We start from the raw sequence: 144,179 nt of genomic DNA on the forward strand, positions 1-144,179 counted from the left end.
CCCTTTGAGACTCACTACTTACTATGTGCTTTCTGTCTCTGGAATGGCAGTGATAATCGAAGGCTTCATTCATGGTGTTCATGGTTTTTACTATGACAACAATTTTAACTTCTCTAAGTTAAATGATGCCACAATTCTACCCAATTCAAATGCAGCTTTTCTTTTTTCTTTTCTTTTCTTTTTTTTTTCAAGACAGAGTTTCTCAGTGTAGCTTTGGAGCCTAGAACTAGCTCTTGTAGACCAGGCTAGTCTCAAACTCACAGAGATCCTCCTGTCTCTACCTCCCAATTGTGGGATTAAAGGCAAGGGCCACTACTACCCAGGAAAAGCAGCTCTTCGTACTGTGACCATCTTTTATAATGATTATATGTAGCTAAATTTTTCTGTGGAATAAAAGTTTACTCAATAGCACCCACTTAAGTAGATGTTTAAACTCCAGAGATGCTGTTTGGTGTTTGGTTTATCTATTATAATAAAAACTATGGTGCACAATTTACCTTTCTCCCATTGGCATGACCTCTTGCTGTGAAAAGTGGAATGAATAGCCCAAAAGTTATGAAAACTTCAAAGGAGCATGACTGCCAAACCACTTTCAAATAACTTTCTAATTGTGGTGATATCTTGCTTGTACAAATAAAGCCTGTCTGAAGGTCAGAGACTGGAACTTGTCACCAGCTACAGCTTTGTTCATCAATCAGTAAGATAAACATATATTCACAGCATACAGAAGGATATCCCCCATCATCTAATTCTTTTTTTATATGTTTATTGGCCTTTGTTTCTTGAGACAGAGTCCCACTATGAAGGGCTGACTGGTCTGGAGCACTCTGTGAAGACCGGACTGGCTTCAAAGGCATAGAGATCTACCTGTCTCTGCCTCTAAAATGCTGGGAGGCTTGCACCACCACGACCAGACTAATTAACTCTTAACAGCAGTCAGGCCTGTTGAAAGTTACTCTAATTTAGCAAGTCTTTATGTCTGGATTGGGTTTTCTCACATTTCTGACATGTTTTTTACAGGTGGAAGGGTTGATCCCAATAGACTGAAGACACTCCTCCTGAATTTGGGGCTCAAACTCAAAAACAAGGAATTGAGAAATGTGATGCAGAAGCAGGCTGCCGATGGTGAGAGTGAAGACTGTGCTGCCTTTGGGCATTGTGGGACAGAGTGTTGGGATTAAGTGTAAGAATTTCTAAGGTTAAACAGGCATGCTGATGCACACCCATAACCTCAGCACTTGGGAGACAAAGGCGGGAGGATCACTGGAAGAGTTCAAGGCATCCCTGTGCAGTAAGATTGATCTGAGAATTTTAGATATTGTTATGGAAAAGAATTTAGTCTTAAAGTAAGAAGAAATACTGTCTTTTGTCATTTCTTAGTAATCTGAAGTCATAATGCTATCTCCCCAGTGCTGAGAGTACACTGCCAGGCCAAGGACTTGTGGGGGGGGGGAGAGAAAATGGGAGTGGGGGTAAGAGAGAATTAATTGCAAAGATAACCAGAAATAATCAAGAAAACAAAATCCACAATAGGAAATAGTGGGGACTGGGGACACCTTTAATATTTCCTAAGGTATCCAATGACATGAGATAAATACATAAGCAAGAAATGTTAGAGGACAACATATCTGGAATAGATGGGATATAAGAAGCATCTAGTTCAACATCTACATTAGATGTGAGGCGCGCACACACACACCATGGGGTGGGGCAGGGAGGGCACACCTTTTGAATGGTATCATTACCATTCTTAGAAGGCATCTAAAAACCCAAGGACTGAAGACATGATACATAAGTACTGTGAAAACATGACATTTATCACAGCCAAACCCTGTGCTCAAGAGAATGGCTGCAGTCCAAGGTCCTTCTTACTAATGAGGAATCCAGCATTCAAAGCAGGAAATATAAATTTAAGAACTACACAGATTAGTAAAATTTGTAGACCCTTATCAGGTACTAATTTATAATTTTTCTAAGTTGCATGTCAACATCTTAATTGTTTATGTTCTGTATTACAGCTACTCGAAGTGTCCCTCTGAAAAAAATATTAGCGGATGTGAACTCGGTTATAGGCAAGTTAAAGTTATGTAAAGTTTAAAACCCCAAATGTTAATGCTGCCCTTACATCTTTTCCTTACTCATAAACTCACAAGCACAGGTGGTACATAAACAAAACTCTGGAGTCTTGTCAGTGTTCTACTTCCTCATCTAGATGTCCCAGGGGTGCTGTTGACACACAAGCATGAGGACTTGAGTTCAATCCCCAGTACCTACATAAATAGCAAGTTGTGGTGGCACACCTTTTTAATCCCATCACTGGGGAGGTGAAGACAGACACTCTCAAAAAACAAGGTGTATGGCCCCTCAGCTGAGACTGACCTCTGGCTCCCATGTCCACACACACCTGCACATACCTTTGCACCCATGAACACACCCACACAGGTATATACAACTACAACAGACAAAAATGTTAAAGGGAAGTAAAAGAGTTTCTCTCCCCAGAGCAGAAGAAACGTTCTCTGATTCTCTTTGGTTGTTTGTCTGCTTTGGAGCCTTTCTGTGCCTTTGTTTTCTAACATGTTGTGACACAAAAGCATAGACAATTTCCTTCCATGATTTTGCTATTTAGGTATCTGTTAATATTGACAACCATGCTTACTATTTCTGTTTTTTGAAGGAGAAAAAATTGGTGTCAATGATGTGAAAAGTTTTGTAGAAGCCACTGGAATAACACTGACACCTACGGAATACTTAGAACTGATGAAAAGTCTACCGATTGATGGTGAGTTTTTTTTTAAACACTACTGGAATTTTAGGGAAAATCATGTTGGGTGTCCAGACACTTTAGAAAAGTAAACAAACTATCTCCTGGGACAACTGACTGCATCCTGTTGTTCTTGTTGTCTGCAAGAGCTGTCAACAATTTTTCATATGACCTTGTTCTTGTCCCAGAAAGTGTAATTTTGTTCTTGCATGGAGAGTCAGCAGTTCTGTTTTCTTGATTCCCATGACTGGGGATGAAAGCCATTATGATGTTCCACTCTCCCTTCCAGTGACAGTTAGCTTTGGAGATGGAGGGAATGGGGCTGGCAGGAACAGGGAAGTGGGAGAGAGAAGGCAGAGAAGAGAAGCAAAGGAAAGATGTGCTTACATTCCTGTATTGTGTGGCAACAAACTCTTAGTTATTTTCATCCAGTTACACATATGCTCTGAAAATCTTCTCACTTCCTTGCTTTTGAACTCTTGGGTTGCAAAATATCAAACTATCTATAAGGCAAATCACTGAAAAGCACCCAGCTGAGATGGGAGCTTTGCCCTGTCCTTCTGAATGGCTGGTACCACTTTTTGTGATGTGTGTGTGCCCCTGTTTTGCAGATGAAGGAAATATATATGAAAGCAGATTGATAGACTGTCTGAAATCTTTCGAAGGTAAGGGGCATGTGAGAAGAGAAAGATGATCAAGAGTCCCTCCTCACACTTGTATCTGGTTGTCCTCTTGTGGAGACAACTTTCTCCCATGCTAATACCCCTTACTCTCCTATCTTCGCATCCACATTTTCCAAATAATTTTTTGTTTTTCTGCTAAGATTAGCTTCTGACAAAAATCAAATTGAAATATGATTGCACATAGAAAATATGAAGTAAAGAACCGGCTATTATTTGGGGGAAATTTCACTAACTCAGTGAACTAAAGTGAGCTCTTAAACCTTACCTTTTACTTGGTGGGAGAATGAGTTCATACTTGTTAGGATTTTCATCTATACCAAACAAGAACATTTTCAGTTCTCTTTCCATTTTTGGCCACTTCTGTATACTGAACAACTGGGTTTTTCACACTCTTGCTGATAGTCATGATATGGGGAGCAATCTAAGTTTTCTTATTCAGGGACACTATTAAGTTTCTTTTGTGTTTCCTTAGGTGGGACATTTGATGTCAATAACTTAGAAAGTGTTTTGGAAAACTTGCAAATCAAGCTCTCAGATGAGAAACTTAAAGATTTGTCAGAAACCCTTCCAGTTGATGGTAAGCACGTGGTTGGTATCAGATCTTCCAGGAACTCGTGCCCCAGGTGCTCATGCCCAAGGTCTCTGGGAGTATCATCTGCTTGGATGCTAATATGATTTTTTTAATCTTTTTGGTTTGGTTGGCTGGTTGGCTGGTTGGCTGATTGGCTGGTTGGTTTTTCAAGACAGAGTTTTTTTGTGTAGTCCTGGCTGTCCTGGAACTCACTTTGTAGACCATGCTGGCCTCGAACTCACAGAGATCCACCTGCCTCCTGAGTGCTGGGACTAAAGGTGTGTACCACCACTGACTGTCTAATTTTTTTGTTTGTTTATCTTACAGAAGAATCTAGTCTATATAAGAACACATTTTGGTTTAGTACATTTTCATTAATTTTTATGTATATGATGTATTGCTAGAATGAGTTATAAATAATACATCTTTACTTGAGGAATACTTAAGGAAGACAGTTTATTACAGTGAGATGGTTGTTAATTTCATATTAACTACATCATTTCAGTATCATTAGTTCTGAAGCTTCACTGTAATGTGGAAATTTGAAATGGATTTATTTTCATGTATCTGTCTTAGGATTCATTGGACTTATGGATATGATAATTGAAATCTTTTACCAGGTGTAGAAAACCATCTGATATTTTTCTTATAACCCTATCCTTATCCTGTAGAGTTTTTTAATTTCTTCCATAATCAATCTTCTTTGACCTTGATTTCTCTTCACTTTTGTTCATATGTTTTCGTCTTATGATTCACAGTAGTCTTAAATACATACATTCTGTAAGTGATAAGAATTCTCAAAGCACCAGCTGCCATATAGACTGAAAGAAGTGTTTATAATAGAAATAGCGCCCTAAGGAAGAATGGGATTACATGCTAGCAGCATGTCCTCTATTGTAAGAAACACCAATAATGAGCATAGTTTTCAGTTTTCTTCTTGTCCTAAAATATCCGACATCTTTGGGCTGGGGTGAGAGTTTAGCAGTAAAGAGCACTGGCTGCGCTTACAGAGCACCTGGGTTTGATTCCCAGCACCTACAACTATCTGTAACTCCAGTTCCAGGGGATCTGATGACCTCTTCTGGGCTTTGCAGGCCTTACATACACATAGTGCAACAGACATACATATAGACAAAACACCTAGACACATAATTTTTAATGAAAAATTAAATGTATTATGTGTTCAAATCTAACAGGTTATACTGAATTGGGGACCTGCTAGTGGATAGTATAAACTAAAGAGAACATTCTTGAAGAGGGAGATGCATATGATACGTAAAGTTTAAGATCTTTTTCTCTTCTTCTTTTAGGAGTGAGTTAGTGTGTGTGTGTGTGTGTGTATGTGTGTGTGTGTGTGTGTGTGCGTGTGCGTGTGCGTGTACACACCATGATGAGTGTGGAGGTCAGAGGACAACTTTCTGGAGTCAGTTCTCTCCTTCTACTATGTGTGTCCCAGAAATTGAACTCAGGTCATCAAACTTGGCAGAAAGTGCCTTTGTCTACTGAATCGTCTTGCCAGCCCAAGGTTAAGATCTTGAAAAAGAAAAATAGAGAGTAGATAATGAGATTAAGAGTTAACATATTTCAAGAGCAATTTTTCTTATTTCATGTTTGTGTATGCTATAATTCAAAATAAATCATAACAAAAAGTCCTACTTAATGTCCCATTTATCTCTGTTAATCAGTGCACATTATTCATGTATATGTGAATTGTGACCTTTTTACAGCCTCTGGGAAGACTAGTCTGCAGAGACTGCTAAAAGAAGTAAGAAAATTGACAGGTAAGCAAGGCATTTTGTGAAAGATACAAGACCACTACACAAAAGCTTCCTACTTACATAAGTTTTCAAAATTGAGTTTTCTTAGCTGGCATATAGTGCATGCTTATCATTTTAGCTTTCAGAAGGTAAGGCAGAAGATTTGCTGCAAGTTCAAGGAGACTTAGTGAGAACCAAGCCAGCCAGGGCTATATATAAGATGGCTCACCACAGTAATCCCAGCATTCAAGAGGACTACAGAAGTTCAAGGCCAACTTGCCCTACAGTAGGGAACTCCAAACCAGCAGAGCTACAAAGAGGGACCCTTACACAATACAGGATGTATTCTTGTCACTGACTTCAAATCTTTTAACTGGCATAAATATTGCATCCTTTTATCTATCTATAAGCAAAATTTTGTGATATGTGTTTTTATTGAGTTCTACTTTTATTCTGAAACCTCCTTTCTTATGCTTTATCTCACTAGGATAGCACAGTTAATACACATCATCATTCATTCAAAATACCTAAGTTAGAGTAACCACTCTAACTTAGGAAGTGTTAGGATGCAGCTGTGACAGTGTGCCGATGATGTGACCTGTGAGGCCATACATCTCATAATCCAGGCAAAACACAGGGCAGTGCAAAGTTGAGCCGATGTTGGTACACATGTGATTGGGTACAACCGACCAGGGGCTGCCCGTGTATCTCTTTGTTGTAATAGGATTAACACCTCTGGGGCCATGTAGACCATTACAAACACAGTCTCTTCACATTTGAACCCTTTTCTGTACCAACTTAGTTTTATCGTCTAAAGTCAGCAAGCAATTCTCACGTTTAGTGTTTTCATTTTTTCCAAAGGAGGGAAAATTGATGCCAAAGTCATACAAAGAGTGCTGGGGAACATGGGCATAGAGCTCTCAAACAGAGAGATGAATGAGCTGCTGAAAAGGCTGCCTATCACTGGTAGGTACTCTGTTGATGATGCAAAGCATCTCTGTGCTTGTATAAACTTCAGTGTGAGAACATCATAAAAACTGACGCCTCTCCTGCCCTACGACACCTAGAACACAGATATCAAGCTGTAGTTGGAATGGTATTTGTCTAGCATTTAAGTTTGTTTTGAGAGCATCCCCCCCCCACCCTCCACCAATATCTTTAAACTGAGTTGGCATTAAAAGTGTTGTTCCTGGCTGTGGAGATAACTTGGTAGGTCAAAGCACTTGCTGTGTAGGACTGAGATTGAACTCACATCCCTGGAATGCAGTGTCTACAATCTGTGCCCTTCCACAGTGAGATGGGAGGCAGAAACAGGAGAGTCCCCAAAAGTTCCCAGACCAGCTAGCCTGGAATACACAGTGTAAGAGCAAACAAGATAGACCCTGTCTCAAACAATCCAAGGTTAAACTCTGGCGTACATACACACTGTGACAACTGCCCATGCATACACACACACACATACACACACACACACACACACACCACATACACATGTAAGTAAATAAATAAATGTTCTTAAAATAATACTGTTACCTTAAGATAAAGTTTAAGTAGAATGAGGAGAAAAGAGGACGAACTAACAGTAGCAGTGAGAAGAAAATGGAGAGAAAGCTCAGGGAGAGGAATGATGTCTGTCAGCTGCACATCCCCAGGGCTGTGGCAGGATCAGTGGCAGGACACTTGCTTAGGTGTACAAAGCCCTGGGTTCAGTCCTTAGCACAACTCAAGGAAGAAAGAGAAGGGGGTAAGAGGGGGATGGAGTGGACCTTGGGAACTTAGATCAGTGGGAAGCCTCTGGGTTCAGTCCCCAGCTCCAAAAAAGCAGAGAGGCAAAGTCACAAAAGAAGAAGGGGTTGGGGAGAAAAGAAAAAGAGAAAAGAATTTCTTTCTTTGCACTCCTTTGTAAAGAAGTGTGTGTAGATATGGAAACTGTAGAAGTATAAATTTAAAAGTTAAATTTTTATAATCTGTACTTAAGGTTATAGCCTTCTATATCTTTTTTACTATACACATCATTTTCTCTGATTGTAAATGTTTCATATTTTCCAGATGATGGGAAAATACTTAAAAACATATTACTTGATCACATGAAGTGGTTTTCTGGTAAGTGATAATCTCAATAAGACCATTAGGACTATATTATCTGTGCTTTGCCTTAACTTAAAAAAAACGAAAACTCATGTCATCATTACATAATATCCAGGTGATTTATTTTATTCTTTCTAAGTTTATAGATCTTTTAGATCAACTACAACTAATGTAGTTTATCATTTTCAGGCAATGATAATGTTTCAAAGTCAAGGATGCTAGTTGTTATCCAGTATAATTCATCAGTTCATCTAAAAGATACAATTTATAGTATTGCATCAGTGCCTATAATCAATATATAAGTAAAAATGTATATAACTCCTCTACTGTATAATTAACTTCTAAATACGCCCTTCCTGCAAACTATAGAGAGCATCCCCTAAAGCAGGATTGGTGGAATACGTAGCCTTTCCAGCTTCCCCGGTGTCTCTGCATCCCTCAGAGTTGTCTGATCTTACTGTGCTGTGGGGTGCTTCTATCTATGGTAACCTAGCCTCCCATTCCTTCATTTGTCACCTCCTTCTTTCCTAAGGGGGAAAGTGTCATGTCCCCAAACTGAATGCCATCCTGGAAGAACTGGGCTATGAGCTGGAGGATGAGGAAATTGACGACCTAAGGAACCGTCTGCCAATTGAAGGTGAGCGTGTCATTGTGTCTTCCGAAAAACTCTCAGCTCTTCTAATAACCTCCCAAATGTACTCATGGAAAAAGCTGTTATCCCGGACTGCAATGCTTCAGCCAGAGATGACCTGTCTGTTAAACAGGGAGTCTCACTTGCAAGGCTAAACCCTGACGCCACTGAGAACTTGTAAAGATCTAAGAATCAAGAGAAATGGAACCAGGGGAACTCAGCAGGAGCTAAGAATCAGTGCCTAAGAGAGCCTAAACACCAAAGAGAACTGTGGAAGGCCATAGAGAGGTTCCTAGAATCAAATATTTGGAAACCCAGGACTGGGAAGAGTAAAGCCAAGGCTTCATCAAAAAGATCACATGACCACAGAGCTAGTTAATAGTGTCATCAGGGTGGTGCAGCTAGATGTGTCACCTGTGCCACAGGCTTCAGGATTCAGAGTCAGAAAGTCAGTCAGGCTCACTTTGAATCACATGCCCACATGACCAGGATAGGGTAGGACACACCCTCCCCGAGAGGGGAAAGCATAACACTCAAGTGACACAGGAATATGTGTCACTTAGCTGATTGGGGTAGAGAGTATTTCTTAATTGCATTATCCTCAGTTCTCAGCTTGGGGTGATAATATAGACTTAACTTCTTAAAGTACATTATTTGGGCCAGGCAGTGATGGTGTACACCTTTAATCCCAGCACTCAGGAGACAGAGGCAAGCAGATCTCTGAGTTGGAGACCAGCCTGGTCTACATAGTGAGTACCAGGATAGCCAAGGCTACGGAAAGAAACCCTGTCTTGAAAAATATATATGTCTGTATAAATAATTAGACCAATTTCTGTAATCCTATAAGGAAAATAGAGAGGCTATAACTTTCTGTCTTGAAGCAGTATCGAAACTTCCATCGATATTACAATGTACTGTGTATTGCTTGGAGTTAAAATTATGAATAATGTATGTATTTAGAGCCAATCTTCTAGGAGTCACTCCACCTGGAAATTTTATTACATCTGACTTTCTTTGTTTTATGCTGTTATAACAGAATATATAAGACAAGTTAAATTATAATGAGGAGAAATTAATTTCTCATAGTCGTAGAGGCTAGGAAGTCCAATATCAAGGAATTAACATGGCAGGGCCTTCCTGCTTCATCACCCTTAGCAGAAAGCAGAAAGGTAAAAGGCATGTGTTTGTGTGAGAGAGAAACAGAGACAGAGCATGCAAGAGTAAGCAACCAGGTGGGACTCAAGTGGGGGTGGGTATGACTCACATTCATAACAAAACAATTCCCAGTGGTAAACCTGCCTGTGCAGTAATATCAGTTCCTCAGGACCCTGCCCACATGATCCCATCCCCTCTTAAAGATCTCACCTCTCAGCACTGTTACCATAGAGATTATCTCCAACACATAGTTTGGGGGCCACATTCAAACCATCAGGGGCTCCTGAGTAGCCTGCCTTTGTCTTTCCACTGAAAATCTTTACTCTAAGTGAGATCTGACTTGCCCACTGACTATTTGTACAATTACATGAAGAACATTTAATTTAACAAGAACTCAGAATTGCATACTAATTCAATAGCTAATGTAGGAAACTAGCAAATTCCCTTTCTCTGTTTTCATGCTGCTGCACCCCTGGCCATATAAGCTAACAATATCTATGATGTAACCACAGTTAATACTTATCAAATATTAACTAGCTACTATGTATATGGCACCAGATCTATGTTATCGATTGTCCTGAAGCAGCCCTGTGAGGTAGGTTATTATCTAAATTTCTTTGATGTGGAACCTGCGGGTATATCACAGAGGTTGATTAATAGGACCTGAATTCAGGTTTACATAACTTAAAAGGATTTAACTTCTCTACCAAATAATATTGCTTTTTAGAAAAACACAGAGCTGTGGGTTATGATTGAATTATGCTTTCAAAGGATGATGTGACCGAAAAATAAGATTTTCAACAAATCAGCACATAATTTAAACAAGACAAATGTTGGAGGCTTTGGAGTTGAAAGCATGAACAGAGTATTCAATAATGATTGCATGTATAGCAAGTAGGAAGCTAAGGCAGGTTCAGGGGCATCCTAGAATGCCTATTTAGAGACTTCCAGGTCAGTCTGGGCTACACAAGAATGTCACAATACTGCTTTTTAAATATGAAATACTAAGGTGATCAAACTGATAGCTCTTGAATTCTAAAGTGGAACAGGTCAAGTGGGAAGATTAAATAATTCCTTTTAAATTTCCTAGTACCATTGTGTACTAGGTTGACACATTCTGAAATTTATCCTTTGGTGCTATATACATATATATATATATATACATATATATATCATATTTAGACCTTCAGTTTTCAATCCCATGCTCATTGGGGACGAAAATTAATGCATTTACAGAACAATGTAAATGTTCATATTTTAGTTCACACTGTAAGGTCTTAAGTATTCTGGGTCTTATTTGTGCTTTGTCTTACAGATGAGAAAGTTAAACTGAGTAAGATGATGGAAAATGTAGAGTCACTCACTGGTAAGTAAAGGGCCATGGAGAAAAAAAACAGTGCTAAATGGCAATATTCTATAGAATTTTATACTTTTAAATATCCATGTCTCATCATAGGTGCTTTGTTAGCATATTAACTTGTTGGTCCTGCTGGTATATTAATATGTTTTATAGATCTTTGTGATATGGCTCAAAAGGCAAAAACATTGGTACCAAGCTCGATGACTTGAGTTTGATTCCTGAGACCCACATATTAGAGAGAACTGACTCCTACAAATTGTCCTCTGACCTCCACAAGGGTGCCCCGAATAAACACACTAAATAAGTAAATGATAAGTGTAATGACAAATAAAAACATTTATTCAGTAGTCCAAGTGAGTTATATGCTTCTTGACAAATCTGTTAAATTTTTTATTGTTGTAGTATTCTAGATTTTCCTGAATTTTTTCAAGGATTCAAATTAGATGCACTGTCAAAAGCCAAAATAAACCTAGGTAACAATGATCATTGGTGAAATAATGCATTATAAGTAATCTTTTTAGTGATAAATTGTTGCAGAGCTTCTTGTCCCACCAGGTCCCACCACTTCAGCCCCAAATAAACACACAGAGATGCTGTATTATTTATTAAACTATTGGCCAGTGACGAGGGCTTCTTACTGGCTAACTCTGTCTTAATTATTAACCCATAACTACTAATCTATGTATTTCTACATGGCCTTATCTTACTGGAGAATGCCTGGTGTGTCCTAACCTTCCAGTCTCTCCATGGCGTCTCCTTTGGCGGGCTCTCCCTGACTACCTTTCCCAGAATTCTCCTTGTTTCTTAGACCCACCTATCTCCCTGCCTCTACTGGCTGTTGGCCAAACAGTGTTTTATTCATTAACCAATAAGAGAAACATATATACAGAAGAACATTCTCCATCAATAAATCACCTTGTCATAATATCATGTAGAATAAAAAATAGGGAATGTGTAGCTGAAGAGCTATTGGCAGTTTTTAACCAATTGTTGAGAGGGAGAGTCTACTTACTTCAATGGTGTGGCCCAAAGTAGGCAGCTCAGTAGATGTTGCCTGTGTACACGTGCATAGGGCAACAGGAATCCAACTTGGGGTTATAGAAAGAGAGAGAGAGAGAGAGAGAGAGAGAGAGAGAGAGAGAGAGAGAGAGAGAGAGAGAGGAAGGGGAAAAATACATGAAGATGAGCAGGGGGATATGAGTTGGAGGGTTGGAGGTGTAGGTAGGTATGTTCTGGATACATTATATTCATATGTGTAATTACCAAAGAATAAAAAATTTTAATTGGCATTATAAAAGTATGTATATAGACATTTATACCATAGACATACTGTTCTCTGACTTCCATTTCATAATATTGGTTTATACTGTTGTTCTTAGTGAAATGATGTGCATGAGATAGTTACTTACAACCACACTGATTAAGCCAATAAAAAGTATTAAAACTTTTTTTGGGGGGGTAGGGGCCAGGTTTGGCCTGACCAAGAGTGGACTTGAGCCTTTGAAAAGTCTCTTGGTCCTCAAGCTCAGGGATAGAGTTTCTAAAGGCAAAAACCACAAAGACCATAATTTACATCAAAGTTATAAAAGGGTTAGAGGAACCTTGAAATATTCAATTCCTGGCAGAGAATAGTAATTTAGATATTACATGTGGATTATTTTTTACTTATTTTTTCAAGTTATTTTAGTTTTTTCTTTTAATTATTTTGGTTAATACATCTGGACAATGGTCAAGGCCATGAAAATCTCAAATGTGTTGCCAAGTCAGACATGACTGTTGGGGAAGAGAATAAAGGGCTGAGAACTGTCTAAACCATCACAAAATGGAGTCAGGACAAGATGGCATCGCCTTAGGCATTTCATTAGATCTTACAAAATTATTTTTCTGTCTAGAATTAAGCAGCTGATATCTCTTTCTGATATCCTTTCAGACTCTCAACTCAGACTTTTAATTATTTGATCCTTGAGGTGAATGTAGATGACTCTCACAGTTAAAACTCACTTGTTGCTGTCATTTCCATTTTTTCCCCAAGGAAATAAAGTGAATGTTGATGGAATACATGGTATTTTCAAAACCATAGGGATAGCACTCACACCTAAGGAACGCTGGGGACTGCTGGAGACTCTGCCTGTCACCTGTGAGCATTTCTGATTCCACCTCAGCTCCGAGGGGACTTAGTTTGGGGGGGGTATGTCATGGGGCCTGAGGGGAGGTCATTGAGCATGCATTCCACATTTGTTTGCATTCAACATATTGAAGACTTCTTAAATGGTAAGATTATAGTCAAAAGTCTTTGCATTCATGAATGACATAAGTGTTCTATGGAGACTGGATTTGAGAACTTCTAAAGATAGAAATTAGATTATGAATGAAGGTCTGATTACAAATTTTTGAGTTGAGATATTACTTCTGGAATGTCTGAAAGCACAAAGAAAAGTAAAGACAATACAGAAGGGAAGACAAAAAGGAATGCATCAGCATCACTACTAGCCTAGCGAAGTACATCTAGAAGATCCAGTGCTTCACTTTAGCGATAAAGCCAAATTGAAGAAAGCTGTATGGATATCAGACTGAATAAGCCAGATCGTATAAGGTGATGGTCTTCATGGTGATGGTCATGATATGGATGTCAGTATTTCTTTGTCTGTGATACTGATTATGTCTTCCTTTCCAGTGGATAATAAGGTGTATCGCAACCGATTGTTGGATGGTGTAAAAACTTTTCACAGTGAGTAACAAATAAAAGGTCAAGTGAGACAGGCCCTCAAGTTTGTGTTTCTCTCTGAAAAGTCTGCTTATTACTTAATGGTAACAGTAGTTTTTCTGTTGTGAGTTGTTCTGAGGTGCTATTCTGTCCCACACAAATAATACAGTGGGTAATTTTCTTATCCCCACTTCCCACATGAGTTACACATGGAAACAGTTATTTGAGGCCATATTCTGGCCCATTATGCTATATTCAACCATTTATTGATCTTTTTATCCCCCCTATGACTTTTAGTTTAAATTTATAGAGATAGTTTACTATTATGTCAAGTTTTAAACTTGGAAGCCACAATTATGGTTGTTTCTGACATCTCCTCTATGAATAAATGAAGAACAACTAACAAACGTTAGTCACTTCCTTTGCTTCAGATGTCTACTAAAAACTTTAGCAGCACCATACCTTGTGACACACCTAGGGGAGCTCCTTTCTTCTCCTCCCATCTATCCCCTACCACCTTTTTATTCTTTCTCAAACATGCACAGCCTTGCTTCCTTCCCTCCTTTGCAAATCCATATAACTAAGTAGAAATTTAAAGCATAATTTTACGTTTTCTTCTTATTTCATCTCTTTCTTCCTTTCTCAAGGAGGGAAAGGTTTTACAGATAAACTAGAAAGCATTATGGAAAACTTGAATTACAGTGTTGGAAAAAAAGACATGAAAAGTCTACAGAACTTCCTGAAAACTGATGGTATTTCATTTACTACTTCTGATTTCCTTTATGAAAAATCATTGAGCCCTTCCTGTAGACTCTCTAGGGGAGATTTTTGCTCAGTTATACTTAGGAAGGAAGAAATACTCAAGGAGTTATAATCCTCAAGGGTAAAAATAGGGCTTTTTCCAGGTGTGGCAGCACACACCTTTAGTCCCAGCCCTTAGACTGAGGGTGGGGGCAGAGGCAGGCAGATCTCTGTGAGTTTGAACCCAGCCTAATCTGCATAGTGAATTCTAGGCCAGCTAGAGCTACATAATAAGTCCCTGTCTCAAAAAAATGGATGATGAAGAGATAGATAGATAGATAGGTAGATGGACAGATAGATAGATAGATGTAGATAGTTAGATAATATACTCTATTAATCTATTATCTACCAATATTGACAGAGGACTGATAAAGGTATGGCTAAACTTATATTGGATACCACAAGGAATTTTTAGAAGTATGGGATAGCTGGTAGGAAAGGTCAGAAACTGACAAGTCAAGTGAGGAGGGAAAGGAAATCTGGGGTTGTTTGACATGGAACACACAGTAAAAGACAGCATGTTTTCATCCAGGAAATGAAAGGAGAATGTCAGACAGGGTAGAAGTAGAATGCCAGGGATTTCAGCCTGGAAAAAAAAGCTATGTATCTATCACCAAAAGAAGTAAAAGTAACTTTTAAGTAGAAGAAGATCTAATTTAGCATGCTAACTCACCTTCTTTAAAAATTCTATTACATGATTGGATACATTCAGAGAGTAGCAAATGTCCCCTGTGAATCTAATGACAACTTAGAAAATTTCACAGGAAAACAAGTGTGGTCTGTGTCTGACTTGTGCTTTGTGTTTCAGGTACTGGGAAGTTCTCACTGAACTCCTTGGTGAATGCAGCCAATTTGTTTTCTGGTGAGAAGTATTCATAGCAAGATTTAAAGTCAAGATCCTCTGGGGTGTGTGTGTGTGTGTGTGTGTGTCTATATGTGTGTGTCTGTGTGTGTGTCTGTGTGTGTCTGTGTGTCTGTGTGTGTGTATGTGTGTGTGTGTGCATGTGATCTCCATTTCCCTTCTCACTGTACGAGTGTACACCGCTGCATCTGGCTTTATTACTTGGATTCTAGTAGCTGAACTCAGATCATTAGATGTCTTGTACAGTAGAGGCTTTTGTTCTTCTCCCTGGCCCCATGTTTTAATTTCATTGAGTAGGATTTCCATTCTTTAATTTTTATCTCTGCTTCTTCTTGACCCTATGGATTTTTAGGTTTGGTGTCTTGATCATATCCCATGAGTTCATATAAGCCATAGTCATTATTTTTTCTTTATTGCTATCTAGTTGTAATATTTCTTCAGCCTTGTTTTCAGCCCCAGATATTCCTTCTTCTGCTTGATCTATTTTATTGGAAATTTTTCTACTTTTTTTTAGTTCATTAAGGATTTTTTTGATTTCTAGTATTTTAATGTCCTTGCTGAGTTTTCTCATCCATGTTGCTAACTTTCTCATCTATATTGCTGATTTTTTCCAGGTCCTGAATTTCTCATATGCTTGTCTGTATACTATTTGAGGCTACTTATCACTTTCAGGACAGGAACCTGAAGAGCACCCAGTTGGATACCCCCTTTCACAAGATACACCCTACCAGTGCTGCTGGGAATGGGAGAAGCCCATGCAGCTGCTGAATCTCCACCAAGTATCCCTTGGGCTATTGACAGTGTAAAAGTTAATTAAATGAAAGCAATTTGTGTGGCAGGGCAGGGCACAGACACTGAGTGACTTTAGGTACCTGGCTTTGCTTATCTCCAATCCAGCTCCCACACACAACCTCAGGTAGTCTACATATGGTCTTGCAGTCCTTCCAGACCCTGGGGCCTGCGTGGATCTGTTTCCAAGTTGCATACAGTTTCCTGGGGTCAGGCTGATTCTCAGAATGGTTGCTAGTTTAGCCAGGGAGGTGAGGAAGACCTTTAGGGTCTTCAACTCTGATTGCCTTAAGAAACCCTTTCCCCCTCCCCCCAGTTTCCAGCATCTTCCTTCTGCATGGATGGTAGATCTATCTTTTCTTTTTTTTATTCTTTGAAGAATAACTGACTGGGTACCCATGGAGCTCACAATGACTTTTATTTTCCATTTTGCTTAAAGGCCTACTGTGAAGGGTTGCTGCATTACCAAACTGTGTTGTTTAAGATAATTATTCGTAGCTTATTTTTTTCAATCTTAATTTTAACATGTCCCAACTTTGCCTGGTCTCTGTCTGTTTACCGCTGTGTTCCTGTGCCTTGCCATGCCACCCTTCCTTTTCTGCCACCCCTCACTGAAGACTTCCCCCTCTTCACTCGTCCTTCCCCCCTTCCACTGTTGAAGGATACATGCTGACATGCTTTCCTTTATCTCCTTCTTGTGATGCCCCCAGAGATAAGCCTCACTGCGTTTTCAGATTTCTGCTACTATATCTCTTACAACTGCATCCTTATCATTTCCTTGATGAAGTCCTTCTATATGAAAATGCTCATTTATTATGTCTCTCATCTTTTTAAAGGTCAGAAAATGAATGTCAAGGAAATACAACCATATCTGGAAAGCTTAGGCATTGAATTAACAGACAGTGAAAGCCAGATGATACAGAGCACAGTTCCATTAGATGGTAAGTAGTTCAGACCCCACCATTAGCATTCCTAGGCTTGAACTGTATGTATAGGGTTATATGTGCATAGTCACTTAACAGCTTGTTGAAAATTAAAAGTAAGAGCCAATTTTGACAAAAGTGTACTTTTATAACTATTGGGGTGCTAAATTGGGAGATAATACTGTTTGGAGATACTGGTAATTATGATAAATAATATTAAATATTGGACTTGAGTATCTGTAACATGCCTAAAGCTAAAGTTAGAAAAGATGATGTGCAAAAGATTTGTGGAATGAAAAGGAAGGGAACCTTGAAGAACAATAAAGCAACCGTGTTTCAATATGTTTAAGTTCCACTTGCGGTATATCAGATACCACAAAAGAACAGTTAGGCCCTGCGGTGGTGGCACACACCTTTAGTCCCAGCACTCAGGAGGCAGAGGCAGGCAGTTCTCTGTGAGTTCAAGGCCAGCCTGGTCTACAGAGTGAGTTCCAGGACAGCCTCCAAAGCCACAGAGAAACCTTGTCTTGAAAAACCAAAAAACAAAAACAAAAAACAAAACAAGACAGTTAGCCTTGTGAGTCCCAGTAAACTAATAACATTTATAAACAGGACTTTCTGGATTTCAACTTCCTCTAATTAATGTGACCTTTATCTTACAGATGAAGACCTGGTGTATAAAAATGTGTTGATGGACACTCTGCGGACCTCCAGAAGTGAGTGCAAAGTGTTCTGACGGGGAAACTACGGACCCTTCTTTCTCTGGTTACATTACTAATTGCATTACCATATTGTGTGATGTAAGCACTAGAACTGTCTATCAACAGTTGCCATAATCACCCATATGTCTGTAGCAATTTTAAATCTTTTTATACTGGTAAGAAATTGTTGGCTGAGTTTTCAACTTCTATAATAGTAAGTCTTGCCTACTCTTCTCTTCTGGGTAAACTCCTCCTAAAGACAGTTGTCACAGTGTTCTCTAGAGCACAGATAGGGAAGACCTTTCCTCTCACAAATTCCCAACTGATTTATTTTACCACCTCAAGGACTTCATGGTGCTGTGACTTTTTATCTCCTGGTTGTATGGACTGATGGGTGTGGGTAATAATTTTTTTCCTTTTGGCATAAAAGCAAATTTCTTTTATTCTTTCCTTCTTAAGGTGGAAAAGTCAACATGGATAAAATTGATGATGCTATTGAACACCTAGGATTTCCTCTTGAGGAAGAGGAAATAGAGGAATTGTCTAAAAATCTACCAGTTAATAGTAAGTATTTCAAACACACCATGCTCTATAAAAAGAACTTCAGCTCTTTTGTATAGCATTCCTAGGAGGTGGGCTGCATCAAAATGAAGTTGAATTATCTCCTCCCCTGCTACTAGCTGTCAGAAACTCCCTGAAGCAGATGAGTCAGAGTTTCACACTTTCTATGAGAAGTACATGGCCACAGAAGCAGCTGCTGGTACTCCGGGTGAAATGTGGAAGGATTGCATGGTCTGAATCAGTGGTGGGGATGGCAGACAAGGTTGCCCCCAGGCAAATATCTTGACCCATGGCAGAGTGTACCTGCTATTTAGTAAGGGGCACTCCTGTCATAGACCAAGGAGAACTGAGAGAGGAAATCAAGTCTTTTCATGGATATTTTGTGGAAGCCAGTTTGAGTGTTCTCAACTTAGTTATCATTAGAGGGGGGGGATGGGGAGAAGAGGATATTCCTGAACTAACAAATACTACTGTGCCTTTGCAGTTGGGGCCCAAAAGAGCTAGCATAATCTAAAAGCTTTCAAATCTTTCTAAAGAAGATGATGTCCACCAATAATGCAGTCAGAAAGTCCTTAAACAAAGAAGGTAGCAAGTCTAGGACCAAAGTATCCAAGATTCAGCATCCTGTTACTCCATGTGTCCTGCAACACAAATGCCAACATAGTGCTCTGAAGAAATGAAGAAATGTGGAGTCCTCTTTCCCCTTGGGTCTGTTGGCCACCAAGCCAAGAGGGGAAAGAGGCAGATGGGGATGACAGAAAACTTTGGTAGCATATGAGCACAAATGGAGACACCCCTCCAGGAGACAGATTTTGATGAATCAGCTCAACTTTAGTCCAGAGTATAGGAATATATATAATTAGAAAGTCTGGGGACAAACCCTAATTTGCATTAAGTGACACACTCCTTTCACAAGGCTTAGTATGTGGCAGAGCTCCTAGCACAAATTGTGCCAAAGGTCAAGCTAAAGATGAATCGAGCATCTGTTTTTAGAGATGCTTTTAGATAAGGTCAGTCCTCCAGGCACAGGGACATTCTCCAGATAAGGGCAGGTGGGAGAGCAGGAAGTTTTGCTGGAGGGAGAAAGCTCCATACTGTTGCTAGGCCCTGGGAGGCTGCAACCTCTTACCAGCCCGCCAGCAATGTCTCCCAACAAAGAAACAACACAATAAAAAAAGAAAAATGAGGTTCCTCCTAAGCCCTTGGTGAGCCAGTGAGTTATTGGGATACTTGCAGAACTTGGGTGAGGGATGACTGGGAGCATCACCACAAAGCCCTGCCTCACCATGGATGACAGCTTGTGGAAGCTGCGTCACGGAGTTTCACTTCAGGCATTCCTCTACTTCTTTTGTATTCTCCAGCATCTCCCACAGTCACTTGCAGTGGAGCATGGGAAGGAGACCAAAGGGAGTTGTCTTAGTCAATGTTCTCTTGCTGTGAAGAGACACCTTGACCACAGCAACTCTTTAAAAGAAAGCATTCAATTGGGGACTGGCTTTCTGTTTCAGAGGGCTAGCCCATAACCATCATAGAGGGAGCATGGTGGCAGGTAGGCAGGGTCCTGGAGCTGAGAACTTTACATCCTGATACACAGGCAGGAGGGAAGGAGACAGGGCCTAGCATGGGGCTTTTGAAACCTCAAATCCCCGCCCCCCCAGTAACATACTTCCTCCAATATGACCATGCCTCCTAATCCTTCTAATTCTATCAAACAGTTTTACTTCCTGGTGAGTAAGCATTCAAGTATATGAGCTGACTGGGGCCATTCTTAGTCAAACCACCACAGGAATCATAGCAGGAATCCCAAGTGAGGCTCTGTGGTCTTCTTCTGCCAAGGAGTGTTAGTAGCTCTATTACCACAGACCTAGTTGTCATGGTATTATTTTGGTCAGTTACTTGCCATGGCTACTTCGCCAGCACATCGAAGAGAAATAAGCCAGACTACAACAATACTATATACCTAACAATTATATTTAGTAAATCCATAGATATCAAACTTTAGATCCAAAGAAATCACCCTCTCAGAATTGTGTTCAAGTGGATCTGGGGTAGAGCTCATGAGTTTTTATTAAAAATAAGTAACCCTGTTACAGTTCTTTTTTTTTTTTAGTTAAAAATGAAAGACATATTTATTGGGGCTTAGTAGTCTTTTCATAATCTTTAGCAAAAAAGACTTAAGTTGAAACATTGATGCTAAGCATGATAAGCATCTTTTGCATAGTGAGATAATGTTGAGGACTGATAGCAGTTTGATGAACATCCCCAAAGTGCTTGTCAACCAACCTTATCTAATGCAACCGAATCATGCTTCAAATCGTAAGATTTCTGCTTGCCAAAAGAATGATTGCCTAATTTTCTAGACCAGTGTCTAATCCTCTTGTTCAAGACTTTGTGTAACATAGGAGTCGAGGAAGATGATGCAAACTTACATTGGAATATTGCAAGCTGGCTAAATGTCACAACATAAATATTAGCGGGTTTTGCCTACGTTCCTCAGAGGGTGGTAGAAGCCTCGTCTCAAAGCTGTAGTCAAAGATGGAGCACTTAGCAAAGGGCTCTAAAGAGCAGCTAGGGGATACTAATTTTTTTTAATTTGGAGGAAATACATACATTTCTGTGTTTTGTGGAGTATTCTCTGATGGGTCTGAAATTGTTTGTAAGCCTGTGGCTGCTGTGTGCACTACGCGTGATCTGCAGAGACCAGAAGAAGGGTCAGAATCCTTGGAACTAGAGTTATAAATGGTTCTGGGCATTAGCTCCTGCCACTATGGAAACAGACATTTTGTTGCCTGTTGCATCCTCAGCACTGTAAAGGGGCCTGGATACAGTAGACACCCAACAAATACACAATGCATTAAAAACTAAAAAATAGCCGGGCGGTGGTGGCGCACGCCTTCAGTCCCAGCACTCGGGAGGCAGAGGCAAGCGGATCTCTGTGAGTTTGAGGCCGGGCTGGACCGATAGCCTCCAAAACAATACAGAGAAACCCTGTCTCGTAAAAACCAAAAAAAAAAAAAAAAAACTAAAAAATAAAATAGTTTTCCCCTATTGTCCTCACTAATGACTGAAGTCAGGAAGAATGACAGAGTATAATGAACATGTTTACATTCTTCTTTTCCTCAACTTTATGCTTATAAAGACAACAAAAATAAAAATGTCTAATTAGAAAACAATTGTAGGCCATTGTTAAATCACTGAACACTCACAGGTTTTTTGTTTTTGATTTTTTTGGTTTTTTGAGACAGGGTTTCTCTGTGACTTTGGAACTAGCCCTTGTAGACCAGGCTGATATCAAACTCAGAGATCCGCCCACCTCTGCCTCCCGAGTACTGGGACTAAAGGCATGTGCCGCCACCACCCAGCTGTACTTTCACAATTAAGAATTTTATTTAAACCCTGTATGAGTCTGTTCCAGCTGCCATAACAATGTAGCACCGATTGGGGCTGTGTTCCTAGCCTGCACATGGTTGGTTTTCCAGAGTGTTCTCACTTAACCAAGGGAGCTGGAAGAGGGCTGGCTCTCACTCCTTCCAAACCATAGCTTCCTCTGATCATGCTTCACCCTATGATTTTATTCAAACTTCCAAAGACCACATTTCCAAATACAGCCACATGAGGGATTAGGGCTCCAGTGTACACATTTTGAGGGAATGTGACTCGACCCACAGCAAGGTTTATCTAACCTTGTCTTGTATTGCAGATGAGAGGAAAGTCCAAATGGATTTGCTTCTGAAAGAAGTAGATACGATTTTAGGTGAGTGAGAAGAAACGATGGGGAAAGGGGTGAAAATGATCTCTTGCCTGGTGTGGTATCACCTGCCTATAATTCCAGGGCTCCAGAAGGAGGTTTCATATGACTTTGAGACCAACCTGGGCTGTATAGTAAAATACTGTGGTCCAGTGAGAGGGTTTATCAAGTAAAGGCGCTACCACACGAGCCTGACTGTGAACCCACAGGGGAAGGAGAGAGTTCCTCCACAGAGTTGTCCTCTGACCTCCACTGGGTTATTATGTATAACTAGTAAATAAAAGTAATTTTGAAACAGATCTCTTAGTATATAAAATAAGTTTTGTTGTTGTTACTGTTTCTTTGAGCAGACTGCATTTGTTTTTTTGAGCCCTGGCTGTCCTGGAACTTCATTTTTTTGTAGACCAGATTGACTTCGAACTCACAGAGACTAGCCTGCCTCTCCTCCTGAGTCCTGGGATTAAAGTATACATAGCCACCACACCCGGCTATATATAAAACAAGTTTTTAAAAGTATTTTTTGTTATCCATGGCAAAGTAATCATGTCATTCTAAGTATTTGTGCTGGTAATCACAGTGTCTGCTTTATAAACTGACATCTTTGTCAGAATCATTTATTTATACCAACTTTGTTTTGCTTTATTTTGAGACCGAGCTTGACTCTATAGCTATGGCTGGCTTGAAACTCACTATGTAGACCAAGCTGGCAGTTCTCAAGATCATAGAGATCTACCTGCTTCTGTCTCCCTAGTGCTAGAATTAAAGGCCACCATGCCTGGCCTGTATCTTATTTTAAAGCCAACAGAAGAATTTCCCCAACAGCAAGCCCATATTCTTTGAAGTTTCTCAGTAACATAGTTTTTCTTTATTTTATTTTATGTGTATATTTTATTTTGTTTAAGTAAAACAAAATATTGGGGGGGAGCTTTTTGTGCTTTTTATGTCATAAGATAGAGTCCTACTGGAACCTAAGCAACATCAGTCATTACATAGCCCAGGCCAACCTCAAATCACTATACAGCCCAAAGTCATTACATAGCCCAGGTTGACCTCAAATCACTATACAGCCCAGGCTGGCCTCAGACTTACAGCCTGCTTCCTACATCAGCCTCCTACATGATGGGGTAAGAGGTATAAGCCACTACCCGTGACTAGCAATATGCTCTCTTTTTCTACTGTTTTAATAGTAAAATAACATGACAGATTTACACCTATGACATCTATGAACAAGGTCATAGTTCAGGCACAAATGAGGATAAAGTAAATGTTAGGTATAGGTAGAATGATTACCACCAGCTCATTTAGTGGTCTATTACAGAAACACTAACTTCCTGTGTGCTTGTTTCTTATTCCCCAAATTGAAGAGCTCCCTTAACAGCAGGAAGTTACATTTCTGTCAACCCTCCTGAAACAACCCTTCAGTGTTTCTATTGTTGGTGCTTAAAATATTTTTTGAGGTATAGTCATTTTATTTTATGTATGTAAGTGTTCTGCCTGCATGTGTGTCTGTGCACCATGTGTGTGTCCCATGGAGGCCAGAAGAGAGCATTGGATCCCTTGGAACTGAAGAGATAGATGATTGTGAACTGCCATTTAGGTGCTAGGAATTGAACATGGGTCCTCTGAAAAAGCAGCCAGTGCTCTTAGCTGCTGAGCCAGCTCTCTGGCCCTTGTTATTTTTTAAACTTTATATTTTATAACACTACTTAAACATTGTGATTTTGTTATTATTTAAAATTGTGATTTAATTATTTTACTATTGTTTTTATTTACATAGGGGAAGAAATTGACTATAATGACATGGACAATGTTCTTAAAAACATTGGGCTAAGACTCCACCTAAAGGAAAACAATGTATTAATGAAAGGCTTGCCAGTTGATGGTGAGTACTAACTCAGCCAGTATGTAACTTACCAGTGAGCTATTTACTAACCCAGTGAAAACTGATTAGGTACTAGTATCACAAAAATGAATATAGCAAAGTCTATAATGTATGATCTAGGGATAACAGTGAGGATTAAACAAAATAATGAACATGAAAAAATGTTTTAATCATAAATATTACATAAATTTTAAAATGTACTGTATTTTGATAAGTAAGAATTCAATTGCGACTATTAAATTATTTGTCTTCTTGTCAGCATATAGTCTTTATACAAACTATAAGGTTTCATCATATGTTCAAACATATACTCATTGTACTCTGATCCTCATTCCTCCTTCATCCTTTGCTATCCCCCACAACCAATAGGAGACCCTTTATTTTCATGTCTTTTTTTAATCTAGATTCTGCATATGAGAGCAGAAAGCATTGACCAGTGATAAAGAAGAGCCTAGGATAGCCAAGGCCCTAGGCTTGATCCCTGCAAAACACACACACACACACACACACACACACACACACACACACACGAGATTCTGCAAAAAAGAAAAAACATGGTGTTTGTCCTTACAGATATGGCTCACTTACCACTTAACATCATGACACAAAAGCAGTTCTGTCCATTTTCTTCCTCCACACCTCTGCTGATGAGCATCTAGGCTTATTCCAGTACCAGATAATAGGACCAGTGCCACAATAAACTTGGGTGTTTAGGCATCCCTACTGTGTGCTGAGGGTAGGAGGGAGGCAGGGAGGTTCATCTAGCCACTAATTTTCAAGTGGATAGATTTACTATCATTTTGTTATTGTTGTTGTTTTCGGTTTTTCTAGACAGGGTTTCTCTGTGGCTTTTGAGGCTGTCCTGAAACTAGCTCTTGTAGGCCAGGCTGGTCTTGAACTCACAGAGATCCACCTGCCTTTGCCTCCCGAGTGCTGGGACTAAAGGCATGCGCCATACCACCCAGCTTAGATTTACTATCTTAAGAACTTTCTCCTATTCCAATTCTTAGCTTGTGATTTAAAAAAAATACAAGGGAAATCCCTAGAGTAGTTTCCTGAGACTGGACTTTGAGCTGTGTCATAGGAGCCCTGGATTCTAACTCTGCAGTTGTGTGCCTTGCTTTGCAGCTGCCGGGAAGGTGTACAAGCACAAGCTGATGGACAGTGTCATGTCCCTCAAAGGTAAGTGAGAAACTGGGTAAGACTGACTTCCCATGTTTTGCTTTCCGTGTTCTGGCTGATGGCAAATCTGTTGCTTGGCCTGTTTTGTTTCCTGAGTTGTTAAGTCGTTTGCTGCTTTAAGCACAACCTGTGAAGACATATGTTTGACTCTCACAACATGTCAAGTCTGTTTGCTTAGAGTCCTAAGTCTGAGTGGGTTTTTGCTAGAACTCAGCAGACTTACATTAACTCCTTATGAATGTCACTGCAGGGGCCATGGGAGGAACACAGAGCAGGTTCTGGTCCCAAGTCCTGTGACAGCTCTTTCTTCAAACAACTGTATGTTTGACTCTCACAACATTTCAAGTCTGTTTGCTTAGAGTCCTAAGTCTGAGTGGGTTTTTGCTAGAACTCAGCAGACTTACATTAACTCCTTATGAATGTCACTGCAGGGGCCATGGGAGGAACACAGAGCAGGTTCTGGTCCCAAGTCCTGTGACAGCTCTTTCTTCAAACAACTGTATCCTCTGATTGCTCACACTTTATTTAATGCACGGGCATGACTAGCACTTCTAATTGCTTTTCTCCTTCCCATGCTGTTTCTTAAGGACTGCAGCTTGATTTCAAAAAGATAAAGACTTTCATGGAAAGTATGGGTTATGAACTTGAGGAGAATGAATACGAAGACCTGATAAATTACCTGCCTGTTAATGGTAAGTTGCCCCTAACTTTGGATTTATATATGAGGATTTCAGAAAGAAAATCTGGGTTTGTGCCAAAATATTTAAAAGAAGAAACAAACAGCCAAAAGATAGAAAGTCTTGTCCTCAAGGCTGAAGAGTTGGCTGACTTATAAGGATATTCTTAATTCCTCTGCGGGCACCCGCAGAGTTGTTCATAGCACCCACACTGACTGCTTACCACCTGTAACTTCTGGCCTCCAGGAAAACACACACACACACACACACACACACACACACACACAATTTAAAATAATAAATCTTGTTTTAAGTCTAGGTGCTGCTCTTGCAGAGGACCTGCGTTCAATTCCTAGCACCCACAACAGGCAGCTCACTACTGCCTGTAACTCCATTTCCAGGGGATCTGATGCCCTCTTCTGGATTTTTCAGGCACCAGGCATGCATGTGTTACACATACACACATGCAGGCAAAACACTCATACACATAAAAATAGATTAAAAAAATAAGTCTAATTCTCAAGAATTAATCAGTTCATTGAGTGCTAATATATGTAACTATTTGGAATATATCAACCTAACCCTCCATAGACTAGTAAAGAGGCCTAGAGGTCAAGGCATCATCATAGTGTTATCTAGCTGTAATATAATCCTGAAAATGCTTTCGCTGGGATTATGAAAAAACAAAAAGATAAATTTGCCAGGAAAAAATCCAGAGAAAGCTGCCTGATGTGCAAAAATTCTCTACTAATAACGGCATAACAGGTTGGGCAGTGATGGCACATGCCTTTAGTCCCAGCACTCAGGAGGCAGAAGCAGGCAGATCTCTGTGGGTTCAAGGCTAACCTGGTCTATGAAGCTACACAGGGAAACCCTGTCTTGAAAAACAAAAGGACAAGCAACAAAAAAGGCATTACATCTGATAAAAACAGTGCTTGCCAAAGGGTAAGGGCAACAAAATTGTGGAGCATCCAGGAAGACAGCAAGTATACCTTCAAGGCTAGAATTTCTGCTTCAAGTTCCAAAGTGTCCAGGGTAGTGAGGATGGACAGGGAAGTCACCAGAAGAGCCAGGTGGTTAAGTTTAGTCTTCTTCCTCTTGAGTCAGATTCTGTAGTTTTTGCCTTTCTGGAAATGCGTCCTTTTCACCTGAATTCTCTGAGTGTCAGTATGAAGTTACTTATATTCCCGTATATTCCTTTTAATTTCTGTAGCTGGCAGCAATGGTCTCTCTGGTTTGGGTCTTTTTTTTTTTAGTCTAGTCACAAAGGACATATTTTTCCTTGTTTTCCAGCTGTCTGGAAACACGAGTGAAATATTGCAACTATTTTTAGTTCTAGAAGTAGCAATTCTTTCCCTGAGGCATACTTTTCAGACTGGTGATCCCACAGGAGACACATTAGAGACCCATCTCCAACTTGTTAGTAGCTACCTGTGGACTAAATGCAACAAGTAAGATACCTTCCTCAGAAGGAATGGGAAGGAGAGAAGGGAGACACAGCCCTAGCTCACCACACTGTCTACTCTAGACATCCCCACTTAAGCAACTGGATATGTCAGATCCATCTTGAAATCTCAGGACTTGGGAAGTGGAGGTAGGAGGACCACCATAAGTTTGATGCCAACATGAAGTAAAAAGAGTTCCAGACCAGCCAGATCTACATAGAAAAAAACACTATCTTGAGATTATTAATTACTTAATTAAAGTAAATCAAATAACAGTGCCCTATTTAAGCTAGGACACTGGCACAACCCGAGCTCTCAGGCAGGAGGAGCAGAAGGTCAAGTTCATTCTCACCTTACAGCAAATTTTGGTCAGTGATAAGTGACACCCTGTCTCAATAAATAAGCATTTTAACTGTTATTAAAGTTAGCTAAGCACGGGGACCAGGTGGGAGGCTAAGCATCCCAGATTCCTGGTATTCTTCTCCACCAGAATGAGGACGAGGAATAGAAGAACTACCAGATTATTGGACTTGCTAGCACCCACCAAAGGGGAATTCTGGTCCCCTAGCCACCAGACCAGCAAGGGGCTCTTTCTGCACCCACTAGAAGAAGAGATAGGAAAAAGACAATACAAAAACACACTCAGCAACAGAAAAACAAAAATGACACTGCCAGATTCGAGAGACTCCACACCAGCAAGACTCCAACATTCCAACGCAAATGAAGCAGAAGAGAATAACCGTAAAATCACTTTCATGAAAATGATAGAGGCCCTAAAAGAGGATATATGAAAATCCCTCAAAGAAATGCAAGAAATGGAAGAAAAAACAAACCAAAAAATGCAAGAAATGGAAGAAGAAACAAACCAAAATAGGCAGGAAAAGGAAGAAAAAACAAACCAAAAAATGCAAGAAATGGAAGAAAGAACAAACCAAAAAATTCATAAAATGCAACAAATGGAAGAAAAGATAAACCAAAAATTGAAAGAAACAATGTAAACAGTGCAAGGGTTGAAAACTGAAATAGAAACAATAAAAAACACAATCTGAAGAAACTCTGGAAATAGAAAAGCTGGGCAAACAGTCAGGTACTACCGATACAAGCAATACCAACAGAATACAAGAGATGGAAGAGAGAATCTCAGGTGTTGAAGATACACTAGGAGAAATGGATTCATCAACCAAAGAAAATCTTAAGTCCAACAAATCCTTAACACAACACATCCAGGAAATATGGGATACTGTGAAAAGACCAAACCTAAGAATAATAGGTATAGAAGAAGGAGAAGAAAACCACCTCAAAGGGGCAGAAAACATACTCAACAAAATCATAGAAGAAAACTTTCCCAACCTTAAGAAAGGCATGCCAATAAAGGTACAAGAAGCTTACAGAACACCAAATAGAGTGGATCACAAAAAAAGTCCCCTTGCCACATAATAATCAAGACCCCAAATACACAAAATAAAGAAAGACTATTAAGAGCAGCTAAGGAAAAAGGCCAAGTAACATATAAAGGCAGACCTATCAGAATTACACCTGACTTCTCCATGGAAACTCTGAAAGCCAGAAGGTCCTGGATAGATATTCTACCAACACTAAGAGACCATGGATGCCAGCCCAGACTACTATATCCGGCAAAGCTCTCAATCACTATAGATGGAGAAAACAAGATATTCCATGACAAAACTAGATTCAAGCAATACCTATCCACTAACCCAGCCCTACAGAAAGTTTTGGAAGGAAAACTCCAACCCAAGGAAGTTAACTACAACCAGAAAAACATAGTCATTAGAGAATCCCTCTCTACCAACAGCCAAAATAACAAAGGAGTGAAATTCCACACATAATTCCACCAATAACAACCAGTCCAAATCAAAGAAGAATGAGCAATCAATGGTCATTAATATCCCTCAACATTAATAGCCTTAACTCACCCATAAAAAGACACAGGCTAGCAGAATGGATTGGAAGACAGAACCCATCCTTCTGCTGCATACAAGAAACACACCTCACCCTCAAACAGACATTACCTGAGAGTTAAAGGTTGGGAAAAAATTTTTCCAATCAAATGGACCCAAGAAACAAGCAGGGGTAGCAATCCTAGTATCCAACAAATTAGACTTTAAAATAAAATCAATAAAAAGAGATGAAAGAGGTCATCACAGGCAAAATCCACCAAGATGAAGTGTCTATCCTGAACATCTATGCCCCAAATACAAAGGCATCCACATTCATAAAAGAAACATTACTAAAAGTCAAATCACATATAAATCCCCACACACTTATAGTGGGAGATTTCAACACACCACTCTCACCACTAGACAGGAATACCAGACAGAAACTCAACAAAGAAGCAAAGAGACTAATAGAAGTAATGATCCAACTGGGATTAACAGACATCTATAGAACATTTCATCCACATAAAAAAAAAGAATATACCTTCTTCTCACCACCACATGGAACCTTCTCAAAAATCAACCACATACTTGGCAACATATCAAACCTCAGCAGCTTCAAAAAAATTAGAATAACTCCATGCATCTTATCAACCCACCATGCTTTTATTTTTCTTTTTTAAATGCTTTATTTATTTCTTTTTCTTTTTCTTTTTTTATTATTTATTTTTAAGTTTAAATTTAGATTAGAAACAAGGTTGCTTCACAAGTCAGTTCCAGGTCCTTCTCCCTTTCCCTCCCCTCCTCCCGTGCCCACCCCCAACTCCACCCCATTATCCCCTCATTTCCCCAGGGAGGGTGAGGCCCTCCATGGGGGTGTCCATAGTCTGTCATTTCATCTAGGGCAGGGCCTAGACCCTCCCCCCAAGAGTTCAAGGTGAGAGTGCATCTCACATTGTTGGATGGGAGTCCAAAGTCCGTGTGTATATTCGGGATGAGTACTGATCTACTACCTAAGGCTCAATAGATTACCTAGGCCTCCTCACTGACACCCCCATTCAGGGGGTCTTGATCAGTCCCATGCTGGATTCCCAGGCATCAGCCTGGGATTAAAGAGTTAACCTTTGTCAGGTCAGCTGTTTCTGGGGGGTTAAACCAGCCCAGTCTTAATCCTTTTGGTCATCAGTCCTCCCTCTCTGTTACTGGCTTTCTTGAGTTCAGCTCAGTGCTTAGCCATGGGAGTGTGCCTTTTCTGTCATCAGCCACTGAATGAAGGTTCTGTTTCCCAGACTCTCTGGCTATGGGATTGTAGGCTGGCACTCCCAGATCTATGTCTAAAATCCATATATGAGAGAGTACATGCTATGTTTCTGTTTTTGTGACTGTGTTACCTCACTCAGGATGGTTTCTTCTAGTGTCATCCATTTGCCTGCAAATCTCAGGATTCCATTGTTTTTTTCTGCTGAATAGTACTCCATTGTGTAAATGTACCACATTTTCTCTATCCACTCTTCGGTTGAGGGGCATCTAGGTTGCTTCCAAGTTCTGGCTATTACAAATAATGCTGCTATGATCATAGTGGAACAGACATCCTTGTTGTATGAATGGGCATCTTTTGGATATATGCCTAAGAGTGGAGTTGCTGGGTCTTGTGGTAGGTTTATTCCCATTTTTCCGAGGAATCTCCATACTGATTTCCAAAGTGGCTGAACCAGTTGGCACTCCCACCAGCAATGGAGGAGTGTTCCTCTCTCTCCACATCCTCTCCAGCATAAATTGTCTTCGGTGTTTTTTATTTTAGCCATTCTGACAGGAGTGAGATGGTATCTCAGAGTTGTTTTGATTTGCATTTCCCGGATGGCTAAGGATGTTGAGCACTTTCTCAAATGCCTCTCAGCCATTTTAGACTCCTCTATTGAAAATTCTCTATTTAGTTCTGCAGCCCACTTTTTAATTGGCTCCTTTGATGTTTTGGAGACTTGCTTCTTGAGTTCTTTGCAAATTTTGGAGATCAACCATCTGTCACATGTGGGGTTAGTGAATATTTTTCCCATTCTGTGGGCTGCCTTTTTGTCTTGCTGACTGTGTCCTTTGCCTTACAGAAGCTTCTCAGTTTCAGTAGGTCCCATTTATTAATTGTTGATCTCACTGTCTGTGCTACTGGTGTTATGTTCAGGAAGCTGTCTCCTGTGCCATTTCGTTCAAGAGTACCACCCACTTTCTCTTCTAAGAGGTTCAGTATGGCTGGATTTATGTTGAGGTCTTTGATCCATTTGGACTTAAGTTTTGTGCATGGCGATAAACATGGATCGATCCGCATTCTTCTACATGCCAGTCTCCAGTTATGCCAGCACCATTTTTTGAAGATGCTTTCTTTATTCCATTGTATATTTTTAGCTTCTTTGTCAAAGATCAGATGTTCATACGTGTGTGGGTTAATATCAGGGTTTTCAACTCGATTCCATTGGTCTACCTGTCTATTTTTGTGCCAATACCAAGCTGTTTTCAGGACTATAGCTCTATAATAGAGCTTGAGGTCAGGGATGGTGATGCCTCCGGACATTGCCTTGTTGAACAGGGTTGTTTTGGCTATCCTGGGTCTTTTGTTTTTCCATACAAAATTGATTATTGTTCTTTCAAGGTCTGTGAAGAATTGTGCTGGGATTTTAATGGGGATTGCATTGAATCTGTACGTGCCCCCAAGTCATTTCTCTCCCATCTGACAGTTCCCAAATAACCACTCAGAGGCTTAAAATAATTACAAACTGTTTTGTCTGTTAGCTCAGGCTTATTGTTAACTAGCTCTTAAAATTTAAATTAACCCATTTCTACTAATCTGTATCGCCACATGGCTTAGCTTACTGGTAATGCTGTGGCGTCTTACTCCTCTGGTGGCTACATGGCGTCTGCCACCTTCTTTCTCTCCATGTCTCTGTTTGGATTTCCTGCTTAGCTATATTCTGCCCTGCCATAGACCAAATCAGCTTTATTCATCAACAAATAACTCACAGCATACAAAAGCAATGTGAAGTCAGTGTCGTTTGCATCATCAGACTTCTTTCTTTCCTCATTTTCAATCCTAAATCAAATATTAAAAATTGGCTATACCACTGTGTTTTACTTCAGTATATAACCTTTTCTCTTTTTCTATGTGTATTATCATTCATGTACATAAACTGTGTCTTGTTTTACAGCTGATGGAACGGTTAATGTTAATGAGGTCATGGAAAAAGGGAGTCTTTTTACAGGTGGGTCACCAACCATTCCTGAGCATCTGTTAAGGATCCTAAATACAGATCTGTACAAACAACCATCCAGGTGCCTCAAGTAGTTGAATCTTCTGCATTTGAGGGAAAATATGCATAAACAAATGCAATAAAATCATAGGTGTTATTTTAAAAGCCTCATAAATAGAAAAGGATCTGCTGGGCAGTGGTGGTGCATACCTTAAATCCCTGCATGTAGATCTCTGAGTTCAAGGCCATCCTGGTCTATGGAGTGAGTTGCAGGATAGTCAGGGCAATGCAGAGAAACCTTGTCTCTGTATAGTCCTGCCTCGAAAAATCAGAAAGGAAAGAAGGAAGGAAGGAAGGAAAGAAGGAAGGAAGGAAGGAAGGAAGGAAGGAAGGAAGGAAGGAAGGAGGGAGGGAGGGAGGGAGGGAGGGAGGGAGGGAGGGAGAGAGAGAGAGAGGATGGATGGACTTAAGGATTTCTCAAGAGAAAGAGCACAGGAATTGATCCTTAAAAAGCACATCAGTGTTGTCTAGACACAGTAGGGTGGGCATTTTTGACAGAGGAAGAAGGACAAAGGGTAAGATAAGTAATTTGTTATGGGACATTTGATCACACTGTGTGAAAGGTGCCTTCTGAATGGCTTAATAAAGACCTGAATGACCAATAACTAAGCAGGAGTGGTTAGGCAGGACTCCCACAGAGAGAAAGGAACTCAGGGTTAGAATCTAGGTACAGAGGAGATGCCAGCCAGGTAGAGCAAGTCAGACATACAGAATGGAGGAGAGCTTAAAATGCCACGTGGCAGAACATAGATTAATAGAAACAGATTAATTTTAGTTATAAAAGCTAGTTGGGAACAAGCCCAAGCTAAAGGCTAAGCTTTCATAATGAATAATAAATCTCCATGTCATTATTTAGGGGCTAGTGGCCAAAAAGAAAGTCCAACTACAGAAATTGAATCAATTAGCATAAACCATAAGACTTGGGCATATTGGAAGGTTGGTGTCTTGTTAAAAGCAGTTAGCAGACAAGGAAGTGGTTCCACTGTGGCTGTAATTCCCAGAGCTGCTGACAGGCAAGCTTTAGGAAGCCCAGTGGTCCAACTTCACAGGAAAGGTCTTGAAAGTTCTAGGGAAAAACAGCCTATACCTCTTTCCTCCAGGCATTTGTGCAGATGAGCCTCCGAGCCCCTAGTCAGTCCTCTCCAAACAGAAGCTTTGTATGTGGACTCCGGGGGACTAAAATAGGAGTTTGCTTATGCTGCCCAGCATTAGGTTTTTCTTACTAGACCATATCATAGAGCTAGAGAAGAACCAACATGAGAGAAATTTCCACATAGCCATGGAGAAGATTGGAAGGGGGAAGGATATGTGGCTATTTACCCATGTTTGTGAAATAGTTTGTGATCCTGCATGTTTCCCTCCAGCACTTTACATTTTAAGAGCCTGGTGGTAGTGGTGGTGGTGGTGGTGGGGTGGTGGTGGGGCACACCTTTATCCCCAGCACTCGGGAGGCAGAGGCAGGTGGATCTCTGTGAGTTTGAGGCCAGCCTGGTCTACAGAGTGAGTTCTGGGATAGCCAGGACTACACAAAGGGGGGAAATCCCTCTAAACTAGTATTTCTGGACAGGAATAGAGGTGAGCTTACATTACAGAGGAAACCCGGACGTACAGTGGGTGTCAAGAGGAGAGAAAGAAGATCCACCAAATCTATAAGGTCCAACAGAGAGCCAGCTGAGTTAAGGTTTTCAAAAAAACCCTGGAGAAAAAAAAAGCATCATGTAGTGATATGGTGTGTGATTAAGAAGACTGCAGCGAGCTTGGAAGATAGCTCTGTAGGGAAGAGCACTTGCTATGCAAACATGAGGATCTGAGTTTGAATCTCAGAATCCACATAAAAAGCCAATATGGCCACACTGGTCCTTATGACCCCAGTGCTATGAGTGTAGAACAGGAGGATTGCTGGGGGTTTCTGGATGCCAGCATAGCTCCAGGTTCAGGGAAAGACCTTGTCTCAAGGAAATAAGGCAGACTAATAGAGCAGGGAACCAACATTGGCCTCTGTGCATACCTGCATAAGCATGTGCATATGCACACGATCCATACACTGCACACAGGAACACAGTCTATACACTGCACACACACACACATAATCCATATACTGCACACAGCCACACATGCACACTATACACAAAAAACCTGAAAAATCAGGTTCTAGTTTTTTCAAAAAAGTTATATTATAATAAAAATGTTTCCCTTGTTGGCATGTGCCCTCACTCTATTTATGGGTAAATGTTTGCATCTAATTATCCAACCTCACTTTGATCATTATTGTTTTGGCCAAAACCTCTACAGTCCTGTCTTAGTAATTTCTTATATTCTTGCCCACTTGGTTTCATTAATGTTTACTTAACAAAGACTAAGCAATTTTTCCTGTAAAGTAGAATCATCATTCTTCAGATTTTCAACTGTTAGTACTTTTGACTTTTTAAAGGTGAGAAGATTGACCTAGTGGAACTGGATGATTACCTGGAAAATATAGGGATAAAACTCTCAGAAGACAAGATGATGAAACTGCTGGACAAACTGCCAACTGATGGTGAGCATTAGAATATACCACAGCAGCCTTGGAGACGTAGCAAGCATATGAATTTGTGTGATGAACAACAATGTTCCATGCCATCCATCACCAACACGTCACCAAGCATTTGTTTACATCCCTGAGTTTTATTATTAGAGTAAAAATACTAGTTGTTAGAATAAGGCATTTTAAAAGTTTCTGCCTCGTAAGTTACATTTATTCCACTTCTGAATAACAGCATTATTCCCTGAGACTTGACATTTCTATCTTGCAGCTGGTGGAAAACTGTACAAGAAAAGGTTGATAAAAGAGCTGGAGAATATTCAAGGTGAGACACATTGAGGTCCTTGAACCACGCTGTTGTTTTCAGACACTCTTCCTACTTTACAACTTTCAGATTATTCATCTTGCCACCCCTACTGTTGAATTCGTTAGACAGGTGGTGGGCATCGAAATGGTTTCCCTGTAAAAGACCTAGAAACAGCAGTTCCTCTACAAAGACAGATGTTAGAAACATCAGGAAATAACAGCGCTTAGATCACTGGGCATGTTTCCAACAATATCAATCTGAATTTCTAGTGATAATATTTAGAGAAAAAAATATTTTAAAAAGTTTCCCATTGTATTATAATAAACATAAAATATAAACAGTGGATAAAGAAAAATTGCTGCCTATATACAACAGAATACTGATTGGTCATTAAAAATAAATGATATCTCATTATTCACAACAACATGAATGGAAGTGGAGACCGTTGTATTAAGTGAAATGAGCCACATATATCCCACGCACAAAACAGACACCATGCGATCTCACTTATATATGTAATCTAAAAACATTGATCCCATAGGAGTTTAGAATGGTGGTTCAGAGATGGGGAGAGCAGAAGGGGACCAAGAAGCCCTGATGGCTACGGGACAGTAAGGTGGTTACAGACAGTGACACCACTTCAGAAAGTCAGAAAGAAGAAAAGAATTCGGAAGGTTTTAGCCATGAAGAAATGACAAACGTTTGGAAAAATAGACATATTCAATCTGATTTGAACAGTACATACATATGTATGTGTTGGAATAGTATATCCATACAGATATTTTTGTTTGTTCGTTTTCATGTATCAGTAAAAATATTACTTTGGGCCAACAGAATGGTTCATCGGGTAAAGGTGCTTGCCACCAAGACTGAGGCTGTGAGTTTGATTCCTGGAACCCATGTGGAACCCAGAGGAAGGAGAGAACTGACTCCTGGGAGTCATCCTCTGACCTCCACCTACACACTAATTAAAATTAAAATAAATTAACTGTTAAACAAATTTCCTAGAGAATTGTGATGTAATAAATCCATGGACTTTATTTTTCTCCATTAATTTTAAGTTTCAAATCCTATCATATAGGTAGTGATCAATATTGATTTGAATCTTTAATAGAAACTCCAAACTCCTCACTTCCTTCTCTTAAAATTCCTTCTAAAGGCTAGGATCAAGGTATCACTCAAAGAGAGTGTTCATCTAGCATGTGCACACCCTGAGTTCAGTCATCAGTACATGCAACACACTCACTCCCACAGCTATAATAGAATCTCAAGAACAAGAGTTAAGAGTTCACAGTTAAGGTATCAAAAACATTGTTACTGGAGTAGTTTAAATGCCCTTTGACCCTTCTTGTCTGAACAACACTGGCACTTAGGCATGACCTCGAATGACCTATTGACTCCTCATTATATTTCTCAAATCCTTCTTTTCTAAGGGATAAAGATATCTCCAAATAAGGTGGAAGAATTAATTAAAAGTGCAGAAATTAATCTCAATGATAAAGACATCCAGACACTGATGGACCATCTGCCAGTTGACCGTGAGTTTACCTCCTAATATAAAGCTTCTAACATGAGCCTAGTGGTGGATCTGGGATGAGGAGAGGATGTACACAAAAAGAAGGGAGAGGTCTACAAGAGCTGGTTCCAGGACAGCCTCCAAAGCCACAAAGAAACCCTGTCTCCAAAAAAAAAAAAGAAGGGAGATAAAATGTAAAGTCTTAACACTGGGTCAAACTGAGCCCAGTGACCACTGAGAAGGAGACACCAAGAGCACCAACACAAATGACAAGTGTCTAGTCTCCACTTAACACTGTAGGAAATGCCAAGCTCAAACAAAAATACAAAGAATATTAATATTTTAGTTCATGGCGCTAATCAAATAGTAAATATCACTGAATAACACCACATAGTTCCAGCATATGGGAGAAACTGTGGTAATATATTGTTTATGATCTAATAAAGTCACTGAAGATCAGAATACAAAGCCAGCCCACACTAGTTAGCCATAGAAGCTGGGCAATGGTGGCACACGTCTTTAATTCCAGGACTCAGGAAATAGAGGCTAATGGATCTCCATGAGTCCAAGACGACCCTGGGCTACACAAGAGTGACTCAGTCTAAAAGAGAAACAGAGCTCACATCTTTAATCTCAGCACTAGAGAAGTATAAAAGGAAGAAGGAAAGGGTCTCATATGAGATTCAGTTTCCAGACAGGGAGAGCATTGCAGTCTGAGGCTTGGTGGAGAGCAGTGAAGTCTGCATTGCACTCTGAGGATTGGTGGAGACAGGATCGCCCATTTCGGTATGAGGTAGAGGTAAAAGCTAGTGACTGACTGCTTTGCTTCTCTGATCTTCAGCTTGAACCCCAATATTTGTCTCTGGGTTTTTATTATCCCCTAGTTACAGAATTGTTCTAAATGCTGTATAATTAGTGTATTGAGTCTTCCAAATAATTCTGTAAATTAGGTTCTACTTTTACCTTTATTTTACATACAAAGAGACCAAGATGCAGAGAATACAAGTTGCCTGTCGAAATTCAGGGAGCTTAGAACACCAGGTAGTCTGGTCCCAGAATTATTTTTTTCTTTTTGGATTTTTGAGACAAGATCTCTTTATGTAACCCAGGCTTGCCTCAAACTTGTGATCCTCCTGCCTTGGCTTCCCATGTGCAAAGATTATAAGTGTAAGCCATCACACCTGGCTTCTAGAAATTAACCACTATGCTATGTTGCCATGAGTTCTTAGAATTTTAAAAGTTAAGGTGCTATAGTAATATAGTAGCCATGAGAACAAAACTAATCAGAAAAGGGTGTGGTGACAAACCTGCAATCCCAGAGCTAGGGAGGTTGAGGCAGGAGGACAGCAAATTCAGAACCAGTCTGAGCCACATAGTGGGTCTTTACCTCAGAAGAAGGAAAAGGGCCAACAAGATGTCTCAGCTGGTAAAAGCACTTGCCACTCAAGGATGATGAGCTAAATTGAGCCTCCAGAGCCCACGTAAAGGTGGGAAGAGGTAACTGACTCCACAGAGTTGTCATCTCACCTCCAAACACATGCTGTGTCACACGTACAGCCCACACATCCACACATCAGACACTCGAGAATTATAAATAACTTTTAAAAGAAGAAAATAGAATTAATTAGCTGTGGCATATATCCAGTGACCTGAGAAATTTTCAGGAAATCTGGGAGGAAGCTGGACTCCTAAAGAAGTAGCAAAAACAATAAGAGTCATTCAAGTCCATTGATATATGTTTCTCTAAGCCAATGGAAAATGTCATTCCTTCATTCAATTGGCTATAGTGTTTCTAATGGATTAGGCAACCAGCCTTTTACCTTAATAAAAGCAGTTTTCCCAGAAACTACTTTTGTTTTTTAAACCCCTTTTAATCTACCACTGCAACAAATGTCTTGCAGACCCTGGCCATTGCCCTGTTTTCTTAGTAATTAAGGGGCACACCATCACAGTGATTTTATTTTATTTATTTATTTTTGGTTTTATGAGATAGGGTTTCTCTGTATTGTTTTGGAGGCTATCGGTCCAGCCCAGCCTCGAACTCACAGAGATCCACCTGCCTCTGCCTCCTGAGTGCTGGGATTAAAGGTGTGCGCCACCACCGCCCAGCCCATCACAGTGATTTTAAAGTGTGATGATATTCATATAATTTTACATCTGTGCAACCATCTAAGAAAGGATAGATAATTCTGGGCCCAGTAGGCCTCATGGGGACACACAGTTAAGGGCATAATGGCATCTGTGCTTTACAGACATGCCTCTATCAAAAAAGGTTCTTACCTATCCCATTTGAATGACAACAATAATAACATTAATAAGATGCTAACAAAAGATTGTCATAGCTGAAAAAGTATTTTTAAAAAGCAAGAATAAATTTTGTATCTACGGTGCATATATAATGGTTTTAAAGTATATATGTGAGCTGCAATGTGTTTGCATTTTGATGTAATTGTTATGTATATCAGTCTCATACAAACCACTACACTAATGATTATCTGATAATAGTAAGAATATAGACTGATCATTTGTACTTCAACCTCAGAGTTACATACGGTGTTGAAGTATTACAAATAACACAACACTGCAGACAAATTGTGTCCCCTTGAGCAAGTCACAGTGGAAGAGACTGTCCATGGCAGCTTACGTCTTGGCTTTCTCAGTAGCTTCTCCTCCCACCCGGTGCTTTCAAACTTGTAATTTTACAAACTGTTTTAAATATATACAGTGGCTTTCCACTTTAATATGAGAAATACTGAGTAAAGAAAGTAACTATATGGTGTATGAGAATAGTCTTTGCAAAGCAAAGGTCTGTCGTTATAAGTGAACAATATTACACTCATCACTATGACAGTTACCATGTTGAAGTTCTCAGAGCAGCCAGGAGTTGACCGATACTCTCATTTATCATAACATATTTGAGGCTAAATTGAAGGAGAGTGCTTTGTCTTGCATTGTGCTATATGAACACTTGTAGTGGACATAGAAGTAGCTATATTAATTAATTAAATTGATGAGTATTGTACAGGAAAGATGTAAACTTCATAAAATGTTTTTCAGGTGAGTGAATGCAGGTTTCTGTTTTATAATTCACAATTTAATGATTTCATATCATTTTCCTATAAATCTATTTTGTGCTTTTTTTTGTTTTACAGGTAATGGGAAGGCTGATTTCCGTGTGTTGATGAATGAAATTAAGAAGATTACAGGTGAGGAGCTGTTAAAATTAATATTATATTGTATAGTCTTTACATTTTATGTTCAAATGTTTAATATAACATAAAAATCAAAGAAATTTCATATTTAAACTATACCATAGATTAAACAAATGTAACAGCTATCTCCAGGGTATTCCATGTAATGGTACAGAAAACTCACGCATCTCAGCAGCCCACAGTGTCCTCTCCAAAATAGAGACGTTCACAGAGCAAGTTTTAACAAGTGCAGAAGAACTGGACATCATGTCTTATGACTCATTAGGTCACAGTAGGATAAAACTAGGAACTAATAGCAAGATGAAAATGCACAAATACTTGCAACTAACAGCATATTTGAGAATGACCAGTGGGTCCCTGAAGAAACCAGGGATGCTGATGCCTCCAGACATTGCTTTGTTGAGCAGGGTTGTTTTGGCTATCCTGTGTTTTTTGTTTTTCCATATAAAGTTGAGAATTGTTCTTTCAAGGTCTGTGAAGATTGGTGCTAGGATTTTGATGGGGATTGCATTGAGTCTGTAGATTGCTTTTGGCAGGATTGCCATTTTTACTACATTGATCCTACCTATCCAAGAGCATGGGAGATCTTTCCATTTCCTGGTGTCTTCTTTAATTTCTTTCTTTAAAGACTCAAAGTTCTTGTGATACAGGCCTTTCACTTATTTGGTTAGCGTTACCCCCAGGCATTGTATGTTGTTTGTGGCAATTGTAAAGAGTGATGTTTCAAAAAAAAGAGTGATGTTTCTCTGATTTCTTTCTCAGCCCTTTTATTGTTTGTGTATAGTAGGGCTACTGATTTTCTTGAGTTGATCTTGTATCCTGCCACTTTGCTGCAGGTGTTAATCAGCTGTAAGAGTTCCCTGGTAGAGTTTTTTAGGTAACTTATGTAAACTATCATATCATCCGCAAATAGTGAAAGTTTGACCTCTTTCCAATTTGTATTCCCTTGATCTCCTTTTGTTGTCTTATTGCTCTAGCTAGAACTTCGAGTACAATATTGAAGAGGTATGGGGAGAGGCAACAGCCTTGCCTTGTTCCTGATTTTTAGAGGAATTGCCTTGAGTTTCTCTCCATTCAGTTTGATCCTGGCTGTTGGTCTGCTATATATAGCTTTTATGATGGTTAGGTATGTTCCTGTTATCCAAGATCTCTCCAAGACCTTTATCATGAAGGGGTGTTGGATTTTATCACAGGCTTTTTCAGCATCTAGTGAGATGATCATGTGATTTTTGTTTCTCGGTTTGTTTATATGGTGGATTACACTGATGGATTTTCATATGTTGAACCATCCAAGAAAGGAAATTTTTAACTGCTAGAATCAGATGAAAATGAAAGCACAGCTTACCAGAACCTTTAGAATACAGCCAAGGCAGTTCTCAGAGGAATTTTTATAGCAATGAAAGTTTATATTGAAAAAAACAGAGCTTTCAACTTAACAACCCAGCGATTCACCTCAAGGTCTTAGAAAAGCTAAAACAAGTACAAACCAAGAGCAGTGGATATCAACAAAGGTTGTGGTAGAAATTAATGAAGGCTAAAAGTATAACACAGAATCTTTTGAACAAAAAGTTAGGTCTTTGAAAAGGCAAACTCTTCGCCAAACTGATCAAAAGAAAGGAAAAATCCAAACTAGTAAAATTAGAGGGAAAATGTGTGCTAGAACATATTCCAGGAAAATCCAGAGCATCATTAAGGGATGCTTTGAAAAACTTAGGTTCCAAAAAAATTAGAAAATCTGTATTTTTAATGATACATACTTAGAGGTGACATACCAAAATCAAATTAAAAAATGCAAACAATTGAAACAGATATGTAACAAGAAACAAGACTGAGAGGGTTGTAGAAGTGCCTCAATCAAGTTCCTGCAGCATGTGCATGACTGGATGTCTCAGTCTATGTCTGTGACCCAGGAGAAAGCACAGACAAATCCCTGGAGCTCATTGGGTAGTCAGCTAAAACAATCGGTGCATCCCAGGTTCAGTAAGAGACTGCCTCAAAAACAAAGGTCAAAAACAATAGAGGACAGCTGATCCAGGGAGACCAGGGGACCGGCTGTTCCGGTGGATCCAGGTAAAACAGACCCTGCATCTGGGCCTGTGTTCCAGTGTCTGGGGATCACCTGGGAACTGCACAGAGCTTCCAATCCCGGTGGGAGCCAAGCACCACAGATTCCAGGTTTCCTCTCCCACCAACGAGACCAGGAAACCAGAGGAGCCAGGGAGACCAGGGGACCAGCTGTTCCGGCAGGTCCAGGGACCAGAACAAAGACAAGGAATAGAAGAACTACCAGGCTATTGGACTTGCTAGCACCCACCAAAAGGGAATTCTGGTCCCCTAACCACCAGACCAGCAAGGGGCTCTTTCTGCACCCACTAGAAGAAGAGATGGGAAAGAGACAATACAAAAACACACTCAGCAACAGAAAAACAAATATGACACTGCCAGATTCTAGAGACTCCACAACAGCAAGACTCCAACATTCCAATTCAAATGAAGCAGAAGAGAATGACCTTAAAACCACTTTCATGAAAATGATAGAGGCCCTAAAAGAGGATATAGGAAAATCCCTCAAAGAAATGTATGAAAAAAACAAACCAAAAAATGCAAGAAATAGAAGAAAAAAACAAACCAAAAAATGCAAGAAATGGAAGAAAAAGCAAACCAAACAAGGCAGGAAATGGAAGAAAAAGCAAACCAAACAATGCAAGAAATGGAAGAAAAAACAAACCAGAAAATGCAAGAAATGGAAGAAAAAAACAAACCAAACAAGGCAGAAAATAGAAGAAAAAACAAAGCAAGAAATGGAAGAAAAAACAAAGCAAAAAATGCAAGAAATGGAAGAAAAAACAAACCAAAAAATGAAAGAAATGGAAGAAGAAACAAAACAAAAAAGGCAGGAAATGGAAGAAAAAACAAACCAAAAATGCAAGAAATGGAAGAAAAAACAAACCAAAAAAATGCAAGAAATGGAAGAAGAAACAAACCAAAAAATTCAAGAAATGGAAGAAAAAGCAAAGCAAAAATGCAAGAAATGGAAGAAAGAACAAACCAAAAAATTCATAAAATGCAACAAATGGATGAAAAGATAAACCGAAAATTGCAATAAACAATGCAAACAATGCAAGGGTTGAAAACTGAAATAGAAACAATAAAAAACACAATCTGAAGAAAGGCTGGAAATAGAAAAGCTGGGCAAACGGTCAGGTACTACCGATACAAGCATTACCAACAGAATACAAGAGATGGAAGAGAGAATCTCAGGTGTTGAAGATACACTAGGAGAAATGGATTCATCAACCAAAGAAAATCTTAAATCCAACAAATCCTTAACGCAAAACATCAAGGAAATATGAAAAGACCAAACCTAAGAATAATAGGTATAGAAGAAGGAGAAGAAAACCACCTCAAAGGGGCAGAAAACATACTCAACAAAATCATAGAAGAAAACTTTCCCAACCTTAAGAAAGACATGCCAATGAAGGCACAAGAAGCTTACAGAACACCAAATAGAGTGGATCACAAAAAAAAGTCCCCTCGCCACATAATAATCAAGACCCCAAATATACAGAATAAAGAAAGAATATTAAGAGCAGCTAAGGAAAAAGGCCAAGTAACATATAAAGGCAGACCTATCAGAATTACACCTGACTTCTCCATGGAAACTCTGAAAGCCAGAAGGTCCTGGATAGATATTCTACCAACACTAAGAGACCATGGATGCCAGCCCAGACTACTATACCCGGCAAAGCTCTCAATCACTATAGATGGAGAAAACAAGATATTCCATGACAAAACTAGATTCAAGCAATACCTATCCACTAACCCAGCCCTACAGAAAGTTTTGGAAGGAAAACTCCAACCCAAGGAAGTTAACTACAACCAGAAAAACATAGTCATTAGAGAATCCCCTCTCTATCAACAGCCAAAAGAACAAAGGGGTGAAATTCCACACATAATTCCACCAACAACAACCATTGCAAATCGAAGAAGAATGAGCAATCAATGGTCATTAATATCCCTCAACATTAATAGCCTTAACTCACCCATAAAAAGACACAGGCTAGCAGAATGGATTGGAAGACAGAACCCATCCTTCTGCTGCATACAAGAAACACACCTCACCCTCAAACAGACATTACCTGAGAGTTAAAGGTTGGGAAAAAATTTTTCAATCAAATGGAACCAAGAAACAAGCAGGGGTAGCAATCCTAATATCTAACAAATTAGACTTTAAAATAAAATCAATCAAAAGAGATGAAGGAGGTCATTACATACTCATCACAGGCCAAATCCAACAAGATAAAGTGTCTATCCTGAAAATCTATGCTCCAAATACAAAGGCATCCACATTCATAAAAGAAACATTACTAAAAGTCAAATCACATATAAAGCCCCACACACTTATAGTGGGAGATTTCAACACACCACTCTCACCACTAGACAGGAATACCAGACAGAAACTCAACAAAGAAGCAAAGGGACTAATAGAAGTAATGACCCAACTGGGATTAACAGACATCTGTAGAACATTTCATCCACATAAAAAAGAATATACCTTCTTCTCACCACCACATGGAACCTTCTCAAAAATCGACCACATACTTGGCAACATATCCAACCTCAGCAGCATCAAAAAAATTGGAATAACTCCATGCATCTTATCAGACCACCATGCTTTAAAATTAGAATTCAACAACAACACAAATTGCAGAAAACCTACAAACTCGTGGAAATTGAATAATGCACAACTGCACCATTCCTGGGTCAAAGAAGAAATAAAAAAAGAAATTAAAGACTTCCTAGAATTCAATGATAATGAAGACACAACATACCCAAACCTATGGGACACGTTGAAAGCACTGCTACGGGGGGAAGTTCATAGCACTAAGTGCCCACATGAAGAAACTGGAGAATAGTTATACAAGAGAATTAACAGCACAGCTGAAAGCTCTAGAACACGAAGAAGCAAACTCCCCCCAGGAGGAGTAAACGCCAGGAAATAATCAAATTGAGGGCTGAAATCAATGAAGTGGAAACTAGGAAAACAATACAAAGAATCAATGCAACGAAGAGTTGGTTCTTTGGGAAAATCAACAAGATAGACAAACCTTTGTCCAAACTTACCAAACAGCAGAGAGTGAACATGCAAATTAACAAAATCAGAAATGCAAAGGGGGACATAACAACGGACTGTGAGGAAATTCAGAGAATCATCAGGTCATACTTTGAAAACCTGTACTCCACAAAATTTGAAAATTTAAAGGAAATGGACAACTTCCTGGATAGCTATCACTTGCCAAAATTAGATCAAGAACAGATAAGCAATTTAAATAGACCTATAACCCCTATAGAAATAGAAGCAGTCATCAAAAGTCTCCCAACCAAAAAAAGCCCAGGTCCAGATGGCCTCAGTAGAGAATTCTACCAGAAATTCAAAGAACAGCTTATACCAATCCTTCTCATAGTATTCCACGCAATAGAAGCAGAAGGGTCTTTGCCAAACTCTTTCTATGAGGCTTCAATAACCTTGATCCCCAAGACACACAAAAACACAACTAAGAAAGAGAACTTCAGACCAATATCCCTCATGAACATTGATGCAAAAATACTCAATAAAATACTGGCAAATCAGATCCAAGAACACACCAAAACAATCATTCACCATGATCAAGTAGGTTTCATTCCAGGGATGCAGGGATGGTTCAACATACGCAAATGCATCAACGTATAAATAAGCTGAAAAACAAAAATCACATGATCATCTCACTAGATGCTGACAAAGCCTTTGACAAAATCCAACACCCCTTCATGATAAAGGTCTTGGAGAGATCTGGGATAACAGGAACATACTTAAGCTTAATAAAAGCTATATACAGTAAACCAACAGCTAACATCAAACTAAATGGACAGAAACTCAACGCAATTCCTCTAAAATCAGGAACAAAACAAGGCTGTCCACTCTCTCCATACCTTTTCAACATTGCACTTTAAGTTCTAGCCATTGCCATATGACAACAAAAGGGGATCAAAGGAATACAAATTGGGAAGGAAGAGGTCAAACTTCCACTGTTTGCAGATGATATGATAGTTTACATAAGTGACCCAAAACAACTCTACCAGGGAACTCTTACAGCTGATTAACACCTTCAGAAAAGTGGCAGGCTACAAGATCAACTCAAGAAAATCAGTAGCCCTACTATATACAGATGATAAAAGGGCTGAGAAATAAATCAGAGAAGCATCACCCTTTAAAATTGCCACAAACAATAATAAATACCTTGGGGTAACGCTAACCAAACAAGCGAAAGACCTGTATCGCAAGAACTTTGAATCTTTAAAGAAAGAAATTAAAGAAGCCCTCAGAAAATGGAAAGATCCCCCATGCTCTTGCATAGGTAGGATCAATGTAGTAAAAATGGCAATCCTGCCAAAAGCAATCTACATATTCAATGCAATCCCCATTAAAATCCCAGCACAATTCTTCACAGACCTTGAAAGAACAATAATCAATTTTGTATGGAAAAACAAAAGACCCAGGATAGCCAAAACAACACTGTTCAACAAGGCAACATCCGGAGGCATCACCATCCCTGACCTCAAGCTCTATTATAGTGCTATAGTCCTGAAAACAGCTTGGTATTGGCACAAAAATAGACAGGTAGACCAATGGAATCGAATTGAAAACCCTGATATTAACCCACACACATATGAACATCTGATCTTTGACAAAGAAGCTAAAAATATGCAATGGAATAAAGAAAGCATCTTCAACAAATGTGCTGGCATAACTGGAGACTGGCATGTAGAAGAATGTGAATCGATCCATTTTTATCGCCATGCACAAAACTTAAATCCAAATGGATCAAAGACCTCAACATAAATCCAGCCACACTGAACCTCTTAGAAGAGAAAGTGGGTAGTACCCTTGAACGAATTGGCACAGGAGACAGCTTCCTGAACATAACACCAGTAGCACAGACAGTGAGATCAACAATTAATAAATGGGACCTCCTAAAACTGAGAAGCTTCTGTAAGGCAAAGGACACAGTCAGCAAGACAAAAAGGCAGCCCACAGAATGGGAAAAAATATTCACTAACCCCACATGTGACAGATGGTTGATCTCCAAAATTTACAAAGAACTCAAGAAGCAAGTCTCCAAAACACCAAAGAATCCAATTAAAAAGTGGGCTGCAGAACTAAATAGAGAATTTTCAATAGAGGAGTCTAAAATGGCTGAGAGGTACTTGAGAAAGTGCTCAACATCCTTAGCCATCCGGGAAATGCAAATCAAAACAACTCTGAGATACCATCTCACTCCTGTCAGAATGGCTAAAATCAAAAACACCAATGACAAGTTATGCTGAAGAGGATGTGGTGAAAGGGGAACACTCCTCCATTGCTGGTGGGAGTGCCAACTGGTTCAGCCACTTTGGAAATCAGTATGGAGATTCCTCAGAAAAATGGGAATAAACCTACCACAAGACCCAGCAACTCCACTCTTAGGCATATATCCAAAAGATGCCCATTCATACAACAAGGATGTCTGTTCCACTATGATCATAGCAGCATTATTTGTAATAGCCAGAACTTGGAAGCAACCTAGATGCCCCTCAACCAAAGAGTAGATAGAGAAAATGTGGTACATTTACACAATGGAGTACTATTCAGCAGAAAAAAACAATGGAATCCTGAGATTTGCAGGCAAATCGATGACACTAGAAGAAACCTTCCTGAGTGAGGTAACACAGTCACAAAAAGAGAAACATGGCATGTACTCTCTCATATATGGATTTTAGACATAGATTTGGGGAGTGCCAGCCTACAATCCCATGGCCAGAGAGTCTGGGAAACAGAAACTTCATTCAGTGGCTGATGGAAGAAGAGGCAGACTCCCATGGCTAATTACTGAACTGAACTCAAGAAAGCCAGTAACAGAGAGGGAGGACTGATGACCAAAAGGATTAAGACTGGGCTGGTTTAACCCCAGAAACAGCTGACCTGACAAGGGTTAACTCTTTAATCCCAGGCTAATGCCTGGGAATCCAACATGGGACTGATCAAGACCCCCTGAATGGGGTGTCAGTGAGGAGGCCTAGGTAATCTATTGAGCTTTGGGCAGTAGATCAGTATTCATCCCGAGTATACACAGGGACTTTGGACTCCCATCCAACAATGTGAGATGCACTCTCACCCTGAACTCTTGGGGGGGGAGGCCCTGGATGAAATGACAGTCTAAGGACACCCCCAAGGAGGGCCTCACCCTCCCTGGGGAATTGAGGGGATAATGGGGGAGTTGGAGGGAGGGCACAGGAGGAGGGGAGGGAGAGGGAGAGGGACTTGGAACTGACTTGTGAACCAACCATGTTTCTAATCTAAATTTAAACTTAAAAATAAAAAAAATTTTTATAAAAAAACAATAGAGGAAGACACCTGCTGTCAAACCTCTGACCTACACACACACACACACACCACAAATACATACTAAGCATTTTTAAAATGAAAATGAGATTGAAGGAGCAATAAAAATTCTCCTCACAGCCAGGTGGTGGTGATGCACACCTTTAATCCCAGTATTTGGATGCCAGAAACAGGCAGATCTCTGTGAGTTTAAGGCCAGTCTAGTCTGTAGAGCTAGTTCCAGGACAACCAGGGCTACACAGAGAAACCCTGTCTCAGGAAAAAAAAACAACAAACAAACAAAAATAACTCCCCACAAAGTAAGCTCTAAACTATATATCATGTTTGCTAAATTTTATTTAATACTTAAGGAAGAGTTAACACCAATACCCCTCAAAATGTTCTACCAAGGACACAGAGAAGACACTCACTATACACTCATTCTACAAAGCCAGTGTTACTCTGATTCCAAAACAGAATAAGGACACAACAAGAAACTATAGGCTTCAAGATATTTCCCCTTTTACTTGCTTAAAGTTCTTGTGTTTTTTTTCTAGTTATTGTATGCTTGGCTGGGCTGGGCTGGGCTGGGCTGGGCTGGGCTGGGCTGGGCTGAGTTGGTTGGTTGGTTGGTTGGTTGGTTGGCTGGTTGGTTGGTTGGTTGGTTTGAGACAAGATCTTTATATATAGCCCAGGCTGATCAGACTTCTCATCCTCCTGCCCCAGCCTCCCCAGTGCTGGGATTTCTGGCATGAGCTACTACCCCCAGCTGACAGAAAAACTCTTCCTCCCTATCTTTTTGTTTTGATTTTCCAAGATAGGGTTTCTCTGTGTAGTCCTGACTGTCCCGGAACTCACTTTGTAGGCCAGGCTGTCCTCGAGCTCACAGAGATCTGCACATGCCCCTACTGCCTGCTTCTTCCTCCCCTTCTTGACACTGAAGAGCTAACATGTCCTCCTTGGGTCACTTGCTCTTTCCCTTAAGTCAACAAGGACGAGTCTCACATGCGTGTTACATGTACACATTTTATTTGTATAATGTTATGGAAATACTTAATTCTATAGTCTCACCTAAAACTGTTTTCTTTCTTCCTAAAGGAGAAAAGATTCATATAGAAGACATAAAAGGTATTCTGGACAACATGGGGATAGAAATGACAAATAAGGAAAACAAAAAACTGCTCAAAACTCTACCCATTTCTGGTAAGTTTTATATGTTGTTTTCACTGATAACTACAACTACTCATTCAACAAACATTGACTACTGTCTGCACATACATGACTCTGTCCCAAACCACAGAAGAAATGGGGACTGTTTCCATTGCCCCAGGTTCCTGCTGTCAAAAAGAAAAAGTCGGATTGTTTTTAAGGTTTTATATTAATTGTTTTGAAGGTTTTATATTAATTCTAATAATTGAAATATTCCATGTTAGTTTAAAAGATTTTATTTTTTGTAAAAAAAAAAAAAGACTCAATTCTGTACTAGGCAGGATCACACATGCCTGTAATCCCTGAACTTTTTTATTTGTTTTACATTCATTTGTACCTGTGTACATGTATGCGCAAGCACATACTATGCACATGCACACATACATCATACATGTGTATACAAGAGTTTTACCTGTGTGGGGGGGATATATATATCAAATGCATGTAGTGCCCACAGAGGCCAGAAGAGGGAATCAGATCCCCGCAGGACTAGAGTTTCAGACAGTTGTGAGCTGCCACATGGGTGCTGGGAATTGAACCCAGGTCCTCAAAAACAGCAGCCAGTGCTCCTAACCACTGAGCTGTCTGTCCAGTCCCCACATGTGCACATGTTAAAGTCAGAGGACAGCAAGTGGAATGGGTTTTCACTTCCACAGTCTTTGTCCTTGGGACTGAACTCAGGTCTTCAATTGGTGACAAGTTCATTTACCTGCTGAGTCAGCCTTCTAGCCCAACCCCAACTCCTCAGAGGTAAAGGTAGGATAATCCCTGCAAGTTCAAAGCCATCCTTGTTGTAATTTAAGAAAAGTCTAATGAAAGAGAAAGACATGCAACAGGGTTCAAGCAGAAGGTTTTTATTAGGGTAAGGAATCATAAAAAAAGGGGAAAGGGGAGGGAGACCATATTCTGGGGATAGGAACAGCAGAAGAGAGAGAAAGGGGGGATAGACAGAGAGAGGCAGAGAAAGAGAGAGAGGGATGGGAGGTAGGCAGGGCCCTTTTAAAAGGGAACATAGTGAATATGCACAGGTGATACCTTAGTGCCTGCAGCTGAGGGCGTATCCTGTCAGAACCCCAAGAACAGGCCAGTGCAGATGCCTGAATACTAACAATCCTGGTCTACATTGAGTTCCTGGCAAAAAAATTCTCTTATTTTTTCCAGCAACTTTTTATTACTTGTTTTGGTTGGTATATATAATATGATGCATTTTATTATGACATTTTCATACATATATAATTCTGTCTCACTCATATTTGTATTCTCACTACCCTCCTTCATCTTCCTCCCCCTTTTCCTCACTGACCCCCTTCTTTCTCCCAAGTAACTCCCCTTCTGCTTCATGCCATATGTAAATATATTTGTGTGTGTACATGTATTTTAAAATAGATTCTACACATGACAGAAAACATAACCTTTAAAAATTCTCTCATTATATAGCCAGAATTGACAATCTGAATTCCTCTGGCTCTGCCTCCCAGGTGTTGAGAAGATTACAGGCAGGAACCTGTGCCAAGTTTCCAGCCAGCACTTCTAAAACTCCAGTGCTCATTTTGATTTAGGTTTAGGAAAAGGTTCCCTAAGGCAGGGGTCCTATCTGAAGATTGGTTGTTGTTGTTCCTTTGGGAAAAATAAGACTTACAAATCTGGAAGAAAATGAAAGGATAGAATGGTAGAAAAACTGAAGAAAAAGGATGAAGCCAAATTTAAAAAGAAAAAACAAAAGTTTTGTCCTTCAATACACCTGGGTACCACTAATTATTTTTGTACTCAACCTGGTGGATTAGGTTCCCTGTGCTGGGGGTCTAATCAGGGTCTTTGGCATCCTAAGCAAACATACCACCTCTGACTGCAGTCTTGATGGGCTTTTCCTGAGTAGTGCTCATCTCACTGAACATGATTTGTGATGTTTCTAAATTTTTCCTTTCTGTATGTATGAACATAGACTTGTATCATCCTTCAAAAATATCATTGTGTTTTATTCTACAGTTGACAAAACACTGTTTAGGAAAGAATTACTATCTGGTGTGAAGTCCTTCAAAGGTGAGTGAGAAAAAGAACAAAAAACAATAAAATTTGAGACTTTTTTACAATATAAAATAACGAACTATAAGTTTCATTCAGTAATCATTTGCTATATACTAGGTATTCAAGAATCATCTGGAATATAAAATAATGTATAGGAAAATGGACTTATACATTTTTTACTACCCTTACCTCCTGTTTTCCCTGAGTACATCTCTGTTTTTAATTAAACTCTTACTTGATGTTTTATTCATTTTACATTTAATACTCAAATATCATTTTCAGAATTTTGGATTCTTGTTAATTTGATTCAATGAAAATGAATGTTTTCATTCATTATTTAAAATAAAATGTTATTTTTTCTTATCATGACTAGTTTTATGTCAACTTGACACAAACTGCAGTCATTGAGAGGAGGGAACCTCAGTTAAGAAAATACCTTCATAAGATCACTGTAGACAAGACTGTAGGGTATTTTCTCAATTAGTGATTAGTGGGGAGAGCCCAGCCCACTGTGGGTGGTGCCATCCCTGAGCTGGTGGTACTGAGTTCTATAAGAAAGCAGGTTGAGCAAGCCGTGGGGAGCAAGCCAATAGGCAGCACCTTCCATGGCCTCTGCATCAGCTCCTGCCCTGCTTGAGTTCCTGTCCTGACTTCCTTCAATGGTGAACAGTAAGCCAAATAAACCCTTTCCTCCCCAAATTGCTTTTGGTCATTGAAGATGAGGATGTAATTATTTCACTAGACCCAAGATAAATGATGAATGGGTGTTTATTGGGGAACAATTACACAGAAAAATACAAAGAACCATAGGAGCGTTTCTCTGCCCTTTCTACCGGATAGACTGACCCACCAGAAAGAAGGCACAAAGGAAAGCCATACCTCAAGCTTCCCCGAGGTCACACCCTGAGGTGTGGCCACTGGCACAAGTTCACTGCAAGACAGCTATAGGTCATGGTGTTTCATGACAGCAATAGAAACCCTAACTAAGAAGTATATCATTATTGTTTCTAAACTTTGAATTTCTTATAAGAGTCATGTGTTCATTGATCTACTGGAATATGAACATTAATTGCTAACAATTAAAATTACCCCTTTATATATTAACTATAAGCACATTGTCATATACATAGAAAATATTTACCTGGTTGGTTATTTGCTTTTTATTTTTATATGCTGTATTGAAATAAAACACATGCTATCCAGTTCATTCACTCAAAGTATACAACTCAAGGGTTTTTAGTACACTAATAGAGTTGTACAATATCACAACAATCAATTTTGCAACACTTCATCACCCCAAAATGCAACTCTGCCCATTAGCAGTGACTACACATATCCCTAGTTCTCCAGGTCTACGTAACTATGATCAACTTTGATATATGGGTATTTTTCATTTTTGTGAACTCAGCCACTTCTCTGGTTTCTCTTTGTTTTCCTGTGGCTTGTTTTTTTAACATTTAATTTAATACAATATATATATTACAGATGTATTGTAATATATGTACCTTATATAATACATATATTACATATATAATATATATTGCATATTATATAACATGCACATTGACACTTCATAAATAACTCATATTTCAGATTGAGTAAATGAAAACCATGCTAGTAGGTTTTAACAATTCTCATTGACTATAGTTTTCCTTTTATGTAAAAGTATACATTGTCAAAGTGCACTTTTCTCCCTTGCATACTTCTCTCAGAAGCTTAATTCTGGAAGCACATTCCTGACTGCCATGTGACTAGCCTGACTTGCTATAATTAGCACCTTTGTGCTTTCCCTTCTGGGTAGGAGTTGACAGTCTAAATTTTTCATTTTGTAACAACTTTACCGTTTCTTGTTTTTATTAAGGAGGGAAGGTTAACGTCCACCACGTGAAAAATGTTCTTCAAAAGACAGGCTTCAAACTGGAAGCAAAAGAACTGAAGGACCTGCAGGCTCACCTGCCAGTGACTGGTGAGCTTTGGGACATCTTTGTCCCAGACACAATATCTGTCCGGCCTGAGAGCCCCAAGGAAAGAAACAACATGTGGAGAAAAACTGAGAGCAGAGAGAATGCCAGACTTTTCCTACAGAACCATGCTGGTGACAAATGCCAAGGATTGGTTAATGTAGAAATATGCAGAGGGTAGAGACTTAAGAGGGACGTAGACTAAAGAGGAAGAGTACTATTAGACAATTGAAAGTGTGTGGACCACAGTGGCACAGAACTCAGCAAACAAAAGCAGGTAGATCTCTGTGTGCTTCATGCCAACCTGGTCTACATAATGAGGTCTGAGCTCATTATGGACTACATAATGAGACCCTATTTTTTTTAAAAATTGAAATGCTATTTCCTGAGTATTAATGCTATTAAGTCTTTAATAAATGTATCTAAAAACTATGAAACTGATTAGCAAAGATGTCAGTGCCTCACTAGGGGCTCTTAATTGTTTTGACTCAGAACTTCTTTATGCTGTTTTATAAATTATTAGTTATCAATAGTTATTGTGTTAGAAACTAAAACACTTTAATAAATCATACATATTATATCACCACAAAAAGAAACTAAAACACATTTTAATAATGTTTATGTAGCAATTCTTTAAGCTCTATTATCTTATTGTCATTGCATAGCCTGGTGAGGAAATTACTATGAAGCCTCAGGCTGACTTCAAACTCCTGATTCTCCTGCCTCGGTCCTAAGTGCTGGGATTACAAATATGTAGACTAATTTTCTTTTCCACCCAGTCCCGCAGCATTTTGTCCCAAATAAACACACAGAGACTATATTAATTATAAACTGTTTGGCCGATGACTCAGGCTTCTTATTGACTAACTCTGTCTTAATTTTTTTTTTTTTTGGTTTTCCGAGACAGGGTTTCTCTGTATTGTTTTGGAGGCTGTCCTGGAACTCACTCTGTAGACCAGGCTGGCCTCGAACTCACAGAGATCTGCCTGCCTCTGCCTCCCGAGTGCTGGGATTAAAGGTGTGCTCCACCACCACCCGGCTGTCCTGTCTTAATTATTAACCCATTTCTACTAAACTATGTATTACCACAAGGCTGTGGCTTACCCATAATTCCCTAGCATGTTACTCCTTTAGCAGCTACATGGCATCTCCCTGGTGGCTCATTCTCTGCCTCTCCCCAGAATTCACCTTGTCTGGTAGCCCCACCTATACTTCCTGTCTGTCTACTGGCCAATCAGTGTTTTATTAAACCAGTAAGAGAACATGTACTCAGAAGGACATCCCCCATCACAAGTGTGTGCCACAAAGCCTGACCATTACATTCTTTGAAAATAACTATAAATTTATTACTTAATAAAATATATTTTATGAAACTATTTCCCAAAACAAAGAAAAAAGATGAGAATAATTGTCTTAAATTATTATTAATCATTTTAATGTATAGCTAGACTCCCATATATGCTTTCACATGCAATCTGCTGGAATATCTTGGTTATTTTATTTTATTCTGGTTTGAACTAGAGCCTCAGATATGATAGGCATGTATTCAACCACTGAGTTACAGCCCCCGCCCTTGCTGGACTAATTTAGTTTGGGTAAAAATATATATAAATTGCTGGTGGGAATGCCAACTGGTTCAGCCACTTTGGAAGTCAGTATGGAGATTCCTCAGAAAAATGGGAATAAACCTACCACAAGACCCAGCAACTCCACTCTTAGGCATATATCCAAAAGATGCCCATTCATACAACAAGGATGTCTGTTCCACTATGTTCATAGCAGCATTATTTGTAATAGCCAGAACTTGGAAGCAACCTAGATGCCCCTCAACCAAAGAGTAGATAGAGAAAATGTGGTACATTTACACAATGGAGTACTATTCAGCAGAAAAAAACAATGGAATCCTGAGATTTGCAGGCAAATCGATGACACTAGAAGAAACCTTCCTGAGTGAGGTAACACAGTCACAAAAAGAGAAACATGGCATGTACTCTCTCATATATGGATTTTAGACATAGATCTGGGGAGTGCCAGCCTACAATCCCATTGCCAGAGAGTCTGGGAAACAGAAACTTCATTCAGTGGCTGATGGAAGAAGAGGCAGACTCCCATGGCTAAGCACTGAGCTGAACTCAAGAAAGCCAGTAACAGAGAGGGAGGACTGATGACCAAAGGGATTAAGACTGGGCTGGTTTAACCCCCAGAAACAGCTGACCTGACAAGGGTTAACTCTTTAATCCCAGGCTAATGCCTGGGAATCCAGCATGGGACTGATCAAGACCCCCTGAATGGGGGTGTCAGTGAGGAGGCCTAGGTAATCTATTGAGCCTTGGGCAGTAGATCAGTATTTATCCTGAGTATACACAGGGACTTTGGACTCCCATCCAACAATGTGAGATGCACTCTCACCCTGAACTCTTGGGGGAGAGTCTAGGCCCTGCCCTGGATGAAATGACAGACTATGGACTCCCAAGGAGGGCCTCACCCTCCCTTGGGAAATGAGGGGATATTGGGGGGGTGTTGGGGTAGGGCACGGGAGGAGGGGAGGGAAACGGACAGGGACCTGGAACTGACTTGTGAAGCAACCTTGTTTCTAATCTAAATTTAAATTTAAAAATAAATTTAAAAATCACAAAATATGAAAAAAATGTATATATAGCCTTATAGATGGAGTTTTCCTGTCCTTCAGCCATTTTCAAATAAATATACAAAGGCTTTTATTAATTGTAAAAGCTCAGCCAATAGCTCAGACTTGCTTCCAGCTAACTCTTACATTTAAAACAACCCATATTTCTTATTTATGGTTTGCCATGCAGCTTGGTACCTTTTCTCAATATGGCATGCCCATCTTGCTTCTCCCTGTCTCTGCGGGGAACTCCTCTGACTCTGCCCTTCCTCGCCAGCATTCTCAGTTTGGCTCTCCTGCCTAACTTTATCCTGTCCAGATATTGACCAGTCAGTTTGTTGATTAAATCAATCATAGGTCATATATTCACACAGTGTACAGAAGGATTATTCCACAGCATAACCTGACTCCATACATATGCAAATAATTGGCAAGAGAAGCATTCAATAGCCTTTTCAATGAGATTCTTCCTTGCTATTATCCCAAAACTCAACAAGTAGCCTCTTAAAACTTAGCTACCATATGGGGTCAGAAAAATCTATCATTGAACCTTCTGTATACTTGGTTACACTAAATCGTATTAGTCTGCCTTAGCCTTTCATCTTTATCCATGCATGATTTCATAACATGCTTTGGTCATTTATACAATATTGACTAATTATACCAATCCCATAAGTATTGTTTACTCAATAGTCTTTAAATCAGATTTACATCTAACGAGATGGCTCAGTCCATCTCCTTTCCACACAAGCATGAGGACCCAAGTTCAATCCCCAGAACCCACATAAAAAGCTGGACATCACACACACTTGTAAGCACTGAGGAAGTGGAGACAGACTTGATCCCTGGTGTTTGCTGATCAACAATCCTGACATAATTGGTCCCAGGTCCCAGTGGAAATATGGTAGATGACTCCTGAGGAATGACAGCTAAGGTTGAACTCTAACCTACACACACACACACACACACACACACACACACACACACACACACACACTAAATGAGTAAATAAATGCCTTTGCTGCTTTGTCAGGGACATTCTGAAGTGACAACTCTCTGTGAGCACACACAGCGAAGGACAGAAGGGTGGCTACTACCTCCAGATGCCATTAGCTCAAAGACGGCAGTAGTTTTCCCCATTCTAGTGCAAATGGAGACACTGTGGGACAGGTACAGGGTGTGGGTGCTCAGGGGGCCAGTGGACCACACTCTGAGAAGTGCGATTCTGACCTGACTATGGCCACAAAGCGTGAGAGGGAGAGGCCTCCTGACACCAGCAAACTCCACACCCAGAATGCTGTGAGGAGGAAAAGAGCATAGTCACTGAGCAGACACACACCTACTGCTTGAATCTTTTCTCTATTACATGTGTTCTTGTTGATTTAAAAATAAAAATTCTGAACCGGCGGTGGAGGCGCACGCCTTTAATCCCAGCACTCACGGGGCAGAGGCAGGCAGATCTCTGTGAGTTCAGGACAGCTAGGGCTGTTACACAGAGAAACCCTGCTTCAAAACACCAAAAACAAAAATAAAATTATGAACAAAGGTATGAAAACTGCTGTAATTCTACATGCCATATTTCAAGAACTATATGATTTTTTTAATCTGCCTTCATCTTTGAATCTAAATTTTGGATTTTCTTGCAGAACATGAAAAGGTTGACTTGGATGTATTGATGGATGCAGCAAAATCTTTCACAGGTGGGAATTCCTCTAAGACGGAGCCCTGATCTGGGTAGGGAATTACCTTTCTTTAGTGGCAGTCTGTCCCTCCAGTGTTCACTAAGGTCACTCTGCTTCTCATCTATTCATAGTTTTGACTCATTGATAGCAATTTCCAGTATTAGAAATTTAGGAGAACTACAGACCTCTCAGAGAGAAATACTAACTTCATTATTTGTCGCTGTAACAATAAACGGCATACTTGTTGAGGGTATAGGTAACTGTTTATTGTAGAAATTACCTACAAGAGAAAACGGGCAACCCAGATGGGTCAAGTAGCCTTCGCTACCGAACCGGAAGCCAAAAAGAGAGCGAATGTGGTTCTGCTGCAGTCTTTTATAAGAACCTCCTTACATGCATCTAGCCAGGCCCACTTTTGGCATAGTTCACCGCCCTGTCTCTAGTCATGCCCAAAGTGGGTGTGGTTAGTGGCACGGTTCCGCCCTCTTGTATGCGCCTCTAGAGCACTATGTGGCTAATGGTGCAGTCCTAAGTTTCCTCCTACAAATATTTGTATCAGTACAGTGTTCATTTCACTGGTGTCAGAAGAAACAAAGTATAGATTACCATAGTGAATTTGAATGCAAAAATTTTATATCAGGAATATGAACAGTCAGTCTCATAATTCAAGCCATTAAGTAGAAATGAGAGATTTTGACTTGCAAGTACAATATATAAGTCCTATACCATCTGTCGTAATGTTCTCATGCTTGTATAACAAAATACCACAGACTGAGTAATTTATAAACAGTAGATGTTTATTTTTATCACTGTGGAGTCTGGGAAACCCAACGCCAACACACTTGCATACTCAGTATCTGCTGAGCTTCGGACCACTTCCTGCTTTAGGGTGGTACCTTTGGCACTGTGTCTTCCTCGCACTGTGGAGGATGGAAAGGGAAAACAAAGGGCCTCCTGCTTTGTGGGGCCTCCTCATAGGTTCAGAATCCCGTGCAGGAAAAGCCCCATGACCTCACTTCCTCCTGAAGCTCCTGCCTCTTGTTACCATTATACCGAAGATGAAGTTTCAATGAGAATTCTGGAGAGAACTCAAATTGTAATGCTGCCACAGTCACTAGCTGTCACACAGTGCTGCTCCGTGCTGTGCTGACCCCCAGCACAGTAGACAAGTGTTGTGCTCTTACCGACTTTAAAAAAATGCTTTCAAATACTGACTTTCAAATAACCCCAAATTAGTGGTGTTGGCTCACATCTTAGTGCTTGCTTTGCCTTGCAGATAGAGACAGTGCTGTACTTTGTTACATTTCTCTTAAACTAAAATCGTTATCTCTTAACCTGAAATGACTTCCATTTACTTAAAGGAGAAAGGGTTGACACCAAAGACTTAAAAAACGTTCTTGGAAGCATGGGAATTGCACTCACTGAAAGAGAGGAGTCGAGGCTGTTAAAATCTCTGCCCATCGCTAGTGAGTATTTAGCATGCTGCCGGTGTTCAGAGGAATGAATGGGGTCTGTGGGCTTCTGGGTGAGAACCGTGGTGAATAAGAAGCCCTTGTCTTGTTTTGTGTTTCAATTTGAAAATGAGAAACTTCTGTCTTATATTCAGCCAGTGAGCCCTGGCTAAATTCTCTAGCCCCGTGTCCAACCTCCTGCAGTGTACCTCACTTCTGTCTGTCCCCTGGGAAACCTCCCACCTCCCCACAATCTAGCTAAAACGTGAGTTCCTGTGATCAGGGTCCCTCCAGCAACACGAGTTTGTTCGGACTGTACCCGCTCTGTCAGTGACAGGACCCACAAGCCCCTCTGGAATTCCACCCCAGACCGCCTGCATGGCTCAGAGCTGGAGACGGGAGACCTAGAGGCTTTACTGACTTTCACCTATGCATCCCCAGGGACCCCAACAGAGCCGTTCTTCCCTGCCCCCATTGTTCCTATCCCAATTGTCCCCCAAGCAAGGGCAAGCTTGCACACTGGCAAGGGTACTAGTGCCCCCTGGAGGAGCAGCAGTTTCCTGAGTGGCCAAAGCTTAGTACCCATCTGAATTCTTGTTACATGCTCCCAAGACTGCATGTTTCCCTGTGTCTGCCACCTCCTCCGTCTGAATTCTTGCTGCATGCTCCCAAGGCTGCCCATTCCCTGTGTCTGCCCTTCCCCCACCTGCCTCCTCATGGTTCTCTCCAGGAACCAATGTTGATAACTGCCTCCGCTTCCCCTCCCCTACATCCTCCCTTCTTGTCTTCCCTGCCTCCCTCCCTCCCTTTGATGCTGCCTGTGATCTCTTCTGCCTGCCACCCTGCAGCTTTCTTAGCACTTTGGTTCTACGAAAGTAGCAAGGAGAGGCAGATGGCCTGTACTGGAGACTACATCAGACACGTGCCGGACACGGAGGCTCCAAAGGCTGGAGCTCTCTGGGGCCAGATAGAACCCATGAGAATATGTTGTACTCATGGATGTTATCTGTCCCAATCTTACTTCACCTTCACTTACGGAGTTAATTTAACAAGTAATTCAAAATATTTCTTTTTATCACTGCTCAAATTGACAACTTTTTATGAGGAAGAGAGCGACTCATTACACAGCTCAGACTGGCCTTGAACTCACTGGCCTCAAATCATGATCTTCCTGTCTCAGCTTCCCAAATGCTGAAAAGAGGCATGTGCTATCATGCCTGGCTGGTAACTCCTTTTAATATTACCCTTTTATATGGTCTGCCATTTGGGCTAAACATATAGGTATGCCTCATGAACAGAGAGAGGGGGAAAGACAGAGGCTATAGTGCAATAGCAAAGGAAAACAATAAGAAAGGAGAAGAGAAAATAAAATGTGTAACACTCCTTATCAGTTGCCATGTGTCCCAACTAAGTCTTAGACTTAGCACGCTGAGAGCAGTCCTTCTGCTGTTACCTGAGGGTGAAACACATTCCTAGATGAGTCATATAAAAATGTGTTGTAATTCTTGGCTAGAGATGTAACTCAGTGGTTAGCTGCTTGCCTCGTTGTACAAGGGTAGAGAAAGGGGAGGGGATACAGTGTCACCCTTTTCCCTGTGTTTCACCATGTCTTACAGAGGATGGGACTGTCTTTAAGAAACGATTGCTGGACAGTGTGGTGTCCATCAAAGGTAAGCATCCTGAGAACAGGCTTGCAATTCCTGCACATTGCATTTGCTTTGTTTGAAGGTCTCATTGATTGGGATCTTGCTAACCCACATGGCTAACAGCCTAACATTCCTCTCTTGTCTTACTGCGGCTGAGCAAGACATTGTCAGTACTGTGTCACTGTAGCAGACTTGGGGTTGTTTTCATTTATGAGGTTATCTTTATGACAGCTTATCTTCCTCTGAAAGTTGTGCCTCAGTGAGGAGCCTTTTCTCTTCCCAACTCCAACAGTGCCCGATCTGGGTTGTAAAATACCCAACATCTCACTGTCTCCCTGGGATTGGATTGGATCCATGGTCCTTAATATCCATAGCCTTTTTTTCAGAACTTATTTTTTAAATTATGTGTCTTATATGTGGGTATATGCACATGTGTGCAGGAGCCCATGGAGTCCAGAAGAGAGTCTCCTCCCCTGGAGCTGGAGTTACAAGTAACTGTGAGCTGTGTGATGTGTGTGCTGGGAACCGGACTGCAGTCTTCTGGGAGAGCAGAACACACTAGTAGCCCCCGAGTCTCTCCCGCTCCACTCTCCATGTCCTTAAAGCTGCTGTCTCCCACCTTGGGAATTCCTTGCATTTACTTCCATCTCCTTATTTCCTAAGGGAAGAAAGTTCACAGCTCTAAACTACCAATCGTTTTGAAGGCTGCAGAATTTGAATTTGAGAAGGAAGATTATGATGACCTGATAAATCACCTGCCTATCGATGGTGAGTACTTCAGATACCACTGTCCTAAAAAGGAAGCCAGGGCTTGGTATAAGGCCTTCTAAGAGTTTTTTTTAAGTCAGTCTCTTAGGAAAGCTTATGGAATATTTCACTGTGTTCCGAGTAGTCTATGCAGTCAGTTAAAAATGCGACCCGCCCTCATTTCTTCCCTTGTCTCTTCCTTCTCATGTTTACCTGTTTCTGTTTGTTTTGGCTTGGCTTGTAGCCTATATGCTTGTCGGCTATGCATAGCCATCCTCCTGAGTGCTGGGATTACTGGCATAAGCATATGTATTTTTTTAATGAAACAGTTCATTAATGGTTTGATAAGATCAATTTAGCTGGACAGGAATGTCAAAGAGGCAAAAACCAGTGTAATCCATTAGGAAGAAAATAAGACATGAGCTGCAGCCTAGGGCCTTCATGAGAGTATTCTGGAATTCAGACCCAGAAGGAAGGAGGCTAGAGGGAAGGAGTGACAGTACACCTCAGAATGGTGTGCTAGACGGAAGGAGTGACAGTACACTCAGAATGGTGTTTGGTGATGGGCAACGTCTCCAAACCTCCTCCAGCTTCTCCTTTTTGTTTCTTCTTGAGCTAAAATAGTTCATAATAGAAATTGTGAAAGATGGCTTAATCCCAGCTCTTTACAGCAAGTTTGGTTTCTTTGTTGTTGTTGTTGTTGTTGTTGTGACTTTTCCAAATCTAACTGGAGCTCTGTGCCTGGATGTCTTTTCTTACAGAAAATGAAATGGTTGATTTAGATGTGCTCATGAATGAAGCAAAAACTTTTACTGGTGAGTAGTTTTGGTTAAAAGGTATTCGTTATTAACTAAGGCCTTAGTATTTTATAGAAGAAAATGTTGTATTCAAACACTAGTTTCCTTTTGGGGCTACCACTGACATGCTAAATTAACTCTCCTACAAAATGAAGAGTTGAATATGTGTTCCACACTCTTATATTTGATTTGGGTTTTGCTTATATAGGACCTGTGGGTGTGTGGTATGTGTGTATGGTGTGTTATTTGTGTGTTTATATATGTGTATGTATGTGTGTGTGGTATGTGTATGTGTGTGTGTTTATATGTGTGTATGAGTGTACGGCGTGTGTATGGTGTTTGTGTGTGTGTGTTGGACTTGGGGAGTCATTATTGGGGATTAGACCTGCTGTCTAAATAGCCAAAGCATAAATTCGGTCTCAAAGTGGGGTTTGATCTGTATCTGGAATGTGAACTTTCCCTTCTCTTGAATTGAAGTATAAATTCTCCTTCTATAACATGTGACACATTCACATGTACCTTGAATTTATGTAGCTTAACGATTTTCCTTGAAATTTTACCCCTATAATAGTATTATGCCCCATAAGTAATTTAAATAATTTTTCTATCATCTAAAACCATCCATGCTTGGGGCATAGCTCAGCCCCGAGAGTGCTTGCAGGAGGACCGGTTAATCCAAGTGCTAGCGATAGAGTCAGGCAACCCCTGGGGTTCACTTGAAGTCAGAAATCATCATTACCTACTCAGAGGACCCCACTTCCCAGTGAGAGACTCTACCTCAAAAATAAAAGACGGGAGCCTCCTGAGACTCAAAGGCTGACTTCTGGCCTCCACACGCACATGTACAGCACAGGAGTGCTTGCACAGCCACCCCATACGTAAATAAAAGCACTTACCCATTGCTAAAATTCTTACCTGGTAAAAATCTGCATCTTTCTAAAGGGAAGAGAGTCGAAGTTGATGATCTGAAAAATGTGCTGAGGAAATTGGGTCTGGTGCTCTCCGACAAAGAGTACAAGGATCTGCAGAAAGCCCTGTCAGTTTACGGTGTGTACCAAGGTCACTCCTTCAGACTTGGATTGGGGGCAGAGGGGTGAATGCTTCTGGAATTATACATTGGTATCCCAGAAAACACAGTTCTCATGGTAGGAGAAATCTTGTTGCCTATTCTTGAAGACTGACAGTGTCTCTCCCAAACCTCTACCATCAAACTTAAATGTCCCTGCTGCCCTGGGCATATTGCCAACTCTAAATGATGACCAAGAAGAGCAAGGGAGAGATGACTCGGAAATTCTGAGTGCTTGTTGCTCTTGCAGAGGACCAGGGCTTGGTTCTGAGCACCCACAAATCAACTCAAACCCATCTATAACTCCAGTTCCAGTGGATCTGATGCCCTCTCTGGAGTCCGCACACATGTAATGCACAAAACACCCACACACAGCTTTCAAAAGAAAAGGGGGGAAGGGGGAATTCAGATTTTCTAATTCAGTTATTGTATATACTTATAACTCACTTCTTCATATTTGGTTCCAATCTTACATTATGGTAAAAGTAAACTTCTAAACAAATCAGAAGGGTTGTTTGAGAGGTTTTCCTAAAATCATGGATATTGCCTTGTGTTCCTGCTGTCTCTGTCAGTCTTCCCAACAATTAGCTTACGTCCTGAATGCTATCTTACCTTACAGCTGGTAAGAAGATATATAAGAAGCGACTGCTAAAGTTCGTGAAGGGTCTCAAAGGTGAGTGAGACACATGGTGGGAAAGCAAGTAAAAATCCTTGGCCAGATGCCTATAGCCCTCCTCCTTGGGAAGCTGAAGCAGGAAAGGTTATGAGTTCAAATCCTGTGCACATTATGTAGCAAGGAGGGAAACATTCATGTTTACTGTTAGCTCTTAAAATGTTCCAGCTTCGCTCCCTGCCAACTTACTGGTCCATCGATAGGACTTGTAACTTGCTTCTCATGTTTGAACGCATAAACTTAGAGAGACATAGAAAATCTTAGCAGTTTTCTGGTTAGAGTTGTGTTGACTGGCTATTTCAGTCATAAGACATTAGACTGGCCTTCTCCTCTGTTGATTACTCATGGAGACTGGAGACGCCTGGATTGGTTTAAAGGGAATATCCTATTTCTAGTTTATATACCACTGTCCTTTAAATTTGGTATGTGTATGTGTGGTTGTTTTTGGGGATAGGACCTTATTCTGTAGCCCAGAGTCGCCTGAAATTCATTTTGTAGTCCAGGCTGGCCTCCAATTTTCAGCAATCCTCTTATCTCGGACAATTAAGTAATGGGGTACAACTATGATCCACTACACCAGGTGCTCTTTTTTTTAATTAGGAGACTATATTTTAAAGTGCTACCAGAGACTGAGACAGGAAGATTTCATGTTTGAAGGCATCCTGTACAATGTAGTCATATAATTTTTAAGGACGTGATGGGGGTGTGACTCAGTGGTAGAGTGCTTACCTAGCATATGCAAGTCCTGGATTCAATTATGAAAAAAAACTACCAGAAAGTTCTCCAACTTGAAAAGTAACCATGTCTCAAGAAAAATCACTACTTGAGAAGTAAAGGCCAAGTAGGACAGAGCTGGAGAGACAGTTCAGTGGTTAAGAGCTGCTCCTGCAGAGGCCCCGGGTTCCATTCCAGCACCCACACGGTGGTCACAACCATCCGTAACTCCAGTTCCAGGGGATCCAATGCCCATCTGACCTCTGTGGGCACCAGGCATGCACATAGTGTGCATAAATACATGTCAGCAAAATACTCATATACCTAAAATAAAGTAAATCTAATTGACATGGCAATGTGATTGAGGGAAAATCCAGTGGGGTCCTAACCTGAGGTGAAAAGCTACAATTAATGACTGCTGAGAGAAAGAGTCTTCCCTAGCAATGAATATCCTAACTGGTTATCCAGTACCAGGTGGTCTGTCCTGTGCGTGTCTGTCTGTCTGTCTGTCGTCTGTCTGTCTGTCTGTCTGTGTCTGTATGTCTGTCTGTTTGTGTGTGTCTGTGTCTGTGTGTAGTACTGCACATATATATTTAGTATGTGCAATACTAAATTAACTCAGTAGATTGTATTTATACATTTATTTTTATATGTGTAACAATAATTAAAGAATAGGCAAGCCGGGTGTTGGCGGCGCATGCCTTTAATCCCAGCACTCGGGAGTCAGAGGCAGGTGGATCTCTGTGAGTTCGAGGCCAGCCTGGTCTACAGAGCAAATTCCAGGATAGCCTCCAAAACCAAAAAAAAGTAGAAAAGAAAAGAATTGGTAACCATGAATTTGAGAGGGGTTGTAAAGAGCAGTATAGAGAAATTTATATAACTATATTTTAATTTTTTAAATATTCTTAAAGTTTGTAAAATGTCAGGCAGGACAAGGCCTGTTTGATTCCCAGCACACACACACACACATACACACACACACACACACACACACACACACACAAAGAAAAGGCAAAAGTCTCCTTGTCTTCCACAGATGTAATCCTTCCATTAAAGACAAACACTCTTAACAAGTGAGTGCTATTTCCCCCAGGTTTTGTCTACGTTAGCAGATATATCTATATCTTGGGCATGCATACATTAGCAGTTTCCTTGGGCTCTAGTGGTTAACCTCCCAGCAGGAGTTTCTGATGTGTGAGCACAGTCAGTTTTCCTTACCCTTAAGCACCAACACCCACATTCTGATCCCATGCCCTTCTTTCCTAAGGGCCACGGGCCAAAATTAAAAAAGTGGAATCTCTCCTGGAAAACCTGGGAATTAAGATGAAAGATGAAGAACTTGAAGAACTAATAGCCCAACTGTCATCTGATGGTGAGTGTTGCAGACCCGCCCTGTTCATCAGAGAAATGCAGCCCTCTGTGAACACTGCTTCTGCGTCTCCTCTGCATCTGTCACTCATCTTGACCATTTCAGTGTCTTCATGAATATCAGGAGTTTTAAGCTTGCTGTGCCATGGACCTGTTTCTATACCAGCTATAACAGTACCCTTCTGAGCAAAATTTTTGAAGCACAGGATTACAAAGAAACAAGTGATACTAAAATTTAGTTTATCAAAACATTCAAATTACAAATGGTTACTACTTTTTAAAGAACTTAAGTTCTTCTAGCAGGTCAAATTGTTGTCACTTTAAAATATAGATGGGCATAGGCAACGTTTCAACATATTTGCAACAATAACACAGGCATGAACCTTGAGTGATTTATACTAGTGACAAAATTACAGGTTCTGCTGTCTATGGTTTGCTGTCTAAAGAATCTGGAAGAGAAAATACTAAGTTTCAGTTAGTAGTTAGTGAAAATAAGTATATATTTTTCCTGCTCAAGCTCAAGAAATCCCTGAATTCTATCAGTACATGAACACCCGGTTAAGAATCCCTGATAGTCATCCTGATCCCCTGTTCCCTGATGTATTTGTAAGCAGAGCTCTAACAAAGCAATAATGGAAACTATGTGAAGCAAGTTAAACAAGGAAATAAGTCAGTGTCTGGGGAGATGGTTCAGCAGTTAATGTATACTGTTCTTGCAGAGGGCCGGAGTTTGATTCCCAGCACCCATGTAGGGCAGCTCACAGCTGTCTGTAAATTGGGCTCCAGAACACCAAACACCTCTGATGTCCCTGGGCATCTGCTAATGTGCACATTCCCACACAGAGACACAACACACACAATCAAAAAATGCATACACATAGACCCACATGCAATGAAATGGAAATCTACCTTGTTTCTCTGAAATGATGTAGATGAAAGCAGAGCTCTGAGCTGGAGAATGATGCTGTTAATTAGGAAAAATATACATAAACTAAAATATATTACTGTGCCATTGTTCTGTAAACATTGAATATGATGTCCTGATGCCACTGAAACATGTCCTGTGGCAGAACAGAGCATGAAATGCCAGCTCCAGCTTCTCTCCAACCATGAAGACTTTGATCCCTCTTCCTCTGACTTCGCATCTTCCTTCTTTAGATTCCATGCTTATTACCACATAACATTACAAACTCTCAGAACTCCTACCAAACACACTTGGCAAAAACCTAGCCATCTCTTTACCCTGCACTTACTCTTGAATAACTCAAGAGGGCTGGGGAATCATAAAACCATGCTAATAGAATTCACTTCAGATAAACAGTCACAGATTTCCAAGACAGTCCCTGACACTTCAAGGAAGTCTCTGCTACATTTCCCAAGGACTGCTGTCTTACTCTCTGGACAGTTGCACACTTTCTCTACTCAAACTTCCAGTACCTTCTCACCTTAACTCTTTGATGACCTCACCTCAGACTTCACAAAGAAAATAGATGCAATTAGACAAAAAGGTCTTTGTTTCCCTACCTTCCTTTTTATGATCTCTCTTACCCAGGGTCATACATATGTCTTACATTTTTATCTTGCTATAAAGGAAAAAGAATCACTTCTATGGGCTGGAGAGATGACTCAGTGGTTAAGAGCACTGGCTGTTCTTCCAAAAGTTCAATACCCAGCATCCACATGGTTGCTCACAACCATCTGTAGTGAGATCTGGTGCTCTCTTCTGACCTGCAGGCATACAGACAGACAGAACACTGTATACAGTGATTTTAAAAATCACTTCCACAAAGAACCAGTTTTCCACTTGTGCATTGGGTCCTATTTCTTCTTGCCATCTCAGAGACCTGGTTCCTCAGTGCTCCCCTTTTATCGCCTGTATCATGAATGGCTTCTTTGCTATGCTTTCTCTGCATGCTGCCATTGATAACAATAGGCTAGTCCATCACACTTGTAGTCTCCTGCTACAAGTTCCTCTTGGCAACAGAGGACCTCAGAAATCTACTGCTCAAAGGTAGGCAAAGTGATGCACTCTGATTTCCAGCATTTGAGAGGTAAATTCAAGAAGATCTGAAGTCCAAGACAGTCTTTATCTGCATACTGAGTCTCACCTTCTACTACTTAACACTCTCAAACTAGGCTTTCACCCCTAGCATCTCACTTGCCCCGCTTTCAACAAGATCATCAATGACCTGCCTTTGCCAAGGTGCATGGTCAAGTCTGTTCTTACCTCACTTGGCATCTTCACAGCACTTGACACAGGTAGCCACCACTTCTTTCTGGAAACTTTTTTCTCCAGATTTGAGAGGTTCTATTCTCACATGGCATTCTTATTCACTCCACTTCCCTTTTTGACTCTTCCTCTCATACAAGATCTCCAAATAACACAGTGCCAGGGCTGAACCCACACCTTCTTCCTAAGTGATTACGTCCAGTACCATTGGGTCATATAATTAAGTAAGTGGATTTCTCTAGGTCAGTGTGAGTTGGGAATAGTATATCAAAATTATTCATTTGATGTTTCCATTTAGATTTCTTGAAAATATTACCAAGTCACTAAAATTATTAGTTAATTCTTCCAGCTCTCAACCTTCCCCATCACCCTGATGACTGGAGAGTATGGAAGATTAGACTTCGTTCTTCTGCTCTCCCTTTCCTCAACCCACATTCAAATCTCTCTCTACCTGACAAACATGTCCTAAATCCAACCTTTTGTCATTGTCTCCATTGCTGCTATCCTGGTCCAGCCACCATCATCTCTTTCCCTAGCCAATGAAATAGTCTATCTAATCTCCATTCTTCTAAGTTCCTTATTCTGCACATAACAGCCAGAGTAACCATTTGAAAGCTGAAATAAAATCAAGTCATTCCTTGTCTTCGAGACCTACAATACTATTCCATTGCAACCAGAACAAAATCCAAACGTTCCATCATAGCTTACAAGGCCCTGTATGACTGGAGCCTGTTGGGACCCAGGATGATGCAAGGCTTTCAAAGAGACCTGATGAAAGGACAAAGGGAATGCCAGTTCTATGCCCTTGCCTGGGGCAGATTTGACAAAGTCTGAGCCAGTGCTGGAGCTAGTACCTCAAAGAAGTTAAGACTTTAGTTCCTGGGTGTAGATGGATTTTTCTTTGGACCACCAACTCACAAATAATGGCATGGAGACTTACTAATTATGAAAGCCCGGCCTTAGCTTAGGCTTTCTCCCAACTAGCTCTTACAACTTAAGTTAACCCATTTATATTAATCTATGTTCTGCCATGTGGCATTACCTTTCTCTGTACTGTCCATCCTGCTTCCTCTGCCCCTGGCTGGCAACTCTACCCTTCTTCTTCCCAGAGTCCTCTCTGTCTCCAGAAGTCCTGCCTAACCTCGTCCTGCCTAGCTATTGGCCATTCAGCTCCTTATTACTCCAATCACAGCAATACATCTTCGCACAGTGTATAGATATCCCAAACACATGGGAGCTAGACTTTTCTCCCTTTGACAGGTTGTGTTTATCAGCTCCAGGGCTGCTGTGTCCTCAGTCTATGATGCACTTGAGATATACTGTGTTCCCTTTGTGTAACATTTGATTAGCTTCCTGATGACTTCATTGCAGTAATTCCCTTCAAACAGTAATAAGATGCTGTACTTCTTAATAAACTTGATGGCATGAGTCATCGTCTCTTGCATACCATCCTATCCCAGCTTTCTCTCTTCTTTATTTTCTCATCTCCAGTCTGTCCCCTAGCACCTCACTGTTTGTGACCCTTACTCCTGTGGGTTTAAGTCAGGACCCTGTCATATTTTCCCTTCCTTTCTGTCACATCCATTCCTACCATAATACAACTGTATATGATAATCTTCTATTGGAATATGCGCCCCCAGCTCTTCACATGACTAACCCTTCTCATCATTCAGTCCAAAACCCAGATGACTTTCCTCAGGGAGGCCTTTCCTGCCTTCCTTGTCTAAAGCATTCCTATTCTCTATTTCTGTTTATTACAGAGACCTGTTTCATTTTTCATAGTGAAAAATTATCCCTTTTGTTTATGTGTTCATTGCTTTTCTTCCTCAAGAGATTGTACACTCAGAACTCATCCTCTTCCCTGACGATGCTTTCTCTAGCACCCACAAGTCCTCACAAAGTACTCAGCACAAGGAAGGTACTCTAACTGATAAAATAAAAATCTGTAAGGTCAGATTCTCCCTATACGTAACTATGCTAAGATGATTCTGGTGGTCTCTAAAGCAATAAAAAAAAGAAAGAAGATACAATCATTTTTCATTTCACAGTATAAGCTTTCTTTGTTTCCAAGATAGTACTATTAACTCTGTGGATAAATCCATAAAACTCTAAGGAAAACTAGAAAAAGGTCACTGAATTCTTAGGCTCTTCCTAATTTCAGAAGGTAATGGTTATAACCTTCATGCATCTTAGAAACATGAAATCATCGTCCTTCACTTACAGGTAACAGAACAGTGGATCTGACTGAACTGTTGGATGCCATCAATTACATCAAAGGTAAGCTTCAAGCCATGATAGGAAACACTTAGAAATAACGTTTATATACTTAGCAATTAATACTGGGCAAGTATCTTTCCCATTCATAAAGGTTGCTCCACCACTGCCCAGCAAGTTTAGACTCTTTTATATGGTATCTTTCCTGTTCTGTGGATTCACTGAACTCAGGTAAGTCATAACATGTATTTGTGCTGACACTTATAGTAATGTGTGAAATTTTTCCTGAAAATCTCCAATATAGAATCACTGAAGAAAGTCAAAACAGGAATTCAAGCAGGGCAGGAACCTGGATGCAGGAGCTGATGCAGAGGCCTTGGAGGGACGCTGCTTACTGGCTTACTCATCATGGCTTGCACAACCTGCTTTCTTTCTTTCTTTTTTTTTTTGGTTTTTCGAGACAGGGTTTCTCTGTATTGTTTTGGAGGCTGTTCTGGCACTCTCTTTGTAGACCAGACTGGCCTCGAACTCACAGAGATCTGCCTGCCTCTGCCTCCCGAGTGCTGGGATTAAAGGTGTGCGCCACCAACACCCAGCTCAACCTGCTTTCTTATAGAAGTCAGGACCATCAATCCAGGGATGGCACTACTCACAATGGGCTGTGTCCCCCATCAATCATTAATTTTAAAAATGCCTTGCAACAGTATCTTATGGAGGCATTTTCTCAATTTATGTTCCCTCCCTTCAGATAACTCTAGTATGTGTGTCAAGTTAACATAAGACTAGTCAACACAAATATCAAAACCCATAGAACCAGTCACACCCTTTACTTCAAACAACCCTCTCCTAGAAAAGTATCCTTGTTCACATAAGTAGTAAGAAAACTATAACAGGTTAGAAGTATCTAAGTGTGTATATGAGAATCACTATACGAACCATTATGTAGTAAGAGAATCACAAACTTGAGATCATCCTAAACTTCATTAATACAATGTTAGGTAAGTGGGACAGCAAGGATTAAAGCACTAACTATAAAGATTATGCAGCATATTCACTTGACTGCATATATACTATAACCAGAAGACTACACAGAAGGTTGGTATGGCCACTGCATGATGATGATACACAAATTCATGAAGTAGTCCATATTTGTCTAGATATATAAAGAACTGCAAAAAACAAACACATAAACTAGGTATGGTGGTGCATGTCTTTAATCCAAGCACTGGGGAGACAGAGGCAGGTGGATCCCTGAGTTTAAGGCCAGCCAGCCTGGTGGTCTACAGAAAGAATTCCAGAACAGCCAGAGCCACACAGAGAAATCCCATCTCAAAAAATGGAAAACAATAAACACCTAAAATACAACTTACCCAGTTAATAAATAATCTAATAAACTGAATAAACAGTTCTCAAAAAGGAAATTCAAATAGCAATACATGCTTTTAAAAGTTCTCAACATCCTTAGCTAGGATAGCTAAGTCAAATCCAAACTGCTTCGAGATCCCAACTCACCCCAGTCAGAATGGCTACATAAAAACACAAAAAGACATGGTGGAGGGTATGAGGCAAGAGGAACACTTATTCACTGCTGATGGGAATGTAAACTTGTGCAGTCAGTGTTGAAGTCTTCAAAGGCTGAAATAAATAGAACTTCATGAAATATGACACAGTTGTCTCTTTGGTAAATACTGGAAGTACTCTAATCAGTTACCACAGAACACTTGCTTATCTGTGTGCTATTCATAATAGCCAGGAAATGTGACCAATCTAGATGTCCATCAGCAGATGAATGGTAGGTGGTGTTGGCACACACCTTTAATCCCAGCACTCAGGAGGCAGAAGCAGGCGGATCTCTATGAGTTCGAGGCCAGCCTGGTCTACAGAGCGACTTCCAGGACAGCCTCCTAAACAATACAGAGAAACCCTATCTCAAAAAATAAAAAAAAGAGTATAATAGAGTACATGTTCCAGGAAAAGGGGTACTAGTTGGGGAAAAGAGGAACCGGTTAGAGCTGGGGAGACGTAAGGAGGAAAGGTAAACCAAAGTAAAATGGCGCATTACGACGAGGCTGTGATGAAATCTGTTATTTTATATGCTGACTTGAAAAATTAATTTTAAAAAGTATTAGCATTTTAAAATATTATGTATTACCTTAAAAATATTTAGAAATAAATTATTTGGGGGTTAGAAAAGCAAAATACAGACCAAGCATGGTGGCACACACCTATAATTTCAGCACTCAGGAAGCTGAGGCAGGAGAATCACAAATTTGAGATCAGCCTGGTCTTCATAGTAAGACAAAATGCAAAATTATATTTACATTAGATTTTCACATTATATAAATACAGTCATTATCAAAAACAAGAAAGAAAAACTGAAATTGTTTTTGTGGTAGAGTAGTAGGGTTTCTTATCAAAAACAAGAAAGAAAAACTGAAATTGTTTTTGTGGTAGAGTAGTAGGGTTTCTTGCCCCTACCACCCCTTTATAGTTAGTGGCCTTTAGTGTGATTAAATCTCTTAAAATTAATAAGAAAAACTATTCTGTATGTTGACATCAGATGAATTCTTAGAATGTATAGTAAACAAAGAAGTAAATTACAGGAAAATGTAGTTAAACAAAAATTAAAGTTTTCACTGGTGTAAATTTCCAGGTACAATGATATATTCCTGTAGTCCCAATCTATTTAAGAAACTAAGGCAGAAAAACTGCATGTTTGATGCCAACCTGGGCAACATAGGCAGCATGAGTGACACAGGGAGACCTTGTGAAAAGGAAGGGAGGCTGGTAAATAGAAAAAACAGATATTCAGGTGGGACAGAAGACAAAAGACATCAGGTTCTACACAGCCCATGGGTTTTAAATCCTGGAGTCCTTCATCACCTTCTGCTCGTATACCAAAGCAGAACAATACCCCAACTTCCCAGTGTTCCTTGTCATTCGAGGTGCACAGGGCAACAGACACATAAGCACAGACAGCACTTGTCATCCTTTGTAAGCATTGTCTCTATAATAAATCTGCACCCATTTCTCATCCTTTCTAAGGAGAAGCAATTGACACCCAGAACTTGGGCAAGTTCCTAGCAAATGAGGGGATGGAGGTCACAGAGGACCAGATGAAAGACCTGATGCCTTACCTGAAATTAAACGGTGAGGGTTTCTGCATGCATGGTGGCGTCTTCCTAAAGGCGCTTTTGCGACCAGCATAGAAGATCCTTAGAAAATCTTTTCTGTATCACCTAAATCACTTGAGTGTGTGTGTGTGAAATGCCTTCTATCTTAGTTAGGATTACTATTTCTGTGACAAAACGCCATGACCAAAAGGCAAATAGGGGAGGAAAGGATCTATTCAGCTTACACTTCCCTATCGCTCACTGTTCATCATCAAAAGCAGTCAGGACAGGAATCAAGCAAGGTGGGAGTCTAGAGGCAGTACTGATGCAGAGGCCATGGAGAGGTGCTGCTTCATGGCTTGCTTCCCCAAGCTTGCACAGCCTGCTTTCTTATAGAACCCAGTACCACCAGCCCAGGGATGGCACCAGCCACCATGAATGAGCTGGTCCTTCCCCCATCATTCACCAATTAAGACAATGTCCTACAGCTGGATCTTATGGAGGCATTTTCTCAATTTATGTTCCCTCTTTTCAGATGACTCTAATTTGAGTGTCAAGTTGACATGAGGCCAGCCAGCACAACTTTGCATGTTGTTGAAATGTATGCTTGGGTTCAGGTCAAGGTGAAGCCTTGAGTGTCTAAGAAGCTCCAGTGTGGCACCAGTAATCATGGTCCACGGGCCACATCTTGACTGCTGAGGAGCTAAGTGGGAAAGAGAAGAGACTATGCCTGTGCTTCCTTTTATCAAACCCTAAGTGAGACCAATGGGCCAGTATGTGAGGGCATGACTCTTACCCAAAAGTGAAGCACAAAAATATTAGCGATTGAAATTAGGAAATAAAAGTGATCAGCAGGCAGAGGCTCAGAAGAAGCAGGGGTTTGAGGCCAGTTGATCATTTGCTGACTGAGATACATTCCTAAGGCCCTGGGTTTGAATTCTAGCACCATAAAAAAAAATTAAGTCAAGTGTGGTGGTGCATACCTTTAATCCCAGTGCTTAGGAAGCAGAGGGAGTTGGATTTCTGTGAGTTTGAGGTCTACAGAGTGAGTTTCAGGACACCCAGGGTTACACAGAGAAACACTGTCTCAGAAAAAAAAAGACCTGCAGCAAAGCCCACATGTACTCCTCAACCTTGTCCTCCACTGCTTCCTTCCTGTTGTGCAAACCACTGAACCATGACTCTCTAACACAGCTTCGTTCCTATTGTCCTTCAGCTTAACTATCACTTTTTCTCAAATGCTCCCCCTCTACTCCATCCCCATCCCACAATGCACCAATGAAGCCCTGTTTGACTGCACCATGCTCCCTGTTACATCCCATGATTCCTACTCCACTATTCACCCTCAGCCAAAACAGCACTGTTTCTTCTCTGAAGTCTGATAGGATTTCACTATAGACAGAATATATACCTCCTGCTCTGGCTTTTTTAGTATACTTCTGTGATCTTCCAATGGACTTTAAAGTTCTTAAAGGAAAAGTTCGATGTCAAATGCTAAGAACACAAAAAGGGATGAATCACAGCCTCTTCCTCAAAGAGCTTTTGGCCCAATAGAGGAAGACGCACATAAAATAATGTGATGTAATGTGATACATGTATGCAGAGGGACATATGGCTGAGGTTCAAGTCTTCTGGGGAAAGACTGCCTCAACAGTTGTGTGGCATCCTTCCTGTCAGAGACAGGCTGCACTCTCACGGTAGCAGAGCACATTTGAGATGGTTCTCAAAAAAGATGTCCAGGTCGCCAAGAAATGAATGAAGACAGGGAAGTAGAAGAACCAGTTAGGAAGAGGGAAAGGATTAGCAGGGGTTAGAGGGAGAGAAAAGGTAATAAGGGGTGCATATGATCAAAATACAGCAATACGTGTAAGAAGATGATATGATGAAACCCATTGTTATGTACAACTAATATATGCTAATAAAAAACTTTTAAAAAGATTTCCCATAACAAAGAGCAGGTCCTTCCCTCCCTATTCTAATGCGTGCATATGCCAACATATTTCTCTTTATATCTTCACTTTTATGTATAATATATATGTGCATTCCAGTGAGATGGCTCAGCGATAGAGGAGCTTGCTGCCAAGCCTGACAACCTGAGTTTCATCCCCAGAATCCACATGGTAGAAGGAAAGAACCAGTTCCTACAAGTTGGTCTCTGATATACATATGCATGCTATGGTTCTCGTGTATGCACACACACACACACACACACACACACACAAATGTAAAAAGATTAAATACATATCTATTGTCATCTTTGGGGAAAAGATACTTATAAACTTGAGACCAGATTCTTTCCCGCCTATGACCAGTAACTATCAACCACATTCTTTTAAACTGCCACAGAAGAACCACACTGAAGAAGTAGAGATATTTATCTCCTTGCCAAAGTCATAGTTTGTTCTATCCTACTCAGAGAAAAACTAGTCCAAATTCCAAAGCAAATAAATACAAGTTCAGCCTAGTACTTTCTATGGGAGGCAGGGGGTGCTTGAGTTGATAGGAAATCACATGTAATGTTGTTGTTAATAATTTCACAACTTTCATTAACCTTACTAAGTTTTTATGTGGCTACCTCTGTGACTGAATCATATGTTTTACAGAAAGTGGAAAGGTTACCGTACAATCAGTAATGTCGGGCCTGAAGAAGCTTAAACGTGAGTGAAAACTTACAGTACAGTTTAAATTGATAATTTGATGTCTTATATTAATTTTCATGTGTTTTCTTGGTTGTAAAAGTAATACATGGAGACATGGAGGAGCAGGAAGGTTGAGTTGGGGAAAGAATAGATGAGAGCAGGATGAGAGATACCACAATAGAGGGAGTCATTATAGGTTTGAGGAGAGATCTGGCATTAGTGAGACTTCCAGAGATCTACAAGGATGACACCAACTGGCAAAGTAAGCAATAGTGGAGAGACTACCTTAAATGCCCATTCCTGATAATGAGTTTGACAATTACCTTATATGCCATCCTAGAACCTTCATCCAGTGGCTGATGGAAGCAGAGGCAGACACCCACAGCTAAACACTGAACTGAACTCCTGGAACCCAGTTGCAGAAAGGGAGGAGTGATGAGCAAAGGGGTCAAGATTGGGCTGGTGAAACCCACAAAAACTGCTGACCTGAACAAGAGGGAGCTCATGGACCCCAGACTGATGGCTGAGAGGCCAGCATGGGACTGATCCAGACCCCCTAAATTTAGGCAGTGAGGAGGCCTCGGCAATCTATGGGGCCTTGGGTAATAGATCAGTATTCATATCTGGCATGCAAATGGACTTTGGGAGCCCATTCCACATAGAGGGATGCTCTGTCAGCCTGGACACATGGGGGAGAGCCTAGGCCCTGCCCCAGATGATAGGACAGACTCTGGAGATCCCCCATGGAGGGCCTCACCCTCCCTGGGGAGCAGAGTGGGGATTGGATGGGAGGAGGGGAGGGAGAGGAAGCTGGGATTGACATGTGAAGCAAGCTTGTTTCTAATTTAAATTTTTTAAAATGACTAAAAAAAGTAATACGTGGAGCAGTACAGAGACAGCTCAGCTGTTCAAAGCTCTGGCTGCTCTTCCAGAGGACCCAGCTCCAGTTCCCAGCACCCACCTGGTGGCTCACAACCACCTGTGACTCCAGTCCCATGGGATCTGATGTCCTTTTCCAGCCCCCAAAGGCACTGCACACACAGGATTCACATGCATGCAGGAAACACCCCTATACACATAAAAGTAAAACAAGGAAAGAGCAGTGCATGGGGCTGCGAGTGTACTCAGTGTGCAGCAATCGACCGCCATGCGCAAAGGCACCGCACAGCAGTGAACAGCCAAGGTAATGCTTACTCGCTGTGGGAAGTGCATGTATTCAGAGAGATGAAACCGTGCAAAAGGGAAAAACTAACAATGGATTAGTTCTGCCTTCTGGCAATAACCCGTAACCTTACCACCATGTTCTCCCTTGTGAATACACAACCGCCTGCATCTGTGTTCTAAGCTCGTACAGAAAAGAATGGACAGGAGGTTTGAATGCTATGCTGAGAAACTGCCTTCTGCCCTCTTCCCACAACCACAGAACTCAAGCTTATACCTGGTCAGTGAGGGAATTTGAATTTTATCTCTGTAGCTGTATTGCCCAACAAGTGAGGTTAACAAGAAAAAGTGACTTTTTTAAATCTGTCTCTACAAGTCTGAGTAATAGGATTTAAGAAAACTTAGGAGATTTATGCAAATACACATAAGATAAACTTTAATATAAAAATACATTTAAATTCTGGGTATTTACACTTCATGTTTCCAAGTTGAAAGTAAGATATGAAAAATGTTTGGGGTTACCACCAAGCCTGATAATCTGAGTTGATCTCCAGGTCATGAATGGGGTGGGGATCAGAGAATTAATCTGAAGGTATCAAAGATAGTATATTAATATCAAAAGCTATTTCTACCTATGCTATCACACTGCTTCTGAGTAACAGGTTACCTTGTGCATGGTACCTCTGTAGCCACAAAGAACTACCATCACTTTGCAGGCTTCCATAACTTGCCACAGATCTTTTTTGGTGTTAAAAGAGTGCAAATTTGGCTTCTCTGGCCATGGCCAACCCAGTCAAATGCAGAAAACTAAACCCTATGTCCACTTTCTTCTGGGACTTTATCTTCCCATGTTTGAGAAATAAAACTAACCCTTATTTTGATGAGAAAAGATAATAAACTGTACGTGGCTAGCCTTGATTTCAGTCCTGACCCAAGTTTTCACTTGAGGAGTAAACTTGTCCTATTGCTGTAAAGAGACCCCACAACCAGGAAAACTCTTATAAAGGAAAACATTTATTTAGGGCTGGCTTACATGTGGTAATGTTTTATTTGTGCTTTAAAAAATAAAGATTTCCTGAAGATCAGAGTGAGGAGCTAAACCACTAGTTAGCCAGAGAGGCCAGGCAGTGGTGGTGCACACCTTTAATCCCAGAACGCAGGAGGCTGAGGCAGACAGATCTCTGTGAGTTCAAGGTGTAGGGTGTAGGGTAGTTATGAGTTGTTGGAAAGACGGGGAGAGAGATGTTACTTAATGAACATGGAACTTTTACTTTGTAAGATGAAAGCATTCAGTAGTTGGTATGTAACAAAATGAACATAGTTAACAGTGCTGAACTATACACTTAAAAACTGTGATCTAGGAGCCAAGGGGTAGCTCTGTGGTAGACAGAGCACTTTCCAGCCTGCACGAGACCCTGGTGTTGATCCCCAGCACACACAAAAATTGAAGTGAAGGTAGCTGGTTCTATATAACACAGATTTTATCACAATTAATAAGAAATAACAATTGGGAGCTTTTACTTCTACCTAGGCCTGTAGTCCTACATATTTGTGAGGCTGGGGCAGGAGGAATTTGAGCTCAGGAATTTAAAGCCAGCCTAGGAAAGCTTAATGAGGTTCTCTCTCTAAAGGAACCACAGTTCAGGACTAGAGAGATGTAGGATCAGTGGATAAAATCTCATACTGTTCTTTTAGAGGAGTACTGTTTGGCTCCCAGAACCTACATGGTGACCTACAACCATCTGTAACTCCAGCTCCAGGGAGTCCGATGCCCTCCCTCTGCCCTCCCTAAGTGCCAAGCACAAATGTACACAGATACACAGTCAGGCAAAACACCTATACACATAAAATAATTTTTAGAATTATTTTAAAATAATAAAATAGGGAATGGAGAGTTGGTTCAGTGGTTAGGAGCATTTGTCTGTTGCAGAGGATCCAGGTTCAATTCCCAGCACCCACATATAAGAGACTCTCAACACCTCCTTAGGCACCAGGCGAGTATGTGGTGCACAGACATTCATGCAGGCAAAACACTCATACATATAAATTAATAAAAATAAAAATAAATCTTAAAATTTTAAATAATAAAATACATCTTTAAAAAGAAACCAGTTTTACTTCTCGACAACTCTACCTAGTAGGAAATGACATTACCCCACATTTTAAAATAGGAAGCCCTTAATACATATTTGTTGAATTAATTTAGAAATTAAACCTTCTTCTTCTTTCCCTTTGTGTTCCTGACTAGAATGGGAGACGTGTTTGAGAAACTTGGTTTGAGAAAGTTATTACCTTATACTGAAACATCCAGACTAGAATAGAGAACAACTGGAAACAGTACCACTAAGTAAACCTGAACCCTTTGTAGAAGCCGGAGTCTGTGTTTATCCACAGCAGGTTACAGGCTCTCCTAACCCTGTGCTGGAGCAGTGGTAGTAGTCATCGTTGTTGTTGTTGGCTTGTTTGTGGAGAGGTGTTGGTTTGGTTTGTTTGATTTGGTTTTGGTTTTGGGGGGTGAGGTCTTTCTTTGCAGCCTGGCTGGCTTAGAACTTTCTAGGTAGACCAGACTCTGAACTCACAGAGATCTTCCTGACTCTGTCTCCCAAGTGTTGGGATTAAAAGCCTGGACCATCACTGGCTTCAAGGATTTAGATGCTATGAAAAAACTCACAACATGAATATTATGATTTCTGCCTAATTGTCCGTTTTTCCTTTTTTTTTTTTTGTTTTGAGACAGAATCTTAAACTCATAGTCTCCCCTGCCTTAGCTCTCCAAGTACTAAGATCATAAGCACACATCACCATGCCTGGAAATTTAACTGCTCTATTTAACTTATTTTCCCCACTGTTAAAGAATGCAAGTGGGTTGGAGAGATGGCTCAGCAGTTAAGAGCATGTAGTGCTCTTCCAGAGAACCCAAATTCAAGTCCCAACACCCACATCAGATGGTTCTCGACTGCCTGTAATTCCAGCTCCAGAGGATCCATGCCTCTGGCCTCTATGGACACCAAGACTTATGTGCGGAGACACACAAGGTGTAAAAAAATTTAATTTTTAAAAAAGAATAAAGCACATGAGATTTCCCCCCTTTCTAGACTTAAAAAAATAATGAAATGGTTTTTCATTACTTTTCAATCAAGGGACCCAGGTAAAATTCTTTACTTGAACAAGTTTCCACATACTTAAGAAAATGTACCCATATGTAAGTTAGAGAAAAAAAAAGAAAGTCCTCTTCTCTAAAGACTTAACAGACTCAAACTGTTATGATTCTGTAATTCACTTCCTCATGTGCCGGTGGGGTACGGAGTGAACCCCGCCAAATACACATCTGCCCTACCCCTGGAAGGGGCCCACAGGTCATCTCCCTGAGCCCAGGCCCAAGCAGTGAATGAGGTCACAGCTGTGTGATGGAACAAACCCTCCCTTTATTGGATTCTTGATCTCAAGTCTTAGATGGTTGGTTGTTAATGGTTGGTTGTTAATGGTTGGTTAGCAGCACAGCTTGAAAGTAGGTAAATGTCAGAATTTTGTATGATTCTATCCTGAGTACTTTCAAAAAAAAATCTATCAACTATATAAGAGATTGAAGGTATTTATTTTTAAGTAATGATTATTTCAAGCCATGGGGACAATTTCACAGCACCTTTCAAGTGCCTAACTTGTTGAGTATCTCTGAGCTTCCCAGCTTTGTGGTAGGTTCTAGATTCTGAACACCATGTAATCGAGTTGTTTAGAAACAGTGGCTTTCCAGGTTCTGAGGCAATGACCTGGGAGGATTCTAACCAAACATTCTGAAATGTTTTTCCCTGTCCCTGGTTTAACAGTACTTGTTGATTCATTATTCCCAAGCTAGCAGCCCTGGCTGCTCCTCAGTGAGCTTTCTGGTATACTCTATAGTTTGGAAAGCTAACGAGTGAAAAAAACCCAAAGGGGACAATTGCCTCCCAGCCCCTGGTCTGCAGGCCATTTCTTAGACTATGCAGAAGGAAGGGAGGACTAGAGAGACATAGTATCAAAAGAGGCTATCCACTCTGCTTTTATGAGAAAGCAATGGACAGGGATGAGAGTCCCAGAGGGAAAGCCTCAGAAAATTTACTTACTAGTGGTGGGTATTATAAGACTGAAACAAATAAGCAAAATTCCTTAATACTTTCTTTTTGGCAATTGTGACATGAAGTGTTTTAGAATAAATGTAATCTTTAGTTTTTCCTGTGTATTTCTACGTGCTTTGTATCATATGTGATTTTTTAATTAGTGAAGGTATACAATTTGATGGTTTGTCATGTGTATACATTGTAGAATAATCACTGCAATCAAACTAACATAAGTCACCTTTACATAGTTCTTATGGGGCAGGGGCACATAGGCAGATTTCGAGTACCCTGTAAATTGGCACTACCTATCCATAGTGTTATACGTCAGGTCTCTTTACAGGCACCTCACCTTGTATAACTGAAGGTTTGTGTTCCTTACCCAACCTCTTCCTGTACCCCACTTCCCACTATTCTGTGCTTCTATGGGTTTGACTATTGTGGATTCTATATGCAAGTGAGAAAATATTTCTCTTTGTGTGCCTGGCTTATTTTGCTTAGTGTTTATTTAGTTTTGGGTTTTTTTTGCGGGGAGGGGGTTCAAGGCAGGGTTTCTCTGTGGCTTTTGAGGCTGTCCTGGAACTAGCTCTTGTAGATCAGGCTGGTCTCAAAGTCACAGAGATCCACCTACCTCTGCCTCCCGAGTGCTGGGACTAAAGGCATGCGCTACCACCAACCAGCTTTTTTTTTTTTTTTTTTTTGGTTTTTACGAGACAGAGTTTCTCTGTATTGTTTTGAAGGCTATCGGTCCAGCCCGGCCTTGAACTCACAGAGATCCACCTGCCTCTGCCTCCCGAGTGCTGGGATTAAAGGCGTGCACCACCACCACCCGGCCCTAGTTTTTTTTTTTTTAAGACATGATTTTACTTATGTATATATACACATGCAGATGACCATGGAGGCCAGAAGAGGGTGCTGAATCCCTTGGGACTGGACTGTACAGATGGTTGTGAACAGCCATGGGGGTGCTGGGAATCTGGGTCTTCTTGCAAGAGCAGTAAGAGCTCTCTCTAGCCCCTGCATTTATTTTTATATAAGATCAAAGAGACATTATTTAAAAGGTAGAGCTATGATAAGAAATTTTGCTTATAGATCTTGGCACAGTAAAAGGACCTTCCCACACAGCCCTCCAATTTTGCATGTAATCCTACTTTGGATTTGCATATGATGCCACTCTTTGAAATCCTAGACTTTTTAGCCCCAGACCTTGAGAGGGAAAACTGGAAAAGAATGCAAAGAAATGACTCTATAAACAGATATAGTGGCACATGCCTGAAGTTCTAATACTGGGAAAGTTCGGGCAGGAAAGACTGAGTTGTAGGTCAGCTGACCTACAAGGTGAGACCCTGTTCCAAAAAAATAAAAAAGGAAAGGAAAGGAAAAGAATGGATGCATGGATGGGTGCATGGATGGATGTGCAGATTGATCCTTTCTTTTATCTTCTGAATTCCAGAAAGAGTCTCTGGCCCCATGGCAGTTTCAGGAATTAAATCAACACTGAAGCTGAAGCCCCTAAAAGCACCCATCTTTCACAAGAGGTAGGTGATATAGGATGAGGAGATTATACAACATCTTCAGATAATGAAAACATAAGCTACATTACGGAGACTAAGACAAGAAAGAGGTAGGTGATAAAGGATGAGGAGATCATACAATTGTCTTCAGATAATGAAGATGTAAGTTACATTACAGAGATTAGGATGAGACAATTAGAATATTTTGTTCTGTGGTGAAGTTACTTAGAACATCTGAGATACAGATTTTATATTGTACTTATTTTGTGTGTGTGCTCACATTATGAACCACAGCATGCATATGGAGGTCAGAGGGCAGCTTGTAGGAGTCAGTTCTCCCCTTCCACTCTGTGGGTCCCAGGAATCAAACTCAGATCCTTGGGCTTGGCAGCAAGTGCCTTCCCACTGAACCATTCTGATGGCTTATGGAAGATTTTTTAATAAAAAGAAAAAAATGAACATTCTTTTTGGCTAGAAAAGTTCTCCTTCCCATTCTCCCAAATGAAGGCCAGTAAATTAGCCATGCACCGCCCCCACGACATACAAGAGAGATTCTTTCTCCTGTTATAGCAGTGGTTTCTCTCAGTCAGCTGTCAACAAGTTCTAGTAAACAAACACGAATGGCCCAATATACATTATGCCACACAGTAAAAGGAAGAACACGCCTCTCCCCCAACTGCCCGTTTTCTTTACCACTTTGAGGCTGTTTTCAGCTTTACCACTGCTAAAACAATCTGATATTTCTAAAGAAAGAAGTAGGACAATAACCTCATAGCAGCCAAACCCCTATTGTCACTGTCCCCTTGAAATCATGAGCTCTTTGACATTGAGAATAGTCCAGCAAAGACTAAGACCAAGCCAAGGGAATCACCACACTAGGTGAGAGGCAAAGCTGGGTTTGTTTCAAATTGGAAGTCCCATGATTCTTTGAATTATTATAAAATGGACTTTCTGTAGGGTTTAGTCCAAGTTTGAAATGGTGCCACGATTTTTGTGGGTTTTGGTTTTGTTTTGTTTTTGGTTGGTTGGGTGTTTGTTTGTTTGTTTTCGAGGCAGGGATTTTCTGTGGACCAGGCTGACTTCTAACTCACAGAATCCACCTGTGTCTGCCTCCTGATCGCTGGATTAAAGCTGCATGACACCACCACCTGGATCCATGGGTAGTTCTTACTTGTAATTAACAAAGTCTTTGTCTACCTGGCCTTCTGCTTTGCTTTGGGTTTTAAGGACATCATATTTCTGTGTCTACTTATCTTTTACATCATACAAAAATTAACTATTTTTATTTGGAAATGCAACACATACATAGTAACCTGAGTGAGAGCAGACCAGAGTCTGCAGAAGGTCAAGACAGGAGATAAAGAGGGGACACAAAAAGAAGAAATTGTGTTAGTAAAAGCTGGGAACATAAAGCAAATTAGGTACAATTTCATGTCAAAAAGTTGAGAACAGGACACCTTAAGATCTCATCACTTCCCCCTAGCCCAGCCGACTTTAAAAATAAGTTGGATCTAATGCTCTAGGGAGTAGTAAAGTAAAGCAGAACGGTTTTATTGTTCAATTGTAATATTTATTATTCCTTCTAGTTTACTTCATTAAGGATTTCTTGTAAAACCACACAAACTGGGGCTGGAGAGATGGCTCATCAGTTAAGAACACTGGCTGCTCTTCCCAAGGACCTGGGTTCAGTTTCCAGCACCCATATGGTAGCTCACAGCCATCTGTATCTCCAGTCCCAGGGAATCTGATGCCCCTTCTAACCTCCTTGGGTACCAAGCATGCACAAGGAAGGCAAGACAGTCAAAAATTGTAAATACATAGAAGTACAGAATACACAAAAATAATGCATAAAAATACATAAAATTGTAAAATAAGTCTTTGACAATGTTTTAATAAAAATAAAACCACAAAAAAATAAGAGACTCTATATTCTTAAAACTTGCGTTATTAGTATCAAAACTAAAGATGTTTAAAATAAATTTATAGGAGCTAGGTGTAGTGGCATATGCTTACCTATAATCCTGGCATGTAGGAAGATCAAGGCAGGAAGATCAGGAGCTCAGGGTCATCTTGGCTACATAGTAAGTTTGAGATCCTCCTAAGCTACAGGGGATCCTGTCTCAAAAAACTTTTATGGTTATTTAATTTGCTATTAAATTATACTTAATTAAAAATAATTACATTCCACTTGCCATATTATAAGCATAGCTAGTTTTGTGTATGTGTGTGTGTTCATAAATTGTGGCAAATTTACACAAAACATCCTGGAAGTATTAATATTCTCCCTCCTTTTCCAGATTTTACTTGCATGAAGATATATAAAGCTACTCAGAGTTCCAAACTTTCCAGAAGTATCTGCCTCTGTCTATGTCATTACTTAATCTCTCTAATATGTACTAGATATACATGTTGGCAATGAAAGTTAGAAAATAATGACACATGCAAAAGTTTCTCCATAAAGGTGGTCAGCACAACATTATTTTCCAAACTAACCGTTGAAACTACTAGCTTCTAGCAATAGTTACAGCTTAAGGTTTATAGCCTTTCGACTTTGCAATCAGAATCTCATCTCACAACCTACCTGTGTGACTTTAAGCAAGCCATTTAATCATCCAGAATGTCTATTTTGTAAAATGAGGGAAATCAGGTAGTTTTTTTGTTTTGTTTTTGGTTTGGTTTGGTTTGTTTTCCACTTTCTTTTTTTATTTAAATTAGAAACATGCATGCTTCACATGTCAATCCCAGCTCCCTCTCCCACCCCTCCTCCCTTGTCCTTCCACCAGCCTCCCCAGCCCCCCACCCAATCCCCACATCATTCCCCAGGGAGGGTGAGGCCCTCCTTGGGGGCATCTCCAAGGTCTGTCATTTCATCCAGGGCAGGACCTAGGCCCTTCCCCATGTGTCCAGGCTGAGAGAGCATCCCTCTATTTGGAATGGGCTCCCAAAGATCATTCATAAACCATGACAAACACTGATCTACTCCCCAAGGCCCCATCGATTTCTGTGGCCTCCTCATTGAGACTACATTCATGGAGTCTAGATCAAGTAGTTTTGTATTTAAAGATTTATTTATTATGTATAGTGTTCTGCCTGCATGTATTCCTTCAAGCCAGAAGGCACCAGATCTCATTATAGATGGTTGTGAACCACCATGTGGTTGCTGGGAATTGAACTCAGGACACCTGGAAGAGCAGCCAGTACTCTTAACTGCTAAGCCATCTCTCCAGCCCTTGTTTGTTTGTTTTTTTGTTTTGTTTTGTTTTGCTTGGTTTGGTTGGGTTTTTTTTGGTTTTTGTTTGTTTGTTTGTTTGGTTGGTTGGTTGGTTGGTTGGTTGGTTGGTTTTTCGAGACAGGGTTTCTCTGTGGCTTTGGAGGCTGTCCTGGAACTAGCTCTTATAGACCAGGCTGGTCTCGAACTCACAAAGATCCGCCTGTCTCTGCCTCCCGAGTGCTGGGATTAAAGGCGTGTGCCACCAACGCCTGGCTTGTTTTTTGTTTTTTAAGAGAGGTAAAGGTAGCTAGAAAATACAGAGTGGGTTGCAGCTGTCCTCAATGTCCCAGCCTTTCAGGGAGAAATTAACTGACAGTGTGCTTAAGTACTGTGACTGAGCATATTGTAATACTTGTCACCATTATTTTCAGGAAAACTCAAAGGTTCCACACCTACATAAAATATGACGCATCTCTTGTCTCTTCCCAGAGAAAAAGACTTCCGGGGATCTCTTCCAGGCCACATACACCACAAAGAAGAGAAGCTGAACCCTTCACAACTGGAAGGTAATGAAAATCATCATGAACGTTAGAACCTAACAACAGCCAACGCAGGGGTGCACTCAGGAGGCTGAGGCGGCAGAGCTCTGTGAGTTCAAGGCCAGCCTGGATCTACAGAGTGAGTTCCAGGAGAACCAGGGATACAGAGAGAAACACTGTCTTGAAAAAAACAAACAGTTGGGCATTGGTGGCACACACCTTTAATCCCAGCACTCGGGAGGCAGAGGTAGGTGGATCTCTGTGAGTTCGAGGCCAGCCTGGTCTACAGAGTGAGTTCCAGTACAGCCTCCAAAGCCACAGAGAAACCCTGTCTCAAAAAACCAAAAAAAAAAAAAGCAAATAAACAAAAACAAATAACAATAAAAAGACCTAATAACAACCCCTCCAAGAATCTGTGAACTTCCTGGTTTATTTATTTTTGAGGCAGGATCTTATTCTTGTAGCTATAGCGAGCCTGCTCACTGCGCAGCCCTGGCTTGTCTAGAACTCATGGCAGTCTAACCTCTGCCTCCCAAGTGTGAAAACTGAAGGCATGTGCCATTGCATCCATCTAGCTCCCATACTGATGTTTCTCTAAAGCACACTTGAGATTTCAAGGAGAATTTGTATCATCCCATCACTTAAAGAGAGGGGAGAAAAAACTTTTAAACAGGCATGAATGTATACACCTATAACTCAGGAAGTTGGTTTTAATTCAAAGCCAGCCTGGCCTACCTACCAAGGCCCTATCTAAAAATAAAAAATAAACTATTCGCTAGATTGAAGGGGGATAACTTTAAAATTGACATCTCTCAAGAATTGAAACCAACTTGGTCAAATTTTACTTATTTATTTATTTATATTTATGGTTTTTCAAGGCAGGATTTTTTTGGGTAACAGCTTTGGGTCTTCTGGAACTCACTTTGTAGACCAGGTTAGCCTCGAATTCACAGAGATCCAACTGTCTCTGCCTCTTGAGTGCTGGGATCAAAGTTGTGAACCACCACTGCCTGGCTAGGTCAAGTATTCTTATCTAGGTAACTTGTAAGGGTGGTAAACAACAAATCACGTATTAATCAGCTACCTGAACAGTATAACACAAAGTGCCAGAACTGGCCAGTGTGGTGACTGTAATCACAGCATTAGGGAGGCAAAGGGACCACAAGTTCGAGGACAGCCTGGTCTACATAGTGTTTTACAAACCAAATCAATTTTGTTCTCAAAAGACCAAATCAAATTAAAATGAAAATAAAATACCAATATTTCTTAGAGACAGAAAAAAAATGATAATGATGAAATTTGACTATCTACAAGTCATGGGTTCAAGCAGCAAACATATGCTTAAGCCAATAGTGTTCTAGGCATAAGAACATTAGACAGGTTCCTGCCCTGGAAGGAAATATACAATGAAAATACACAGGTAAAGTACAAAATTATTCATGGCACAGATACAGGAGAAGTATAGAGTGCTATGGGAGCATAACATAGTGTCCTGATTTGGTTTTCTGAGGCAAAGAAAGGACTCTAGAGAAAGCTGAATGATGGACAAGTAAGTTAGAGAAGAATGCAGAATGTTCCGGGGAGAAAACAGAATCTATCCAAAAAAGGCTCAGCATTATTCACCAAAAAACCTACAGGGGCTGGAAAGAGAGCACCTGCCATGCAAACATGAGAAGCTGAATTGATATCCCAGCACCCACATAAAAAGCTGTAGGGACTATCATGCCAGTACCTGGGTGGGGACACAGGATTATCGCTGGAGCTTGCTGGATACCAGGATTCAATGAAAGACCCTGTTGTTGTGGAATAGAATATTTGTTTAACTACGTAAAGATGTGTGGCTGTTTCACCTTGCATGCCTAAGGCACCTGATTGGTCTAATAAAAAGCTGAATAGCCAGTAACTGGACAGAGGAGGGGCTGGTAAACAGAGAGAACAGGGGAGCCAGTCAGCCTGGGGCCAGACAGACAGACGCGGAGGAAACAGGAAAGCAGGATGGTCAGTACATAGGTGAGGGAAACAAGCCTCAGGGCAGCACATTGATTAATAAGATGGGTGAACTCAAGGCAAAGAAAAAAGTTGGCTAGAAGCAAACCTAAGCTAAGGCGGAGCATTCATAATAATAAGTCTCCATGTCAATTTGGGGGCTGGCAGCCCAGGAAAGCCTGCTATCACTGTCTCAGAGGATAAGGTAAGCATATCCACACGTACACATGTCATATACCACACACACACACACACACACACACACACACACATGAAAGAGAGGAGGAGGAGGAGAAGGAGGAGGAGGCGGGGAAAGAAGAGAATCACCTTTGCCTGCGAAGACCTGCATTCTGACTCCATGTCACATACACACATACACGTTCATGCATGCATTCCCCTCTCTCCCACGACTTTTCTGAACAATTTGAGAAACAAAAGTTAAATATATGACATGTTAACCCAAAATATAAAATAAGCTCGTATGAGTCTGTATGATAGCAATAAATAATGAAGCTAGGAATATAGGTCATTGGTAGAGCAGTTGCCTAGCATGTGAGGCCCTAGGTTCAATCCCCGTTACTGCAAAAAGAATGAAAACTAATAATAATTAAATATTTAATACAAAGTAGAGACAAAATGATCAAGTAATGGCAATAAAAGGGAAAATAGATAATATACGTATTTTTATTTTGCTTTGTTTTCTTGATACACAGGGTCTGATGTAGCCCGGTTTGGTCTCGAACTCACTATGTAGTCAAGGCTAGCCTTGAACACCAAATTTCCTGCCTCTATCCTCGAATGCTTAGATTATAGACCAAGCAAACCACTATGCCTGGCTCTACATTTGGTTTTTCTACCAGTTACTATTCATTCTACTCGATTCTATAATTTCTACCTGATTCTAGTTCAAATCCCAAGAAAAGATGGTATTCTGTCTTTTTAAAATTCTATTGTTCATTTTTCACTCCACGTTTTTTTCAGAACACCATCTTCAGTTGGCTATATGATTTCTCCTAGTCCTGTTCGTATATACATTTCTCCCTCCCCTTCTCCACTTCTGTAGCCCAGGCTGACCTAGACATTACTGTTTAGCCTAAGCGGGCCTCAGATACTCTTTCCACCACAGCTTTCAAGTGCTGGAGTGATAGACAAAAGCTACCATTCCTGACTGTGTTTCTTCTTAAATAACTGTCCTGACTAATGTAATTCCATTTTCCCAGCCTTCCGAAATGCTTACAACTTCTTCACCAAGGATAAAAGTGGATGTATTGATTCACATGGATTGATGGCCACCTTAACTAAACTGGGGATGAATCTAAACACCTATGACATCTATAACGAATTAAAATGTGCTGATCTTGACAGTGAGTATTTTGACTTATTATTTTCCCATAAAATATTTCTATGAATATGTATGTTATCATTTATCCTATAACTGCAAGAAATAACTCTCCCTTATTTACCAAAAATTTATCTCTAAACAAAAGTAAGTTATCTTCCCTGATCTCCATCTCACTTTCCATGGTTTCAATTAACTGGGTCAACTGTGGTCCAAAAATATTAATATTTGTCTAAACTCTTTCCAGAGAAAAAGACCACAGTAATATAACTTTTTATAATAGTATATTGTTGAGGCTGGGCATGGTAGTGCACACCTTTAACCCCAGCACTCAGGAGGCAGAGACAGGAGGATCTTTATAAGTTCCAAACAGCCTGGTCTACATAGTGAGTCCCAGGACAACCAGGGCTACAGAAAGAGACCCTGTCTCAAACACACACACACACACACACACACACACACACACACACACACACACACACACACACAAATATTGTTATAATTATTTTGTTATTGTTGCTAATTTCTTACTATTCCTAATCTACTGGATAAAGCGTATCGCAGATATGTGCATGTGAAAAAACATGGCAGATGCAGGGATCAGAACAGTCCCCAAACCTTACAAAACCAAACCGAAAAGCTTTCTCAGTCACTTCAAGACATCCTCTAAAGTGAGCATCATGACAAGTGCATGAACTTGGTATTGAGAAGGAACAGTCACTCTTAGTTTCCACACAGGAATTTTCTAAAAGTATAATTTTTTTACCTTACGTATACACTCCCACTGATACACTTAAAGAGAATACAAACTTACTGCCTATCATCCTGTCAAAGGCTAGGATTGTAGACATGAGCTGCCACACTCAGGTCTAACCAAGGTTTTAAGGCTTGGAAGTCTTGAAATGCAACTTCTATATCCACCATGGACATGGAACTACCTTATTTGTATCTGTTTCTCTTTAATGATATCAATGGGGTATATGTATGAGCTAAAAAATTTTTGAGAAAATTCCTGTGTGGAAACAAGAGTGACTGTCCCTTCTGAATCCCAAATTGAAATATTTGTCGTGATGCTCAGGTGAGAGGATGTCTTGGAGTGACTGAGAGATGTAAAGGCATAAACAACTTCAAAGACAGCAGAACACTAAGAAAATCCAAGCCCTCAGTTGCCATTTGAACCACAACAATACAAATCTCCCTTCTCTCCTGAGAACACACTGAACTTTAAATGCCAGAGAAATGTTGGCAGTATTTTAAAGCATACAGGTCATAGAATTTGCTTGTTCTCATCCTTGGAGCTTTTTTTGTTAGTATTTGGTTTGGTTTATTTGAAGTAGAGTCTTAATATATCCCAAGATGACCTCTAACTTGCTATGTAGCTGAGGCTGGCCTTGAACTGCTGGTGCTAGGGATGTTGAGCACTTTCTCAAATGCCTCTCAGCCATTTTAGACTCCTCTATTGAGAATTCTCTATGTAGTTCTGTAGCCCACTTTTTAATTGGATCCTTTGGTGTTTTGGAGACTTGCTTCTTGAGTTCTTTGTAAATTTTGGAGATCAGCCCTCTGTCAGATGTGGGGTTAGTGAATATCTTTTCCCATTCTGTGGGCTGCCTTTTTGTCTTGTTGACTGTGTCCTTTGCCTTACAGAAACTTCTCTGTTTCAGGAGGTCCCATGTATTAACTGCCAATCTTAGTGTCTGTGCTACTGGTGTTATGTTCAGGAAGCAGTCTCCTGTACCAATTCGTTCAAGGGTACCACCCACTTTCTCTTCTAAGAGGTTCAGTGTGGCTGGATTTATGTTAAAGTCTTTGATCCATTTGCTGAAAGTATTTGTCAGCTGTAGGAGTTCCCTGGTAGAGTTTTTTGGGTCACTTATGTAAACTATCATATCATCTGCAAATAGTGAAAATTTAACCTCTTCCTTTCCTGTTTGTAGCCCCTTGATCTCCTTTTGTTGTCGTATTGCTCTAGCTAAAACTTCAAGTACAATATTGAAAAGGTATGGAGAGAAAGGACAGCCTTGTCTTGTTCCTGATTTTAGCAGAATCGCCTTGAGTTTCTGTCCATTTAGTTTGATGTTGGCTGTTGGTTTGCTGTATACAGCTTTTATTATGTTCAGGTGTGTTCCTGTTATTCCAGATCTCTCTAGACCTTTATCATGAAGGGGTGGTGGATTTTGTCAAAGGCTTTTTCAGTATCTAGTGAGATGATCATGTGATTTTTGTTTCTCAGCATGTTTATATGGTGGATTACATTGATGGATTTTCCTATGTTGAACCATCCCTGCCTCCCTAGGATGAAACCTACTTGATCATGGTGGATGAGTTTTCCAATGTGTTCTTGGATCCGATTTGCCAGTATTTATTGAATATTTTTGCATCAATGTTCATGAAGGATATTGGTCTGATGTTCTCTTTCTTAGTTGTATCTTTGTGTGCCTTGGGTATCAAGATTACTGAAGCCTCATAATAAGAGGCAAAGACCCTTCTGTTTCTATTGCATGGAAAACTTTGAGGAGAATTGGTATAAGCTGCTCTTTGAATTTCTGATAGAAGTATGCACTGAGGCCCTCTGGACCTGGGCTTTTTTTTTTTTTTTTGGTTGGGAGTCTTTTGGCGACTGCTTCTGTTTCCTTAGGAGTTATAGGTCTTTTTAAATTGCTTCTCTGTTCTTGATTTAATTTTGGTAAGTGATATCTATCCAGAAAATTGTCCATTTCCTTTAAATTTTCAAATTTTGTGGAGTACAGGTTTTCAATGTATGACTTGATGATACTCTGGATTTCCTCAGTGTCCGTTGTTGTGTCCCCCTTTTCATTTCTGATTTTGTTAATTTGCATGTTCACACTCTACCGTTTGGTTGATTTTTTCAAAGAACCAACTCTTCGTTGTATTGATTTTTTGTATTGTTTTCCTAGTTTCTACTTTATTGATTTCAGCCCTCAGTTTGATTATTTCCTGATGTCTACTCCTCCTGGGGGAGTTTGCTTCTTTGTGTTCTAGAGCTTTCAGCTGTGCTGTTAATTCTCTAGTGTAACTATTCTCCAGTTTCTTCATGTGGGCACTTAGTGTTATGAACTTCCCTCGTAGCACTGCTTTCAAAGTGTCCCATAGGATTGGGTATATTGTGTCTTCATTCTCATTGAATTCTAGGAAGTCTTTCTTTTTTAATTTCTTCTTTGACCCAGGAATGGTGCAGTTGTGAATTATTCAATTTCCATGAGTTTGTAGGGTTTCCGCAATTTGTGTTGTTGTTGAATTCTAATTTTAATGCACAGTGATCTGATAAGATGCATGGAGTTATTCCAATATTTTTGGACCCGTTGAGGTTTTATATGTTGCCGAGTATGTGGTCGATTTTTGAGAAGGTTCAATGTGATGCTGAGAAGAAGGTATATTCTTTTTTATTTGGATGGAATGTTCTATAGATAACTATTAATCCCAATTGGGTCTATTAGCCCCTTTGCTTCTTTGTTAAGTTTCTGTCTGGTATTCCTGTCTAGTGGTGAGAGTGGGATGTTGAAGTCTCCCACTATAAGTGTGTGGGGCTTTATATGTGATTTGACTTTTAGTAATGTTTCTTTTATGAACGTAGATGCGTTTGTATTTGGGGCATAGATGTTCAGAATTGAAACTTCATCTTGGTGGATTTCTCCTGTGATGAATATGTAATGACCTACTTCATCTCTTTTGATTTATTTTATTTTAAAGTCTAATTTGTTAGATACTAGGATTGCTACCCCCACTTGTTTCTTAGGTTTTTGATTGGAAAATCTTTTCCCAACCTTTAACTCTGAGGTAATGTCTGTCTTTGAGGTTGAGGTGTTTCTTGTATGCAGCAGAAGGATGGGTTCTGTCTTCAAATCCATTCTGTTAGCCTGTGTCTTTTTATGGGTGAGTTAAGACCATTAATATTGAAGGATATTAATGATCATTGACTGCTCATTCTTCTTTGATTTGGAACGGTTGGTGGTGGTGGAATTATGTGTGGAATCCCACCCCTTTTTTCTTTTGGCTGTTGGTAAGGTGGAATTATCTAATGCCTATGTTTTTCTGGTTGAAGTTAACTTCCTTGGGTTGGAGTTTTCCTTCCAGAACTTTTTGTAGAGCTGGGTTAGAGGATATGTATTGCTTGAATCTACTTTGTCATGGAATATCTTGTTTTCTTCATCTATAGTGATTGAAAGCTTTGCCAGGTGTAGTAGTCTGGTCTGGCATCCATGGTCTCTTAGTGTTGGTAGACTATCTATCCAGGAACTTCTGGCTTTCAGAGTTTCCATGTTGAAGTCAGGTGTAATTCTGATAGGTTTGCCTTTATATGTGACTTGACCTTTTTCCTTAGCTGCTCTTAATATTCTTTCTTTATTCTGTATATTTGTGGTCTTGATTATTATGTGGTGAGGGGACTTTTTTATGGCTCACTATATTTGGTGTTCTGTAAGCTTCTTTAAAAAAAAAAGATTTATTTATTGCATATACAGTGTTTTGTCTACACACCAGAAGAGGGCACCAGATTGAACTGTAGATGGTTGTGAGCCACCATGTGGTTGCTGGGAAATGAACTCAGGACTTCTGAAAGAGCAGTCAGTGCTCTTAACCTCTGAGTCATCTCTCCAGCCCCCTCTGTAAGCTTCTTGTACCTTCATTGGCATGTCTTTCTTTAGGTTGGGAAAGTTTTCTTCTATAGTTTTATTGAATATGTTTTCTGCCCCTCTGTGGTAGTTTTCTTCACCTTCTTCTATACCTATTATTCTTAGGTTTGGTCTTTTCATGGTGTTCCATATTTCCTGGATGTTTTGTGTTAGGGATTTGTTGGACTTAAGATTTTCTTTGGTGGATGAATCAATTTCTCCTAGTGTATCTTCAACTCCTGAGATTCTCTCTTCCATCTCTTATATTCTCTTGGTTATGCTTGTATCTGTAGTACCTGACCATTTGCCCAGCTTTTCTATTTCCAGCCTTCCTTCAGATTTTTTTTTATTGTCTCTATTTCAGTTTTCAGCCCTTGCACTGTTTCAATTGTTTCTTGGATTTTTTGTTTGTTTTTTCTTCCATTTCTTGCACTTTTGGTTTGCTTTTTCTTCCATTTCTTGCATTTTTTGGTTTGTTTTTTCTTCCATTTCTTTGAGGGGTTTTCCTATATCCTCTTTGAGGGCCTCTATCATTTTCATGAAGTTGTTTTTAAGGTCATTCTCTTTGGCTTCATTTGCATTGGAATGTTGGGGTCTTACTGGTGTGGAGTCTCTAGAATCTAGCGGTGTCATATTTGTTTTTCTGTTGCTGAGTGTGTTTTTGTATTGTCTCTTTTCCATCCCTTCTTCTAGTAGGTGCAAAAAGAGCCTCTTACTGCCCTGGTGGTTAGGGGACCAGAGTTCCCTTTCAGTGGGTACAAGCAAGTCCAATACTCTGGTAGTTCTCCTCTTCCTGGTCCTAGTCCTGGTCCCCTGGGTGGAGAAGAAGACCAGGAAACTGGGGTGTGTAGGCTCCTGCCGGGAGGGGAGACTCTATGGCAGTCCCCAAGTACTGGAAGGCAGGCCCAGATACAGGGCCTGGTTTACCTGGTTCCCTGGTCCTTTGGTGGAAGAGCAGACCAGGAATCTGGGGTACGTAGGCTCCCACTGGAAGGGGAGGCTCTGAGGCAGTCCCTAGGCAGTCCCCAAGCACTGGAAGGCAGGCCCAGATACAGGGCCCAGTTCGGTTTGGTTTTTTTGTTTGTTTGTTTTTGTTTGGCTTTTGGTTTTGTTTTGTTTTGTTGCTTTTTGTTTTTTCAAGACAGAGTTTCTCTATGTAGCCCTGGCTGTCCTGAAATTCACACTGTAGACCAGGCTGGCCTCAAACTCACAGATCACTCTGCCTCCCGAGTGCTGGGACTAAAGACATATGCTGTCACTCCTTGACAACTGTCTTTAACTTTAGAGGCAATGAGGTACAAGAGAGACATGCAGATAAATTCCTCATTAAAATGACACTCTCTGACAAAGGATAACAATGGCTAACAGTTTCTGCTGAGTGTTTATACCTTGCCATTGCTTGTGCTGGCTACAAGAGATGAGGGTAATTATAGATCATGTCATAAAGACTGATTTAAAAAACGAGGGTGTTAAGTCCAAGACCAGCATGAGCTACATAGGGAGGAGGGAAAGGGAACCGAAGTTTACCTAAGCATCTTTCTAGCCCTGAATATGCTTATTTTAGGTGTTAGGTGGCTCAGGCAACTTTAGCTTTTATACTTAACATATGTTAAATAATTAAAATACATCCTAGCTGGGCATGGTAGCAGACACCTGTAATCTCAGCAAACTGGAGGCTGAGGCAGAAGGATTACAAGTTTGAAGCCAGTCTAGGCTATGTATAACAAGCACATGCTCCCTGTCTCTCTGTCTCTGTCTCTGTCTCTGTCTCTGTCTCTGTCTCTCTCTCTCTCTCTCTCTCTCTCTCTTGCTCTCACTCTCTCTTTCTCTCTCTTCTTTATATACAAATGGTGTATTTATATAAACCTTTAAAAATATGCTTGTTCTGAGCTCAGATTTCTGTTGCAGGGGATGGTAAGATCAACTTCTCTGACTTTATAGAGGTGCTGACAGATAAGAAACTCTTTCTCAAGGCTGTGGGTGAGTAGATGTCCCTGGGCAGCCCTGCCCACTGCACAGAAAACACAATCCCTTAGGCCGCCAGTCAGGAGACAAATCCAGAAGAGAGAGCCCAGGATGTGATTTTTCTTTGTACTTTCCCTACAAAATAATATCCAATAAACTGATAATATCGGAGTTGCAATTTAAATCCATCTAGCAGCTACTGACATCCTGCAGGAGACACCGCTTTTGTCTCTAATGAAAGCACTAAGGAAGTGACAGATGCAGAAAGTTTAGTTTTCTTTTTCTTTTAATTTATTTTTATTTTATGTGTATGGGTATCTTGCCTTGTATGTCTGTATCAGATCACCCAGAACTGGAATTACAGATGGTTATTAGCAGTCATGTAGGTGCTAGGAATCAAACCCAGGTGTGGTAGAATATTATTTTAAGGTGTGTGACTTTTATTTGTGCTGCATTTGTTTAACTCTGTGAAGCTGTTACTGTCTATCTAAAACACCTGATGGTCTGATAAAGAGCTGAACGGCCAATAGAGAGGCAGGAGCAAGTACAGGCAGGGCTGCGAGGCAGAGAGTATAAATAGAAGGCAAAAGAAAAAGGAGTAGTAAGAGAACAAGGAGAGGAGAACTTCAGGGGTTGGCCATCTAGAAACCCAGCCACCCAGCCAGCCAAGTAGTAAAGAGTGAAAATAAGATATACAAAAAGTAAGAGAAAGGGAAAGTCCTGAAGCAAAAGATAGCCAGGTTCATTTAAGTTGAGAAAAGCTGGCTAGAAACAAGCCAAGCTAAAGCCAAGCATTCATAACAAAGAATAAGCCTCCATGTGTAATTTACTTGTGAGCTGGGTGACCCCCCTAACATACATACACACACACACACACACACACACACACACACACACACACACACACACACACACACAGTTCAAGAAGCCAAAAAAGCAAAAAGTCCTTTAGAAGGGTAGACAGGGCTCTTAACCACTGAGCCATCTCTCCAGCCCCTTGTTTTCCCTTCGTAGCATGTGAGTTCTTAACCAAGCACATGCTCTATTTTTTTCTAGAGCTTGGGTGATTTACTCTTTCCACGCCCTGATGAAGCCTCAGCCCTCAGTGAGAGGCTGGGAAGGTTAGAAAGCTCGCTCTCACCTTTGGCCATCAGCCTCTCACGCTGCTTCTGAACTTAACAGGCTGTCTTGGAAAATCCAACCACTGTTCATATCACATGCTCTGGGGTCCCAGATTCCAAAGCCCACAAGCAGCTTTAAAAACATACCCATTCTTAGGCCACAGACTGTCCCCAAGATAAAGAAAAATTGGTGCTAATAAACACAAATGAGGTTTTCTCTTACTACTGTATTTACTTAGACAGTGAACTATGATTATCTGTCTACTCAATAATCAAAATGACCTTTCCCCAAATAGAACATTTTTAATGTCTTACCATATTTCTAGTCCCTGATTTAATATTGTTAGAAATTCTCAGTAAATTTTTAATAGATGGTTTTCTCAGAAGACATCTGAAGTTTCTCTTTTCTGTTTCCTCTATAGTCCCAGAAAGGAAACCATGTTTGGATTTAGCTAACAACCCAGGGATCTTATTATTTGAAATCCTATCAAAACTTGTAGAGACTTCAGCCCTGCACAGAAAAGACATAATAGAGCTAGTGAGGTAAGTGGTAATGGAACAGGGGAAGGCAGCTTACTGAGGATGTGTCACCAGCATCCTACTTCACAGCGTCCAATCCAAAACAAAAGAAAGGGTCAGGGCAAAAGGTTACATGCCACAACACTCTCTCCTGGTCCTGAAATCACAAGCCTGAGCCCACGCTATGCTGAGGCTCCAAGTGGGCATAAGACTTCAAAACCAGAACAAACCTTTAGCCATCCCTAACCCAAGACGAGCTAGTCCTTTTCTTTTCAGTCTCCGTTCCCTCACCGACAAAGCACAGGTAGTAACAGCACCACCTGCCTTAAAGAGCAATTGTGGAGCCGGGCGTTGGTGGTGCACGCCTTTAATCCCAGCACTCGGGAGGCAGAGGCAGGCGGATCTCTGTGAGTTCGAGGCCAGCCTGGTCTACAAGAGCTAGTTCCAGGACAGCCTCCAAAACAATACAGAGAAACCCTGTCTCGAAAAAAAAAAAAAAAACAACAACAACAAAAAAAAAAAAAGAGCAATTGTGGGATGACACAGAGTAACACAGGCGAAGCCCTCAGCACGTTACACTGCACAATCAGTGATACTTCTTACACTGTGGAATAAGTAGAATAAGGAGGGTGTGCTTATCACTTCATAGAGTCCTCACCGAAAGAGCACACAAAAAATCTGGAAAGCAGATCAAATGCTTGCCCAAGAGTGAGGTGCTGGGGGCAGAGGCAGGCAGATCTCTGTGAGTTCGAGGCCAGCCTGATCTACAGAGTGAGTTCCAGGACAGCCTCCAAAACAATACAGAGAAACCTTGTCTCGAGGGGGGGGGGACAAAAACAAACAAAAAAAGAGTGGGGTGCTGATGTTAGCCCAGGGACCTGTGCTCGTGTCCTCCTGCACTGCCTCCCACCCCTAAGTGGATGGGACACCTTTGCTAACACTGCTCTTTTTATTGAAAGTAGACTGTGTGGTTGTTTTATTTGGTTGTCTTATGAAGTTGTTCTTTACCTGCTGAAAAATTTCCAAATCCTGGGAAATAGAGACCCAAGATCCAAGAAGTCATTAAGACCCTTACTAGATACAGTGGAAAAAAAAGTCATCTCCAGGGAATCATACCGTTAGCCCAGCACATGGGAGACAGAGGTAGGCAGATTTCTGTGAGTTCAGAACCGGCCTGGTCTACATATCAAGTTACAGAACTACACAGTGAGACCCTGCTCCCACAACAAATAAATAAATAAACCAAAAAGTGTAAGACAAAGGAAAATCTAAAAAAAACACACACACACCAGCATCAAATCATATAAAGAAATCCCTAGGGGCTGGAGAGATGACTCAGAGATTAAGAGCACAAACTTCTCTTCCAGAGATCCTGAGTTTCCAGCAACCACATAATAGCTCACAACCATTTGTAATGAGATCTGGTGTCTCTTCTGGCCTTCAGGCAGGCATACATGCAGACAGAACACTGTATACAGAATAAATAAATAAATCTTAAAAAAAAAGAAAGAAATCCCTATTACAGTACCAGCAGACTTCTCTCCAGAAATCTTACAAACCAAGAGAGAATGGAATGATTCTACACCTAGCAAAGCTGTCCTTCAGAAACTAAACAGAAAGACCAACACTGAGAGAATGAATTGCTACCCAGCTTGGCAACTGTGTCAATCCCTGGGACCCACATGGTGGAAGGAAATAGCTCCTGCAAGTTGACCTGTGACCTACTAACATACATGAATGCACATGCATGCATATACATGCATACACACACATTAATTAATTAATGTATCCAGCAGTGTTGGCACACACCTTTAATCCTCCCAACACTGGGGAGGCAGAGGCAGGTAGATTTCTGTGAGTTCAAGACCAGCTTGGTCTACAAAGTGAGTTCCAGTACAGTCAGGATTGTTACACGGAAAAACCCTGTCAAAACAACAACAAAAAATTAATAAATGTTAACAATGCCAAAAACTATAAAAAGAGGCTGCGACTGTCCTTATGTAAATGATAAAGGAATCAGTAAAGAGGAAATAACAGCTGAGGCTACAGCTCAGCATCTAGAGTACTTGACTGGCATGCACAAGGTCCTGAGTTCAGTTCCCCACACTGGAAAAACTGGTCCTAAGCTTTCTAAAAGTAATTAAGAAGAGGAAATAGGGATAGTGCGTCCCTGAGTGGTAGCAGGCTTCCCTAACATGCACAAAGGCCTGAGTTTGATCCCAGAACATAGGAAACATCCAAATGCTGCAAACAAACATACCTTTCTAGGCAGGTAGAGTGGCTCATGCTGTGATCCCACCACCCTGGGGTCTGAAGCAGAAGGGATACCATGAGAACAATGCCAGCCTAGGATAGAAAGTGAGACCCTGTCTCAAAAAAGGAAAAAACTGCATTTTAAAACCCACTACAAAGTACTGCAGAGTAAGACATCTTCTTCAGAGGTGTCTCTACGAGTAAGGAGTCCATGCTCTTGTAAATAATCCTTCGCCAGGACCCTGTAAGCAACCCTAAAAACACACATGGAGTCTTCAAGCAAGAAAGAAACAGAGGGGAGAGGAGAGGGAGAAATTGAGAATACAGAAGGAGATGGGGAGGAAGGCAGGGAGTGAGGAGTGGGGGAGGAAGAGAGAGTGAGACTACAAAAGAAGGAAGACATGACTGCAGTGGAAAGAGAAAAGGGACCCAGAGGGAAGCATGAGAAGGTATGGAGTGAACATCATAAAAATACATGTGGGAAAATGCCATGATGAAACCTGCTATTATTATGTATGATTAACATATGCTACTAAGTTTTAAATAGGTTTAAAATAAACATTAATTAACATCTATAACTTGCAGTTTGATGTTTTTTGTCCTAACAATTCTTTATTCCATTTCTGAATTACCTGTATTTTCTCTTTAAGCTATTTCCGAAAAAAGTTCCAGGAAAGCTACTCAGAAACCCTGTACAGTCCGTATGGGAAAAGGGGCTTTAGGGCGGATGTATGCACCCCTCCACGCTCTAGCACCGCTGCCTTTGCCAATTCCGCCAGGATCTCCATAATGAAAGAAAGGGATTTGTATAAGTTTCTGGATGCACTCAAGCGTAAGAGCCGTTTTCCTTCTAACTAGTCAGAAATAAACCCCAGAGGCCCAGAGCAGGGCCCGAGGCTCTTGGAGTCACTACTCTCTGTCACACAGACAGCATTTAGAAGCAGAGGTCCCCCTGACGGAGCCCTCAGACACCAGATGGAAGTCTGGGGATAGGTGTGGAGTGGGAACAGGAGACTGAGGCCGAGAAGTCAGGGCCACAGCGGGAGCAGACGAAAGCCCAAAGCTCGCTAAGCTCGGCATGCTTGCCATTACGGGAACTTCTCGCATCACTTATAATGCCACTTTTGTTTTTATCTTTTTAGGGTGTGATCTTCCTACAGGTAGCCCGTACTCAAAAGTCCCTGTCTTTCCATTGTTCCCTGATGTGGACGGGGTGGTGATGGGAAGACCATTCAAAGACATACATAAGTTAGAGATGCTAAAGAGAAAGGAGCCTCTGAGTTTCTTTGAGGACTATTTTTTCCATAAAAAAGATTGGAAAGCACAGGTAAATTTTAGTCTGTCATACTAGATAATTTAAATACTTCAATTTGTAAGAACTCAACTCCAGCCGGGCTGTGTCTTTTTATAATTAATGTCTAAGATTAGCATACAAACTATTGGGTTTCACTGTGGCATGTTACACATATGTATAATTATGACAAAGACACAAATAATTATATAATTCAAACTAAAATGTGTTACTGATTTTTTTTTAACGTTGATAAAGGCCGCAGCTGTAAAACCTATCAAGTCTGCCTCAGGCTATTCAGATGACATCTTAGCCATTGACCACCTATTCAAGAAGAAGCAGCATTGGACAGTATCTGATGCAGCGGCCATCAAACAGCATGTGAGTACTTCCCAGACTGCACTGTCAAAGGTATTTTCTGCCAGGAAGACTCTACCTCCAAAAACAAACAAAAATCTCCACTTTTAGTGAGACAGGATGAGCTGTGTCACTCTCAGAACTCTCCAGAGATAGCATTACTGGAGAGGCTCAGGGAAGAGGAGAGGAAAACACAGCACACAAGGACTGAAGGAGTGGTCTGTAAAGGCCAAGGGAGTAGAAGCCTCGGGAGCGCGCTGCTAGCACCAAATGCAGAAGGAAGGGGGAACGGAGAAAATACATCCTGTCCTTGTCTGTGGAGTTGCGACGATGTCAGGCCATAGCAAGGTGGAAGAGTGTGTTGTAGAGCCTTGCTGCCCATGCGTGTGTGTGTGTGTGTGTGTGTGTGTGTGTGTGTGTGTGTGTGTGTGTGTGTGTACATGTGTATGCCAGAGGTCAGCCTCCGATGCTATCTTCCTTAAGTATCTTTGCTTTTTTTGGACAATAATCACGCTCCCGACACCAATCCCAGTTTTCCACTCACATGGCCATCATCGCACCCACTCACACACTCCTCATAAATCTGTATCCGTGAGTTCTGAGACTGGGAGACACCACAGAGAGAAGCACAGTCCCTACCCTTAGAAAGCCTGGGGTGACAGTAAAGTTACAGGAAAGTAGACAGCAGCAATGCGCCGGGATGTGTGAAACTTGAGAACACACAGCCGTGGGCAGCTGACTCCTGTCTCCATATGAACACATAAACACACAAGTAAATGGAGGCTGCCTGTGACCTCCAGCACCAGACCATCTGCTCCAAGGGCTAAGAAGCTTGAAAAGATCATTGGTTTAGCCTCCCTACAACTCAGCCATAAGAGAGCAGCAGGGATCTCTGTGTCAGGTAAAGGAAGCTTGTTTAGCAATGCCCAGCTGTGTACTAATCACTGCTCTGCCCCGCCCAGACTTCTTTCCGGTGCACTGGCCTCACCTCACTCACCATCTGATAACCCCCCCCATGTGCTAGGTCTCATAACACATCACGCTCAACATGCCCCATGCTCGCTCACCTCCTGCATCAGCCTGCATCAGCTAGGTGGCCAGGGGGCACCCTCAACGTTGCTTTTTTTTTTCCTTACTCCTCACCTCCATCAGTCACTAAATCTAGTTCAACTCATTCTGGGATGCTTTTCCCTTCACTCTATCCCTGTTCTCTCTGCCTCAGTCCTTCCGTAAGACTTGCCTGGACAACAGCTTCTAATCTGGTATCCTTAGTTCTTCGGCTTTCCCCGCCCCCAACAATTTTCCACACAGCCACTAAAAATCTAGCATGAAGATACAAACATGCCATTGTCCTGCTGAAAGGTGCGTGCTTGAGCTAAAGGTATAGCTCAGGTGTAGCCCTTGCCTGGCGCAGACAAAGCCCCAGGTTTAGTTCCCAGTTCTAGGGGCTAGGATGGGTGCAGTAAACACTTCCAAGTAGCACCCCAGAGATGGAAGCAAGAAAATTACAAGTTGAGAAGCAGCCTGTGCTGCATAAAATAATTCAAGACCAGCCTGGGTTACTGAGACTTCCCCTCCAAGAGTGGCAGAGTTTTCTACCCTACACAAGTGAGAGATTTGTCTCACTTCCCTCAGAAACAGCCCCCACAGCATGCTTTCTGTGAAGGGTTGTCCTCCACTGCACTGAACCCACTAACTCCTCCTCCATCACTTTCACCAAGATGCTCCAACTCTCCTGCCAAGTCCAGGGTGTTTATTGTCTTCAAGCACTTGTTCCTGTGGCCTCTTCTTCCTGGGACTCCTTCCCATCACCCCTTGATACCGCAACCTTAAAATCCTTAAGGATCCACTCAGCTCAGCATCTACTTACTCCCTGTCTTAGGATGAATCTGGTACCTACACATCCTAACTTGACCCCTTACTTCTCTCCTGGAACTCACTCTGAAGACCAGGCTGGCCTCTAACTTACAGAGACACACCTGTCTCTGCCTCCTGAGTACTAGAATTAAAAGCATGCCAGACTATACCCAACTTTCAAGTGATACATTTTGATTTCTACCAACTCCTAGCTCATAGTCCCATGCTAATCCATATGTTGTCTCGGTGGTTTTCACATGTCTAACTCTCAAGCCACGAATAATTATGGTTTATAAATCAAAGGTAGTTCAGGTAGCTATACTAATATCTGCCTTCTCAATGCAGGTAAAGAGAGCCACAGATACCTATAACTTAGGAATTGCCCTTGAGCACCGGAAAGAAATGCTGAATCTCTGGAGAAAGATCCGAGGGGATTTGATCGGGATCGAAACCAACAATGAGTCCTTTTACAACACCTTCTCTACATACACATGGTCCTGGAATGTCTGCCAAGAGCTGCTTTCCCCTAAGGACTTGCGGTTGCACGATGCCTACAGAAATTCCTCTGGCAATTCTGGATTATCTTCCCCATCAGATCTCAGTGAGTGTGACCTGGAGACAGGAAGGAAGAGGAGACGGAAAGGGTTCAGAGGTTTTCGGCAATGAAAAGTCTACATTTTCTAAGCAACTCTTCGAAAACTGCTTTCCATAGTTATCAAAATTATGGTTCCTTGATTTTATCTACTTCATTCTACCAGGTAGAAATTTTGACATCTTTTGGATCCCAACCAGTAAAAACCTTTAAATCACAGGATGGTTTCTCTTTCCCAAATCTTTGCGAGTTAAAAGTAGTTACCCTATTATTAGAGCCAATTGCTCTCTGCTACTCCCACTCAGCTTAAGACAGCCAAGACAGCAACAGAAAGGGGAAAATGCTGGCCTGGGTTTCTAAGGGCCCTCCATGCAATATGCATCCGAGTTTGGGGTGACTGTAAATGAGATGGGGTATATGAATGTTTGTGAAAGACACCAGATTCGCAGGGAATAGCACCAGCAAGCCCTCCGCCCCACCACAAAGAACCTCGATGAAATTTAGGAGTTCCTAGGACACACCTTTCACTTGGATTGTTCCTGCAAAAAAAAATTGAGCTCATCCATTACATTAAAGACATACATAGTTGGCCATGGTGGTGCTCCTCGTTAATCCCAGCACTTTAATCTCAGGCAGAGACAGGTGGCTCTTTGTGAGTTCCAGCTCAGCCTGGTCTACAGAGTGAGTTCCAGGACAACCATAGCTACATAGAGAAACCCTGTCTTGAGAAAAAGAAAACATAACTGTATTGCAAGTTTGTGGAGGATCACAATATTTTGTTTTGTACATGTGCTATATTTGCAAGTATGCACATGTATGAGTACACTCGATGTTCTTGCCCATGCTTGTGTGTGTAGAGCCTTGAGGTTGATATCAAGGTGTCTTCCAAAATTACTTCTCTGTTTTGTTTTTTTGAGTCAGGGTCTCTCACTGAACCTGGGGGCTCAACTTTCTATTAGAATCTGGCCAGTGAACCTCGAGAACCTGCCTGGTGCCATGTCCACCTCAATGCTAGATGTATAGATGCATGCCACCACACTCAAATTTCTACATGGATGCTGGGGGAACTTAGGTCATCATGCTTATACAGCAAGCATTTTACCCACTAAGCCATCTCTTCATGCAAAAATGTCATGATTTTTATTGTGATAAAACTTAACTGTATAGAATTTACCACCTTAAAAATATTTAAATGTGTATCATTTTTTTTGTTTGTTTTTATGAGACAGGGTTTCTCAGTATTGTTTTGGAGGCTGTCGGTCCAGCCCGGCCTCGAACTCACAGAGATCCGCCTGCCTCTGCCTCCCGAGTGCTAGGATCAAAGGCGTGCGCCGCTGCCGCCGCTGCCACCACCACCACCACCCCGCTAGTGTGTATCATTCTTAATATGCTTAGTTGCACTTTGGTCGTTCTTCCGGCATTCTGTGGATTTTGACAGTTTGTCAAAGGGAGGCACACAACTTTGGGACTCTGCAAACATTAAATCTGGGTTAACCTTTTGATCTATTATCAGGATGACAAAAGTATTTTATTTGCTCTGCAGACCCACACACACATTTCAGCAGGGAGGGTCATTCAACCCAGGTTAGCTAGCCTCAGGCTTGATAAATAGGCAATGATTGATGGGGGAAGTCCTGTGTATATGTCAATGAAGCACTGTTGGCCAATAGGGAACCAAGATAGGTGGGACTAGGAGTCCAGGAGGACTCTGGGAAGGAGAAACACAGAGAGTCAAGATGTAACGCCATGGGGTAGGAAGCCCGGAAACTTCTCCGGTAAGAGACATACTTAGATTAATAATTATGGGGTAATTACTTAAGTCAGAGCTAGCCAGTAAGAAACAAGCAAGGCCAACAGCTTCATAATTAATATAGCCTCCTGTGTGTTTATTTGGGATTGATGCGGCTCTGGAACCAGGCTGGCGGAAAGGCTTCTCTAAAGGAAAGGCTTCTCTTGAATTTCCTGATCCTCTCTTGTTTTCAACTCCTGAGTGGCAAGAGTGTGGAGATTACAAGTGTACTCCGCCATGCCCCATTTACATAGCATTGGGTATCAAAACCAGAGCTTCATGCATGCTGGGCAAGCACTCTGCCAGCTCCACTACTCCCCCCCCCAGTCCTCCCTCCTACTGTAACCCTGGCTGACCTGCAACTCACTTTCTAGAGCACACTCGTATACAATTTCAGCGGTTCTCGTGCTTCTGACCCCCAAGAGCTAGGATTACAGCTGCGTGCCATCATGCTCTTACACTGTTCTCATCCAAAGTTGATCAACGGCATCAACTATTTTCAAGAATCTTCTAAGAAACTGTTTTGAAGGTGTGTAAGCCAATCCCAATCAATATGCAGAACAGATTCTTCAGTCATTATTCTAGAAAAAAAACCATATCCAGAAGAGAGAGAAGAAAACGAGCAAGGCAGCACACACCTGTTATCCCAACTCACTGGGAAACTGAGGCAGGATTGAAAGAGTTCCAAGTCAGTCTGGGCTAGCTACGTAAAAGACCCTACCTTGGATGACCAGAAGTAAAAGGCGCGTTCAACGCTTGAGAAAACAGAGAACTGTACGAACAGTTTGTGTTGTATCTTCAGACTCACAGTCCTTCTGTATGCTATCATGTCAGGCTACAACATAAAACTATAAAATGCCAAGAAAATGCAAGGAAGACAGTCAGGGCCCCCAAAAGTGTTTGCTGGAAGTGCCCTATAGTAATTTTGTTACCTTGAGTATTCAATAGGCTGGCTGGTGACACACAGTGACTAAGCATGTGAACAATCTAGAGGCCATGCTTAGGAAAAAGGTACAAATCTGTTCACCATCTAGACACATTGGCACAAGCCTATATGCCTAACTACTTAAGAGTGAGGCAGAATCATCTGAGCCCAGTAATCTCTCTCTCTCTCTCCTCTCCTCTCTCTCCGTCTCTCCTCTCCTCTCTCTCTCTCTCCTCTCTCCTCTCTCTCTCTGTCTGTCCTTCCCTCCCCTCCCTCCTTCTCCCTTTCTTCCCTCTTTATTGCTAATAAATTCTTTCTCATTAAATATATCCTGGTTACAGTTTCCCCCATCTTCCCTCCCATCCAAATCCACCTCCTTTCTGCCTCTCTTTAGAAAAAAAAAAGACTTCTAAGAGATAATAACAAAACATTACAAAATAAAATATAGTAAGATAGCCAAGCACATGCTTTTAGTCCCAGTACTCGGGAAGCAGAGGCAGGTGTGAGTTCAAGGTCAGCCTGGTCTACAGAGCAAGTTCCAGGACAGGCTCCAAAGCCACCCAGAGAAACCCTATCTTGAAAACCAGTGTATATCAAGCAAAGTTAAACAAGACAAAACAAGAGAAGGAAAAGAGCCCCAAGAGAGCCACAAAAATCAGAGACCCACTCATTCATACACTCAGGAGTTCCATAAAAATACTAAATACTAAAGCTGGGCATTGGTGGCACAGGCCTTTAGTCCCAGCACGTGGGAGACTGAAGCAGACAGATCTCTGTGAGTCCAAGGTCTCCAGATTGAGTTCCAGGACAGGCTCCAAAGCAATACAAAGAAACCTTGTCTCAAAAAACAAGACATAACAAGAAAATACTAAATATTGGAAGCTATAATACATATGCAGAGGGAGGACCTGAAGCAGACTCATGTATGCCCTGTGCTTTGCTGCTTCGGTCTCTGAGTTCATGTGAGCTTTGTTTGGAGAGCCTTGTTCTCCTGGTGTCCTCTGTCCCTTCTGTCCACCTTCTCTTCCACAGGGTTCCCTGAGCTCTGAGCAGAGGGGTTTGGTGGAGACACCTCATTTAGAGCTGTGTATTCCGAGGTCTGTGTGTGTAATGTAATGAACCCAGTAAATCTAACACCATCCTGGACAACACAGCAAGACCTCAAACTCAAAATATAAATATGGGGCCAGAAGGAGGGGCCAGTGGGTAAAGGTGCTTGCCAGAAGAGCATCAGGTGGCAACTGAAGTTCCAGGAGGAGACTCTCTGATGGACCAGTCTCCTTTAGGCAAGGCCACGGGGCTGCAGACTCCCAAATGTCTTTTACTTCTGCTGTGCCCTTACAATGTTTGCTGCCCCTCTTTCTCTGTTATCTAGCATGGTTCAAGTGGATGTGGAAAGACCTCCACTGCCTGTAATATAGTGTTTATCTCCTGGAAACATCCCGTTCTATTGAGCATTTCTACCTGTGGATTGTCAAGAAGATGACCCCTCACTAAGTTGCACTGTCTAAACTGAGAATAGAGTTTTGATGAATAACAATAAATACAAGGATATGTTTCACAGCCAGGGTCTGTGAGTCTCACCTAAGGAGCTGCATAGATTGTAGCTCAAGTAAATGATTAACAATTGAGTCCTAGTAGCCCAGATAGTTTGAATTATTTTAACCTTAATGTTGAGAGATGTGTTCACAAGTTTCAGAGTGCATCACAAGTGACACAAAGCTTTGAAAATAACAGACTAAGATGTTGTTGTTAAATAGCTTTGAGGTAAAAAAAAAACCCAAGAAGACAATCTAAAGTTTTAGAAAGGCACACAATTGGATTTGGAACTCATTAAGGTCAGGAAAAAGAACAAGGCAGTCCAATTATCACTGGTTGATATACCTTTATTGTAGGATTGGTTGATGACCAAAGGTGATAATTATGCCCTTATACCCATATTTTTGTCCTCAATCTCCTGATATTAAAAACAATTATTAATAAGTGGATATGTAACCTAAAGATTTAAAGTAGAGCTGAGTGATTCTTTTTCATATATAAAAGTTTAGGTTTGGGCCAGGCGGTGGTGGCGCATGCCTTTAATCCCAGCACTCGGGAGGCAGAGGCAGGCGGATCTCTGTGAGTTCGAGACCAGCCTGGACTACCAAGCGAGTTCCAGGACAGCCTCCAAAGCCACAGAGAAACCCTGTCTCGAAAAACCAAAAAAAAAAAGTTTAGGTTTGTGATTCCTTTAAGATTTATAAGACTATCTTTCAAGATAAGTAATGAAGTAATTGGCCCTTTCTTTGTAGCTGCAAAAAGCAGCCTTCCAGGAAAAAACAAAAACTGACAATAGCTTGCTTACCCACATGGTTAATCTATAACAAGTTGTTTGAATATGAATGTATGTAGGTTCTTGGAATAATTTGTTTTTCACCTGTAATACATAAAATATTTACTCATGTAAGGGATATGGAAAACACGCTGGGTTTTTGTTTTGTTTTTGTTTTGGGTTTTTTTTTTTTTTTTGGTTTTTCGAGACAGGGTTTCTCTGTGACTTTGGAGGCTGTCCTGGAACTAGCTCTTTGTAGACCAGGCTGGCCTCGAACTCACAGAGATCGGCCTGCCTCTGCCTCCCGAGTGCTGGGATTAAAGGTGTGCGCTTAGACACCCTGTGAATTCCTCTCAAAGCCCTGTGCTGCTGGAGGCTGGCCCCCAGACAACATATGACTGCCTATTTAACCCCTCAAAGCTGGGCTGCCAGCCAGAGTCTCCCAGCATCTCTCGGTCCCTACCTGTTACAGTGTGTGGCTCGAATACCCAACCCTCTACCCTGAACTCTCCAGCGCAGGGCGCTGGGCTGCTCTTCCCGATATGATCCAACCATTTTGGTTACCTGCCCCTTTGTGCCTTAGGCCTCCTGGCTGCTGCACCTGGCTCCCCTCTCCCCCCCTCCACAAGTTCAGTCTGCTCTTGTCACTCTGGACTCTCCCAGACACCCCTGCCTCTGGCTGTGCTCTGCCTTCTGTCTACAATAAACCCTCTCCTCCACCACACCTAGGAGCTGTTACGCCCTTTCCTGTTCTTTTTTTTTTTTTCATTCATCTGATGCCATAACCTCAGAAGTGGCTTAAATGAGTTCCCTCTCCAAGGAACTCGGCCGCTCTGACCCTGGCTGATGATCTGACTCCCCTATGATATGTATGTGTCATTTGCTTCTGCTGGCTTTCGCCACCCACCAATCTGACTCTTGAATCCTCCTCTACAACTGCACCTTAACTAATCCTCCATCTCTCCCTGCCTACTCAGGGGGTATCCTCTATCCCTGCTACTCCCTTTTCGGGCTGCCCACCATGTGGGCAACTGTACTTACTAAGACCCTTGCACCGCCCCAGCTGTTTTCTCCCCTGCTGTGGAATACTCCTTGACACTGTGTGAACAGATAACGCTGTGATTAGTTTAATAAGGAAGCCGAATGGCCAATAGCTGCACAGGTAGAAGTTACAGGACTGGCAAACAGAAAGAGCACAAAGAAGAGGAGTCGTCTCAGGAATCGCAAGGAGACTCAGATAGGAGGAGATGAACTTGCTGTACTGAGAAAAGGTGCCAAGCCACATGGAAGAGCATAGACAAGAAATATGGGCAGCTGGGCGTTGGTGGGCACGCCTTTAATCACAGCCCTCGGGAGGCAGAGGCAGGCGGATCTCTGTGAGTTCGAGACCAGTCTGGTCTACAAGAGCTAATTCCAGGACAGGCTCCAAAGTCACAGAGAAACCCTGCCTCAAAAAAAACAAAAAAAGAAAAAGAAAAAGAAATATGGGTTAATTTAAAATCTAAGAGTTAGCTAGGAACAAGCCTAAGCTATTGGCCAAGCATTTATAATTATTAAGTCTCTATGTAGTTATTTGGGAACTGGCTAGCTACACTCAAACTGTTCTAACCACTTGTCTCTCCCCTTCTGCCAGGTAAGTGTCACTACAGAACTCCCTGCTTTGCCCACTTTTACTATGAAAGTCATACCAGTATGCCAGGAAGCTTCTTCCTGCACTACCGGGCCGCCCATCATGTGGAAAGGGACATTTCTCCCTGACAAGTCTCTCAGACTGCTTGGGGACGTCCCTGACTGAAATTCTTGTTACCATGACACTAACCCTCTCTGCTCCTTCATGGCTCCTCTCAGCTCTTACCTGGAACTTCCTCACCTCCCCCTAGGAGAGGTTCTACAACCTTTCCTTGCCCCCTTTCCCTTAGAGCTATCCGTTCCAGGCCCATGTGTTGTAAGGTTCTTTGCCTCCCTGGAGGAGCTGCCTGCTAAGTCCTGCAACTTCTCTATGCCCTTGTGGCTTCTCTCATATTGGAACCCTCCTTTGGGTGGGGTTCCTGCTGGTTCCTCCTTGTCCCTTATTGCTGTACTGTCTCTTAACTGCCTAACCCTCCCCATAGCTGAGTTCTTTTGTGACGCTTCCTCCTTTGCTCCGTAGATTTCCTTAAAGCCTTGCTGACTTTCTGAAAAGGGCTTGGCCTCAGAGCTCCATGGTCAAAGATGGCATACTCATAACTTCTACCACCACACAAGCAAATGATCCCAAACTCTCTTATCTCTAAGGTTCTACAACTTTCCACTCTTAAATCTTTTATCTATAATTTCTCTGGGCTTTGCTCTCAAATCTTTGTGTAAACCGTCCTTATTTCAGGACTGGTTTGTAAATTCGTTGGGTGTGGTTAAGAAATCTGTAAAAATCTGTAATAAAATTTGGTTTAAAACTTATGCAAAAAGGTTTATAGTTAAAACCTACATGTAGGAATTTTAATTTGCTACAACATCTTTTATATGTGATTCAAGGCTACAATATACTACATATATAACTTAGATTCAACTCTTGTTTAGGGAACATGTTTTAAATAGTAACCATGTTGCTCTCCTCCATCTTGACTGATGACCTTCATCTTGAAGGCCATCACGTGACTGGCAGCCATCTTTATTAAGGTTAAAGAGTACATGCCATGTCACTTTACCATCTTAAAATGACCCCATGGCACAAAGCAACAGTTTTAAAACTTGGTCCAAATAAGCTCTCTGTTTATCATTGTATCTCTTTTTGGACTAAGGAAGCAACAAGTCTCAAATAGTTTAGATTAGTATGGATTTTTTTTGTTTGATGATAAAAATCTAAGGTTATATTTACTCCAACATACTATATAAGTGATTCAATTCTGGTTGAGAATATGCTGTACATGATAATAAACTTTCAAGGTTATAAAGGTCTATCCAGTTTAACAAAAGTTGATTTAATATGTATTATCTCACTACTTATATCTTTGCTAGCTGTTTAACACCAAGCTGCTAGAAATTTTAGATTAGTAACATGTTTGATAAGATATATTTGATAGGGCTGGAGAGATGGCTCAGAGGTTAAGAGCACTGGCTGTTCTTTCAGGGGTCCTGAGTTCAATTCCCAGCAACCACACGGTAGCTCACAACTATTTGTAATGAGATCTGGTACCCTCTTCTGGCCTGCACACTCTATACATAATAAATAAATCTTTTTTAAAAAGATATATTTGATAATCAAATTTATAAATTCCTAAAGTCTACTCAGGTTCACAATAATGTTTATTTAGCTTTGTCATTGCTCACTTTAAGCTTTAGCTATTTGGTTAGACCAACTAAGCCATACAAAAAAACTGCAACATGCTATAATGGTGTGTCTGGTCCCTCAAGAAAATCCTTTGACCAAGTCAGACCACCATTAGATAAAATCCTCCATTCCCTCAGCTTGAAGAAAGTCCCTGCTTGTTAAAAAGGGAGTCATTCTCCTTATCTGTGGCAAAAGGAACTTGTGACCCTTCATGACATATGCCTGTGGTGCCCAGGGACTTGTCAAGATCAGTGCTGGCCTCTAGGCTCCCTCAACCCCTGCTCACAAGCCCCCTTTCTCTCCTTCCCATTTCCCCTGATAATCTTTCCCCTGTAGCTTCTTGTTTTCCCAGGAGAGCCTTGGCAGTTTAAAATAACTGAATGGCAATTTTGGTTTCTTTACTGAGCCCATTTTCATTCATGGTGCACTATAAAGGGATCAATAAAGTTACCAGTCTCTAGATGGACTGTATCTATGATTTAAAGTTTTATTTGATACCAGAAGAGCTTCAACTCAAAATTTTTGTTGTTTGTTTTCAAGACTGGGTTTCTCTGTGTAATCCGAGCTGTCCTGGAACTCACTCTGTAGACCAGGCTGGGCTTGAACTCAGAGATCTGCCTGCCTCTGTCTCCCCAGTGCTGGGATTAAAGGTGTGTGCCATCACTGCCTGGCCAAAATCATTATTTTGGTATAGAACATAAAGTCCAAGTCTTATGAAAGCTACTTACTCATTATAAATTGCTAAGGATAATTAAGAAATACAAGTTGTTACCTTATAAATGATGAAATTCTTTAATGTGTTCATAACTATACTTGTAGTCATGGTAAGTTTTAATGTAACTACAAAAATAAGCCTTATGTAGCCCCTGCATGTATTTTCAAAGTTAGGCTTAAAACAAGTAAGTAGAAACAAATTGTTTAGATATACCTAATAGATAGATGGTCCTCAAACACTTCAAAGATCTGCTGAATATGGCATTTTAAATGTTTAAGTTTCCCATAATACACAGAACCCTTAAGATACCCAAAGCAAATAGATGGGACACAAGAACTCCACCTGGATTGTGGTAATGCTAACCACTGGGCAAAACTGTCCTGTGCCTCATTTATTACCAGGGTTCTGCTCATGGACACTTTTGGGTTGGTTGCCCTACTTTACATGGTCAAAGTAAGGTCAGTCCTCCAAGTTACTTCACTACAGACAAATCTCAGGTCTGGGTCTCGAAGCCAAAGGCCATGCTGCTCTGTATGACAGTCAAAGATCTACAACTACTGCCCCCAATGAAACTAGGGCGATCACCAAAGCCTAAGGTCTAGGTAATGTGTCTAGGTGATGGGTCTCTGTCATTTTAGTTGATACATAGATCATTTAGATTATGTTTCTGATAGGTTTCTGCCCACCCCCAATAGTAAGTTTCTCTACTGACTCAATAGGCCAGATCAAGCTAATCTGAAAAAGTGTAACAACACGTATACTGAGGACAAAACATCTCCCAGGTGAGTTCACTGGTCTCAGAGACCAGAGAAGCCCCACACCTGAGCTAAAGCAGGGAGGTTTTATGGATTATAGGTGAGGGGTGATGCTGTGTCTACCACAAGCTGAGTTTGTGCCTAATATGACCAAAAGCTAAGCGGGATATCAAAGAAAGAAATGCAGTAACCACCAAGAATGTGGAACTGGGCTTTTGGCACCTTTCCTTTGTTTAGAGACTCTCTGAGTGGGCAGGATTTGGAGAGACGGGAATGGGATTTCCTGGACCACGCAGGGGAGAGCCAGAGGCTCCACCAATTTCCAGTTATAATCTCTCCTTCTCAGTTTTCTGAGGATATTGACTGACTGTGGCTTTAACAACAACATGAGTTCAATCCTCAGAATCCATATGGTAAGACAAAACCAACTCTTGCAAGTGGTCTTCTGACCTCTTGCATGTTCAGTAATTAAATAAAAAGTAAGTACATAAACACAATTTTAAAATTAAAAATAAGTGTTAGCTATTCTTTATAGTTATAATTCTGAGGGAGACATCAAAAAGTAACCATATTTTCTAACCAGAAGGTAAGATTAGTAGTGATGGGGTTGTCCTTCTGTATGTATGTTTCTCTTATTGGTTCATGAATAAAACACTGTTGGCCAATAAGGCAGGAAGATAGGTGGGACTAGATGAGAATTTTGGGAAACATAGGCAGACAGAGTCATCATGTAGAGCCTGGGAAGAGAAGCGTGTTCTCCAGTAAGTCAAGACCACGTGGAAATACATAATTAATAGAAATGAATTAATAATTAAGACAGAGCTAGCCAATAAGAAGCTCAAGCCACCGACCAACAGTTTTAAAACTGATACAGCATCTGTGTATTTATCTGGGGCTCAAGGGCCATGGGACCAGCCAGGACAAAGAACCTCTTTTTACATAGTAGCTTTGAGAAAATATTTTTATATACCTATGTGTCTAGTAATATAGAATCTGGATGCCAAGTTAGGAGCTAAGCATAGTGGTATGGGCCTGTAATCCCAGCAACTTGGAAGCAGAGACAAAAAGATAAGAGTTCAAGATCATGCTGCAGCATGCTAAATTCAGGACCAGCCTAAACTACATGAGGTCCTGACTGAAAAGACAGCACACAAATATTAGAATTACTACTGCAGTGTGTCTTTGGATCAGTGAAATAGCACTATAAGACACTTTTAATTAGCTCTGATGGAAAAATGTAAATTGCACAGCAATCCCATCTTCCTATTACACTGTTGCACACTACAAACTGACACCTCTCTGTAGTGATACATACAGGGACAAGCATCCCATTCACTCACCAACTTGCTGAATTGCATGCAGTGTTGCCAGACCCTGTTCTACGATCTAGATCTGTATCAGAATTCCTGACTTCCACAGGGCTTAGTAACAGATCTAATTATAACCAGTGGCTCAGAAATGCCTGCTGGTTTCTTATTCAGGGCAGATGAGAACAAACATCTATTCAGCCCAGACAGGGAAATGACCAAAGACATATTACCACCCAAGTCTAGTCGGATGAATCAGTGAGTTTACTGGGGCAACTTACAGGAGTGATGAACGAGGGATTGCAGATGCGTGGGAGACTTAGCAATTGCCCATGCAGCATGGAGAAGGACCCAAAAAAAAGCTACATTCCTAGAGATCCCTGCCCAGTTTTCAGGAGGTCTTGCCAGAAATGATACCCCTCTCCCAGGAGCTGTTTGGGACTCTAACCCAAGGAAAGTAGCCTGTGAGATTTCTGTTCTCTAAGCTTCCTGTGTCTTAGCAGCTTCCTTCCTCCCTCCAGGAGGAAAAGTTCCAGGTTAGAGGATATAGTTACATCCATGCCATTCCTAGAAATTAATCCTAAAGAAATAATCGTGAAATATATACGATAAGTTACAAACGTTTTATTGTGTTGGATGTCTAATAGGTAGGATCTCACTGTGTTGCTCAGACTAACCTTTCATTCCAGGCTGAAGAATGTTCCTACTTTGGCTCCCTGAGCAGATGTACTAAAAGTGCACACCACCATAGCCACACTGAATTTTTAATAGCAAGAAAATTGAAGTAGCCTAAATGTCAATAAATTGTGCTATGGCTATCCAAAACATTCAATGATGTTTAAAGCAATGAAATAATTCCCCCAAACTTTTATTAAGTTAAAATAAGATAAAAAGTGCTTTAAGACATGGTTAGGGACACAAGGGGGCAGCATGGCTCCGACCCCAGCACTCAGGTGAATGAGGCAGGAAGATCTCAGGTTTAGGGTCAGCCTGACTACATAGACCATCTCAACCCAATACCCACAACTCGGTAATTTAAACAAATTAACAAAAAAAAAAAACTAGGAAAATATAAGACAAAATGTTGACGAGTCAATGATGGATCAAATGGGATACAGCGTTTTTAAAATATCTTCTAAATATTCTACATACTTTTTGTTTTGTTTTTATAGCCTTGGCTATCCTAGAACTAGCTCTGTAGACCAGGATGGCCTTGAACTACTCACAGATCCAACTGCCTCTGCCTCCCAAGTAGGGGGTGAGGATGAAAAAGTGGAGAAACAAGAAAACAAAGAGGTTGTTAAATCAGTTTATACAAACACCTTCAGCAGATCAAAGCCTCCCTGTTTTACAAGCAATTGAAAGCATCCACTAAGTAGGATAGCGCTCTTTGCTCTCCACCAGAGGGCCCCTAAGCTCCTCTGAAATACAATTCTCAATGTATTCTGACCACAGGCAGAAACCTTGCAACCATGTCTTCCAAACTCCTTTCAAAAAATGTTAGATGAGCTGGGCAGTGGTGGTTCACACCTTTAATCCCAGCAATCAGGAGGCAGAGGCAAGCAAATCTCTGTGAGTTTGAGGTCAGACGGGACTACAGAGCTAACTCCAGGGCAGCCAGATCTGTTTCACAGAGAAACCCTGTCTTGAAAAACAAACAAAAAGTTAGAAAAGCCTGGCCAAGGTAACACAGGCCTTTAATCCCAGAGGCAGGAAGACCTCTCTGACTTTGAGGCCAACCTAGACAGCCAACGCTACACAGAGAACCCAGTCTTGAAAAACCAAAAAAAAAAAAAAAAATTCAAACACTGAAGAAAAATAAGTTACACAGGCTAACAAATACATTGTGTAAACTCACAAACTAAAAGCACATGTTGTCCTCACAAGAGGATCTGAGTTTGATTCCCAGCACCCCTATCCCGAAGCTCACAACTGTCTACAACTCCATCTCAAGGTGACCTGATATCTCTCTGACCTACACACACACACATACATGTAATAATTTTTTACAGAAAATTATTTTAAAACTCAAGTTTAGAATAAAACATTTGGAGATGCATGGTTGTATTCCCAGCACTGGCAAAGTTAGACGAGGTAGAGAGTCTGGTATTCGAAGCCAGCATGGGCTAGACAGTCAGGCATCGGTCCATTTTCAGAGGCCATGTATTTGAAAGACTAAGGGGGAGGATATGGGAGGATTTTGGGAGAGGATAGGGAAGAGAAAAGTGATGTAATTATAACCTCAAAATTAGCCAGGCATAATGGTACCCCACATTGGGTGCCATTTTGAAGTCAGAGTTTCTGCTCTGCTTGGTCCCACGGCTGCTTTAGCTCCAAATAAACACACTGAGACTTATATTAGAAATTGTTTGGCCAATGGTTTAGGCTTCTTACTGGCTAGCTCTCTCTTAATTGCTAACCCATTTTTATTAAACTATGTATCGCCATGAGGTTGTGGCTTAACCATAATCCGGCATGTTACTCCCTCAGCGGCTACATGTCTTCTCCCTCGAAGCCTCTCTCTGCCTCTTCTCCCCATAATTCTCCTGACTTGTAGTCCTGTCTATCCTTCCTGCCTGGTTACTGACCAATCAGTGTTTATTCATCAACCCAATAAGAGAAACATATATACAGGATATCCCCATCACACGTGGTACACAGACATACATGCAGGTAAAACACCCATACACACATAAAGGGGAAAAACTTTTAAATAAAAAACAGAAGGCTGAAAATGCACAATTATAGACTATATGACATGATTTACCATTAGATTAAAAATGTTGATACATATATGTACAATATATAAATGTATAATGTATATATACACATTATTACAAACTTTGTGTATGCATGTATCATGAACTTGACATTGTGTTAATTAAGCCTGGCTTTTCTAAAAGGTGTGGTCATGTATATACTCCTTTTAAACGTGACCATGCCATTTAACTCGAAGCTTCATGCTCTTGGAACCCACTGCGCACCCACGCGTAGCCTCCCAGCCGACCTTGGTCTTGCTGAGTCTGGTACCCCGCCTCCTCAGTCCGCTAGTCAAGACTTTCCTGGAGGAAGACGGGGGGGGGGGGGGGGGCTGCCAGGGTTCCAGCCCTGAAACTGGCTCTCAAAGGGACGACAGTCTCTCACTTCCTCCGGGTCCCGCACGCCCATCAGCGTCCCCAGGAATCGACTCCAGGAGAACCATAAACTCGGATCGCAGCCTCCCCGGATCCCCAGTGAGCGCTCAAATTAAACGCCACGCCCGCTCCACCTCCCGCTTTTCCCGCGCGGGCGCCGCAGCTTCCGGAAAGAGTGGGTGTGGCTCGCAGGAAGTCCTAGCGTTCTGGAAAAGGAGACGTTTCCGTCTCCGGTGTCATGGCGGCCTCCTCCCCTGAAGGCGTGCCGGAGACTCAGGACGGGAAAAGACGGCAGTTCGGGAACCGGTTCCTGAGCGATCCGGCGCGCGTCTTCCACTACAATGCATGGTAAGTACCCTGCCCCTCGGAGGCCCGGCCCCGGTAGCTGAGGCTCGTCCCCCCCCCCCGGGGGACAGACGTTTCGGGGCCAGCCACTCCCCCCAGCCGGCGCATGACGGCCCTAAGTTGCCCTTTTGGTTTCCGCAGGGACAATGTGGAGTGGTCAGAGGAGCAGGCCGCGGCGGCGGAGAGGAAAGTGCAGGAGAACAGCTCCCAGCGGGTGTGCCCGGAGAAGCAAGGTGCGCACGGTTCTTCCCTCCCTGGTATCCGCGCCGGCAGTGCAGGACGCGAGTCCAGGACAGGGCAAACGCAGTGCGGCCACCGGAGCCGTTTGTTACTGACCTGATGAAGAACTCGGCCATAGAATGGGTCGTGGAGGGGACGAGCTAGGAGTCAAAGGGGCTGCGTTCTAACGAAATCGTGGTGAACCTTGAGATCGGGGTTTGTAGGTCTTTGCGGTTTGTTTTCGGAGGTACAGTTCTTGTTTTATTTCCTAGTGTCTACTTTTTCCGATCATGTAGTCATGTTGATGTGGCCGGCCTGTGGCATTCAGTTTAGTGTAGCTTCTACAGTTCACATTCTGCTGGAGAGTTCCCATTAGAGCTAGACTGATGTGGTCAGGTCTAAATACTGTTGGAGGAGAGGATTATTGGGTGGTACTTCTTTTCCTGGGGTGACAAATTCGGAGATTTAGGACTTCTAACGAAGAAAGAGGAGTGTAGCGGAGTGGAAATGATCCTGGTCAAAGGAAAAGAGGCCCTCGCCGAAGGCAAGAATAATTTCATTGTAGAATATCTCTAAAGCTGTTTGGCCCTAATTCTGAGAGGCGTTTGAAAGTAGAGCTGGAAATGTAAGATAATAGACACTGAAAGAATCTCTGTAGTAGTAAGGTCCTAGTACGGACCAGCCATGTACCCCCTAGAATGTAGAGGTGGTGTCTCTAGAAAGGTAGAGGCTCAGGATGAGTAGGGTCAAGGTCATCCTTGCTACATAGAGTTCCAATCCAGCCTGGGCTACATGAGACCTTGTCTCAAAAATGAATATATGTATATATTGCAGTTGCAAAATAGACATCCTGCATTGTTTAGCAAAGACTAGATAAAGCAACATAGAGTTGAAAGGGGTTTTGAAAATCACGTAGCCCAATATCCTCTTTTTACAGTTAGAGAGCTGGTTAGCCAAGTGCAGTGGTGCGTTTCATACACTCAGCTGCGCGGGAGGCTGAGGCAGAAGGATCACTGAACTGGAGGCCATCCTGGGCAACGTAGGGTGATCTTGTCTTCAAAAAAAAAAATTAAACTTGGACCACAGGGCATTAAGTGTTTTGCCTAGAGGTAAGAGTCAGTGGTGGACCCCCATTTCTTAGATTTTTATTCCTTCATTAACTCAGGTCAGGGTTTTCGTGTTGGCAAAAATCAGAAAAACAAACCCGCATTTACTGGTCTCTCCTCCAGCTCATCAAAACTCTTACTTCAGGAAGGGAGTTTTGCAACCTGCTGTCCTTTTAGCCATACATCTTTTTCAGTGTTCATTAATAGTCTTGATTTGTGCTCAGTCACCACATTCTAAAGAAGCAAGAACATACCTTCTGAAGAACTGCATGGATGGTAGTCCTTGAATTTATAGGAACATCCAACAAACCTGAGACATTTAGTTTGTAAATAAAAGATTTACAGGGGAAAATAAATACAACAGATACCAGAGGGTCTGTCTGTCTCTGACAAATAGACCCTTGAAACTAAACATAATTACATTTTTGCAGTGTGTGTGTGTGTGACCAGTTCATGGGGGTTTGCTTAATTTTGCAATTTTCCTGTAGTCAAGGGCTATCCAAAGATGTAGAAGAACAATTATTGGTAGATAAACTCCCTGTCTGATAGTTCTAGCAGAAACTGGGGTTCCTAGGAATGAAAAGTGGGTGACATTAATGTATGAGAGATAGGTAGCAAGGCAATTCCCTGGGAAGATGTTCTAAGACTGACTCTTAAGGATACTTTTAGGATAAAACTACATTTGGTGAAGCAGGACAATTAGGTATAATTGAAAATATTTGAGACTGATTCTTACAATTCTTAATAATATTTACAGTTGACTATGAAGTGAATGCCCATAAATACTGGAATGACTTCTACAAAATTCATGAAAATGGATTTTTCAAGGATAGACACTGGCTCTTTACTGAATTCCCTGAACTGGCACCTAGCCACAATCCCCTGGCGGATTTACCCCTGGAGAGCCAGAAGCATGAAGAACACAGAAGTGGTGAGGATGGGCCTGGCTGGACATCAGAGCCGCATGGGTGTTCCTGTACCGGTCACGGGTGTGACACGCAGGTGCCTCCTGTGGAAGAGACTGTGACTCAGAAGCTCGGTCATCTAGCAATTTGTGCTGATGAATTTCCCGGATCCTCAGCCACCTACCGAATACTTGAGGTAACTTTATTTTCCTAATAATGGAGTTAGTGAAGATGGCACCTTTTACATGCAAGGTAAGACTAGGAAGGTTGACACAGAGTGTCTTCTGTCTGATGATGCTGACTAGATTTGAGCCTCATATCAGCCTGGAATCATCTCTGAGTTCATCTATTTATTTATTTCTCTTTATTTTATTTGTTTATTTATTTTTGATTTTTAGCCCGGGAAAATGCCTAGACTAGTACTACAAGGGAAATTCACAAATAGGGGTCTACCAACTTCACTGGTAGCTGATTCCAGAGCTAATAAAACTTGGAGTTAAGTCTGATGTCATAGCGGGTGGGGAGTGTTGGCAATTGAGCCCAAATCCTCAAACAAACAGATTAACTCTTTCTAGCTAATTCTTAGTACCTCCTGTGAGATTCTCCATAAGCCCAGGTCCCGCCTAGAGGATTGGGAGCCTTCTGGTCTTGTAGCTGTAAGGAACTTTGAGGTGGTTTATGTAAAATAGCTAAGAAGTATGTCAGCCACATAGCCCTTGGTGAATGTCTACAGTTTTTATTGCTGTGGAAAGCACTGTATTTAGCACAGTGTTACTGTGCGAAGGTTTCAGCCCAGCCCATTGTAGAGGCAAGGAGGTCCTTGTACTCACGGGCAGGCACTAGAAGAACCTGGGATGTTGGCATTCAGGGTTGTTCCTTCAAGGGAAGAATGCAGTGCCTGTCACCTGCCCAGAAGGCTGGGAGCAGAAGTGTTAATAGCATGGTGAGCACACCTAGCCCAGCCCCTCCCCCCATATCATGAGCTTCTTTTTCTCAGTCTATAGAATTATCCTTGTAGAAGTTGTCACGTGTACTCTACAGAGCTTCAGTGTACTCACGTTGGATCTTTACTTAGCTTACTTTGTCCCTCAAAGACATTTATGTGTGCTTTATTATACCTGTGGGGTTGTCACCAGAAAAGTTTCCACCAAATTGTGCCATGCTTAAATTATAAATAAACCACTCAGGGTCAGACTCCCAAGGACTGAAGTAACACCAGCTACTCAGTCGTGTTGAACTGAGCTGCCTTCTTGCCTCCCAAATGGTCTCTGTTGGCCATGGAGGTCACAGAGACCCTGCAGGCTTCTCTCTAGTAATGGTGCAGTGAAGCTCATTGGGAAAGTGGTGTGTCTAAGGACTGTCTGCTGGAGCGCGGAGAGTAAAACCAGCCCATGCCCTTTTTTTCCGAGCAGCTTTCTCCAGCCAGTGAAAGCCCGTGTTCTTGTCTTTTACTACCTATTTAATTATAGTCCATGAGGGATAGGGAAATGTCATGGGTCCTATTTAGTTCTGGTCACTAGACCTTTCCTAATACAGTTCTTAAAAGCTGGGCATGATAGTGCCTGTAATCCCAGTACTCAGGAGGCTGAGGCAGGAAAGCCATGTTATAGCCCAGCCTGGACTCTGCTTTAAAAAGAAGATGGTGGAAAGGGGGGGGGGGGTTTAATTAGCAACTTCTGGGACTAATGGTTCGTTTCTGTCTGCAGGTTGGTTGTGGTGTAGGAAACACAGTCTTTCCAATTTTGCAAACTAACAAGTAAGTATGATGTCAGGTTTATGGACCACAAAGAGGAGAAGTAAGAGCTTGCTCCTGGAAGCATGAGTTATTTGGGATTTAGATGGCTATGTTACCCATGTAGGGGTGGCTTTAATTTAATGTTAGTGAAATTAGAGTTAACACCAGCTGTAGTGCTAATCTGTGATACCTTCCACTGAGGGACCTAAAAGATGTTCTGTTTCTCTGTGAGCTCTGTTAGGTTGTCACTTCTTACCTGAGGTCAAGGTGGGACAGCTGGCCTACATGAAATTGTCTCTAATTCTTCTGAAAATCTGCATCTGTACACTTACACATGCAGTGCTGCAACACCAGGAGTGTGGAATTTTGTCTGAACTAACAGGATCTACAGCTAAAATCCAGGTGTCCTGTGGTTCGGGTCCAATTCTGTCTCCCTAGGGTTAGTGTCAAATCCCACAGGGTAAAGGCTGGGTCATATAAGACTTCCCCACTTGGGATTCTAGCTGCAAACATAGGCTCATACTTCCAGTATGCTGTGAGCCAGGACAGTCCACAATCCCTTTAGATTTGTCTGGCTTAGCCAGGCATTGGTGGCACACGCCTTTTATCCCAGCACTCAGGAGGCAGAGGCAGGCGGATCTCTGTGAGTTCAAGGACAGCCTCCAAAGCCACAGAGAAACCCTTTCTTGAAAAAAAAAAAAGATTTGTCTGGCTTTACTGTTCATAATCAGGGGTATTGTAACGGTGCAGGGAATAGCCAGATGAAGAGATACACAGGATGAGGACTAAAATCTTTAGAACTCTCAAATCATGGCATCTCTAAGTGCTGGCCCTCTTTGAGATTACCTAGATCCTAGATGTTCCTGTTTGTTTGTTTGTTTGTTTTGTTTGTTTGTTTTTGAGACAGGGTTTCTCTGTGTAGCTTTGGCGCCTATCCTGGAACCAGGCTGGCCTCAAACTCACAGAGGTCCACCTGCCTCTGCCTCCTAAGCGCTAGAATTAAAGGTGTGCACCACCACTGCCCAGCAGACCCTAAACTTAATACTGCCTTTCAGGAAGTCCCTAGAGTTTAGGAGCCTGCCCTGGAAACTGTGTGTTTCTTACCACATTTCAAAGCATCTGTGGAAATGACATTTAGTTTCAGTTGTAATGTTTTCTGTCAGCTTAGCAGTTGCACCTGAATCTACTGATATTTTAATGTCTTCAGCTCCATGGCCCCACAATCAGTTACCTGCTGACCACTCGGCTGACGCCTAGTGGGGCTTCTGGTTCTAAACAGGTTTAAATTAAGTCTTTATCAGTCTATTTACTAATAAGACTTGGTAATCAAAGACTGGGGTGAAAACCTGCTAGCTCAGAGAGATTGAGTAGCAACTAGCTGATCTTGCTTTTTGGCTGGAGATACCACAAGAGACACATCTCTTCCCTCATCCCAGAACCCAAAAGGGAAGTTCAAACTCTAGTCCCTGCCCTTTCCTACTTGTGTCCTCTCTATCCTAATTGCTGGCTTCTCTATGGCAGATTCTGTATCAGCTAGTTGCTGGCTCTGCTTCTCCCTAGTTCAAGGTTTAACATTATTGGCAAGTCTTGGGAGTGTAGAGTACAATCAAAATATCCCAAAACACAGATGATGGAGAGAACCCACTATTGTTGAAAGGTCTATCTAAATAGTTTTGCCAGTTTAGTCCACAGTATTAATTCCAGCTGAGGTAAGCAAATCTCTGAGCCAACCTGGTCTACCTAATGAGTTCCAAACCAGGAGGATGGCCAGTGAGTGCTTGCTGTCAAGCCTGACAACTTAAGTTCGATTCCCAGAACACAGTGGAAGGAGAGAACTGACTCTCTCAAGTTATTGCCTGACCTCAGAACACAGACACACAACATAATTAAATGTAAATTCTTTTTTGATTTTTCGAGACAGGGTTTCTCTGTATTGTTTTGGAGGCTGTCCTGGAACTCGCTCTGTAGACCAGGCTGGCCTCGAACTCACAGAGATCGGCCTGCCTCTGCCTCCCGAGTGCTGGGATTAAAGGCGTGCGCCACCACTGCCCGGCCTAAATGTAAATTCTTATAACATTTTATTGGGCTAGGGATGTCACCCAACTGATGAAATGCTTTCCTAGCATTCGCGAAGTTCTGGGTTCAGTTGACATCTCATAAAGCTGAGCAGGGTAGCACACACCTGTAGCCCCAGTACTCAAGAGGTACAAGTGGGAGGATCGTCAAGTTCAAGGTCAGCCCTGGCTGCATGACAAGTTCAAGACATATCTGGGGTACCTGAAACCCTGCCTCAGAAACAAAAGGTCAAAGGTTATCGCCAGAAGCTTGTCAGAGAATGTTCGGGTCTTGGAGCTTTGAGTATAGAAAGAGATTCTGTTTTGGGTGTCAGTAATTCACTTCAAATGAGAGTGTCTTGACCTCTCGGGGATTGTGAGGGTGTTGGGGTCTGAACTCTGTCTTCATGGTTATGCAGCAAGTGCCTTTGACCACTGACTGCCACTTAACTAAGATTAATGGAACCCACTTGTTAATGTGATATTTGCTTAGAGCTGACAAGGTTTCTTACTGATGGTTTGATAAACTTAGTATTAGCCATACTCACATGACCTAAAAAAAAAGATAAAGATCACAGAATTTTAGCCAGAATGCTCGGTGCTGTGACTAATAGGTACAGTTTATTTGGATGAGTGGTATTCTTTGTCATTTGACTTTGCTACTCTACAAAGAGAACAGACATAATCCGGTTTGTGTCCTAATTGATGTGTTGTTTTTTTTCTGCCTATTTCAGTAACCCAAACCTCTTCGTTTACTGTTGTGATTTTTCTGCCACTGCTATTGAACTGGTCAAGGTGAGTGCAGTGACTCCTGCAGTAATCTCCCCTAATTAAAAGAAAAGAGGGTCTCCTGAAACTCAGTTCGTTGACTCCGTCGTTGTGGCCTGAAAGTTGGGAAAGTTAGTGAAGCGGTCTGGAGTACAGAGCAGGCAAGGAAGCTGAATCTGGCACTTAGCTAGACCTTGGGCTTGTCGTGTAGACCTCTGCAGACTTTAAATTGTGTCTGTGTGAGCGATTGCTAGGGGTGTCCCGGGATCAGAGGCTTGGCTTCTCTGGAGCTGGAGTTGCAGCAGTTGTGAGCTGCCAGGCATGGGTGCTGGGAGTCAGACTCAGGCCCTCTGCGGGAGCAGTGTGCTGTGCTCTTAACCCCTGAGCCACATCTCCAACCCCGCCTCCCAGCATTTTTTGTCCTTTATTTTTTAAGACAGGGTCTCGTGTACCTCATGATGACCTTGAACTTGCTGTGTAAACCTTGATCCTTCTGCCACCACTTCCCAAGTACTAGAATCTCAGATGTGCACCATGGCCAGTTCTGATTCTTACACTCCGGGTACCCTGGAAAGCCTCACCATGGTAACTAGGGGTAAACTCTTTGCTGGGAGGAACAGTAGTGACATTGAAAACCAGGTAAGACTGTCTTTGTGCTGTGCCCACATTTCTGACCCATTTGTCCCTCTGCCTCTCTGCAGACAAATTCAGAGTATGATCCTTCTCGATGTTTTGCCTTTGTTCATGACCTATGTGATGAAGATCAGAGTTACCCGATGCCCAAGGACAGCCTTGATGTCATTGTTCTTATATTTGTTCTCTCAGCAATTGTCCCAGACAAGTAAGTTTTGGGTCCCTTAACTAATAGCCTAAGAAGAACCTTTAATTAAGAGATCTTAAGCTCCGATTATGCCCTAAATAAAAAGGGCAAATAAAAATATCAGATAGACATAGAAGCCATGTAGCTGTAGTGTTGACGTCCACCTTCTGTTTCAGCCTTTAGCCCTCTGCCTGCTGACTGGACTGCCTGCTGCTTTCACTGTTGGGAGCTAAGTCTGTGAGGAGTGTGTGTCAGGCAGATTCCCACCTAGTCAACTCAGCACCAGCTGCTTCGGGGCTAAGAGGGCCCTCTCATTAATGACTTTTTAAATGTTGAAACAAGACAAGGTTGTTAACATACCAAAATTTACACAACTAGACTAATGTGTTTTCTGGTGCTTACTTTTTTGTTTTTGATTTTTGCTTTTTTTAGACAGGGTTTCTCTGTGTTGCCCTGGCTGTCCTGGAACTCACTCTGTAGACCAGACTGGCCTCAAACTCACAAAGATCTGACTGCCTCTGCCTTCCGAGTGCCGGGATAAAGGGCATGTGCTTATGTTTTTAGGAAAGCTGAAATACAGCATTCCATAAAGTCAGGTTGATATGAAAGGGGGCTGGGGAAGATCCTTTTAAAGGGTCTGGAGAGGTGGTTCAGTGGTTACGAGCACTGGCTGCTGGACAGAGGACTGGAGTTTGTTTCCCAGCCCCTCATGGTGACTCACAGCCATCTGTAATTCCAGGTCCAAGGATACAACATCCACTTTTCATGGGCTTTCATGGGCACTATACATATAAGGTATTCATGCATGTAAGCATCTATATACATAAAAGAACAAACTATTTTTATTTTGAAAATACTATTTTACAACTTCATGTAGGGTCAGTAAGATGACTCAGCAGGTAAAGAAACTTGCCACCGACATGAGATCAATCCCCGGGGTTCAGTGGAAGGAGAACTGAACATTCTACTCAGTGGAAGGACTCTGAACATTCTACTCTGACTTTTACATGTGATATGTACATCCAGACACACACAGTAAATAAATGTAATACATTTTTGTAATTTCATGAGCAGGTAGCTGGTGACACAGTTCAGTACACAGCACATGTTTTGCATGGTTTTCTGAGGGTGTGTGCTCCGTGGTAGAGTCTGTGCTTTCCATGCACAGAGCTCTCGGTTTAGTCCCTAAACCAAGAAAACAAAAGAAGGAAGCATAGTAGCATGTGCTTGTGGTCTCGGTGGGCAGGAGTTAGCCCTGGGGTTCAAGGGCTACCTGGGCAACATAGAAAGAGCCCATCTCTAAAAACAAAACCTGTATCAGGCAGCCAGTAACCCTATGAAACTGTCCACTGGAGGAGATGGAGTCAGTTATAAAGATGATGGCTGTAAGATTCAGGCACTGCTGACTGATAACCGAACTGAGGTAGCCGGTTTTCCTCTAGATTAGCAATACGGTTCTCTGGCCTCACAGGAATATGGTAAGGCTTTGAAATGTTTTGTGTAGCATATATATATGCTTCAGGTGCTGTAAATACTTTAATCCTGTGCCAGACTATTGGAGAATGCGCACACTCTTAATCCCAGCACTAGTGAGGCAGAGACAGGCGCATGTGTGTGAGTTAGAGGCCAGCCTGGTCACAGAGCGAGTTCCAGAACATCCAGGGCTGATACAGAGAAACCTGTCTCAAAGAGTAAATAAAGAGAAGGTTACTTTGGCTTCTGTTTTGGAAGTGGGCGGACTTTTACACCTTCAGCAAGGCAGCACATCATCTCCAGAATGAAATCTCTCACCCCATGGTCAGGGGCTAAGAAGAGAGGAAGGAAACAGAATCCCACAGTCCCCTTCCAGGGCACCCACACATGTTTCCCAGTGACCTAAAGGCCCCACCCTTTGAGTATCTACCACCTAGTAGTCCCAGGAAGAGGCCATGCTTTCAGCATGTGGGCCTCAGGGAACATCACTGTACAAATGGAAGCTCTCCCCCACTTGCCTGCTGTATGCAGCACCAAGTAAGCCAGGAGTTGGCTGTGTGTAGACTTTTTAGAACTCTGGTTTTTCGAGACTGGGTTTCTCTGTGTAGCTTTGGAGCCTGTCCTGGAACTTAATCTTCAGACCAGGCTGGTCTCGAACTCACAGAGATTCTAAAGGAGAGCTTTTCACTTAATAGAAAGACAGATGAGTCATGGTTATTCCTAGACTATGGTCAGGGCTCCCAGAAAGCTACAGGAGCACATAGCAGGGGTGACAATCACAGGGCCAGGAGAAAATGAGCCCAGTTTAGTACTTGAAATGTCTACCACCATGTGACACATAGGGGTTGGCCTTTAATGTTGATGTCAGAGTTAGGAAGTGTTGCTTTGGGTTTTGTGCTATAGGAGAGGAAACTCCGTCCCCATGGAGACTTAAGCTTCATTCCCTGCTGCCGTGCAGGATGCAGAAAGCTATCAACAGGCTGAGCGGACTCCTGAAGCCTGGAGGGGTAATGCTTCTTCGAGACTATGGCCGCTATGACATGGCTCAGCTTCGGTTTAAAAAAGGTACGTGGGGGTCTGGAGAGATGCTCAGTAGTTAAGGGCACTGGTTGTTCTTGGAGAAAACCCAAGTTCAGTTTCCAGCAGTCCATGGCGTGTCTCAACAGTCACCAGACAAGCATGTGGTTAGTGCAGAGACATACATGTAAGCAAAATACTCATAAAATCTTTTTTTTTAATACCGGCCAGTGGTGGCACACGCCTTTAATCCCAGCGTCTCTGTGAGTTGAGGCCAGTGAATTCCAGAACAGCCGTTGTTTGTTCGGTTTGGTTGGTTGGTTGTTTTAATTTGTTTCAAGACAGAGAAACCCTGTCTTGAAAAACCAAAACAGAAAAAAAAATGTAGAATTACATGAAGGTTGTAAGACTGGAGGGATGAGCAGAAGGGAAGGATTGTCCACGTGAAAACAGTGTGAGTTCTCACAAGTGTATGTGGACACTTAGTTAAGAATCAGTTACATTGATTGTTGTTTTTCTTTTTCTTTTTTTAATATTTATTATGTATACAGTGTTCTGCCTGCATATATTCCTGCACACCAAGAAGAGGGCACCAGATCTCATTACAGATGGTTGTGAGCCACCATGTGGTTGCTGGGAATTGAACTCAGGACCTCTAGTAGAGCAGTCAATGCTCTTAACCTCTGAGCCATCTCTCCCGCCCCAATTGTTTTTCAAACTAAGCTGAGTGTGGGTCGTGGTGGTGCAATCTAGAACTCAGCTAGGAATCACATTATCTGATACTGGTTTTGTTTTTTCCCACTTCAGCTCTTTGCTGAAGTGCTGTGCCTTTGTAGGAAATTAATTGCAAGTTCCTGTGACGTATCAGTGTGTCACCAAAAATGCACATCTGGTTTTCTGAATGCCTGTTGATGGGAAGGTGTTGGGTGTTGAGATGGGGTCTCACTCTGTATCCTAGATAGCCTGGAACTCTGCCAGTCATCCTGCCAGAGCCTCCTAAATGCTGGGATTGTGAGTATGAACCACCACACTTAGCCTGTTTCACATTTGCTAAATGATGAAATTCAAAGTTCTTTAGGGACTGGAGAGAAGTCTGAACCAATAAGAGCACTTACTGCTCTTGCATAGGACCTGGGTTCAGTTCCCAGCACCCACATTGGGCAGCTCACAACTTCCCAGAATTCACAATTCCAGGGAATCTGACACTCCTGAACTCTCTCTTAGCTCCGTAATGCATACAACGCATTCAGACACAAGCCCATATCCAGAAGCTTAAAAATAATAAACTTTTTTTTATTAAGTATGTTAATGTTTCTGTTTTTGTCATGTAACACAGGTCAGTGTCTCTCTGGAAATTTCTATGTGAGAGGTGATGGCACCAGAGTTTACTTCTTCACACAAGGTACGAAAAATATATTTTTTATCAGTGCTAAAGGCAGTTGGTATGCCAGGTCAGGTAGATAGATAACTGCACGTTCTTAGTCACCTGACCCTCCTGCCTCTCTAGGGACTCTGCCTCTCACACACACCGTTATCTACCCTGAGCTGTCACTTTCCCAGACACCTCTGACTTGTGCTGACTCGCGGTCAGCTGCCTTTCACTAATCCAAAGTGGGAGCCGGCGCTTTTTGCAGGCTCCAGCCTGGTCTGTTTTGCCCTCTGCACCAGACTGTGCTTCAACACAGCTATGCTGGTGAGTCATTGTCCCTTGACTCCAGGTGACCTGGACCTGCTCTGTAATCTGCCCAGTCACAGGCTTCACCCCCCCCAACTTGTTAAGAATATTCTGAGGCCTTTGTTAAGTCAAGTCATACACTTGGAGCCTAGCATTGAAAATTGTTCCTAAAACTTTGTCATGACATATACATCTGTCAATTTTATGTGTTTTTTGGTTGGTTGGTTGTTTGGTTGGTTGGTTGGTTTTGGTTTTGGTTTTTTGCCTGCATGTGTGTCTGTGTATTACATCCATGCCTGGTGCCCTCAGAGACGAGAAGAGGGTGTTAGAGGCCCTGGAACTAGAACTGCAGATGATTCTGAGTCACAGCCTTGGTGCTGGGAAGAGAACCTGGGTCCTCTGAAAGAGCAGCCCGTGCTCTTATCTACTGTCCAGTCCCTCATGTAGCTTTGTAGTGTTTGTAGAACCCTTGGGGATCTTTAAAAACTGGACCAGTAGGGAGAACTGAGAGGAGAGGAGGGAGGGAGAAAGGAAGGAAACTGTGATAGGCTAGAAATTAATTAGTTAAAAAAAAGAACTGGACTAGGAGCATGGAGATACGTGCTTGTAATCCCAACTCTGGGAAAGGAGACAGGAGGGTCCCTGGGACTTGCAGACATGCCATTCTAGCCTACTTGGGAAGTCCCAGGCTAGTGAGAGGCCTAAACGATGGCGTCAGAGGGAGCCCTCTGACCCCCACACACATGTGCACCTACACATGAATGCAAGAAGCACACCCTGTAGCCTTTCCATCTTAAAACTCCTCCCCGTTGTAGGCCTTTCTCCTCAAGGGCTTTGGTACCCAAGCCTGGACCTACCAATGCTGCAAGGCCTCTTTAAAAGCACTCTGACTACATTGTCTCAGAGCTCCAATTAACACAGCCATCAGCAAACTGCCCTTCCTCCAGCAGAAAATCCTTAAACATCTGCTCTCTCCAAACCAGATGAGCTGGATGCGCTCTTCACGGCTGCGGGTCTGGAGAAGGTGCAGAACCTGGTGGATCGCCGCTTGCAGGTGAACCGAGGCAAACAGCTGACGATGTACCGAGTGTGGATTCAGTGCAAATACAGCAAGCCTCTCCTGCCCACTGCCAACGGGGAGGTGTCCACGCCCCACGCAACATGAGGGCATCGTGTTTCGGGCTGTTGTAAGGAGACCTCTGTAAATAGCAGCTTGTTGATGTTGGACATCGGTCTGGAAATCCAAGGAGCTCAAACCTTCAACCTAGGAACAGTTGCTTTCTGTTAACAATTGTGGTTTTTGTTTGTGAAGCCCATTAATATATGCTTACTTTCTCAAGTTCATTTGTTGTTGTTATTATTTATATTTAGTGGGGGCAATGCTGTGATAAATGTGTGGAGTTTAGAGGACAGCTTGTCAGGTGTTAGAGAATCAGCTCTCTCCTCTATGTTGGTCCTGGGGTTCCAATTTAGGCTTGACTGTAAACATCCTTGAGCTTTTTCAATAGCCCTCTTTTTTTGGTTTTTTGAGAAGGTTTCTCTGTGGCTTTGGAGGCTGTCCTGGAACTCACTCTGTAGACCAGGCTGGCCTCGAACTCACAGAGATCCGCCTGCCTCTGCCTCCCGAGTACTGGGATTTGCCCTCAATTTTTTATAGAAATTATTTATCACATATACAGTGTTCTGCCTGCATGTATACCTACACACCAGAAGAGAGCACCAGATCTCATTATAGATGGTTGGAAGCCACCATGTGGTTGCAGGGAATTGAACTCAGGACCTGTGGAAGAGCAGCCAGTGAATGCCCTTAGCCTCTGAGCCATCTCTCTAACCCTAGGCCCTCAAATTTCTAATACCTAGAATTTTATAAATAGGAAAACTCAACTCTGCAACCACAAGTGCCCTTGAACTTTGGATTCTCCTGCCTTCCCATCCTGGTGCTAAGGTGTATATGAACGCAAGAGAAAGCATTTATTAGTGGTGGCTCACTTACAGTTTCAGAGGGTCAGTCAGTTGTCATCATAATGGGGAGCGTGGCGGCATTCGGGAAGAAGTGGTGCTGGAGTAGTAACTGAGTCCTGCATCTTGCAGGCAACAGGAAGTCAGCTGAGACTCTGGGAAGTATCCTGAACACAGAAAACCTGAAATCCTGCCCCACAGTGCCACACTCCCTCCAACAAAGCCACTCCTTGTGAGATGATGGGGGCCAGTTACCTTCACACTACCACACAGACTGCCTAAAAAATCATTAGCAAAATTGTCTCCTTTTTGTTGCGCCCTTAAATACCTGCTTCAATGGCAGTTGAGAGAATAGTGTTCACTATCACTTGAACGCAATCGTCATGTGGTTTCTGGGTTTGCATCTTCCATTAGGTTATGCATGCATCGATAGGGTGTGTCTGTAATTTTAGCAAATAAGGAATTTTATTTCAGATTTTCAACTGAAATGTTCCCGTAATTGCCTCACTGTTGTGTCCGTTCCCAAGAAAACATGGCAAGACAGGCATCTTTTCAGGAATTTAAGTGTTTGGAAAATGGGGATACTTTCCATAAGGAAGAGCAGAAAGGGTTAAGAGCAGCCTGAGTTGTCGTGGTGCACACCTGTCATACCAGCATTTGGGAACCCTGTCTTGAAAAACAAACGAGAGAAAGAGAGAGAGAGAGAGAGAGAGAGAGAGAGAGAGAGAGAGAGAGAGAGAGAGAGAGAGAGAGAGAGCGCATTAAGTCTTAACAAACTTGAAGAAAAATACAGTGCAAGAACACTGGGCGTGGTGGCACACTCATTCCCCAACAACTCCCTCTGGACACTAAGGTGGACACTAAGGCATGATGATTGCCTCTGGACTACTGAGTTCAAAACCAGCTGAACAACCTAGGCCCTCAAACACAAAAGACCTGATGACACAGTCAGCGCTAGAGTGCTGGGCGTTAGGTTCAATCCCTAGTATTTCCCCAAATAAAGTTTCCTATGGCGTATGAGGCAGGTCACAAGGGGAGATGTTACAGCCCTGTATATTTTAATGTATAATTTGTGCAACTAAAAACATACCTCCTTTACCACAAGTCTGCCTCTCACATGTAGAAACATGGTGACATTCCTACTGTCTGTAGACCATTTAGGCCTTTCTGGTGTCCTCAGCACACAAAAGCTCTTCCTGTATGCAACTTAGTGACTATGCTTAAGTCACCTACAGCCTGCAACAGTTCTCGCTTCCTTACCCTTGGCATTGTAAGATTACAGGCTGCTTTGTCAATTGTCAGGCATGTTGTGGTACACAGGTGTGTGCACACTGGTACCCACCACACAAATTTTATTTTTTAAGGATCCTGGCCAGTGAGTTGATTCAGTGATACAGGCACTTGCCGCTGAGCCTAACAACCTGGGTTTAATCCCCAAGAGACAAGCCTGATCAATGAAGACAGCTAACATCAGCCTCTGACCTCCACAATTGCACACCGGCACACACCCACACGAGCCTGGACACACACCACACAGAGAGGGAGCCTGACCCCATGATACACATCTGCTGGGTCCGCCCCTTGTGCACCGCCAGTCTCTGCCACCACCCACTGCTGGGTGTTCTCCTTACCTCCCCTGCACTGTCACCCCACACTAAGCCACTGCGGGTTCCCTTCTGTCTGTCCTTGCTGTCCTGGTTCCCGCAGCTACACCTCTCCGCTCCCTTGCCAACATCCCCTTTGCTTGGTGGAGAGAAGAGAGCTTCTTTCATCCTGATCGCTAATTTATTTAAATCTGGAAACCACTGGGTCCCTGGAATGCTGTCTGATTTAACTTCTGAAATGAATGGGTAGCTGTGTGAGCCTCCTAAGCATTTGAGAGCAAGAACAGTTTTTATTCCCATTCTGACACTGCCTTGGGTTTAGGGCTTAGAAGAGGAGCCCTTTCCCTTCCTGATCTCTTTTATTCCCTTCCACCTGCTAAATCCTCCAACCTTTCATCTGCAAGGCCATGTAGAACCCCGGGAAGGACTTTGCAGTGTTTTAGACTCAGAATCACTAGTGGTGGACAGAGGAGGATGGCATGTTCAAGGTGACCTCAGTGCCTGGCTCAGCCCAAGTCTGAGAGCCATTGTTTGTATTTATTTTTCCAGTGCCTAAGGTTGAACCTCAGGGCTTTGCACGCGCTGTGCAGGGACGAGCAGACTAAGCCAGACCCCTGCCCTGGCTGAGCTGTGGGAAAAGGTCTTGGGTCAGGCTGGGAAGGTGGCTTCAGGTATGAGGCTGCCCAGAAAGCAGAGTGACTAGATGTCACTCACAGAGAAATGTTCCTGAAACCGATTTATCTTCCCCCGTCAAGTGCCAGCCATTTGGCTGAGGAGATAAGGTCAATGTTCTTTGAAAACTGAAAAGCGGTTGATGTGGGGCAGGTACGGTGAGCCGCTGGAGCGAGGCCAATGTTCCTGAAAGACATGCCGGGCCAGGGTGTAACTCGGGTCTTCCCCAGAGTGTGGGTTCTACAGGGCAAAGGTGATTCGTCGTCTTCCCGTCTTGCATGGCTCGGGGCTCATCCTGAGCCTGACCCCTCCCAGTCTTGGGGGGAGCGGTCTCCCGTCCTCCTTACCTGATTGGAAAAGCAGGGGCCTGGAAATTTAACAGGAAAGTAAAGCTTCGTACTGACACATTTGATGTTAGGATAATTGACTCCTGTCCTTGGAGACGTTAGCAACAGTACGGGATTCTCTGTGGCTTAGAAGATGAGCTGAGGACAAACAGTTTCTTTCAGACTGCTCACAAAGGCCTGTTCTTTGGTTTGTGGCTGCAGCTGCTATTTCCAGAGCCCTGCTGCATCCGGGCATTGCAGGTTTCTGTGATTCTTCATTTGGCCTGCAGGTTGTGATTCGGAGGCCTGGGTGACAAGTTTCCCAGGTAGAACCTCAACATAGCACCCCATTGCCTCTCTCTGGTGCAATGAGTATCTGAGGCACACAACTCAGCCATCTTTTGGCTGTAGACAACGGATCACTACACAATGGAACGTGACTTAGTTAGGGACAAAAAGTCACAATCTGATTACATGTTCCACTGGGGGTTTTAAGACCCAGCAGCAGGTATATTCACCCTGAAATGTTCCCCACTTTCCTTTCTATGAGTTAGGATTTCACCATTAAAGGATAAAATGCAGGCCGGGCGTTGGTGGCGCATGCCTTTAATACCAGCACCCAGGAGGCAGAGGCAGGTGGATCTCTGTGAGTTCAAGACCAGCCTGATCTACAAGAGCGAGTTCCAGGACAGCCTCCAAAGCCACAGAGAAACCCTGTCTCGAAAAACCAAAAAAAAAAAAAAAAAAAAGGATAAAATGCTTAGCTATTTGTATTGGTACATGCCTCAGGTGCCAGTGATCAGGAGGCAGCGACGGGCACATCCCTGTGAATTTGAAGCCACTCTAGTCCACATGATGAGTTCCATTCCATCCAGGGCTACATAATGAGACCTAGACTCAAAAAACTTCGAAAGATGAGCCAGGAGTTGGTGGCGCACGCCTTTAATCCCTGCACTCGGGAGGCAGCAGCAGGTGGATCTCTGTGAGTTGAGGCCAGGCTGGTCTACAGAGTGAGTGCCAGAACAAGTTCCAAAGCTACACAGAGAAATCCTGTCTCGAAAAAACCAAAAAAAAAAAAAAAAGCAAAAGATATATATATATATATATGTATATATATACACACACACACACATATTCATACATGAACACATACTCACGTGCACATTCATAGTCTCCAGGGCAGTCTCAGCAGGTAGAGGCAATTCTTGCATTGCTTTCAAGCCTGTCAAGTTGATTACCAGAGTTCAGTCACCATAGTTGCATAGTAGCAGAAGAAACCTCTTAAAAGCTGATCTCACATGTCTGCTGTGACACATGCATGCATGCATGCATAAATACACATGATCCAAATACATAAACATAATTTAAAAGGAAATTATATCCAGGCTTTAATGTAGCTTTCTGGTAACAAGTTTGCCCTGAATTCATGGGACTCCACGTTCAACCTCTAGCACTGCAAAATGAATGAATGAATGAATGACTAGTCTAAGCAGCTTGTGAGACTGAGGTTGGAGGATCCCTTGAGCCTCAGAGTTCAAGGTTAGCTTAGACAAAATAATGGGAATTACATCTTTTAAAAAAAATGCCTGCCTTCAGTAGCACACACCTTTAATCCTAGCACTCAGGAGGCAGAGGCAAGTGAATCTGAGTTTAAGGCCAGTCTGGTTTACAGAACAAGTTCCAGAACAGTCAAGGCTACATGGAGGTACCCTGTCTCCAAAAACAAAACCTGAAATATTTTTGCCAAGCATGCTGGCATACACCTTTAATCCCAGCACTCGGGAGGCAGAGGCAGGCAGATGTCTGGGAGTTCGAGAATAACGTTCTCTATATAGTAAATTCCATGACTGCATAGAGAGACCTTGTCTCAAAAAGTCAAAGTGTATGTGGGGGGTGAGAGTGGGGGTTAAAATATCCTTAAAGGAGCCACGTGCAGGCTGGGCAGTGGTGGTGCCCACCTTTAATCCCAGCACTTGGGAGGCAGAGGTAGACGATCTGTGTGAGTTCTTACCTGGTCTTGCAGAGCAAGTTCCAGGACAGCTAGGGCTATGACACAGAGAAACGCTGTCTCAAACAAACAAATTACTACATGCCCATAATCCCAGCACTTGAGAGGTTTGAGGCAGGGGAGTCTTGTTTGACATTCACCAGCAGCAGAATGTTAGAGAAGCCCTTAGAGAAGGTGTGCAGGCTGGAGAAAGCCCTGACAAAAGAGTCATCCAGTCTCCTCACAACATTGTTCCCCGACACTGCTTATTCTTTGGCCGAGGCTGCCGCTCAGGCAAGTGAATTCCTTAGGGGAACTCTTAACACCAGCAGAGCAGCAGAGCTCCGGACCCAAGGTCACTGGGCAGCAAATAAGGCTGAAGGTCATTCCCTCACAGGGCATTTTCCAGCCTGTGCAAAAGTCTGAGGCTCATGGATTCCCCACACTCAACTCCCTCAGCAGGGGAAGCCTGCCTCACATGGGAGCTTACGGCCATTCCTTGCTCTTGACGAATGTGTGTGCCTTCATGTTTTAACAGAGTGTCCCCGAGAGCGTTGTATGTCACAGATGAATGACACTAGTTGTCTGCTTCCCGTTGGCCTTCACATCCAGAATAAGGGTTTTTGGTTTAGCTGGGGACTATTAACCCCGGCAGCCGCACAGTACCCAGGAGGGTACTTTACAACGGATTATTATTCTGGGATCTGAGATGTGGGGAAGTGGAGGGGAGCTCCTGGGAGGAGACACTGGTGAACACAGATCAGAAGTTGATGGTTAACACATCAGAGTCCAGGATATTGGGTGGGGCCAGAGAAGGTTTGTCAAGCTAAGGCTGCTCCCAAATCTCTTATCCAAATAAGCAGAGCCCCTGCTGAACAGTCTACATGTGCTGACACTACTTAGCATTTTTGCTAACCTTAACACGCTCACACATACATAAGCATGTTAGGGATCAGCCCGGTGTCTTGTGGCACAATCTAGGCAAATGCTCCACCATTAAACTACAACCCTAACCCTGACTTTAAGACTAAAATGTAGAGCCCAGCTTCGTGACACATTCCTTTAATGCCAGCCCTTGGGAGGCAGAGACAGGCCAGCCTGGTCTACAGAGTGAGTTCTAGGACAGCCAGGGCTACATAATGAGGTTCTGTCTCAAAAAAACAAAAAGACTAAAATGTATAGTGGTGCACACCTTTAATCCCAGCACTCCGGAGGCAGAGCTCAAAGGATCTCTGCGAGTTTGAGGCCAGCCTGGTCTGCATAGGAAGTTCTGAGATAGCCAGAGCTATATAGAGAGACCCTGTTCCCCAAAACTAAGCAAATAGACATTTAAAAACATCTTTTGAGACATGTGAAGAAACCTTGTTTCTAATTTGAATTTAATTTTTAAAATAAAAATTTTAATAAAAAAAAAGAAAAGAAAAAAACATCTTTTGAGGGTATCACAAGGAGGGGAGGGAGTGGGAACTGGGATTGGTACGTAAAATTTTAAAAAAGATTGTTTTTAAAGTTTAAAAAAAACTTTTTAAAGACTAAATTGTCTTTCAAGCATGTAGCGCCTACCCGTAGTTCCAGTACTCAGGAGTCTGGGGATAGAGAGTTGAGGGCAGCCTGGGTATGGTAGTAACCTGGAGAGAGAGAAGGGGGGGAGAAAGAGAGAGAGAGAGAGAGAGAGAGAGAGAGAGAGAGAGAGAGAGAGAGAGTAGGTGAAGAGCATGCTTTTCATATGTTGGAGGTATAGCTTAGTGACAGCTCCTGCCTAGCATGTATGAGGCTCTGGTTTTGATCTCTTAGGCCACACACCACAAAGCTCTTTGTGTTTAATGCTTACAGTTGGCCTGTGAGATACAATTACCTCTCTTTTGCAGATGACAACACCTGAAATCCAGGAGGGTAAGCAGTTTACCAAGGACGGGCAGATAGTGTTAATCGTAAGGTAACCAGCTTAAAGAAGGTGCCTTGAGGGGCTGGAGATGGCTCTGCAGTTCAGAGTGCGTGTAACTTCAGCTCCAGGGAAATAAAGGCCCTCTTCTGGTCTCTGTGGCAACCCACACACATGTGGCACACACATGTACATGTAAATACTAAAAAGATTTAAAAAAAAAAGTAGTGTGGAGCTGAAGAGATGGCTCAGAGGCTAAGAGCACTGGCTGCTCTTCCAAAGGTCCTGAGTTCAATCCCCAGCAACCACATGGTGGCTCACAACCATCTATGATGAGGTCTGGTGCCCTCTTCTGTCCTGCAGGCAAACATGTAGGCAGAACACTGTATACATAATAAATAAATAAAATCTTTTTAAAAAAAAAGAAAGAAAAGGGGCAGCTGTTTGAAGTATAAATAAAACGATCAAAACCTCCAAAAGTCAAATATGGTGGCACACACTTGTCATCTTAGTGCTTGGGAGCCAAAGCCAAGATCACCTTGAGTCCAAAGCCAATATGGTGTACAGAACTGAGTTCCAGGTCAGCCAGAGTTCAAACACACACACATGTGGGCTGATGAGACAGCCTGGCAAGTAAAGCCTCTTGTTGTCAAGGCTGATGATCTAAATTCGGTCCCCAGCACCCTCATGGCGGAAGTTGTCCTATGACCTCTCCACACATGCACACAGGTGTATGTATGTACACATGAACACCATAAATTAATGTCACACACACACAAAAGAAGTTGGCTAAACTGTGTTTGTTTTTGTAAGATCCAAACTGTAACACACTGATGAAATTAGAGCAAGGAAAGCACCCTTGAGCCCACCCAGGGATCTGGGTAAGCCCAGCGCAGAAGTCTGAGTCTCCTCTTTATGGGCAACGAGCACCATGCCTCTGGCCATGGCCCGCCAGTCGCAGTAAGGCTGATGCTCAGTTTTATGCTCTGGTGTCACTGTCTTGATTTCTGGTGGCTTTTTACTGAGCACTTTGAGTTCTTCTGTCACACTGGTCCTTGCTCCTTCTCCCTCTTCCCCCTCTCTTAGGCAAGAGCTATCATCTCTTTTTAAATTATGTACGTGTATGAATGTGTGTGTGTGTGTGTGTGTGTGTGTGTAGGATGTGTGTACACATGTGGGGGTGTAGATATCCTCTATTTACTCCCCGGAGACAGCAACTCCCGTGGTGGGAGCTAGACTGGCAGCCATAGAGCCCCAGTGAGCCTCCTGTCTCTCCCCTCACTGTGGTGACATATTATTTATGATTTAATAAAGATTGCCTGAGGGATCACAATGCAAAGCCAGCCACACTAGTTAGCTGTAGAAGCTGGGCAGCGGTGGCACACACCTTTAATCCCGGGCTTCGAGGAAACAAAGGCAGATGGATCTCGGTGAGTCCAAGGCCACCCAAGGCTACACGAGATTGAATCAGTCTAAAAATGAAACAGCTCACACAAAGGAGATCTCAGTACTTGGGTTCCCATGCCTTTAATCCCAGCTCTAGAGATGTATACACGATAGGAGCAGATATTCAGTCTGGGCCATCTTGGTCTCCAGCCACATTGAGGGCAGGATTGCTTCAGCCTGGGTAGAGGTAAGAGCTACTGGCTTGGCTGCTTTGCTTCTCTGCTCTTCAGTTTGAAGACTGAACCCCGATCTTGGTCTCTGGGTCTTTATTTTTGGTGCCACACCTCACAGTGCTGGAGCTGAGGGCCAGCACACTGCCTCCTGACTTGTTCTCTTCCTCACATGGGTCTAGACTCTGAACCGGGTCCTCTGGCACAGCAAGCTCCATTATCCATGGAGCCGTCTCTCCAGCCCCCGCAGCTGGCTTTTCTTAAGGATTTTTTCATTGTTGTCTTATGCAGCCCAGGCTGGCCTTGAACTTCTGATCTTCCCAAGTCTATCTCTTGAATGTTGGGGTTATAAGCTTACACCACCTCACCACGTTGGCACCTTCTTACTGTGTTTTCCCTTTCCATCAATCTGCTGTCTCATAGTTTCCCAGTGAACCAGGAAGTCACCTGACTCCACCCTGCTTCTGCCCTGCTCCTCCTGCCCTGCCTCTACTCCTAGGCACCCATCACCTGGAGCCTGGACCTCTCCCAACTGACCCCTCTGAGTCTTTCTGGACCTCTTTCCTGGTCTTCTCCAGGTCCTCGGGCACTGTGATTACAGCTCTGTCTTCCCTGTGACAGCTGCACTCTGACCTATGCCACGGTCTGTGGATATTCCTCTCTAGAACATTCTATGCCTCCTTTGCTCACAGCCAAACCCCCTCCCCAGTGCCTAGAGTGGCACCTGCTGCATAGAAGGGACTCAGTAAATATTCATTACCGAGGTGAGTGCTTAGAATGTCACCTAGGAGCCAGGTCCCTAGAGAATAGCAGGAAGTCAACTTCTCTGAAACAACCCAGCGAGAAGAGTGTGGGGGGGGGGCGATAGCAGCCCAGGGTGTACCTAGGAGGGGCTCCCAGAAGCAAGAAACACCTGGGCAAGGGATTGAGGCCATCGGTTACCAAAGGGAAGAGGTCCTATGGGTGCAAGGTACAATGTGCAGTCCCACACGACGGCAAGAGGAAAGGGCAAGGTGCTTTAGAACTCTCAGCATCACCAGAAAGTGTGCGGTCCCCAGGTGGGAACTGAACCTTTCGTTTATCCAAGTAGCTCCGAGACACTTTCCCCCTACCCCAAATTCAGTCTGTCTAAAAAAAAAAAAAAAAACCCATGAGAGCACAAACCTCACTGAAATCTTGAAGTCACCATTTATTCTCCAAGTAGGCTTTGTCAGGTCACAACTGTTTTCCTCGACTGCAAATCATGTATCAGCAATGGCCTATAGCAAGCCCCACAGCCTGAGAGGCCCCATCTCCCAGGGCTGCCTCTCCAGCTTCGGGATCAGTGGGAAACCGTAGCCCCAGCTGCCCTGCTTCATTTATGTCTGTGTTTAGCAGTTAGAGCGGTCGCCTATCCCCTGGGAACTCAGGCCTGGAGAGAGTAACTAGGCCCAGCGCCCGAGAGTTCCAGCAGCTTCCACTCTGGTTCCTCAGCCTTTCAAAGAGTTTCAGCTTTTGCTCTCAGGCAGGGTCAGAAACCAGTGAGCACTGGGCCCATGTGCTTTGTAGACGCTTGAGAAATTGTTTTGATTTTCATTTATTTTTAAAATTCAGACCTGGGGGTGTAGCTCAACCAGTAGAGAGTGGCCTCCCACTTGGGAGACCCCAGCCCTGAAGAAAGAAAATCAGAGAACTGAATATTAATGCCTACGTTAATAAATCTAGACTAGATTATGGACTTCCTAGGGGAAAGAGGTGTTTCCATTGTTCTTTGCAGTGATTCCCCCAGAGAACAGTGCTAGGGAAGTTCTCTACCTCTGAGCTGCACCCAAGCCCTCCATCCTGTTTGTCTTAATAGCAACAAAGTTGTAAGATACAATTACTCATTTTCTTAACAAATGGAGGGGCCATGGAAGAAAAGCCTCCCAGGGTCACCTCTTTCCTGCTGGAGAAGATATGTGATCCCTTCCTTCTCTCTCTCTTGCCACCTCAGGAACAAGAAGTGTGTACTTGTGGGATCAACAATCATTTCTAGCATGGTGGAGATGGTGGTGGGGTTTGGGTTCATGAGAGGGTGGCTTTGAATGGGGGCATCTAGGGTACAGAGGAACAATGTGAAGACTTTTTATATTTACTCTTTTGTTTGCTTTTCAAGACAGTGTTTCTCTGTGTAACTGTCCTGGAACTCAGACCAGGCTGGCCTCAAACTCACAGAGATCGGCCTGCATTATGGGCATTCACCACCACTGCGGGGGATTATATTTACTCTTAAGGAAACCAACTTCTATATCTTGGTACTGGGTATTTTCTTTCTTTCTTTTTTTTTTTTTTTTTTTTTTTTTTTGGTTTTTCGAGACAGGGTTTCTCTGTATTGTTTTGGAGGCTGTCTTGGAACTCGCTCTGTAGACCAGGCTGGCCTCGAACTCACAGAGATCCACTGCCTCTGCCTCCCAAGTGCTGTCATTAAAAGCGTGCACTACCAAAAAAAATTGAAGAAAAAAAAAAGCATGCACTACCAATGCCCGGCGGTACTGGGTGTTTTCTTGTCTCTGTGTGTGTGTCTGTGTGTCTATACAAATGCTCATATGTATAATCATGTGATTTCCAGGGACTGAACTCAGCTGTCACACTTGACAGTAAATGCCTTTGCCCATTTTACCTGTGTTTCCTGCCTCTGGACCTTGTTTTTGTGAGGCAGAGTCTCTCACTGGAGTTCACTGATTTGCCTAGGGTGACTGGCCAGCAAGCTCCAAGGATCCCCCTCTTCATGTTAGGAT

General features: G+C 41.9%; 2 protein-coding genes, 1 long non-coding RNA gene and 1 other non-coding gene across 9 annotated transcripts; 3 read left to right on the plus strand and 1 right to left on the minus strand.

Moving 5' to 3' along the window:
- Positions 1-2,699: 2,699 nt before the first annotated feature.
- Positions 2,700-105,236, plus strand: Efcab3 (EF-hand calcium binding domain 3). 5 transcript variants are annotated; one of them, XM_040749895.1, is made up of 47 exons: positions 2,700-2,782; positions 3,376-3,429; positions 3,920-4,024; positions 5,746-5,799; positions 6,637-6,741; positions 7,825-7,878; positions 8,396-8,500; positions 10,965-11,015; positions 13,042-13,146; positions 13,684-13,737; positions 14,361-14,465; positions 15,323-15,376; positions 17,002-17,106; positions 17,751-17,804; positions 18,249-18,353; positions 22,051-22,104; positions 23,876-23,980; positions 25,109-25,162; positions 25,750-25,854; positions 32,374-32,427; positions 34,907-35,011; positions 35,268-35,321; positions 36,737-36,841; positions 39,972-40,025; positions 49,528-49,632; positions 51,625-51,678; positions 53,525-53,629; positions 57,897-57,950; positions 59,294-59,398; positions 61,000-61,053; positions 61,693-61,797; positions 62,538-62,591; positions 63,516-63,620; positions 64,259-64,312; positions 66,294-66,398; positions 70,848-70,901; positions 73,884-73,988; positions 76,555-76,608; positions 83,296-83,380; positions 87,057-87,133; positions 90,313-90,456; positions 96,971-97,042; positions 98,571-98,691; positions 101,571-101,752; positions 102,063-102,247; positions 102,470-102,592; positions 104,771-105,236. In XM_040749895.1, exons 1-47 carry the CDS (start codon positions 2,761-2,763, stop codon positions 105,089-105,091), a joined length of 4,245 nt encoding a protein of 1,414 aa, XP_040605829.1. In that variant the 5' UTR covers positions 2,700-2,760; the 3' UTR covers positions 105,092-105,236. The 5 variants fall into 5 exon arrangements, with proteins under 5 accessions (XP_040605829.1, XP_005070098.1, XP_040605831.1 ...); XM_005070041.3 differs by lacking the exons at positions 2,700-2,782; positions 3,376-3,429; positions 3,920-4,024; ... (33 more) ...; positions 73,884-73,988; positions 76,555-76,608 and adding an exon at positions 81,185-81,263; XM_040749897.1 differs by lacking the exons at positions 2,700-2,782; positions 3,376-3,429; positions 3,920-4,024; ... (33 more) ...; positions 73,884-73,988; positions 76,555-76,608 and adding an exon at positions 81,242-81,259.
- LOC121141629 lies at positions 71,888-71,991 on the plus strand. The gene has a single exon (XR_005878598.1). It is a non-coding gene; the product is annotated as a U6 spliceosomal RNA (small nuclear RNA).
- Positions 105,237-119,456: 14,220 nt separating the features above from the next.
- Positions 119,457-132,721, plus strand: Mettl2a (methyltransferase like 2A). The gene is made up of 9 exons (XM_005070237.4): positions 119,457-119,608; positions 119,747-119,838; positions 121,688-122,031; positions 123,542-123,591; positions 126,359-126,419; positions 127,094-127,233; positions 129,644-129,750; positions 131,039-131,104; positions 132,361-132,721. The coding sequence occupies exons 1-9, from the start codon at positions 119,499-119,501 to the stop codon at positions 132,540-132,542; spliced, it is 1,152 nt and encodes a 383-aa protein (XP_005070294.1). The 5' UTR covers positions 119,457-119,498; the 3' UTR covers positions 132,543-132,721.
- On the minus strand, positions 128,037-137,164 carry LOC121141532. 2 transcript variants are annotated; one of them, XR_005878462.1, is made up of 3 exons: positions 137,096-137,164; positions 133,371-134,002; positions 128,037-132,641 (listed from the first exon to the last, which is right to left on the minus strand). It is a non-coding gene; the product is annotated as an uncharacterized LOC121141532 (long non-coding RNA). The 2 variants fall into 2 exon arrangements; XR_005878461.1 differs by lacking the exon at positions 137,096-137,164 and adding an exon at positions 135,960-136,093.
- Between the last annotated feature and the right edge of the window lie 7,015 nt (positions 137,165-144,179).

The sequence above is a fragment of the Mesocricetus auratus genome, unplaced genomic scaffold, assembly GCF_017639785.1.
Source record: "Mesocricetus auratus isolate SY011 unplaced genomic scaffold, BCM_Maur_2.0 Super-Scaffold_100007, whole genome shotgun sequence".
Lineage (NCBI taxonomy): Eukaryota > Metazoa > Chordata > Mammalia > Rodentia > Cricetidae > Mesocricetus > Mesocricetus auratus.

What these genes read in the sequence shown, in the direction of transcription:
- Mettl2a (XM_005070237.4), top strand. Translation starts at nt 119,499, where the DNA reads ATGGCGGCCTCCTCCCCTGAAGGCGTGCCGGAGACTCAGGACGGGAAA. An exon ending in TCAGCAATTGTCCCAGACAA is followed by an intron (nt 127,234 to 129,643) that starts GTAAGTTTTGGG and finishes GCTGCCGTGCAG; the next exon opens with GATGCAGAAAGCTATCAACA. An exon ending in AGTTTACTTCTTCACACAAG is followed by an intron (nt 131,105 to 132,360) that starts GTACGAAAAATA and finishes TCTCCAAACCAG; the next exon opens with ATGAGCTGGATGCGCTCTTC.
- Efcab3 (XM_040749895.1), top strand. Translation starts at nt 2,761, where the DNA reads ATGAAAAGTCTACCGATTGATG. An exon ending in TGCAGCAAAATCTTTCACAG is followed by an intron (nt 57,951 to 59,293) that starts GTGGGAATTCCT and finishes ATTTACTTAAAG; the next exon opens with GAGAAAGGGTTGACACCAAA. An exon ending in TGCCATCAATTACATCAAAG is followed by an intron (nt 70,902 to 73,883) that starts GTAAGCTTCAAG and finishes ATCCTTTCTAAG; the next exon opens with GAGAAGCAATTGACACCCAG.